Source organism: Cryptomeria japonica, chromosome 2, assembly GCF_030272615.1.
Source record: "Cryptomeria japonica chromosome 2, Sugi_1.0, whole genome shotgun sequence".
Classification (NCBI taxonomy): domain Eukaryota; kingdom Viridiplantae; phylum Streptophyta; class Pinopsida; order Cupressales; family Cupressaceae; genus Cryptomeria; species Cryptomeria japonica.
In genome coordinates, this window is record NC_081406.1 from 590,897,072 (window position 1) to 591,041,250 (window position 144,179).

General features: G+C 36.2%; 2 protein-coding genes across 8 annotated transcripts; both read left to right on the top strand.

The window, feature by feature from the left end:
* Nucleotides 1–52,093: 52,093 nt before the first annotated feature.
* Nucleotides 52,094–102,234, top strand: LOC131051464 (truncated transcription factor CAULIFLOWER A). Of its 7 annotated transcripts, none has more exons than XM_057986019.2 (8): nucleotides 52,094–52,580; nucleotides 82,416–82,482; nucleotides 100,757–100,824; nucleotides 100,930–101,029; nucleotides 101,255–101,296; nucleotides 101,451–101,492; nucleotides 101,604–101,722; nucleotides 101,921–102,234. In XM_057986019.2, exons 1-8 carry the CDS (start codon nucleotides 52,219–52,221, stop codon nucleotides 101,985–101,987), a joined length of 867 nt encoding a protein of 288 aa, XP_057842002.1. In that variant the 5' UTR covers nucleotides 52,094–52,218; the 3' UTR covers nucleotides 101,988–102,234. The 7 variants fall into 7 exon arrangements, with proteins under 7 accessions (XP_057842002.1, XP_057842007.1, XP_057842015.1 ...); XM_057986024.2 differs by having other exon boundaries at nucleotides 101,610–101,722; XM_057986032.2 differs by having other exon boundaries at nucleotides 101,267–101,296.
* Nucleotides 102,235–116,629: 14,395 nt separating this feature from the next.
* LOC131052134 (uncharacterized) lies at nucleotides 116,630–117,247 on the top strand. The gene has a single exon (XM_057986737.2). The coding sequence runs from the start codon at nucleotides 116,630–116,632 to the stop codon at nucleotides 117,245–117,247; it is 618 nt and encodes a 205-aa protein (XP_057842720.2).
* The last annotated feature ends 26,932 nt before the right edge of the window (nucleotides 117,248–144,179 follow it).

A 144,179-nucleotide genomic window follows, 5' to 3' on the forward strand; every position in this document is an offset into this window, starting at 1 on the left:
TATCCCTTCAAAGTCAAAATCCAAATGTCCACTTTCCCCATCATCCCTTCCATCCATCTTAGGTCCTTATATCCCTTCGTCCTCTATGCAAGGTCAGCAAAGGCACACATCCTTGAGTAAATGTCATTCATCCCACAGGCCTCCATATCATTCCCATCCACACCGGCATTCATTTCCCCCTCCAAGCAATTTGGATGCCAAGTATAAAAGTCACAAGTCTAGCAATCCACATGTATTCAAGGATCAACATGTCCAATATAATCGACATGTCAAAACAATGAACAATATGATCTATAAAGAAAAAAATATATCCAAAAGGCCACAAAGGCCCACTGAGCAAAATAAAACAAAGTCAAAAACTATATGGGTTCCTAAATCCCTTGTGCAAGCAATGCACTCCAAGGAAACACAAAAGCATGAAAAATCAAAAACCATGTGGATCCCTAAGCAACTCCTTGAAGCACAAAAGCCTAAAGAAACATCCAACTTGACATCCAAAATTGCTATTCCTCCATCACCTTCTTCATCCATTTTGGGCCCTTATGTCCCAAAATCTATAGCCTTTCCTCCATCAAAATCTCAATATCCAAAATATGTCTTTCCTCCATCAGTCCACCACCCATCAAGGTGTGTGCCAATGTCGATCTTGCCAACATTTTTGTCCACTGAAGCACAATTCTTCCAATACCCCATTCATTATCCAATGCATATTTTCCATCCTTCCATCCCTTGGATCCAATCCTTTGCATAAATCTTTGCCTTAGTTTCATCTCTTTTTCCATGTCATTATCCTACTAACGTCTTTGAGCATACTTTTAAAGGTCATGGTCCATTTTTTTTTTTCAAGGCTACTATCAAAAAAAAAAAGATGTTTGAGTCCTTCTTCCATCCCCTATCATGTGTCCATCTTCTATTGAAAAAGTCAAAAAAAAAAAAAAAAGTGAGAAAAAAAGAAAAAAAAAGAAAAGAAAAAAGTAAAGAAAAATAATTCGTTCACTGGTGAAAACCTGGCAAAAAGGCGCCTTGGGCAAGTACCATGATGAAAACCTGGCAAATGGGCGTCATGCATAATCCATGAACTTCTTGCACACCACACTTGGGGGCAAGTTTCCTCCTTCATATCCTATTGCCCTTCATTACCCTATCATACCCCTATCAATACCCTTCATATCTTATCGTCCCTCATATCCATTTCCTCTTTCCACCTTTGATCTTGACAAGGCTGAGGATCGTCATGAGCATCATGTACCTTGTTTGCAGCTTTTAGTCCATCATAGCTTTTGGTCATTTATCCATTTGCTTATTACATCCTTTCATCTATATTCCCTGTCTTATTGCGACTTTCTGCCACTATCCCGTATCCTATCCCGACCTTCAGTCCATGTCCCTTATCCATTCTTGGTCTTGCTTATCCTATCCATATCTTATCACTATCCATACACTTTTTCATTCCTTGATCTTGATCTGACATAAGGACGCCAAATTTAAACATGGTTTCAAAAACCTCTTGACATGTCCCTCATGCCATGTTTATGCTTTACATTGTCATATCCAGTCTCTTGTCCCATCATGCAATAGCCCTTGAAAATTGCATCCGTATTGTCTCCGTAATAAAAGGCCTTTGTCTTCCCTCTATCCACCATCATTTCAGCAAGCCTATTTATTCACCTGTCATATTCCTTGCCTTGCTAGACACTAGGGGCAAAATCTCTAAAAATTGAAAAACGTCCTGAAATAATTCAAAAGATCATAAAAATTGAATAATGTCCTGAAATAATTCAAAAAAATTGAAAAATGTCTTGAAAAAATCAAAAAAAAATTCAAAAATGTCTTGAAATAATTCAAAAAAATCAAATAACGTCCTGAAAAAATGAACACAAAAAATTTTCAAAACATTAAAATCCAAAAACACGCATTTTGCAATAATATATCCCTTTTGTGCATAAGACAGATCACTGAGTATACATCCAACGACTCGTAATCACACACTGTGCTTTAAATGAAATCACGCATAAACAGATGAACTTTTCACTCAAACCAGACTTTCAAACTAATCGCACTTGTCATATCAATCAACCTCAAAATCATTTGTCCTTGTCTCTAATATCATGGGTCTTATACAGGGTGTGGTATGCTCAAAACCAGACTGTGTCCTGTCTTAGATGGGGTACCGCATGTCCTGAAACTAGACAACATGATTGTCCTATCAACGCTTTCAGCTTTTGACAATGAAGATCAAGATGTTTGTTTGATTTGTTGGAATTTGTGCATCTTATTTTTCTATTGATTTATCTTCGATCATGTTCCTATGTTGCTCGATGATGTCACTAAGTGATTTAGAGTGACCGGGATGGATCATGGTCCTTTTCTTTTTTATTGTGATTGTTTGTCTATGATGTGTCTGTCTTTTGCAAAAACGGTTGCATTTCAGCTCTGGCCTTCAATGCCATGATGCTACGCATCCATTTTGCTACATAAAAATAAAGGTTCTCACCTACAAAGTGCATTACTGAAAGCAAGTTTTTCTTCATCTCTAATTGTCCTCTGTTTCATTTTCTTCTTACTAACATTTCTTCCGTCCAGTCGAATAGTCAGTTCGGTCTAGTGCTCCGATTTCCAACCATACATACTGCATCCTGCATCCATTTGGTTAGTACATTTGCATTACATCCAGCATCATATCAAGCATTTTATCCATTTCATACTATCAATGCATCAAAAGCGCATAAACAAAAATATATCCATACATATTCCACAAAGGTACATAAACGGTGCATAAGTCATCCATACATGGAAAATCACATAAATCATTTGCATCTCATCATATCGATGCATATCATATCATCTGCCACAATAAATATCGGAGTACAAAATCAGACTATCTGTCCTAAGTATGGCCCGCAGGCTGACTACAAAAATGTTAAACTACATAATGTCTACTGTCTGTCGTAAGGAGCACGTGCCTCTGTCACTGGGTGCTCCCTCTATCCTCCTCATCCCTACCATGTCTCGTAGATGATGTCCCTCCTGATCCTGGCTGTGGTGGTCTCATAGGTCCACTCACCCCCATGCTACCCAATGACCTCCGAGAGCGTGCCCTACTCTCTGTCCTCGATCGTGCCCGATATGAAGGTGCTCTCTGCTCTGGTGGAACTGCACTCTCGTATAGTGTCCTCTAATGGCGTATCTCCTCTCCGGTCTCTACCAGCATCTGTCCTAGCTCCTGTACACTGGCATCTCGAATCGACCCAATATACTCAGTGACTCTCTGTTCCTCTCGCTGTGCCTGAGCAATCGCTGCATCTCGAGCCGCTGTGAGTCTGGCTATCTCCGCTCTGAACTGATCCTACTGTCTCTCTAATGTCGCAATGTGATCCTGCTGGCTCGCTATGGTATCCCTACACATCTCCATCTCCTCTGTCCTAGCTGTCTCCGGCTCTATGGGGATATCCTTCCATGCCTCCTGCTCGTCATCCCCATCCCCCTCTCCGGCATCCTCATCCTCATCCTCATCTCTGTCCTCGTCATCCCCGCCCTCATCCTCGTCTCTGTCCTCATCATCCCCATCCTCATCACCGTCCTCCTCCTCATCCTCCTCATCTCCCTCCTCCTCTCCTGTGAGTGGGAAGTCTTCATGTCGCCTCGGCACTGGAATATCCAGATCTGTCAATGGCACTGGCTGTCGTCGTGCAAACCATCTATCATACTCATCTGTTGTCCCAGCGTCCACCACATCTGACCTCCAATCCCACTGTCTCGGTTGTAGCTGTGCAAAGTTGACATAGGCTATGTGTGGCCGAATCATACTCCCCCACTGACTCGTCTCTCTGTGAGATCGGGCAAAGTGTGCAGTTCTCCTAGGTACATCCTGCCTCTCTCCAAACTGTCGTCTCACTCTCTCTGGCAAGTACAACTCAATCACTCTCTGGCGGTTCACTGGTCACCCAATCAAGTACCTCTCCTATCTGCAATACGGTACCTCCTCACTATCATCTGACCATCCCGGACAATCACGATATGGCCTCCATATGAACTCTCTCAGTCTATCTAGCTCGTGTCGCCAATATAATATGTATCCAAAAGGACCCTGTCTCAGTGCTCCACCATAACAGTACACATATGGTTGGTGTGGTACTACTTGTCTATCTGTAATCAGTCGACATATGGCTATGTGCTCAAATGCCCATACCTGCAGCAGTGTGACTCCACAGCTCAAAGTCTGCACTCCTTGATATGCTATCTGATGCAGCTGAAAATACAACATAGCCAGTACACATGGTCCCCATGCATAGACCATCCCCTCTATCGCCATCTGCTCTAGCACTCTTCCCCATCCAATAGGGAATCCATGTCCTCGTCTGTCTCCTACTAGTAGACGTGCTATCACCACTGCTATCACCATGTATCGCCGATCATACTCTGATGCCATGCTCTCCCAGCCAATCTCCCTCTCGACGATATCCAGATCATCTGCGTCGCACTCAAACAATCTGCACAATGTGTCTCTCCCTGTCACTGGGTCATACTCTATCATCTCTCCATGAATCGGAATGCGGAGGATACACCATACATCCTCCAATGTCACCGTCGCCTCTCCAGTCGCCAGATGGAATGAGGAAGTCTCTGAATGCCATCGCTCTGCCAATGCGGTAAGCAGTCCTGTGTTTGCCCTAATCTCGGGCATGAATGTGACATAGTATATCCCAAGTCCTACTAAGGTATCTCTCTCTGTGCTCCTAAGTCTATGTCGTAGCATGAAGCAATCTGGTCGGTTCTCTTGTGTGATCAACGGATACTGTCGACTCTGCATCACAATTGGGGCAAATTTTGTCAGTTTTAGGGTTTGCTCCTACGGGTTGCATTTCCTCATTTTCATGTCTAATCATGGTGTTTTTCATCTAATCTGACCTATCCTACCCTTATTCCCCTTTTTCGGATCATTTGCATGTTGTTTTGGCCCAAAATTGAGTTTGCATTGCACAATTGCGCCTGTGTTAGGTAACCTGCGCCTATGTCAGGTAACCTGCGCTTGTGTCTCCCTACACAAGCGTAGAAGACCCCACACAAGCACAGGATTCGCCCTACACAAGCGCAGAAGACCCCACACAAGCGCAGGATTCGCCCTGCACAAGCGCAGGAGTCCTCTTCTGCATCCCCTGTGGGCCCCGCAATGTCCCGCATGCAATTAAAATTCATGAAATTGAAAACATGGGTATTTGAGATCCATACCGCTGCTCCTACATTGTCCAGTCGTCTGAATGTGCGTACACGTTCACCGAGGTGATCCGCCATTGGAATGTTCGCCATCTATCTGCAAGTGTCCTTGTCCAGAGCAACAAATCCTTCTCTTTGGCTAGTGCAAATGAGCAAATTGTCACTCTCTTGGTCTCATTTATAGATCTTTGTCAGTGCATATATGGACGTGCACCCTCTCCATCTTATGTTGGTCACAGTCTTTGCATCTTCAATTGCTTGTCCTTCATGCATTTGCTCTCCGATTGTCAGTCTGTTCGATCCTATCATTCTTATCGATCAATTGGCCTCTTTTTTGCATGTCTCCGGCCAATTCCTCGAGGGGGCATGCATTAGTCATTGTCATTGTCTGGGGCATTTTCATTATTGTTCTTTGAAACAACGCTTACAATCGCATTGTCTCAAAGAGGGGCAAAATGTAGACACCTAAAAATGGTCAACACTTGCGGAGTCATACTTTAACATTTGCGCATTGCCTCATTTTAGGTTTTTGCGTCACATTAACATTTCTCCTATGATACGCACTTGGTTTTTATCATTTGTGAACATCGAGTCATTCTTCTACATTCTTCATTCGTCTCGCTCTCGAATTTGGTCTTGTCAACAACACTATCCAGTCATGATTTTAATCAATCTTATCCTATTGCATCAATGTGCGTGCTTATTTGTCATCATTTTGGACATCATCAATCCTAATTGGGGTTTTGTTCTCCTGTCAATCTTGCGATCGATTTGTCATCGATCGTTGTCCTCTTATCAATCTTGTCGATTAACGATCGATTTGTCATCGGTCGTTGTCATGTTCGATCTTGTCATTTTGCGATTGATTTGTCATCAATCGTGGTCATTTTCAATCCTGTCATCTTGCAATCTATTTTGTCATCAATCCTTGTCCTCTTGTCAATCTTGTCATTTCGCGATCGATTTGTCATCGATCGTCGTCTTTCTCAATCGTGTCAATCTGGATCAATTTGTCATTGTTCCTCGTCAATTGGCGCATTTTATCAATTCAATCATTTATCACATTGGTCATTTATCAATCCAAAATTAAATCATGATCGAGTCAATTATCCTTTGTCAAGACCTAATTGTCATTCCCGCATTGCTAATTCGTCTTCTAGGGTTTCATGATTTCATCATTTAACCTTGTGTGTCATTTCTTCCTTTAGGATTAATAAATTATTTATTTATCCTAAGTTTTCTTGTCACAATTAAATGTTCATTTAATTGGCTAATTATTCCTCTTTGTGAATTAATTAATAAATGAAAGATTATTAATTAATTTACCTAATTTCTAATTTTCATCAATTCTCTAATTTCCTAATTTTCTAAATTCCTAATTTCAAATTCCTCCTATTTCTCTCCTAAATTCATGGAAATGACATGTCAATTTGTCATAAATTTGTCATAATTGACAATCAATCAATTTTGACATAGAAGTTGTCATAATTTGTCATAAATTATCAATCAACAAATTTTGCATAGAAGGTGCATAATTTGTCATAAATTTGTCATAATTGACATAATCGATTTGCAATTTCCATTTGAATTGAATCATGCTAATCTTGTCTTTTCTCCAATTTATCTATAAATTGGATGAATTTCTTCAATCAAATCCCCTAATCCTTAATCAGACTATTGAATTTACGCTTCTAGTACTCTTGATCAATAATCAATGTCAATCTTGCTTTCAATCATGTATGTGCACTTGTAGGTGAGATCCACAACCAAACCATTTGAAGAGGAAAGAAGAACAATGGAGCCGCATGAAGGAGCATTCAAATCTGCTATTGGTTTGCATATGTCTTTAATTGTGAATGTTTTTATTTCATGTCTCTATTGAGTGTTGTTTAGGATAGATCATTGGAGTTTTGCTTTCGTGATTGATTAGTATGTTTATAATGCTTGTGATGATTTCCATATTCCTATGCTACAGGGATAACATCAGGAAAATTGCTTGGGTACATAATATCCAGAAAAGGAATTGAGGTTGACCTTGAAAAGGTCCAAGCTATAATGGAAATGCCTCCACCAAAGAATATCAGTCAGATGAGAAGTCTACAAGGCCATCTTCAATCCATAAGGCGTTTTATATCTCAGCTAGCTGACAAAGCTCAACCCTTCACGAAGGTATTAAGGAAAGGGATTCAATACAACTGGGATGAAGATTGTGAATGACATTTACAACAAATCAAAGAATTTATTTCTAATCCACCCATATTAATGCCACTGATTCAAGGTAAGTCATTGATCTTGTACATATCAGCTACAGATACTTCACTGGGGGCACTTCTGGCACAACAAGATGATAATAAAAAGGAACGAACTATCTATTACATCAGTAGAACATTGGTGTCATATGAAATGAATTATACTATAATAGAGAAAGCATGCTTAGCTTTGGTCTTTGCATCACAAAAATTAAGGCGTTATATGTTGGCACACTCTATTAAGCTGGTAGCCAAGATTGATCCACTCAAGTATATTCTCAGTAAAGCAACGCTTACAGGAAAACTGGCCAAATGGGTCATGGTTCTTACAAAATTTGACATTGAATATGTGGAACATACAACCATCAAAGGATAGGTTATTGCAGACCAACTTGTTGAAGCTCCACTGGAAGATGATCAACCTCTGCATATAGAATTCCCAGATGAATCAATCATGCACCTTACTGAACAATCATGGAAGATGTTCTTTGATGGGTCTTTCACTCAACATGGTTTTGGTGCCAGGATACTATTTATTACTCCTCAAAAATACTCAATTCCAAAAGCTTACAAACTTCTCTTCCCTTGCACAAACAGCATTGTGGAGTATGAAGCTTTGGTAAATGGGATCAAGCTAGCCATTGAGTGGAAGATCATGGAATTATATATCTATGGAGATTCTCAACTCATTATCAACCAGATTAATGACCTATATCAGACAAAAGATGAGAAACTGATGCCTTACAAGAGGATGGTGGATGACCTCAAGAAATATTTTACCTTTGTATCATTTCAGCAGATCCCCAGAACAACAAATAGAGCAACGGATGCAATGGCCACTTTGGCATCTATACCACAGCTACATGAGTCTAATTTTCACTTTGAATTCCTAGTGGAAGAGTTACATTACCCTGCCTATGATTCTCCTGAGTCCCAGGTAGTCTGTTCTATTATTGGAGATGACTCATCTCATTATAGCCACATTTTCTCTCACCTGCGTGACCAAGTCATCCCTACTAATCTTTCCCAAAATGAAAAAAGGAACCTAATCTGAAATGCATCACGGTATGCCATCATTACTAACGACCTATTCAGGCAAGGTTTAGATAATACTTTGCTTAGATGTCTAGAAACTGAGGAGTCTCAACGCGCATTATCTGAAGTTCATGAAGGTGTTTGCGGATCTCATTCAAACGGTATGACTTTAGCACGCAAACTACTAAGGGCTGGCTACTACTGGCCAGACATGGAGAAGGAAGCTATAAAATTTGCTAAAACCTGTGAAAAGTGTCAGTTGCATGGGCACCTTATACACGCTTCGGCAAGGGATCTCATACCCTTTGTGACACACTGGCCCTTCCAACAGTGGGTGTTCGATTTGATAGGCCAAATTTATCCTGTGTCATCTAATGGACATAAATTTATTATCACTACCACTGAGTACTTCACTAAGTGGGTAGAAGCAGTTCCACTCATCAAGGCAACCAGAAAACAAGTAGCTCTGTTTATTCTTAACTATATCATCTGCAGATATGGTATACCTTCATCAATTATAACAGACAATGGAGGACAGTTTAAGAACAAAGATCTAGATGAACTCTGTGAGAAGTTTAAAATCAAACAACACTGGTCCTCAGTATATTACCCTCAAGGTAATGGACAAGCAGAGGCATCTAACAAAAACCTACTGACTATCTTGCACAGAACAGTGAACAAATCTAGGAAGGATTGGCATCTGCAGCTCAATCCCGCACTGTGGGCTTATAGAACAAGTATCGAAACACCTACTGGGGCTACACCTTTTTCTTTGGTGTATGGGTCCGAAGCAGTATTACCCATTGAAGTAGAAATACAATCTCCAAGGTTTCCTTGCAAGGTCTTGTTACTGATGAAGACTATAGAATATCTAGATTGCAAGAGCTCGAATTGCTGGATGAGCATCGGCAAGTGGCGTTTGATCATCTCAGAGTGTATCAAAAGAGAATGTCCAGAGGATATAACAAGAAAGTTTGACACTGAGAATTTCAGGTTGGTGACTTAGTTCTCAGAGAGAATCCTAAAAATCAATAGTTTTGAGATAACAAAAGGAAGTTTGAACCCAACTGGTTGGCTCCCAATATCGTTACTACATCTTTCAGCTCTGGTGCCTATCAACTCTCAACATCGGAAGGAGAACAGCTCCGCGAACCGATTAACAACCATCCATCTAAAGAAATTCTTCACCTAGATATTCTCTGCTCTAGCAGCTTTTACAACGGAAAAGGTCCTGAAGAAATCATAAAAATCAGAAAATGTCCTGAAGAAATCATAAAAATCGGAAAAAGTCCTGAAGAAATCATAAAAATCAAAAAATGTCTTGAAGAAATCATAAAAATCAGAAAAAGTCCTGAAGAAATTCAAAAAAAAAGAAAAAAAGAAAAGAAAAACAGAAAAAAAAAAGGAAAAAGAAGAGAAAATGCCCTAGTGAAAACCTAGTAAACAGGCACCTTGGTTAAAAAAAATTAAAAAATGAATCTCTGCCAAGTAGGTGAAAACTTGGTAAACAGGCGCCTCTTGTACTCAAGCGCTCCATCTATCAATGGAACGTTGGCATTCCCGCTTTCCTGCATAGTTTGCTTTTGTTTGTACATATTTTAGTCACTTTTGTGACATCCTAGTTCTCTAGAACCCTCATGGCTTGAAACCGATCATTGTCCTAGTCTTAGGTTAATTGACAAGAGCACATTCCATGTCCTAAGCAATATAAACCAAGTCAACCTTACGTCAGTGAAACCTGGTCGTCCACTTCGAGTCAGTTACCTGTCTCCTAACTACTGAAGAGTTTTATCACTGAGTTAACAAGCAAAACAATATAACAGAAAACAATCACTAAGAAGTTTGAGCTATGAATGAAAATTTTCTTTGTGTGTTGTCTTTTTATATTGGTTTTCATTTATTATCCCTCTGAGTAACTCGAGGAAGTCTATTTTGACTAAGAGGAGCAAGGATTGGGGGCATAATATCTTCTTTGTTTTCTGCTTAAAGGAATGATTCCAATGATCTGGAAACATCTAAATTAGCTGGTTGTCTGTGATAAGAGCCTTCACATCAAGGTAAAATCACCTCACATACCTCAACTCCACTTATTTGAATGCTACAGGGAGGTTCCATATCATTTCTTTGTCTGTTTTGAGGGAATTTCTTTATTATGCAAATTCAGGTCCATACGTACTTTGTCCAAGGATATGAACGAAAAAGGGTCATTGCGGACAAGATAATTAATATTGCACATAAAAAGAAATGAACTCTATTTTGCCTGCTATAATTGTAAAGCGCTCAATGATGAAAGTTAAGTTGTTCAAATCCAGTGACTAGGTTTAGGTTGCATCTCATTTTGCATTTCATTCTGTATCCCGTGAATTTGAAGTGATTTCGGTATGTAACAATGCTTTCTCTTTATCTTTTGAATGACATTTGGGGCATCATCATTTCTTTGCCAAGTGGTCTCTTTTCATCATTTCTCTGATCGAGTACTTGTGTTTTGAGATGTTTAGCTGCATACATGAGCATTTAATATAGATTCATACATTCATTATCATTCATTCGTATTCATCTTATTGCATAGAAAAACAATTTAAAAATTGCATCATTCATTACTCATTTGCATCATCATTGATTTGCATATGAAAAGGAACAAAAATAGACATCCATGATTATTTGCATTCATACATTCATGTTGAAAAGAAATGCATACATATAGACTAAAGCGTATAAAGGACATCTCATAAGCGAATCAACACAAGTATGATGAAGTCAAATCGGATCTCGTATATATATCATGTCAAGTATAAGGTACAAAATGATGTCGAAAGACATACAAACTCCCATCAGAGCAAGAATCGTATAGGCTACAAAAAATGGGGGTGTCTATAAAAAATATCCGAGCTACAAAAAGAAATCATCTAGCTCGCTCCCTCTCCCTCATTGCTTGGTGGTGGAGGAGGAGCCTAATGTCTGGGATCCTGATGAGGCACCCGCGCTCCCTCTGAATGGGCCATATACTGTGAATAGGGTTGCACCTACTGTGCAACATGAACTACAACACTATACGCTGCTACATAGTAAGATGCCCTACTGCTCTAAAGAAGGACCTCCTGCCGTAGAGACTCTATCTCCACTCTCGACTCTGCTCTCAATGCTGTGATCTGGCGATCACGCTCGGCCCTCACCTCAGCCAGTTGTCGGTCTCGCTCCACCAGCTAAGTCTTTGCCACTGTCAACTGTGACTGCAGCTCTGCAAGATGTGCCCTCATCGACTGTCCAGTATCTGTCCCATTCTCTCTCACAGGCCCCCCATCTCCACCCCCATCTCCACCTCCACCCTACTCCTCTCTCCGTTGTCACACCTATCTAGGAGCTTCTCGCTCCTCCTCTGTCCCACCCACTCGCCCTAGGGATCCACCTTCACCCCTCTATTGTCCTCCCTTAGCTGGCACCCTGCAACTGCTAGCACTTGGATCACCACTACCTCATTGCGGAGCCTCAACTCTCTATGCCTAACCCTACCTTTGGCCCTGTCTCTGGCCCTGTCCCTGAGCTGGTGCGGGGGCATCCTCCCCAACATCCTCAATATGAGGAGCCTGCTCACCTGGGTCTGTAAAATGTGGGAACGGATGCTGCTGAAAATGATCTCTGTACTGGGGCAATACCCCCGCATCTGCTACATCATCCAGGTAATCCCACCTCAAGCGGTGTAACCCTATCAACTCCTGCATCACCAGCATGTATGATAACTGCAGAGACTATCCCTGTCTCTCCTCATCTGTATACCGAGCATATGTTGTATACTCCTGCGAGATCCCCTAAGGTTGGCCATACTGCCTCATCACTCATGAAATGACGAATCGCTCCACAACAATCTGTGATCTCACAATCAGTGGGCATGTAACAAACAGGTCCCTGCGAACTAGCCACTAGTCATCCCATGGCTCCAACCCTTTGTATGGTCTCCATACGATGGCTATCAGGTCATCAAGTTACCATCTCCAGAAGTGTGTCTTGCCCAGATGGAGCTGTGTAATATATCCGGCATACCTGTAAATGATCGGTTGCCCAAGCTCTCTACTGTCTGCTACTATGGGTCGGCACACAGGAAGGTGCTCCCAAGCCCACACCTGTAAAATGTATACCCCCATGACCATGCTCCGCCCATCTCTGTATATGATCTCATGCATCTCCCGATACATGTGGGCCAATAAACAAGAGCCCCAGCCAAGTCTCTGAGGGGTCTCTATCAACCTCTCTAGCATCTGGCCCCATCCGCTTTGGAAGCCCTGTTGCCCCCTGTTTGACATCAAAAAGCACCCGATGAACCCTGCTAGAACACATGCTAGGGGATACTCCTCACTGTATCTATTCATAATTATGTCCCAACTCATGGAACGAGTCAAAATGTCTAGATCCCCGAAGACATGTCTGACTGCCTACAGTCCAAGTAACAACGTGGTATCATAATCCACCTTATCCCCAGCAAAAGGGATACGAAGGATCCTGTACACATCCTCAGGAGTGATAGTCAACTCCCCAACTGGCAAATGAAATGTATTATGCTCTGAATGAAATCTCTCTACCAACGTTGTGAGCATCCCGTGGTTCACATGGATATCAGGTAATCCCAACAGATGAGTCAAGCCACACAAATCAACATGAGCCTGGTCAACCTTAGATAAATATCACGCATCTGAATAACATAGGAGGTAATCGAACCTGCAAACAACAAAACCCCACAACGAAGCATCAGAAAAAACATTCCAAATAAGCCTACAAGAGAAGCAAAACATCACACAAATCCAACTAAGTCAAACGCAAAATCAAAAATTCACATTTACACCTTCAAAAATGCTCATTGTCTTTCGTACGACAAAACATGGAAAAGCAACAGTTCGTACGAATCAAGAATAGGTGTCGTATGACAAAACAACCCCAAACGACAAACTTTTAGACTTCACACGACAAAAGGGTCTTTTTACAGACCTCTCGTACGAGACATGGGTGACCCTAGAATGACAAAACTAATGGGCTCAAACGACAAAAGAATTTTTACCAATTTCTTGTATGAGACAGGATCCTGTCTCGCACGATAAACCGGGATACCCGACCCAAAACATGCGGAAAACTTGAAAAATGCATTAAAAAAATTCAAAATTGGAAACACAAACAGGCTTAAGATCAATCACTTACTGTTGGCTCATAGTTTCGAGGTCGATTATGTCTTCTCTAGCGCTCGAATCGATGCTGATGAGTAGGGACCACCATTTTCTTCGCAGAAGGCTTTTTGACTTTTCAAACTTGGAGGGTTAAAATGAATTGAAAATGACACTTTTGTCCCATATATAGCCAAAAACCTAATTTTTCAACTTGCTCCAATGGACACAAAAATTGTACCCTTAGCTAATTTGACCGTCCTGGTTCCATTTTCAGGATTGAAATCGAAATTTGAGATCATTTTGCTAGTCAATTTCAAAATTTGGACCACTTAGCGCTCTTTTTATCAGCTGCTCATTCTTTCTTCTAATTGCGCTCAATTTCTCGTTAATCAATGCCGAATCTCAATCTAATTTCTACAAGTCAACTTTGCGCTCAATTTATCGCTAAATTTTCAAAAATTCCTCTGATTCAATTTGTGCTCAAACAACTTACCATCGCTAAAAATTGCCTATCGTTATGTACCCTCACTATCTTTCGATTTCACTCCCGAGGGGGCATACTCGTGACCTTAGGACCTCACATCTTCAAATGTCCAGAAAATTTTCAAATCTTCATCGAAAGTCGAGCAAAAATCTTTTTCAACTAAAATCAATCAAATAAGACCTCATCGCTAGGGGCATCTCAACTTCATCGCTTTATATCAAGTTGAGATTTCTGAATCGAATCAATCTCTAGGGGCATATCAGTTTCATCGCTTCATATCAAACTGATATTTGTCTTTTATCTGAATCAATCTCTTAACGTTAAGAAGTTTCTTTAATCACGCTAAATCTAAGAAGGTGTTCAGTATTTGTTTCTTGATCAAGTTGAATAGTTTATCTTGATCGTATCTTGATCAATCAAGTTCAAGATCGATTTTTATCATCACTCGCTGTGTCTAGATCAATCAAGTTCTAGATCAGTAAGATCCACTTCTTGATCAATCAACTTCAAGTTTAGTATCTTTGTTTTCTATCGTTCCTAGGTCAATCAAGTTCAGGATCGATATCGCTTTAATCAAACTTCATTCAGCTTTGTCGCTTCGAATCAAGCTTAACACCTCACTTTCATCTAGTTTGTGGTCAATCAAGTTCAGAACTAGCATCTCCTAGACATCAAATTTGCTTTGAACTAACGTGCTTCTTGCACATTAATTCAAAGAGGGGCAAATGTAATACCCTAAAAATGGTCATCTAAACCATGGGCCCCTAATCTCAACAATGTCACCAAGGTCCTAACCAAAGGCAATTAAATAAATCTTGAGCACACAATTAATTCTTTAAACATTAAATGTCACATGGCAAATTAATCAACCAATATTAATTAAATATTTATATTTAATTAATTAAGTCATTCCAAGTAAATCATTTTTAAACAATTATCTTATTTATTTTATTAAATATCTTTTGCATATTTAATTAAATAAATCAGTTTGCCATTAAATCATTTTGAGGAATTAATTTTAATTAAAAAAATCAATTGAGCAAAGAAACCAAAAAAGGAATTAATTGACCAAAAAAAGAATTAAAAATTTGAGAAAAGAAATCAATTGGAGATAATCTTGAAAAACAAATTAAAAATTGATAAATAATCTCAGAGAAAGCAATTAAAGCAATTAAATATTCAAATTGAATGACATAGAGAATAAATCAGGTTTTTCTTATTTAATCTTATTTTTAGTTCAATTTCCTTTAAAACTGAGAAAAGCATCCAATCACATCAATTTACCTGGATTGTGCTTCCTCTTGGAAAATCTTGACCGCTCGTCATCATTTGATCTCAACCGTTGGTTTCTTTTTGAATTTTCTATAAATTCAGGCTCATCTCTCATTCAAAAAGAACCTGGATCTCGGAGAATGTATTGTTATTATGCTAGTTTTGCTCTAGGTTCATTGCATATTAGTTATTTCACATATTGCATGCATATTTAAATCATTTAGCTCATTTATTGCTTAAATCTTGTTAGATTAATATTGCATCCATCTAGCATTCATCATGATCATATAGATTAAAATCTTTCGTCTTGATGTTGTCTAGTCACTGGTATTGCTTATAATCTAAGAGCAATCATATACTTGCATCTTTTAGAAGGCAATGGGTCATTTTGTTATGGTTTATTATTCATTGATTATATATGATTAACCATGCATGTAATGACTTAATTGAAGTGTTGTGTCTTGCAGATATAGATTCTTAGTCCAATTTTCACACACACAGTTGTTACCGATTGGATGTAATAAAATTTTATGCAATAAAATAATATGTTCTACATTGCCTCCATCCATCTTTGTGTTTCTGTTGTGTTTACTCTTGCTGACCAATCCAGATTGATCTCTTTGAGGTCCCTCCTCACCGGTGACTACTTCTAGTGGTATCAGAGCGAAGTTTCATTATGAAGGTTGCGCGTCCTGAAATTTTGTTGTAGGGTGGAGGATTGTGGATCTGACCTACAGCTGCAAAGAACTAGCGTGAACAATGGCGTGAAGAGGAGATAGGAATGGTGGAGCACGTGGGAATATAGACCATGCTATGATAGAGATGTTGTGAGGAATAGAAGCCCAATTAGAATCCGTGGAGACAGCCCAGAGAAGAGGCTGACATATTGAAGATTTAAGTGAAGATGAAGGAGAAGAAGCCCCGACAAAACAAGAAAACCTACTAGCGATTGATCCGGATGAGGAAAGGTTTTTGAGGGTTCTGAGTAGGGCAAATACTAAACCTCATTTTACCCCACCAAAATATGATGGGAAGTTAGATTCAGATAAGTTGATGGATTGGATCTCGAAGATGCAGAAGTATTTCAATTTTGAAAACACTGCAGAAGAGAGGAAGGTGAAATATGTTTGTACCCAGTTGAAAGGTCATGCATCTCTTTGGTGGGAGCATTTGCAAGTGGGTAGACAGAGAAGAGGTAAAGAGAAGATTAAGACATGGGATCGGATAATTGCTAAGTTGAAATCGAAGTTTGTTCTGATGAATTATCAAGTGGATTTGTTCCGGAAGTTGCAAAATTTGAGACATAAGGGATCTAGTGTGAAGGAGTACATCAAAGCATTTTACAAGTTGAATATCAAATTCAGACATGTTGATGATGAAGTTGAACAAGTTGCAAGATATTTGAATGGATTGCGGATGTCTATACAAGATGAATTGATTTTCATCAAATTGGAGAGTGTTGAAGAGGCTTACCAATATGCCCTAAAGGCAAAAGAGAAGTTAAACAAAAGACACGAGAAAAGACAAAAAGGTAGAGGTGGAAGGTTTACTGGAGGAAGATTTCAAGGAGGAAGAGGATATACTGGAGGAAGAGGAACCAATACAAATCATAGCAAGGAAAAGGAAGTGAACAAAGAAGGTAATTCATACTGGAAGGATGATAGAAATTTCTATCAGAGGAGAGAACCAGATGGTTACTAGAATGAGAATTTTGGAAGACAAGACAAGAGGACATTCATAGGAACCTACTTTAAGTGTGGAGGAGAAGGACATCATGCATTCAAATTTAAGAAGACATAAAATACTGGAAGAGCAATAGTGGTGAAAGAAAACCCCACCGGATCAGATAATAAATTGGAAGATGGAGAACTGTTGATGATGAGGAGAGCTTTGTGTCATACCGAAGGAGATGAAGAGCCCTTGCAAAGGAAGAATCTGTTCAAGACCATATGTAAGGTATCTGGTAAGTGTTGTATAGATTTTATTGATAGTGGTAGTTCAGATAATCTTGTTTTAGAAGAGATGGTGAATAATTTGAAATTGGAGAGATTGAAACACCCTAAACCTTCTCAGATAACATGGATTCCGGATGAGCATAAGTTGTTAGTAAGTGAACAATGTTTGATGAAATTGAAAATTCAGAATTATCATGATGAAGTCTTGTGTGATATTATACCTATGGATATTTTTCATCTTTTGTTGGGTAGACCTTGGTAGTTTGATAGACAGGTAGTAAACAATGGGAGGAAGAATACATACACTATTGTGGCCAATGGGATGGAGTAAACCTTGTTGCCTTTGGAAGAACCTTTGACTAATGAAGTTTGTACGAATGCTAGAATCTGTTTAGTAGATGGAAGGAAATTCTTGGATGGACTGAGACATGAGAATGTGTGCTTTGCCATAATTCCTAAGAAGACTGAGAGATCAAAATCGGAAGGAGAACACTTGGAAGAGATAAGATATTTGCTGACAGAATATGAGGTCATCATTTCAGATAATGTACCTGATGGATTTCTACCTATGAGAAGTATTAATCATTGCATGGACTTGGTTCCCGGAGCTATTTTGCCTAACAAAGCTACACACTGGTTGACACCGGCAAAAAATGAAGAACTGAATAGACAAGTGCAGGAGTTGTTGATGAAAGGTTTGATCGAGGAGAGTGAGCCCTTGTGCAGTACCAACAATATTAGCACCTAATAAGAATGGGGAATGGAGAATGTGTATTGATTCAAGAGTAATAAATAAGATCATAGTGAAATACCAATTTCCTTTGCCTAATATGGATGACATAATGGACTGTTTGAGTGGAAAAAAATACTTTACAAAGATAGATTTGAAGAGTGGATATCATCAGATCAGTATCAGAGAAGGTGATCAATGGAGGACAACATTTAAGACAAATGAAGGACTGTATGGATGGTTGGTGGTGCCTTTTCGATTGACTAATACACCGAGTACTTTCATGAGGTTGATGAATGAGGTATTGAAGAAATTATTGGTTAAGATAGTTATTGTGTATTTGGATGACATTGTAATTTTCAGTAAGACAAAAGAGGAGCATTTGTTGCAGTTAAGACAAGTTTTGCAGAGGTTGAGAGAAGAGAAATTGTTGATCAATATCAAGAAGTATACTTTCATGAAGGATGAGTTAGTCTATTTGGGATTTGTGATATCTAAGGATGGTTTGAAGATGGACCTTGAGAAAGTGAAAGCAATTGTTGAATGGCCTACACCGGAAAGCATTGGAGAGGTAAGATCATTTCATGGATTAGATAGTTTTTACCAGAAATTTATCAGAAATTTTAGTTTAGTTTGTAACCCTATGACTGAGACCATGAGAGGAGATCAGAAGGAATTCAAGTGGACCACAAGAGCAAACAAATTTTTTGAACTGTTGAAGCAGAAAGTGACTGAGCAGCCTGTGTTGGCTTTACCGGATTTCAATAAAGTATTTCAAGTGGATTGTGATACAAGTGGAACAACAATAGGAGCAGTCTTGAGTCAAGAAGGAAGAACAGTAGCCTATTTTAGTGAGAAATTGAATGATGCCCAGAGGAGATATTTAGTGTATGATAAGGAGTTTTATGCCATAGTTCAATCCTTGAAGAAGTGGAGACATTACTTGTTGCCTAAGGAGTTTGTCTTGTATACAGATCATCAAGCTTTGCAGTATTTGAACAGTCAGAGTAAGTTGAATCAGAGACATAGGAGATGGGTGGAATTCTTGCAGAGTTACACCTTTGTGTTGAAGCATAGAAGTGGGAAATATAACAAAGTTGTTGATGCATTGAGTAGGAGAAGAAATTTGCTGACAGAGATGAGAGTGACAGTATTAGGATTTGAAGATTTAAAGACCTTGTATGATGGAGACCCAGATTTTGTAGAACCTTGGAAAGCATGTAGAGAACCGGTTATGGTAGACATAAGCAAATGGTTGGATTATTTCATTTAGGATGAGATGTTATTTAGAGGAGTTTAGTTGTGCATACCTAAGAGTTCTATGAGGGAGAATCTGATAAAGGAGAAACACAGTGCAGGTTTAGCTGGACATTTTGGCATTGACAAAACAGTAGCATTGGTGAGTGAGCAGTACTTTAAGCCCCAAATTCATAAGGATGTTAAGAGATATGTGCAAAGTTGTAGAGTTTGTCAAGTTGCAAAGGGTAGTAGTCATAATGTGGGATTGTAGAAATCTTTGACAATACTGGTAAGACCTTGGGAGGATATAAGCATGGATTTTGTACTTGGATTGCCTAATACACCGAGAGAGAATGATTCTATATTTGCGGTAATGGATGGATTCTCGAAGACGGCTCATTTCATACCTTGTAAGAAGACATCAGATGCATTACATGTAGCAAACCTATTTTTCAAGGAAGTGGTGAGATTGCACGAATTACCTAAGAGCATAGTTTTAGACAGATTTACTAAGTTTGTTGGATGTTTTTGGAGAACACTTTGGAAAAAGATGAAGACAAATTTGAAGTTAAGTTCTACTTTTCATCCACAGGTTGATGGATAGACAGAAGTTGTTAACCAGAGTTTAGGAAATTTGTTGAGATGTTTAGTGGGAGATAAAACCAGAAGTTGGGATTTGATCCTTGCACAAGCAGAGTTTGCCTACAACAATTCAATGAATAGAAGTACCAAAAGAACACCATTTGAGATTGTTACTAGAGTGCATCCTAGAGGTATATAAGAATTGAGAGACATTAGCAGTGAAGACCGGGGACTTTTAGAAGCAAAAGACTTTGCAGATCACATGGCAACATTGCATATTTAGGTTAAACAACATTTGGAAGACATGAATAGAAAATATAAGGAGAAGGCAGATGAGAAGGGGAGACATAAGGAATTTGAAGTTGGCGATGAAGTGATGGTATATCTGAGAAGAGAGAGATTCCTGGTTGGAACTTATAACAAGTTGCAAATGAAGAAGTTTGGACCTTGCAGGATTTTGAGGAAGTTCATTTCTGGAAATACATATGAAGTGGCGTTACCGGATAGTCTAAGTATTTAACCTAAATTAAACATTGCATATCTTCATGAGTACCATGAACCATAATTCTATGAGGACAATATAGCAGACTTAGAGAAACAGTTGCCCCTGAAGGAACCAGATCAGATTGAAAAGATTTTAGACATTAGGATTGGGCATAGTACCCGAAGCAGTTAGTATAAATAATATATTGTGAAGTGGAAGGACAGACCAGTTGAAGATTCATCTTGGATTTCTCGGGTAGAGGTAGACCGCCTTGGTTTTCCTCTGACCCCGACAAAGTGAGAGGCTTACTTTTTCAATAACCCTAGATGTCTAATGTAGGAGAACCTCATCAACAAGATATTCATGACCCTAATGATGAAGCCTAGGATCATTAGGGTTTCTTAAGAGTGTCTTGTGTTTCATGTATGCAAATAAACCCCACCATGTCAGCCCATGTCACAAATTAGGCAATTTGAGAAGCCAATTGGGACAATGTGGTCAATAGAGGTAGTAGATGGTTTATATTTATATTTGATAGGTTTTAGACATGTTTCATGAGTGTTAGGTTGATCCATGTATGTGGATTCCAACCTTAGCCAATATGACAACTTTTTGTGCAAAATTGCAAAAATGCAACTTTTGAGTGCAAAAGTGCAACTTTTTGAAAATCAGTTGGGGGAAGCCTTTCAACGGCTCCAACCTACTCCTAGTTCAGTGGGAAACTGTTGGAGAGTTGTATAATCCTTATGGACATGATTACCAAGGTTTTTTCTGTTGTAATTGGAGTTTGTGAAGCAATAATACACAACATACTTCAGTTTTCCCAGAAATTCTGAGTTTGCAGGAGTTGCACGTGCCTATACGAATTGATTAGAATCCCACCATCCATAGAGTAGGTAGAGATATTAAATATATTTCTTTTGGTGATGGTATCAGGTTTTAACTATTCTGGAGTAGAGAGAACCCCCCATTCTTCTAACTGTAACTCGAAAAGTGAGGGTTTTGAACAAAAATGGCTTTATCTTGCATTATAGTCCATTAGAAGACTCTTCCTTTGGAGGGATGCAGGATAAGCCTCTCTACTTTAGTGTTTTCATGGTTTTTTGCAGGAGAAACTTTGTTGTGTGGAGAAAGGATTAAGATTAGGTAGGCATCTCTATGTGACTACGTAGGAAACAATTTAGGACAGTCATCATAAAATGCTATAGCGGTGGATTCCAAGCGTGCAACCCTATAATTAGAGGTTTATAACTATCCCCCACATTCCCATAAAGTTTATTTTTCATTTGGTGTACCGGTAAAGGTAGTTGATTTGGAAAATAGGGCTAATTGCCCCTATTAGGTCTCTTAGCCTCTAAAGGGAACAAACATTGTAATTGCAGATCTAGCCAAACCATTTTGGGGATCAATACAAATTCAAAAAGGGTGTCAAAAATGCTAACTTTTTTGTATGTTTGTGTGGAACATTTTTGAGCTAAGGTCCTTTCTATCACCAAATAGGGCTACAAGCCTAGGGGGTAGATTTCCAAAGAAGGTACAAGGAATTGATGCTCAAAGCCAAAACCAGTGTTTGGAATAGTTCTTAGACATCATGAATGGATCATCTCCAAATTCCCTAAGAGTAGGAGTTACCGGCAAGGCTTGTTTGAGAAAGTAAGGCCTTTTACTCATCTTGAGTAGGCCCAAGCCTAGTGAGTGTGTGTGTAGTTTCATCCAAGGTGTGGAGTCCTTCCTTGCAAGACCCTTGTAGTCATTTGAGGGGTCACTAGTCTAACCTTGTTTGGGATTTTTCTTAGGAGTTTTGGTAGGGCTCTGCATCAATCTCCGATTCATTGCAATCTTGCATCAACCAAAAATATTTTCCTTTCTGTTTTGTTTTCTATTTGCAGTTTCAGTTTTCCTTTCTGTGTGTCCCAATTTTGGCTCACCGGATCTTGTGTAATTGGATTCTAGTTGAAGACTTGATCATCTTTCTTGTTTCCAGACCACATCACATTTGGATAATTTTCTGACAAGATATCCTACCGATTTCCATGATAGTTTCCTATTACTGGTTGCCTGGACCTATTCTAGTGATCTACCGGAACCCATTATGAAGCTTGCGGAGCCTTGGGCGTTGATTCTGATTTTCCTTGGCGTGTGGCCAACCTTTTTCCATGATCTACGTTTTATCCTTTGCATTTTTCAGAGGAATCTCTTGGAGGAGGCCGACTTTGTTTATTTTGCATGTTAGGTCTTGTTCTTCGAGTTTTGATCCCTTTTGGGCTGACTGGATCCTTTGGATTGATATATATATATATATATATATATATATATATATATATATATATATATATTGTTGGTATTTTGGTATGGTTTTGTCATTGATGTCAACACCTACTAGAACACTAGCACTCTGGAGATCCAGCAACATTCACCGGCAAGCAAGTAACTATTGCACAGTTACTGATATATAGTTCACCAGCAGGATATAATGATCACCAACACTTGGAATTATGTGGAAGACACCTGGTAATGTCGAAGACATCGTGTGGACACTTTGTTTTGAAGAATTAATCATTGGTATATTCATATTTGCATATTTGCTTTTACCGGCAAATAGGTCTAGGGTTACATCGGCAGGTTTATCTATTCCAAATCAGCATGGCACGCTATGAAGATGATTTATTATTGTTATAAATGCATTAAGCTGACATGTTTAATCTGTTATTGCATCAGATATTATATTGATTGTAAAATGATTTTATTGTAATATCTTGTAGAGTCAACCTACTAAAATTGGTCTTAGGTTATGGTATAAATGTAAGATCTTATTTGTAAGATCAAATGTGGAATGCGAAAAAGAATTGTGTGAAGGTATATGCAAGATTAAGCAGAGGTATACATGAAGACATCTTTTGAAGGTGAAGCTAGGTTTTTGTGAAAGCATATCAGCATTACACCAGTACTGAATCCAGCATATGAAGATGCTATTTTGTGCAGTACATTCTCATTGGATTTAACCATCCAACTGTAGTCAGTGTGACTCCCATTTTGTGATTGAGCAATGAGCTCTAGGTTGTTGGCCTTTCTGCATGTGCAAACCCCATTTATGTACACTTACTATCTACAGTAATATCATCTGATTGTGGGTAAGGTTTCCCACCGTGGTTTTTCCCCTTACAAGGTTTCCACGTACAAATATTGGTGTTATGTGTTGTGGATGACTTTGTATTTATGTTTCTTGCATTAATCTTTACTGGTATAGCAATTTACTATTAACACTATCTACCAACATACTTAACTGGTTTACCGGTATTAAGCATTAAGTTGGTTAAGTGGTTTTTGGTTTAAATTTATTTGACAACTAATTCACTCCCCCCCCTCTCAGTTGTCTTCGGGACCTAACTATATATATATATACATATATATATATACATATGTATATATATATACATATATATATACATATGTATATATATATATATATATATATATATATATTTGTAATTACGCATTATAATGTAATCAAGCAGATAATCAAGTAGCTAGACTGTGTATAGAAAATAGATCATAAGATTCAAGGTCCTGGTTGTGACCTATTCTACTAGACCTGTGAGCTGATATGTTATAACTTGGTTGTTACCGGTTGGATGTAATCGAATTTCATGCAATAAAACAATCTATTCTGCATTGCCTCCTTCATATCTTTGTGTTTCCATTATGTTTACTCTTTCTGACCGGTCCGGATTGATCTCCTTGAGGTCCCTCCTCACCGATGACTACTTCAATCACCTAGAAAAACATATCTAGGGGCAAGTATCCATGTCCTTTCTCATCATTCTTCTCATGGATCACCTAGAAAAACACATTTGGCATTCATGGATGATGTGTGATTTTCTCTTTTAGGTGATCACTTATGTTCTTGAGATGGCATTTTTCAAGAATGATATTAGTGGTTGAGAAATTATGATATCAAGGTCTCTTTGGCTAGTTGAATTGAGGTCTTGTTTTTGGTTTTTAGCTTTTGTGTTTTGTGTCTTTTGCCTTTTCTTATCTTTTTGTTTTCATCTTGTTTTATGTGCCCTTGCATATGTTTGAGTGAGTTAAGATCCTAAGATTAGGGGCTTGGTCCCTCAAAATTAGTGATGTCTTATACTCCTTGTAATCATGCTCGTCATTTATCCTCTTGTTCATCTCTTTCATCTACTTTACCATGAGTATTTGCATAGGCTCATACTCTTGCTAAAGTGGGAAAAATGTAGTGTCCTAAATTGTACTCCCTTACAATTTGGTCCACATATGGGCCCTCATCTTAGTGTTCATGTCTCGAAGCTAGACTAGGACCTAACTCTTCTCATACCATTCAAATCTAGCCTTATTTTCACTTTACACATCGCATGGCCCCTTGATTTTGGCCCTAAAATGGGGTAGGACTAGGGTGTGTGACATGGTCCTTATTGGGACTAGGGTGTGGCGCCTTGGTCCTCTCAAATAGGACCTTAATCTGGCCCCTCTCAACAGTCATAATGAGCTATCAGGATTTTGATCTCCATGTCGGCATGTGTCAAAAAATTAAGGTGTTTTTTGACAAGAAAGTATATAAGGAGGTTCATTCCTCTCATTCGGTCATACAAGAGGATAAAAGAATAATCATAAGGTGCCCATTCAAGCAATCTATCATTCAAGAATTGAAGCATTCATCATCAAGCATTTCTAGAGATCTTCAAGGCTACATATTCTTCATTTATCCATTGTGGAGCTATATTATATCATTCATATGCAAGAATGTATGTGTGATTAGGGTTTTGTCATATTCATGCCATTTCATTAAACTCGTGTGGTTACATTCAAGAAGCAAAGCATCATTACCGGTCATTGCAGATTTGAGGTATATCTTTCCATCATTTATTTCAGTATTTGTAACATTTCATTCAAGATTAATTCCTAAAATGGGGTTTCACTTAGGCAAACCCCTATTCCCAACCTATTTCCCCTTATTTCTATGTGTAGGAAATAGGCACGAAGCTACGATCTTTAGAATAAGCATTGTTTACAATGACGAATCAATCCCCCTTTAGAGTGTGAAATATTCTAAGGACTAGGGTGTGTGTGAAATGGTCCCTACATTTTAGGAGCTTTCTCTGGGAGCAGGTCTGAATATACTTACATTGCTAATATCCATGTTCGTGGCTCAATCCTGCAAGTGTAGCTCACCTTTTTCACATTTTTATCTTCATTTCCAGCAATTTTACCCTAATTTCAGCACCTTCAATAATTCAATTCAACTCAAGGGAAAAAAGAGGCACATCCATTACCCCTAGAATTAAATCAATATTCTGGCCTCTTAGGCTTAGATCTATCTAATTCCTATTTTTCCCTAATGTAATGGTCCTTAAGTAAAATTAGTGGTTTTTACTGCATCTAATGGCAAAAACCCTAATTTTTACCCATTACATTTTGGTGAACCCGACTCCTTACACCTATAATTCTTATTTATGTTCTCATATCTGAGTGTGTATGCATTTCAAATTCAATTTTACATTTGCAAGTTTAATTTTCATTAAATTTTAAAAATTTAGAGGTTAAATTCACAAAAACCTTAATTTTAATTCAAAAACTGAGCTTGTGGGTTGTCTAATTTGGATTTATTATTTCAGATCTGATTATTCATTTAATTTAAAATTCAAATTTTATCTCCTAGATCTAATTTTCAAATCAAATTACATAAATTTAGATGTTTTAATCATAAAACCCTAATTTATTTTGGTTAATTGGATTTGTGGGTTGCATAATTTTTTAAATTCATTTTCAAATCTGATCTTTATAATATTTTATGCTATAGAGGCCTTTATCTTTCAAATTCACAAATCAAATTTCTTTATTAATTGGTTAATCAATCAATTTCACAAAATTTTGCATTGTTTAATCACAATTGTCAAAATTGAAATTCAAAATTTTCCTCCTTTTTTCATGCATATGTTGAGTGAACATTACTTTGTTACATGACATATGAGTTTCTTGATTGATCATAAGTGTATATGGAGTTCTTATCTTATTTTTCTAGTTCAATTTCAAGTCACATTAAATATGTTCATGATGTTCCCTTTCATGCATATGATGATAACTTAGTTCTCCCTTTCATTCATAGCTATGGTCTACCCTCTCCCTAAATTGATCTCACTAATGAGGGCACATTGGTACTATAGCATCGTTAATTATACACCCTTGCTAGGGTGGTACAATTCCACGCTTGGTTTAGCACCCGCCTTAGTGTGTTTTGTATCTTGCATTTCTCATCTCCTTTAAGTATTTATTTAATTAATTTAATTAAATCTAAATTCATATTTCACCTCTTCACATGTTATAAAGTTGGGCCCTTTATCCTAAGTGTGCCCCTTTTCATTTTATTCCTCCAAGTAATCATTTAATCATAAACCCTAATTATGTCCTATTTTGATCTTTAAGGCCCAATTTTACATGTTAAAACATCTCGAAATCAGCTATAACTTTGGGAATCGCTCTAGTATCATCATATCTAATGACCCCATAAATTTGGTGAAAAGTTGGTCGGACCATGTGCACTTTGCACACAGTCCCCGATATTTTTCCCAAAATTTTGGAAGCATAACTCTATGATATTTTAATGCTTAACCCCAAAATATTGGTGGGGAATTCAAATCCTAGGTCGCCCTAAATATGAAATTAAGATCTAGGGTTTCATACATAAGAGCTCTCTTTCTTCATTTGAAGGTCTAAGGAATTGAATCTGGAAAAAAGCTTTTGGAGCAATTACAAGGAGCCTTCTATGTAGAGAAAGAGAATATATTAGGAGTCTTCAACAATATTCAACAACACCTATCAAGCATTCATCAAACATTCTTTCATTAATTGGGGGCTTTTGAAGATATGGGAAAACAATAGGAGATCACCGACTGAAGATTGGCTTGTACCTCTCCCTTGGGGTTGGGTATGATTTCATGTTGTTTCTATGTCTTTGTATGAGCTTCATTATGTCAATTTGATTTACATTCATGCTTTATATCACTTTTGCATCATTTATTCAGAGTATTTACTTTGTCAATTACAAGTAATTAGGGTTTACTCTTAGGGTTGCTCTAGATTGTTTACTCTCATCCTAGGATCTTGCAAACACACAAGGTTCTTGCACACACTATTTTACTTTACAAATCGGCTATTAGTTGAAGTGGAAATCACAAAAATGGGGGTTTGACTAAGGAAAAACAATACATATCCACCCAAAACCCTATTTTTCAGCTACGAGTGCAGGTTCAAATCCGAGCGTCGCTGGAAGTTTCAGGACCGACAGAGTGCACAGGGACTGTTCCGGGGGCCAGAATTCACCAAAAACCACCTGGGATAGGGGTGTAGCACCCTGGTCCTACCCACGACAGGGGCGTAGCACCTTGGTCCTACCCAAGATAGTGGCATGGCACCCCGGTCCTCCCTTTTTTTAGCAAGGTTTGGCAGAGTAAAAGGTTTCATATCTCAGTTTCCAGTTTCACAAGTACAGCTTTAGGCCTACAGAATCAGGACAATGGCGCAACACCCTGGTCCTAGACATTTTTTCTTAGATTTCTGACATAGGTGCACCTTTGAATTTGCCTCTTAATTTGTACTTTTTAGCAGCATATCAGTTATTCTTAGTTCTGCATCTTCATATTAGGGTTGTTTATCCATACTTGTATTCTAGGTTGAATCATTCAAATCTACACTCTTGCATCACTTCTTCCCCTCATTTTAAGCAAAGGAATAGAAACCCTAAGAGGTAATCCTTGGCTCTCTCTTTCTCACAAGAAGTAGCCGAAGTGTGTAACCTCCCTAGGCTCTTTTGTATTCCACAATGTGTACACGAGAGTGGTATTATGACTTGTTTGCTTAGTCTCACTTTTTCCCTTACACATTTTGGTGAACCCAAAGTGAACCCAATTTCATTTTTAATTGCATTTCATTGTTAGATCTAGACTTGGCATCTTTTGTTTTCTTTATAAACATAAAATTCCATAAAAGTGAAAAAATTCAACCAAAAAAAAAGGAAAAAAAAAAGATTTCCCTTTATTTGCTTGCATTGCTTGTTTAAATTTCATTCAAGTTTCATCTCAAAATATCAGATCTTTATTTACAAGATGTTCATGCTTTTGATGATGTATGAAATTATGTTGATTATGAGTTTAGTAAGGATGAAATAGATGTAGCTCTAGAAGAGTTTTTGAACCCTGAGCCTTCTAAGCTATCATTTTGCCAGAAATTAATTAACCTTGTTACTATGCCATTTCGTGGTGATGAGAAAGATAAGTTGAATGATTCCTCTCATGGGTACATTCATATCAACTCCTCCACTAGATCTAGTGACATGGTTGTTTACAACAATTTCCTTTACAAGGATATGCCTCCTTTTGAATCAAGAGATAAACCTTTCAGTCGATATGACCATGCTTTGTTGGATGATGCCCTTGATGGTTTTATGTCTTTTCCTAAATCTTCAAACAAGAACAATACATCTAAAAGGATAATTAATATGATAAATGTGAATGAACATAGAAAGCCTTTTTTTGTGGTCCAAGGTGATTATCCTTCCTCAACATCATCTCTCCCTAATCAACCTCTTTTCACGGTTCAAGGTGGATATAGTCATGATTGTTAGACAATTCAAATAACCAGAAGACAAATGAGAGGGGGGGGTGTGAATCAGTTGTCTTAGATTACCAGAACCTTAAGCAATTAAAACTTTAATACCAGAACCCAAAAGATCAATACCGGAATGCATAAATCAAATACCTAAATAACGGATATATCAATTAAGCATAAACAACAATCAGAGAATAACTACCATCCACATGACACCAAGATTTGAACGTGGAAAACCCAGTAAAATGAAAAACCATGGTGGGAAGCCTACCCACAATCAGATAATACTTCTGCAGTAAGTATGTGAATTACAATTGAGGGGCTTGCACTTGCAGGAAGGCCAACAACCTAGAGCACACTTCTCATCACAAAAGGAGTCTCACTAACTACATAGAAATCCAGACTACAACCCAGAAGAAGGAATGAACTGCAAAGATAGCGTCTCCTATGCCTCAGTACACTTCCGATTAAGCTCAATACTGGAGGACTAAATCCTCTTACATAAACCCAAATCGAACACCAATGATCGACCAAATCCTTTGCCTGAATGATTATTACATTATTCCCTCATTACATCCTCACATATTCCATTTTTATATGATCTACAATGAGATCTTACATCATATATATACAAACTCTTGACCATAAACAATCAGGTTGGCCACCAAACAATAAAATAATTACATAATTACAAAACATGTCGTCCTAATACTAAACAAATAATATCCAACCCATAAGACATTCCAGAAACACATCGAGAAGTCCAATCCACACGTTACATTAAGCTGGTCCATAACCTAGATAATACTGGGACCCAAAATAGGCCCAAACATGCTAAAGTAATGATCCTAATCAATCAAGTCTCGAACATGATCACCATCAGCATCATGAATCTCCACTAGAAGCTGTACCAACACAACTTATGCATATCATCAAAGATCTTCATCAAAGCTCTGTCGGTGAAACCCTCGTCGGAACAACAAACCAAGCTTTCCAGCATACAAGATAGCATCCAATCACTAGATCAAAACCAACTGACTGAACATGAATCTAAGTAGCATGAATAAGCCAATTCCATAACCCAAACATACCAGATCATACTAGATCTAATCCAACCAGACCGGGACCAGAAGGATACCAGTAAAGCAACCAAAATAGCTAGTGTTGACATCAATGACAAAACATCAATGCAACACATAATCAATTCCTCCAAATGGCCAACAATCTCACCCTTTAGCATTGATGGCAACAATATATGTGAAAAACATCCAAGTTCCAAGAAACGCCAAACAAATCTCCCACACAAAGATATAGCAATGAAGTTCTGAAACATACTCCCCCTGATGTATATATCCCTTAAGTTTTTCACATGAATATCTCTCCCCCTTTAACATAAATGCCATAAATATGACAAAAATATCAAAGATAAAACAAAAACCATTGAATCACAAGGCTAACTACTCCCCCTGAGCAGTAGCATCCCCACATCAGTCCATAGTGAATAATATCTCTGATAATGCATACCAGACTGATGTCAAATAGCATCAATCAGTTCTCTGTCAGAGAGGTAGAAACCCCTAACCTATCTTTGAGGTACTCAAATGATTCTTTAGGCAAAGGTTTAGTGAAAATGTCTACAATCTACTCTTTAGTGTTCACATAAACCAGTCTAACCTCATTTTCTTCCACCTTCTCCTTCAAAAAGTTATACTTGATAGACATGTGCTTTGTCTTAGAGTGAAATACCAGATTCTTTGATATGTCAATAGAAGCAGAGTTATCACAGTGAATAACCACTAGTCCAATGCAATGCACTTTAATGTCCTTCAACATTTCCTTCATTCATAGAACTTGTGTACAGTTAGTAGCAGTAGAAACATACTTAGCTTTAGCAATAGATAAATAAGTATATGATTGTTTCTTGTTGATTCATGAAACCAACTTATTTCCAAGAAAGAAAGCTCCACTGGAAGTACTTTTCCGGTCATCAACATCTCCTGCCCAATCTGCATTTGTATATGCACATAGAGTAAAGTAATCATCCTTAGGGTACCACAAACCATATTCAGATGTACCTTGCAAGTATCTAAAAATTCTTTTCACCGCACTCTCATGATTTTCTCTAGGATCACTCTGATATCTTGATGTGATACAAACAACATTCATTATGTCAAGCCTAGTCTGAGTCAAATATAGCAGACCTCCAATCATAGACATTTCAAATTCTTTCTCCATATTTTTATAAAATTTAATGCACAACTTATCTTCACCTCCAAAAATAATGTCATCAACAAATACCTCAATAATTAGTATATCATCATAAGTGACCTTATAATATAGATTACTGTTAGCATTACCTTTAGTGAAACCAAGCTTCAAAAGACATTTATCTAAACTTGCATACCAAGCTCTAGGTGCCTGTTTCAATCCATATAAAGCTTTCCTTAACCTGCAAACCATATTTTTATCATCTGAAAGTGAAAAACCATCAGGTTGCTCAATATAAACTTCCTCACCAAGATCCTCATTCAGAAAGGTACACTTAACATCCATCTGATAAACCTTGTAGTTCTTATGTGCAGAATAAGCAAGAAATAATCTTACAACTTCAATCCTAGCTACAGGTGCAAAAGTTTCACCATAATCAATTCCTTACTTCTAAGAATATCCTTTACAAACCAATCTAGCCTTATTTCTTACAACTTGACCATCTTCATTCAATTTATTCCTAAAAACCCATTTAGTTCTAATAACATTCTTATTTTTAGGCCGGGGAATTAAAGTCCATGTGTTATTCTTCTCTATCTAATCTAATTCATCTTCCATAGCTTTCAACCAACTTTCATCTTTACATGCTTCAATTACTGATACCGGTTCAACTTGAGAAATTAAACATAACTCATTAGTTGCCAATATTCTTCTTGTCATCACTCCATTGTTCTTATCCCCAATGATCTGATCTTCTGAATGATTCAATCTCACATACCTAGGAGTTTTTTGACTCTCTGTTCCTCTTCTCGGTTCTTGAGTTACTGTTGAATTTTCTGATACTGCCAGAGTAACTAGTTCAACATTCTATTTCGGTAAAGGTATTACCGGTTCAGTTATGATCATTTCCACTGTCGGTTCTTGTTCATAAACTCCGATTTGACTTCTTTTCAGCTCATCCATCTTGACATTAGTGCTTTCCATAATTCTCTGCAATCTCTTGTTATAACATCTATATGCTTTGCTTTCATTAGAATAACCAAGAAATATCCCTTCATCACATCTAGGATCAAATTTACCAATGACATCATCTCTCCTGATATAACATTTACTACCAAAGATTCTGAAATAATTAATTGTAGGTGTATTGCCAAACCATAATTTATAAGGTGTCTTACCAGTTTCTCCTTTGATATGTACTCTGTTGAATGTATAGACTGTTGTGCTCACTACTTCTCTCTAGTATATATGAGGTAGATTAGCTTCCATGATCATTGTTCTAGTAGCATCCAAAATAGTTCCATTATTCCATTCCACAAATTCATTTTGCTGAGGTGTTCGGGGAGCAGAAAATTATCTCCTTATACCATGCTTCTCACAAAAGTTGTTAAACTCACCGGATGTGAATTCTCCATGATTTGACCACAAACATTTAATCTTCAATCTTGTCTCAGTTTCCACTTTAGCTTTAAAGATTTTAAACTTTTCAAAATCCTTAGATTTCTCCTTTAGAAAAGTAACCCACATCATTCTAGAATAATCATCAATGAATAGCATGAAATATCTATCACCTTGAAAACTTTTAACTCTACCAAGGCCACACAAATCAGTATGAATAAGATCAAGAACATCATTAGATTTATCTTTTATACTCTTAAAAGAGGTTCTGACCTATTTTCCCATTCGACATTCTTTACATACCGGATTATAGGGCTTCACAATCTTAGGTATATCTCTAACCACCTTAGTTGAACTGATCTTTACCATGAAATCAAAATTCACATGACATAGCCTTTTATGCCATAGCCAACTCTCATCAATTTGTGCAATCAAACATGTCTTCTCATCGGATTTCAAATGAAATATATTACCTTTTGTCTGAGTACCGATTGCAATCTCCAAACCAGATCTATTAATGATTTGCATTTTCCATCCTTGAATTGTAATTGAAATCCCTTATCCATCAATTGTCCTACACTCAAAAGATTATGCCTTAAACCTTCAACATAATAAACATTATTAGTATTGTGCTTACCATCCAATGATACAGTTCCTTTTCCTTTAATCATACATGCTTTGTCATCTCCAAATCTAACCAGACCACCATCAAATTTTTGCAAAGATAGAAACTTCCTTTTATCTCCAGTCATAGGATGTGAGCATCCACTGTTAATTACCCATTCATCCTTATCTTCAATTTTAGCAGAAATTTCCTTCTCTTTAGGTACATTCTCTTCCAATGCCATAACATCTTCCTTGATAACCAGGAACACCCATTCCTTTCCATTGCCAGAACCAATAGCAGAGTCTTGTATCGGTTCATCATCAGGATCAGTCACACCTTCCTCATCCGCTATGTAGAATGATTTATCTTTGTTTTTCTTGTACTTATACTTGTTCAAATATCCAGGGTTAGGCTTAAAAGATATTCTAGCTCTCTCTTCAAATCTTGAATTCCTTTCAGGACATCCAGATGCAAAATGACCTATCTTATTACATGCAAAACATTTAAAAGGCACTATTCTAGAAAATAGGGCTTCAAGTTGCTCAAATTCATCATCTTTTCTCTTCATATCATCCAATTCCTTTGCATATAAAGCTTTCCAATCTTGCTTGCCAGTTGATGATGCAGATGCATGAAAAGCAGTTTCAGACTTCACAGCTCTAGAAGGTCCAAATTCTTCAAGCTCAAAAGAAGATAATTTCCCAACCAAGGTATCTCTATTGACAAAAGTATTAGCCATTGTTCTCAATTCATTAATTGCACTAGCCTTCATCTTGTAAGTCGGTGGTAAAGCTCTCAGAACTTTAGAAACTATTTCATCTTCACTCAGAGTTCCACCACAATATTGAATTCCCATAACAATTTCATTTACCCTTTCCATGAATACAATAATCCTTTCATCTTCTTCCATCTTCAAGTTTTCATATCTCACCCGGTAACCATCAAGATTAGCAATCTTCATAGTAGGGTCACCTTCATTAAGAGTCTCTAACTTATCCCATATAGCCTTTGCAGATGATTTGTTAGTTAATCCCATTATTTGTTGATTAGAAAGTGCACACAAGAGGGCTTCTCTTGCTCTACAATCATTCTCAATCTCCTTATCCAAGTTTGTCGGAGGAGGGTTTCTAGATGTTGTATTATAAGGTGTAACGCCATTCTCTGTGATTTCCCAAATCTTCTTGCCAAGACATCTCAGATGAGTCTCCATCTGAATCTTCCATACTCTTTAATTTGTTCCATCAAGCCTAGGAATATCTCTCTGAAAGATAGAAGTAGATGAACTTGAATTGTTAGTTGCCATAGGATCTTCCTCAAGCGTTTAAGCTTCTGCAGAGAGGAATAGAGCTCAAATACCAATTGTTAGACAATTCAAATAACCAGAAGACAACTGAGATGGGGGGGTGAATCAGTTGTCTCATATTACTGGTACCTTGAGCAATTAAAACTTTAATACCAGAACCCAAAAGATCAATACCAAAATGCATAAACCAAATACCAAAATAGCAGATATATCAATTAAGCATAAACAACAATTAGAGAATAAATACCATCCACATGACACCAAGATTTGTACGTGGAAAATTTGGTAAAGGGAAAAACCACAGCGGGAAGCCTACCCACAGTCAGATAATACTTATGCAGTAAGTATGAGAATTATAATTGAGGTGTCTGCACTTGCAGGAAGGCCAAAAGCCTAGAGCACACTGCTCATCACAAAAGGAGTCTCACTGACTATATAGAAATCCAGACTACAATCTGGAAGAAGGAATGAACTGTAAAGATAGTATCTCCTATGCCTGAGTACAATTATGGTTATGCTTAATACCAGAGGACTAAATTCTCTTACATAAACCCAACTCGATCACCAATGATCAACCAAATCCTCTGCCTGAATGATTATTACATTATTCACTCATTACATCCTCACATATTCCATTTTTATATGATCTACAATGAGATCTTACATCATATATATACAAACCCTCGACCATAAACAATCAGGTCGACCACCAGAAAATAAAATAATTACATAATTGTCGTCCTAAGACCAAACAAATAATATCCAACCCATAAGACATCCAAGAAACACATCGAGAAGTCCAATCCACACGTTACATTAAGTTGGTCCATAACCTAGATAATATCGGGACCCAATATAGGTCCACACACGCTAAAGAAATGATCCCAATCAACCAAGTCTCAAACATTATCACCATCAACATCCTGAATCTCCACTAGAAGTCGCACCAACACCACTTATGCACATCATCAGAGATTTTCATCAAAGCTCTGCCGGTGAAACCCTCACCGGAACAACAAACCAAGCTTTCCAGCATACAGGATAGCATCTGATCACCAGATCAAAACCAACTAACTGAACATGAATCTAAGTAGCATGAATAATCCAATTCCATAACCCAAACATACTAGAGCATACCAGATCATACCAAATCTAATCCAACCAGAAATCAAACAACCTACCAGGACCAGAAGGATATCTGTAAAACAGCCAAAATAGCTAGTGTTGACATCAATGACAAAACATCAATGCAACACATAATCAATTCCTCCAAATGGCCAACAATGATTCCTTTAGTACTCCTAATAAACCTATCATTACCGTGCAAGGAATAAATCCCACTAAGAGTCCTTATAACTATGCTAAACAATTAACTAAGGAGAATCATCATGCAGTTGCCCATACCTATAACAGAAGAAGTAATAGGCAACCTAATCCTCCTCCGTTTATTCCAATTTCTTTTTCTGATCCTCAACCTATTCTTCCTCAAGCACCCAACATCTCACAAACCTTCGCAAGGAATATGATATCATTGAACAACTTAAAGCTACTCCTGCCAAGATATCCCTTTGGGATTTGATTCAAACTTCCTCAACCCATCATGGAATGTTACAAGATGCCTTGAAAACTTTGGATGGAACATCCAATAATATGGCTTCTTTAATTAATTCTATCACATCCCCTAAAGCTTAAATTGTGTTTACACAAGATGAGTTACCTACTAATGAGATCCAACATCAATATGATCCTTTAATGGTTATGGTTATCATAAATGATAGTGCGATAAGACGGACATTTGTGGACAATGGTTTTGACCTTAATGTTTGTAGCATTAACCTATTGCATAAGATCAATGTTGATACATCTCTTATTAAGCCTGATTCTCTTACTATCCGAGGCTTTGATAATGTTGCTAAATCTTCACTAGGTATCATCACCTTGCCCGTTAAGGTAGGTCCTGTTACTTTACCCACTCCTATTCATGTCATGTTTGGAGATTTGACATATAGCTTGTTATTAGGGAGACCTTGGATTCATAGCATGCAAGTTGTCCCCTCCACATTGCATAGGCAAGTTAAATTCATTTACAACAATAAAACATATACCTTGATAGGTGACACAAATCTCCAAGCTTGTTTGCAAACATCAACATCTAAATCCTCTTCAATTGGTTCTTCCCCAACAATCTTAAATGATTCTTATAAAGCCTCTACTCCCACTAGTGTGTCTATTTCTTCAAATTTATCTCCTACCAATAGTTCTTCAAATGAACCTAAGGTTCTTGAAGAAGAGCCTTCCCAACCCGATTCTACCGCTAAGGATGCCTTCTCTCTTGAAAAGATTCTTGTAGAAGATGATTGGGGATCCCTTGACTTTACTCCTACTTTTATAGGAGAATATAAATTTTCCCCTAGAGATCCCAAAGTCGAAAAGAAAGAAGAACCTAAAAATCAATCCGCTCTATCTGGGCCATTAAGTAATAACTTTGTGGTGGCTTCTCAGAATTTGTCTCCCTTGACTTCTGATCTAGAGGATTTTTATCCTTCACTTTATGAAAATCCTTCTTCTCCTTCGGAAATGGATAACCTTTATGGTCTTGTTTTTCACATCTTAGCTAGGTGTGGATATAATGTTAATGGATGTGGTGCTCAAGAGCAAGGGATAAAGGTTCCCTTGGAAAACAACTTCCATGATATGACATTCGGACTTGACTATGATCCTTTTGAGCATACTAAATCTTCCAAGAGACCATCTATTAGCGTTAATGTCATCTATACTTTTCTCTCAATAAAATATCCAAAGTATATTGACTGTGACTCTTCTAGTGTCTTTGCTTTGGATGTTTTTCCCACTGATGATTCCTTGGTTGAGTTCCTAGGATTTTATGACAACCTTCCTTGTTATCACCATAATCGTGGTTTTTCCTATTGTTTAAATCCAGAAGCCTACTTTGGGAAAGAAAAAAATAACAATGAGATAGTTAAATAATTTCCTCAGTTGCAAGATACTCCTCAACAAAGTAATCTCCTCATAAGTGACACTATTGATATAGGGATGGATCCTTCTATTGAAGACAAAGTCATTAAGATAGGAAAATGTCTCGATAAAGAAGAACAAAAACAATATTCTGAATTGTTATATGAATTCACTGAAATATTTGCTTGGATATACTCTGATATGCCTAGCATTGATCCTAAGATTGTCACTCATAACATTGTCTTAGTTCCTGATGCTAAACTCATGAAGCAAAAGATTTGAAAGATGAACCCTAAAGTAGCATTACTTGTTAAGGCTGAGATTGAAAAATTATTGGATGTCGGATTCATTCGTCCTGTCAATTATTCCCCATGAATTTCAAACATTGTGGTAGTAGCTAAACCTGATAAAAAGATTAGGATGTGTATGGATTTTTTAGATCTTAATAAAGCCTCTCTGAAGGATGATTTCCCTTTCCCGAATATCGATATGATAGTGGATTCTATAGCAGGTCATGCTTTATTATCCTTCATGGATGGTTTCTCGGGATATAATCAAATCTTCATTAATCCTCAAGATCAATTTAAAACCACTTTCACCACCCCTTGGGGCATGTTTTGTTGGGTTATGATGCCTTTTGGATTGAAAAATGCAGGAGACACCTATCAACATGCTATGACCCTTATCTTCCTTGATTACATGCATAAGATCTTAGAAGATTACGTTGATGACATCTTAGCTAAATCCATTATTCGTGTAGGTCATGTTAAGATCCTTCAACAAGTCTTTGAAAGAATTCATAAGTACAAAATGCGCTTGAATCCCCGAAAGTGTATTTTCGGTGTGGATAATGGTAAACTATTAGGATTCATAGTTTCACATTATGGAATTGAGATGGATACGAAGAAAATAGATGCCATTGTTAACATGCTGCCTCCTAAAAATATTTCCAAATTAAAAAGTTTACAAGGGAAGATCCAAGCTATTCATAGGTTTGTTTCTCAACTTGCGGATCGTACCTTTCCTTTTTCTCAATTGCTTAAAAATAATATCACTTTTTCAATGGAATGAGGATTGTTGTCAAGCATTTGAAGACTTAAAAACTTATTTGGCCAATCCTCCTGTTCTTCAACTTGCTAAGCCTTCTAAACTATTTCTGCTATACACAACTGCTTCTCTTCATGCTCTTGCGGCCTTATTGGCACAACGTGATAAGGATGGTAGAGAATGTCCAGTTTATTATATAAGTTGCACTCTGCTTGATTACGAAGTCCGATATTCTATGATAGAAAGAGAGTGCCTTTCTTTAGTCTTTGCAACACAAAAATTAAGGCATTACCTTTTGAATGTTAAGGTCCATGTTATCATTAAATTTGACCTTCTCAAACATCTTTTCTCTAAAACTGATCTTTTAGGACGCTTAGCCAAGTGGGTTATGATGTTGACTGAGTTTGACATTAAGTTTGTCTCGCAAAAGGCTCCTTCACCCTTCTCCCTACCTAACCCGAAGTCTTTTCCTGATGAATGTGTTCTCTATTGAGGTTGATGAGACTTGGGAGTTATATTTCGATGGCTCTAGGTGTTGTATAGGATAGGGGGCAAGGGTGATTCTAATCTCTCCCAAAAAGAAACCTATCCCTTTATCATATCGTCTTAATTTCCTATGTATCAATAACATTGCTGAATATGAGGCTCTTATAGCTGGAATTAAGGCAACATTAGAACTAAATGTGAAACATATGCATATCTATGGAGATTCTCAATTAATCATAAGAGAAGTGATGTGAATTTATCAAGCTAAGCAAGATAAATTATCACAATATAGAGATTTATCTATATCCTTGTTGCAAAAGTTCGATTCTTAAACCATGGAGCTTGTTCCTTGAAAAGATAATTGTCATGCTGACGTAATGGCATGTGTAGCCTCTCTAGTGTCTCTAGAGGACCCCTTGGTAGATCTCAAATTCATCATTCACAACCTCACTACCTCGGCTATTGCTGATAATCCTAGTGATGTGGGATATTGTTGCATTATAGATTCTGATGAGTGGTACTCGCATATCGTAAGATATTTGAATGATGGTACCTTTTCTGACTCTACGAACAAGAATACTAGGGCTAGGATTCGTAAGTTCGCCGCTAGATACATTATCCTTTCTAATGTTATGTATAAGAGGGGTTATAATGGTCTTCTCCTTCAATGTCTTAACAAAGTTGAAATCTCTTTTTCCTTTGAGGAAGCACATTCAAGTGCTTGCGGGGGGCATTTTGGAGGTAGATCTTTAGTTTAAAGATTGCTCTGAATGGGATATTATTGGTAGACCATGGAATAGGATTCCTTTGCGTTTGTTAAAAAATGTCATCAGTTTCAGCAACATAGCAATTTGATCCATGCTCCTGCCCAAGAACTTCGATCTCAAGTAGCGTCTTGACCCTTTTCTACATGGCGTTTGGATCTAATTGGTAAAATATCTCGTCCTTCATCTCAAGGACATACTTTCATCATCACCGCAACTGATTAATTTACAAAGTGGGTAGAAGCAGTTCCTCTTCGATCTACTACCGCCAAAGTAATTTATCAATTTATTTTTGAAAACATTATTTCCCTATTTGGAATACCTTTTGCTTTGGTTTCGGATAATGAAACATCATTCAAAAACAAAGATGTGAAGAAGTTTCTCGAGAAATATCATATTTAACATAAATTTTCTACACCATACTATCCTTAATCAAATAGTCAAGTCGAATCTTCAAATAGGACAATGGAGAAAATCCTTCATAAGACTATGAACAAGAATGGTAAGGATTGGAATACTTAGTTGATCTATGCTCTTTGGGCTTACCGGATGAGCGTGCGTATTTCTATGGGTTGTACTCCTTATAATATTGTTTATGTTTCCGATGCCATTATGCCTTTGGAGTTGGAAATTCCATCTTTAAGAGTTTCTCTTAAGAGTATAATGGATGATGGTTCCTATAGAGAACAAAAGCTCCACCAACTTAAGATGCTCGATGGATGTCGCATAAATGCTCTTGAGCATATTCAAGCCTATCATAAAACTCTAAAACGAAGCTACAATGATAACGTCATTCAACGTTCCTTCTCAATAGGTGATTTGGTACTTTATGAGAATCAACGCAACATGAATGCCTTACCCAAGGAGAAAGGAAAATTCAGCCCTAATTGGCTTGGACCATACATTGTTGTCGAAGTCTATGGATCAAGTGCTTACAAGATAGCAAATGTGGAAGGTACGCCTCTCAAGGAACCCATAAATGCTATGCACCTTCGTAGATACTATGCCTAGTTTCTTTTTCTATCTTTTTTCTTCTAGTTTATTCTCTTTCTCTCTTCTTGTGTCTTTTCTTTCTTCAAAATTGAATAATATGTTAGCATATCTTCATTAAAGTATGTGGCATTAAATGATATTATATTGTTTAGTCTACACTACTTCATTCTTGACAAGCATGTTTCTTCACTTTATTGTTTGTCTTGGATTCTTCTATGTAAACTGTAATAGGTTTAAATTTTATATGTGCTAGCATGTTATACAATTTATTATGTGTTAAGTAGGGTTATATAATATTGTGTTTAATTAGAGTTAATTAAATCACATTAGTCATATAATTCTTAAGCTTAACACATTTTTCCTTCTATATCACCAAAGTAGCATTTAATTAAATACTTAGTTATTTAATTAAATCACACATGTATCAATTTAATCATGAAGCATTGAGAAATCAATCACATGGAAATTAAATTAGACATACATGTTCATTACCAAATATGTTACTTTTGATTAAAACAAAGCATACATTGTTTCATGAATTAAAATAACATGTTTGAGATAAAATAGACCGATAAATGTCATAACATATATATCATTATACATCAAAAATATCATATCATGATCATCTCCTATCCCTAGGAATAGTAGCTGGAGGATGGTGACTAGATGTCCCCTCCTGATCTGGTTGTGTGGGTGGACCCATGGGTGTATATCGTGATGTGGAGCGTGAGTGACTTCGTGAGGAGCTCTTGTGATCCCTTTCCATCATAATCTCGTGATATGTGGCTACCTCTGCCTGAGATGCTACTAGATCTCACTCTGTCCGTTGTAGTCTTTCTAATAGAGTACTCTTCCTCTCTTTCCACACCTCCATCTTGACCTGAATGGGGGTGAATAGAGCCTAATGTCGTCCGACACTCCCCTATGGTCTATGCACTATCTGTAAGGAGTTGGGAATGTGTGCGGTCATGATGAGATTTGTCATTACGTTCTGGATCAGGGAATACCACTCCTGGCTGCCAACTGCAGAGATAGAAGATATTTTTATCAGTAACATTCTATATCATCAAATCTAAAATATTAAGATGTATAAATTAAATAATCACAAAACACTTTACTTGGATCTCCATCTCGCCAATAGGGGTCAGAGAAAGGGACCTCCTGCGATTGGTACCTACTAGGCTCTCTGCGCTCGTAGTGTCTCTGCACGGTGGGCATAGGATTGTGGGGACTATAATCAGGACCCCTTATAGGGTCCTTCCCCACTCACGATGGTATTCTCGGTGGATCTAGGGCTATGGTGTCGTCCCCGGGGTGATGAGGAACTCCATCTGACTCGTCCTCCTCGACCTCCTCGCCCACCTCGTCCTCCTCATCCTCCCTCTCCTCATCCTACTCATCCTCTCCCTCCTTGTCCTTGTCATCGTCCTCCTCCTCTCCATATTCCTCATCATCACCATCCTGCTCTCCCTCTCCTGCACTTCTAGCCTCCTTCTGCCTTGTATCATCATCCCGATCATCTGTGTCCTCCTCACCAGGATCCTTGAATGTGTCAGGCTCCTCCTCGTCACCTGTGTGTCTCCATGGTCCGGGGTTACCTCTAGGATAGTCTTCTAGAAAGATGGCTCCAGGGTATGACCTACCCCACCATGTGATGTATCGCCAATGTGTGCCCGCATCATCTCTATAATCGATCACAATGTCCTAATCCGACCCATCTGAAGCTGTGATATCAATCTCATCACTGGTAGGCCTCAGAATGGATCCTGACCTAGGAGTCACATGTGAGTGTCGGATATAGATAGGCACGTCTGTCATAACACATTGCGCAAACCCAAACTGTCACCGAACTCGGTCGAAGTAGAATGGGACCACGAGGTGGCTATATCGTCCCTCTAGTAGACGGTTCTGTTGCATGCAGAATAATTGCCTCTATATCCCCACCCACATGAACATCCTAAGGTAGGGTCTCCATTTGATGGCCTCCACTGTCAATTTGTCAAAACTCATCCTCCAATGCAACAAATCCCCGAACCACCACTCATGGGTAAGTGGATATGCGAATACTCTAGGCTGCTCTTGAACCAAGTCAATGGGTGCCCCGCAGGTCTAGTGCACGTAATGTGTTCGAATATCCATATTTGTAGCAGTGTGCAGGTCATCAGGCTGCATCCTTTCCCGAACATGTACTCTCCTAGGTCGTGGTAGAGGTGGGCTAACATGATCCGCCCCTAGGCGAATACCCTTTGATGTCTCTCCATGTCTCTAACTGCGTAAGTGAGACATCCATGCATATGTGTGTCGTACTCATTAGGGCACATGACTAATGCAATGGTCACAATCATAAGCCGTCTCACTTCAAAAATCTCACCGATGGGATGTAGGAGCCAACTGATCATAATGTGACCCCTCATCCCACCGAGCATCTCTCTCTCAATCCAGTAGACTTTCTCCCTCCTATAAGCAGTAGTGGTGCAGTTGGCTCGATATCTCAATGTTTCTCCCCTAATGGGAAGATGGAGAATACAACATACATCCTCAAGTGTGACTGTCATCTCCCCCACGAGTAGCAGAAATGTGGAGGTATCCACATCCCATCTCTCCATCGGTGCCATCAACATCGCCGAATGGAACTTGATGGTGGACATGGTCATCACATACCACAACCCTACAACGTGAAGTAACTCTCTATCCTCTGGTGAGAGCCGTGGAATATGACTCCGCAGGCTCCGAAAGGTGTGACAAACAGTATGCTCATGAATATAGGGAAAAATCTGCAAATTGAAACATCAAATCATCAGTAATCGCTCAACCAATCATCATCATCTAATAGAAAGCATCATCATTCTATCCTATCTATTTGACTCCTGATCCCATGTGACCCTTGGCCGCTCCGAGCTGGGACCAGGGCACCCTAGAAGAACTAGGGCGCCCCCTTGGGACCAGGGCACCTTGGGAGGACTAGGGCGCCCTCTTGGGACCAGGGTACTCAAGAAGGACCAGGGCGCCCTAGGGCCCAAACAGGGGGCACATGCAGGATCTAGGTGATGACATCATCAATATTGAAAATAATTGCAATCAATGAAGTAAAATAAGAGTCAATGGAAAGTCAACTCACCTTGTCGAGCAGTCTACCAGTCAAAATGACTCGGTGCAAGATCTCCATCCGTGTAGGTCGCTCGGGTCGACGTCGAGGCATGATGACTGATAAGTGGGCTCCTCTGCAGTGAATAGTGACAAAAGTCAAAAAGTGACAAATGGGAGTGTCACTTTCATATTTATGAGGTATGCACTTTTTCATTTTTATGATTTTAAGTTATAAACCCTAATTTTACCCTTTTTACTCAATCTGTCATAACTTGAGCTAGGGAGATGTTATTTTTGTGTCGTCGGTGGTGTTGGAATTGTGAATTTTCTCTCTTTCTCCACATTCATTCCATAAAGCACTTGGAAGTATAATCAAGCCTTGTTGAGAACATGTTTCATCAAGATTTTCATCATAATTCACTGCAAGAAACATGATACCCTGTTTCACCTCACTAATAAGCAAGCCGAAATAGGGGGCATATAGCTACCTACGAATTTCATCACTTTCCTTAGTAAGAATTAGGTGATTTTGTGATCTAACATGTGGTTTTGTATGGTGTGGTTCCTAATTGTGTACTGCAGATACCCCTGGTGGCTTTGTCCGACAACTTATGGATATATCCTTTTTCAAACGATGTTTATTTTTTCTGTACTTTATCTTCCATATGCATGTAGTGTCATATGACCGCTAAAGTGGGGGCTAAATGTAGCATCACAAATTGTACACCTTTGCTAGGGTGGTACAATTCCATGCTTGGTTTAGCACCCGCCTTAGTGTGTTTTGCATCTTGCATTTCTCATCTCCTTTAAGTATTTAATTAAATATAAATTTATATTTCACCTCTTAACATGTTATAAAGTTGGGCCCTTTATCCTAAGCGCGCCCCTTTTCATTTTATTCCTCCAAGTAATCATTTAATCATAAACCCTAATTATGTCCTATTTTTATCTTTAAGACTCAATTTCACATGTTAAAACATCTTAGAATCAGCTATAACTTTGGGATCCGCTCTAATATTATCACATCTAATGACTGCAAAAATTTGGTGAAAAGTGTCCCCGACATTTTTCTCAAAATTTTGAGAACATAATTATATGATATTATAATACTTAACCCCAAAATAAATTCAAATCCTAGGTCATCCTAAAGATGAAATTAAGATCTAGGGTTTCATACATAAGAGCTCTCTTTTTTCATTTGAAGGTCTAAGGAATCGAATCTTGAAAATGTTTTTTGGAGCGATTACAAGGAGCCTTATATGTAGCGAAAGAGTAGATCTTTGGAGTCTTCAATAACATTCAACAAAACCTATCAAACATTCATCAAGCATTCTTTCATCAATTGGGGGATTTTGAAGATATGGGAAAACAATAGGAGACCACCGACTGAAGATTGGCTTGTACCTCTCCCTTGGGGTTCTGTATGATTTCATGTTGTTTCTATGTCTTTGTATGAGCTTCATTACATGAATTTGATTTATATTCATGCTTTAGATCACTTTTGCATCATTGATTTAGAGCATTTACTTTGTCAATTATAAGCAGTTAGGGTTTACTCTTAGGGTTGCTCTAGATTGTTTACTCTCATCTTAGGATCTTGCACACACACAAGGCTCTTGCACACACACAAGGCTCTTGCACACACTATTTTACTTTACAAATCGTCTATTCATTAAGGTAGAAATCACCAAAATGGGGTTTGACTAAGGAAAAACCCTACATAGCCACCCAAAACCCTATTTTTCAGCTACAGGTGCAGGTTCAAATCCGTGCGTCGCTAGAAACTTCAGGACCGACAGAGTGCACAGGGACTATTTCGGGGGCCAGAATTCACCAAAAGCCCCTGGGACAGGGGCGTGGCGCCTTGGTCCTCCATGTTTTCAACAAGGTTTGGCAGAGCAGTAGGTTTCAGATCTCAGTTTCCAATTTCACAGGTACAACTTCAGGCATGCAGAATTAGGATAGTGGTGCAACACCTTGGTCCCAAACATTTTTGCTAAGATTTCTGACACAGGTGCACCTCTGAATTTTCCTCTTAATCTGTACTTTTCAATAACATATCATTTATTCTCAATTCTGCATCTTCAGATTAGGGTTGTTTATGCATACTTGTATTCTAGGTTGAATCATTCAAATCTGCACTCTTGCATCACTTCTTCCCCTCATTTACGGCAAAGGAATATAAATCCTAAGAGGTAATCCTTGGCTCTCTGTTCCTCACAAGAAGTAGCCGAAGTGTGTTACCTCCCTAGGCTCTTTCGTATTCCACGGTGTGTACATGAGAGTGGGATTATGACTTATTTGCTTAGTCTCACGTTTTCCCTTACACAGGTACAAAAAGGGAATATGGACACTTCTATCAAAGATCTCCCTCCTAAAGATGAATCTTTGGATAATTTTGTTCATTCTTCTCCTAAAATGTATCTCCCCCATAAGGATTATTCTCCTCCTAAATTGCTCGTAAAGGTTAAGTTTGCAACTCCGAAGCCCATTAAGTAGTGGAGTTTAATGTGAGGATACGATGAACATGATCCACGGTCATGATTGTTGTGTTGTTGCACAACTCAGTAAAGGTGATTGGTTGTGATAGGTTTGTAATTGCGTAAAGGGGAATCACATGTCGACATGTTCTCTCCTCATTGGTCATCACCTAAAAAGGGGTAATAGTTGTTGCTATTGTAACGTTCAAATATGAAAAACAACGACTAGTTCACACCAACCAAATAGTTATGTGCCTAAAATTAATGACTCAGATCCACCATTTTAAGCCAAGTTCTTGATCAAATGGTTCGTTTTATTCTATTAAGCATTCTTTAATACTTTCCTATGCCCTTTGTTATCTCTGTAATACCAATTTTTGTACACTAGGGTTTTACTCTATGTTTTGTTAGTAGGAAATCTTACTTACTCCCAATCTTCTTCATGTCTGCTATGCTTTGAATTTTAATTCTTTTTAGAATGACTATGTATAGTTGAGCATCCCTAAAGGTTTTATTTGCAAACTAAAATTTGAAACCCTGGTAACAGTCAGTTGATTCTCATCTATCAAAACCATAGAATTGGAAATGGCTGAATCATCTAGCCAGGGCAAGAGGAAGTTCTCAGATGAAATAATCTTTTAGCTTCCTGGATTGATTGACACTCAAAAGAGGGCCAAGGTTGGTGCCAAACTAGATGGATTTCTCATCAACTATACAACTATGTGTAGGGACCCTATAATAGAACCCTAGGATTTCAACCTTTGGAGGAGGTGCTACAACAAAAAGAAGGAATGCGTTCCAGTGTAATATTTGGAATTTAAATATGGGAATACTAGTTGTTCCTAATATCTTTGTAAACATTGACCTACTCATGGCAATTTCCAACAATTATAGACAAGGTGTAAGAGAAATTGTGGCCAAGGATAGAGAAGAATATTGTCTTTGAGATGACAAAAGATTTATTGGAATCAAAATTTGATGCTATTATGGATCGTGTTGTGTTGCTTCATGCTATTATGGATCATGTTGATGCTGCTTGGGATGAGCATGGGGAGTTATTGGGGTTTTATCAAATTCATCTCAAGTGGTAGAAATTTGTAGCTTGCTCTATCTCATTCTTGCAGAAGATGGTCATTGCAATTGAGGTCACTTTTTTTAGACCTCTAACACTATATCTACATGAGTTAATATTTGACATGAGGTCAAATTTAAATGTACTAATTCAGGTCTTCATCACTCATTAGATGTACACATAAAGAATTAAGTCAGAATTGTTTGGTTTTCAATGTTTGGTGACTTACCATATGCCTACTCTATTTGACAAAGAGAAGAGGGATCTAGAAGGAAAAAGAGTCCTAAGGCCAAAGTCAGAAACTAAGACAATATTGGAGCCAATGTTGTTAGACATATTTGTTGATGAAACATAGACCATGAAGAAGCTTAGAACCTACTTGGATGCATTATAAAAGTTTGATAATGGAATGACAAGAGTAGAGGTTGCAAGGACAATAATTGATGATGAAAACTATCAGAAACACATCAGGCTAATCCAACAAATCAAAGAAAACGGACTGGGAGTTTTCTGATTCTCCTCTTCTCTCTTCTAAATTTTTGAATTAAGAACTAACCGTTGTTTACCTCCCTTTTTGATTCTTTATGTTTTTCTCATTCCTTCGATAGATTTGGATGTGAAGAAGATTTGATTATGTTAGGTGGTCAGTTTATGGTCCTAAAGAGAGAATTTTGGTTTAAAGGTTTGTAAATACTTGATGTATATCTTTCAAAAGATGTAGTAAGTTTCTCTCTGTCATGGTGAATTTAATAGGCCTGCAAGGTTATCAAATCTTCCAGCTTGATAAGTGAGCTTGCACGAAAAAAGGAGGGCTCCAGATCATCTACAACAATTACCACCTGTAGGGAGAAAAATGAATGTCTATCTTTGTCGGGACATCTAAAAAAGGTTTTTCTCCTTGTAGACGTATAAAAATGACCATATTCCTAAATGAATATTTTATGTTCATTTCTCTATTTAATTATATTACCCGTATTCCTCTATTTAACTAAGTAAATTACTCAATTAAATTCACTATACCCATTTAATAGAATAAATTCATTTTATTCAATTAAAGCCCCTATCCACTTTTTAATTAAATTCAAATTTAATTAAAATAGTTATCCTAAATTAAATAAATCTAATTTATTTAATTGCAGCCAAATTGAATTAAATTCAATTAAAACCCATTATCCCTTCATCCACTTGCAAAATCCTACACCTCCCACTTGCATCCTAAACCCTCTTCCTAACCCCTTCTAGACTCTTCTAATCCTGATTAATTAACCCAAACCCATCCATTATCCCTTTTCCCTAAATTTGAGGAGGTCACTTCTCAAAATTGAAGTAAAGTCTTCTAAAGGCATTAAAGCCTTTATCCATTCAACAAGCTAACTTGTTGAATACCCCCAAATTTGGAAGGACTCTTACAAATTTATTCCCAAAGTCTTCATAACCATTAATGGTTAACTCAACCCTCTAGCATGGTTAAAGAATTTCCCTAAACTCAACCTCCATGTAACTCAAGGGTCTCATCAAGCATTTATTGCTTTGACCATGGTTATCCTTAATCCTTTGCACAAGAATTTATCCTTTGGATAAAAGCTTTATCCAATTGGTAATCTTAACTTAACCTTAACCCTTAACCCCTAGGGTAACCATGAGGTCTTCTCAAGCATTTAATGCTTCTTACATCTCCTCTCCACCAACCTTATGTTGACATTTGTCACTATTTCATTGGTGCCAATTGCAAACATGGATTCCCAACTTTCAAACTCAACCCTTGATTAACTCTTTCAATCCTGACCATCCATTGCCCTATTTTTGCTATAAATAGAGCCCTCATTTCTCCATTTTCATAGATCCAAGTCTTTAGCATCACACTTATACTAAAATCCATTCAAGCTTTCATATATCATTTATGTTCATCATTTAGCCTCTCTTTTAAATAGGAATTAATCTAAATATGCAAATTTAGAGTATGTTCCTTATCATTTAGCTTAATCATAGACTAATATAGCATGCTAGGATAGTCTTGTTTGCTAATCTTGTCATCTTATAACTAGTTTATTGCATTTATAGGATCATGCATAGCTTAGGATGCATTTCATCTTAAAATCAACAAAAGCATCCCTCATTCTTGCATTTGTCATCCCTAAACCATTTTGCTGAGTGATCTGAGAGCAAAAACATTGGTTTGAGGGACCGTGTAAGATAGAGAACCATGGAACCAACCTTGGGAAGCTGAGCCATACTTCACGACTCCATAGCTTGCACCAAGAAGTCCCGTGGGTGTGTGAGCAAGGCTCCCTAGAGCTCCATTTTTCGCATTTCGAGTTCTATCGACCCACTTTTCCCACATAAAGTCCTTTTCCATGTCAGGCAGTCACCTATTGCCTTAAAATATTGTAAAAGGCTCAGAGCTTGTTACAACCTTATTCATATAGAAGGATAATCAAGGTCTTATTTTTCCTCTTTGGAAAATGTATTTTTAGAGTCTTTCGAGTCTTATAAGTCCTCAGAGAATTTCACCAAGGCGAGTTTGCATACCTTGTCCATAGGTTTATAATTTAGTAACTTGTTCAGTTCTTATGTCCTATTTCACTTTTCTTTATAAATTTACAATTGACATATGAAGTCCATGCGATTTTCACGAGCATCTTAGAATCAAACTCAATCTCAAGTTGTTTCCAATATGTATGCTCCAAAATCTTATAAAATCAATGATCAATGATTCTTTTGATTTTGTCTCTGCACCGTGTTGCTGATATGTGTGTGATTTCTGCTTCTTCTAAAGTAGAAGATTAAAATGCTTGAATCAATCATAGAGATTTTGTAGAGATCTTATTGGATTCTAGGCACATCTTGTTGACTCATTTTTTATATTATGATTGATATTAGGTATTGATCATATAATAGAAGGTGTCTCTAATTAAGGATGTTGCAGTCACTCCATATGTTAAATTATAATAATGGTTCATCTAGCCCAATGGATAGGCACTGATCAAGTTCCCTATGTTATTGATCTTGGCATGTTTTAATATCAAATAAATTACCTTTTTTAAAAAATTTTGTTCTTATTTTAAGTGTTGGAATTAGCTATTATCAAGGTATTTCAGAGTGTACTAATCAAGGATGAAGCCGTATCCATTTGAGTTAAATATTTATGTGATTATCCCAAATATTGAGAACATATCTATTGCAATACTTAGGAAAAGGAATTAGGATTATAAAGTATTGCTAGAAGGTTCACCCACCTTGGTTTAATAGAGCCTAAAGTGCAGAGGATATGACTATCCCCTTATCCCTAACCACTATCCTATTAGTTGGCCTATGATCCAAGCCCTTGAAGATTGAAGTTGGCTACTCACAAAGGATACATGGGTACATCAGTTGGAAACACCAACACTATCGATCCTCAAATCCCTAAGAAGAAGACACTCTTATGTGTTAGGGGTATCAAGCTCAGGGCAAATAACTTGCAACTTATAATAAGGTTGGGATATTAATTGACCAATTGATAAGGATGGGAAAGTCCTTTTGGTTTAGGTTCTACTAATCCCAAGGGTGTTTCTTGAGCTATTTTTGTCGAGATAACAAAAGAGAAATGGTGATAAAATGAACCTTGATATAAACCATACCCAAGTCATATGAAACTCATATTTGATTGTCACTAAGTACTTACACGTAGTTTATCTTGAAACAAAGATTTCAAACCTCTATAAGTAGAAACATATATCACAGATATACTAAGGATGCTTGCTTCTTAACCAAGTACCTACATGCTAGTTTATCTTGAAATAAAGATTTCACACTTCTATATGTAGAAACATATACGACACAAATACTAAGGATGCTTGCTTCTTAAACCCTTAATATTTTTAACGCATCTCACCTCATAAATAGATTAAGTAAGAACAACAATTCAAATCTTGCCGTGAAAGATATTAAAGAGGCCCAATATTATATTTAGCACAAGCTACAAAGGAGACACTTAGACTTAAAAAAAAAATCCTTCATAACCGGTGCTAAATATAATGCTAGATAGCCACGGATCACACAAACACTTTGTGACAATAGAATGATGAGACCATGCAATGCATAGGAACACTTCCCTCTACTGCAATCATTAAAGGTTGGTTGATATTTTATTATTTTCCATAGATGTGATAGGATGACAATAGGTTGGACATATAATAGATGGTTGCCTTTATGACCATTTTACATCTCCAAATAATAAACGTATAAGCATTCGGCTATCAAAAACATCTTAGGGGAAATTTAAACTCATGTCACATCACTTAAAGTGACACATGATGCTATTACAACACCCTATAACATGGGCAATGCCTTGGAGACGAGAATTCTATCTAGGAGGAAAATGTGATGCCTACAATTAGTATGTCGAGGAATGTCGAACAAAACGAAATTTGTGACCAGCTTCATCAACGTTTTCCTTCCTTATCTTTGCCTTTTGCAGCAGGGAAGAAGTTATTGTTCGTACAAAACTCTATCATCTGTTTCGTGAACGACAGACCCATTTTCACCAGACATTTTTATTTGTCTCCGGCAACAATTAATTAAGAAACAGACTGAAATTAGCACGAATTCTTCACCAGAAATGCTGTGTTAATACAATTCTTTAACCCCCGGCTTTATAGATGGGTGCAATCTGCAGCTTACACGTTTGAAACCCAACATTGATTAATATTTATGTTCTCCCCGTGGAATTCTCATGGTTTGATTAGTCATTCGTATCTATTTATGGCTATTTATGTCCTCCTCGTAGAATTGTCATGTTTGGTTGGGAAATGATTATGAAGAGGATTGAATTCCAGTGTAATTTAACACCGACCCACTGCACTGCCTTGCCGTCCTTCCTAGTGCAAATACAGAATATTTCCATGCTCGTGTTCAGTGTTTCTGGGCAGCCTTCTTTCTTTGGCAAACTATCCCCTCCGCTGGAAAAGGAAAGAATGGGGCGAGGAAGGATCGAAGTGAAGAAAATTGAGGACAAGAAGAGTAGAGTCGTGACTTTTTGTAAAAGGCGAGCTGGGCTAATGAAGAAAGCGCAGGAACTGTCTGTGTTGTGTGACGCCCAAGTGGGTCTCGTTATCTTTTCTCAAACCGGCAAGCTCTCTCGTTTCTCCAGCCCCAGGTACACCATTACCATCTGCTTCTAACTTTCTTACCCAAACAGTTCTCACTCTATTGGTTTGTTGTATTGTATTAGCTGGGTATGTTTCATAGGTTAGAGATTTTCTTATGACAGTTCAGATTTAGGAAGGAGAATGGAAGGAAACACAAATGTGAGAAAACCCTGGCGTGAAGTAATGGAATCATTGACGTTCATTAGACCAAACTGTGGAATAAAAAAATGAGATGAACGGTCAACTAACAAAATCTGGAAGCAAACAAGAAGTGGTCCTAATCCTTGCTAGTGAATTTTGACAGGGTAATCAGTTATCTTCACAATTCTTTCTTTCTCAAACAAAGTGTTTAGAGACTCTTTTTAGAATATCTCTATATTTGATCTAAATATCTTCATAAATAAAACAGTCCATTATGTAATGTTCTATTATTTTTACTAACCTAAATGTACAAAAAGACAACCTAAATAGTATCTTAGAGAAGAAATAAAATTGAAATGAAAACATATTAGAGAATAATCTTGTGATAAACAAAGTGCCTAGTTGTGTGAGTGGAACTGAAGACTAAAGCCCACAGCTATTCTGACTCCAAAACTACAGTACGAATTGATCATTATATATCGTTGATTTTTAAAAAAACAACCACGATTTTTAAAATTATCAACAACACACTGTACAAATACAAATTGAAGATTTTAGAACTAAAATAGACAACATCCCTAACTAAATATTTGTGAAATATAAATTCCTACCAAAACATCAAATCGAGTTCATTAGTTGAATTGTTAGTCTACATTCAATTCGTTTCTGTATTTCTTCAGTACGATAGACTGTGCTCTTTGTTACTTTTCTCTGTTAATTTATGGCATTTGCGGAGTTTCTCAAGAATAGTGAGGAAAAGGTAAACGGACAATTTATTACTCAAATATGATTTGACAGTCTGTACGGTGAGCAGCTGGTGAGCACATTATATTTTGGTAACTACGTTGAGAGGTTGGTGTTGTGGAGGTTATTATAAAAAACTTATCCGTTCTTTTCCATGATTGTATCCTACGTCGTTACCTCCATTATTTTGCTTAAAGATAATCTCTTCCGTTACGAGTGTGTAACTTGGATGACATGCACGAATTAGACTCGTTCATCAACTTTAAATTCTCGTCTATACTGTTTTAGTTTCCTAAACTCTTTGAACAAAAAGAAATGACACTCCACGGTAACAGGTGGGTCATTTAGATTGTAAGATGCTCTATAACATTAAGAGATCAATCTCTAGTTGATGGATTTAGTAGATGGATTGGATCTACAAAAAAATCCCATCTTAAGGAGCCACTGGTTCAATGGTCATGGATTGAAATGAGAGCTTCCGAGCATTGAATTATGTTCTAACGTATAGATAATAGTACGTCAAGCATTTGTGGGTGGTGTATCGTGCGGAAGACTAATTGTGAAAAATTGCCATGAATCCAATAATTTGGGCCTCAATTGATGGGAATAAAGGATTTCATCATGTTGCTTGGAAATTTTGTTGTCTCCTTGATGATATTGGTTGTTTAGGATTACTCTCAATCCGTCATCAGGCATTATTTTTTCGGTTAGATGGATTGTTGGGACTTTGGAAGGGAACGACGTTTGGAAATTTCTTTTTAGACTTTGGATTTTGTCAAGAGCGGCTATTTGATAACTAACTTGGAAAGGAATTGGGTTCTACACCCACTCTTCTCACCATGAGTGAACTTGTTACAAGGCACACTTGTTATCTAAAGCATTTGGAATTTGGAAGCTCATCAAGCACTAACATCTTAGGGCTTGGGAATGAGGAATACCCATTCGATTAACTATCAACCTGTTTGGTGGTCTTTGGTTCTATCTAGTCAAAACCATCCTCTTTTCAAAGCCCCTTGGGTTCATGATTTGAAATTCTTAAATCTAGAGGAAATAAAATTCTATCAAATTGCCTTGATATAGTTACCAAGAGTTTCTTATCATGACTTGAGTCCAAATCAAAACTCTTTCTATCCAATTAAGTGTTAGGATTGATGATAGTCCCAAAGATACTGAGAGGGGGGGATGGGGGTGAATCAGTATCTAACCGGTTTACTAAATATTTGACCTTATTAAGTATTTTGCATTCCAAAACAATGTACTGATAAACAAGAGTTAATGCAGTAAATAAGAACAGTAAAGACAACATAGAAAGCACACCATAACACAAGATGTTTAACGCGGAAACCCGGTGTGGAAAAAACCTCGGTGGGATTTGTGACCCACAATATTCACTCACTGGCCAATGAATGGATATTACTTACAAGAGGGGCCTGCACATGCAGGAAGGCCAACTGCCTAGAGCTCACTGCTCAATTACAAAAGGAAGTCTCACTGACTTACAAAATGGATTATGAGAATCCAATATAATGTACTACAAAACAACATCTGCTATGCCAAGTTCAGTATCGGTTTAAGCTCATACAATAACCATAAACTCTTCTACAAAATATGCCTTAATATTCGCTCTACATATCCATCATATCTATCCTCTATGTGTATCTCTCTAAATGATCTACAAAATCTCATACTTGTATATGAGTCTTATTACAATATGCCATGTCGGATTACAAAAAGATATTACAATTAAATACAAAATACAATAATCAAAATCCTGTCGGCTGAGATGCCAGTAAACATTATTGTCGGTGTCGGTGAAGTGTCTGTCGGTGTCGGTGCCGGTGCCTGAAGATATCCACAAGGTTGCCGATAAGTTGTCATCAATGACAACACCTTCAATCACCTTCAATTCTCATTGGAGTGTGCAATGCCAACATTAAGATCAAGATACCTTCTAGATTGTTATTCATATCATTCCTCCCCATATGGTTCAAAAAATTAGGGTTAGGTCCTTTAAGACCTAGTGGAAAGTGTTCAAATCATATCATAAAACACCATTTTATAATTGCAAACACTGCTGCTTATGACTTATGCCTCCTCTGCCAATATTGGATTAGATAAATCTCTATTAGCATGTCTCTAGTCTTCTCCTAGCACTTGGCATGATCAACACGTCTAGATTGTTTGGATAACTATTCTTGAGCCCAAGTTGGTTCATTTCGTGTGTGCATTATTTACCAAGGTCTTCCAGTTGGCTCTCTCTTGTCTCATATAGGAGTTCTCAACCTTGCCATCCTTTTTGTCAATAGTTCAAGACTCAAAGCATATTTTTTAGTTATGCTCCAGAGCTTAAAAATCTTGTATTTGGATGCATTATTTCTTTAGGCCCTTTTAGGCTTGATCCCTTCCCCTCTCATGGCATATGAAATTTCTGAGAAATCAGCCTTGTCATCCATTTAAAATTATCTAAATTTGGCATCCTTTCAAAGTAGAATTTCTTTGTACTATTTGGAAAGATGAAACTTTATCTCTCTTTAGGTTGTTTGATTGGGATTCAATTTTCTATATGCATTGAAATTATGATTTGCACTCTAATGTGCCTATGCCTAACTAGGTACAAAATCACAAAGGTTACAATTGAATTTGCACATCTATTTGAGAGATTTTAGATCACCGGGGTGAAGCCCCCTGCATGATTACCAAAATTTTAGCTCTTGCCATGGGCATAGGCATGACCAAGATAATCTACCAAAAGAGATATGATGATCCCAATTTGAAGGCTTCAAGGACCATGAAGCTCCTAGTTGGTCTCAACCTTCTCGCTTTCCTTCAACTCCTTCTCATGGGCATGGTACTCCTAGCTATCTAGATTTTGGGAAGCTTCCTTGCCTAGAGTTGGCTATTTATTTTTCTTTGATCTTAGCAACTTGCTAATGAATACTAGAAGGGTACTCTCATTGGTTGGTGGGTTGAGTCATATTCACTTTCTCCTCAAAAGCTTGATATCTTATGAATGGTACAAGCAATTTCCATTTGCCAATATTATCGCATTTTTCTAACAATGGTTGTATACCACCATTTACACAAATGTTGCAACATCTATCTATATAAGACATGTATGCCAATTTTAAAAATTATTACACCATAATATGGTGGAAGCAACACCATTCAAATATAATTGAAAGATAGTTCCCAAATTCAAATGTAAGGAGAATGACAACTTGGTGGAAAGGGGAGAGATTAGAGTTCCGAAGGAGTTGGAGCAAGCAATAGAAAGAGTACAAGAGTGTTTTGAGAATATTGTCAAATATTCACGCGATCTAAGACAAGCTGCTTGTAGTAGAGTCAAAGATAAAGAAGATCACTAAGGAAAATGGGAAGATATTGAATTTAATTGCCCAGACAATGAAGCATGGAAGACTAATACATCAAGAATTACTACTTTTAGTCGAATTCAATTGATGTTTGACTTTAATTTATGTTCAACAGTAGGAAATTTACTTAGGGCAAGTATATTAGTGGTCGTTATAGTTAACTTCATGCACCCTTAGATTTTAAACGATATATCAAATTTTGACAATTTGTTTATTCTTGTCTTTGCATGTGACTCAACTTCTTATAGCTATTGTTGTGGCTTCTAGGTAGTAACAATGCATGTTGTGGGATCCATTATATGCGCAAGGGTCAAAAAGTACATTTCAAAGTGTCGCCTGATACCTGCTTAAATATGCCCCAATAACTCTGCACTTGAAATTGCCAATACTTAATGCACAAATGCCCTAGTAGTCAGCCGTTATGGGTACTAATAAAGGTGCACAAATGGGTCGATTTATGGTACAAAAATGCTAAAAAATGGACACCTATTGGTACATGTGAAATTTAGTAATGGACTTTTAGTGTTCTTTTTTCGTTTCTTTAAAGTTAGTAATTGGGGCGTTGGGTGTGCAAGGAGTGTTTGGTTATTAGAACTATAACGACTGTTGGTGCTCTTCCCCTATTTTGAGGATGTGAGACCCCAGATTTTTTGAGTTCCAAAAATAAATGCAATACTCTGGCACTCTGGATTCTACATATTAATGGTTGGATACTTATGCGTGGAAGGTCTAATTTACTCATGATTTTAATTCAAGATAGTTTCAATGTGGTTGTACTCAATTGGCCGTGTCTACGCAGCCGACAAAACGACTGCTTTATGCATTGGTAAAACACTCTTTATTCTTTGGCAAGAGTAAATCTGTCGGCTAATTATCCACTAGCCCTAGTTTTAAGTATTGGTCCATTTGTATTTGATTTTTTTTATTTATCTGAAATTATACCAGACTTGGTTCACTAAAGTTTTATGTATGAATGGTTTTGTGTATGCTTATGGAATCCAGATCAAGTTTTGTTGTTTGTTAATTATGTTCTCATTCAATTTTTTTTATTATTTATTTTTGCGAGAGAGAGTCAAGGATTAAGAGGGTATCCATTCAATCAAAGTTGTTTGGGTACAAAATTGACCTCATCCGTTACATCACACCCCTCATAACTTTGAATGTGGATCCCTGATGTAATTAAAGAACATATCATCACCCTCACCAATTATATTCAAACAAATTAAATTATTATTTTTTAACTATTTATGTCCTCATCGAATTGTCATATTTTGATATGTCAATTGTATTCATTTATGTTTGATTTGTCCTTTATATTTATTTATGGCTATTTATGTCCTCTTGGAGAAGTGTTAGATTTTGTTGGTGACGTGATTATGAGGAGGATTGAATTCCATTGTGAAAGAGCACCTACCCATTGCCTTATCGTCCTTTCCTACTCCTTAAAACTGCAAATACGCTATTTCCATGGTCCTGTTCTTGAGCTCCTTATGTTTATTTGGGTAGGTTTCTGTCTTTGGCTAAGCATCCAAGGAAAAAATGGGTCGAGGAAGGATCGCGGTGAAAAAGATTGATGACAAAAAGAATAGGGTAATCACATTTTGCAAAAGGCGAGCTGGCCTGATAAAGAAGGCGCGGGAGCTTTCCGTGTTGTGTGACGCCCAAGTGGGTCTCGTTATCTTTTCTCATACTGGCAAGCTCTCTCGCTTCTCCAGCCCCAGGTACACTAATACCATCTGCTTCTAACTCTCTTACCCAAATACTTTTCACTCTATTGGCTTGCTGTATTATATTAGCTGGGTATGTTCCATAGATTAGAGATTTTCTTACGACGGTTTAGTTTTTTGGGAAGGAGAATGAAGGAAACTCAAATGCCAAACAAAAGCCTCCCTCTGCTTTTCTCATTTTAAATAAACAAAGAGAGAGATTTTTTTATAGTTTATGTTACGAGATGGTTTGTATATGAATTACAGATGATTTCTAATTTGAGATTATCCTGAAAATATCTAACTATACTACCAACGAGATATACAAACCTTATTTCTTATAAGCTTTGAACTTATAAAAGAACCAGAACTTAACCTATGAAAACCCAATTTTTTTTGGTTAAGATAGAAACACATCAAGAATTATCCTTTGATAAAAGGATACGTAGTCGTTTCAGTGGAACTGAAGACTAAATATTTGTGAAATGTAAATTCTTACCAAACCATCGAATCAGGGTGTCCCACAAGACCCTCCATATTAATTGAATTATTAGTCTACATTCAATTCATTTCCGTATTTCTTCAGTACGATAGACTGCACGCTTTCTTACACTTATCTGTTAATTTATGACCGTTGCCGAGTTGGTGAAGGTTTAATTGTTTTGTTAATCTACATCTTTTCAGAAGTATCCATTAAGTGTAGATGTTTAGATATAAATGCGAAGTGGGAAGAGAGTATTTTGTGCAGATAAAAGTGGCACTTTATTATAGATTGATTAGGTGCTCACCTATGGAAGGCATTTGATTCTCTCCATGACTTTTTGCTTAAGAGAGTGGGTTTAATAAAGAACAACGGAGTTTGTCAACAATAGTGAGGAAATGGTGGAAGGACAATTTATAACACACATCTGATTTGACAACCTTTACACTGAGTGGCTGGTGAGCACAGTATATTTTAGTTATTACGTTGACTGGTTGGCGTTGTGGAGTTTATTACACAGAACTTATTCTGTCCCTTTCCATGATTGTATCCTACTTCTTTACCTCCATTATTTTGCTTCGAGGTATCTCTTCCATTTTGAGCGTGTAGCTTGGATGACAAGCACAAGTTAGTCACTTTCATCAACTTCTCGCCTTTAGGTGTCTCGCCTTTAGGTGCTGATGTAGTTTCCTCAACTCTGTTGTATGGATCATTTGTACTATTTAGTATAGTTTCTTTTGGGTGCATGCCAATTTTAAAAATTATTATATCACCATCTACACAAATGTTGCAGGCATCCATCTATACAAGACATGCACGTCAATTTTAAAAATTATTATGCATTAATATGGTGGAAGCAACGCCATTCAAATATAATTGAAAGATGGTTCCCAAATTGAAATATAAGGAGAATGAGAACTTTTTGGAAAGGGGAGTGATCGGAGTTCCGAAGGGTTTGGAACAAACAATGGAAAAGAGATCAGAGATTCTTCAGAATGTTGTCAAATACGCTCACCCGGTGAAAGAAATCTGGTACAGAGGAAGAAACTCATAAAATGAACTCCGCTGAATGCATGTCTGATCCATTGAAATTCTAGGAAAATAAATAATAAATGTTTTTTATACTGTAGCAAGGAGTTAGCTGAAGGATTTATTGTGGACAGATGAGAAAGTGTGGCATGAATCACGTGACCGACTGAAATCTGTAAAACACGGCATGAGGGGTCCTCCTTGTCTGTGCCGACAGCCAGGCAAACAATTAATTTATTAATTTTAACACCTGGGACAAGTAGCCTGTACTAGGGTCAGAGATAAATAAGACAAGGAAAACATTAATGAAAATGGGGACACATGGAAGACTAAGACACCAAGAATTATTACTACTATTAATCATAACCATTTGTTGTTTAACTTTATGAAATAACTGCATGAAATTGACTTATTTAGAGAATGTGAGGCCCCAGAGTTTTAAGTTGCAAACAAAAATATGCAATACATTCACGCATTGGATTCTACGTATTATTAGACGATTAGCAGATTTTTAGTGTCTCAGGATGCATTTCACTTGGCTCTAAAGAATTTTATCATCAACTTCAAGATGCACGTTCGTTTAGTAGCAAAGAAAGGGAGTCTAACAGATGTGAATCTTATTATCATCGGCTTGGATATACATTATTGTGGAAGGCCTCATTTAATCGTTTCAATGTGGCTGTACTGGTGCCTTAGGTCCATTTGATTTGGGTACGTTTTTCTCTTTCGCTGAGCATCATCTCTGCTGGAAAGGGAAAAAATGGGCCGAGGAAGGATCGAAGTGAAAAAGATTGATGACAGAAAGAATTAGGATAATCACGTTTTGCAAAAGGCGAGACGGCCTGATGAAGAAGGCACGGGAGCTTTCCGTGTTGTTCGGCGCCCAAGTGGGCCTCATTATCTTTTCTCATACTGCCAAGCTCTCTCATTTCTCCAGCCCCAGGTACACCATCTGCTTCTAACTCTCATGCCTGTTAGCTTTCATTGTAGTAGCTTTCTATTTTACTCGCTGCATTGTATTAGCTCGATATGTTTCATAGCTCAGAAATTTTCTTACTCCGATTTAGATTTGGGAAAGAGAATGGAAGAAAACAAAAACCTGAGAGGAAAACCTGTCTCCGCTATTCTTGTGTTAATGTGTGAAGGAACCAAAGCGTAGCCTCTGAAAAACCATAAAAAGGAAACTTAAGATAAAACAAATCTGTGTGACTGGAACTTAAGCCAACTAAAAGAAAATTACGAGTCCGAATCATGATGAGGAGTTAAAAGAAGTTATCAAGAATAGACTCGAAAAAAAAATTCCCAATCCCAATCCACAGATAGAAGTGGCCCTTAATTACTCACCTATGGAAGGCATTTGACACTTCCCGTGTCTTATTTATTTGAAAAAGCTGTTTAACAGAAAACAATGGAGTTTCTCAACAATATTCGGTAAAGGGTGAGGGTGAGGGTGAGGGTGAGGGTGATGTTAGTAGATTGCGAAATATCTGTTTTTAAATTTTGATTGTGTGAATATGTTTTGTATCAACATTTCAGATCACATTCTATAATTTTCTATTATCAAAATAATAAAAAGAAAAAAAAAACACAAAACTGCTTTGTTGCTACGTTGACTGGTTGATGTTGTAGAGTTTATTAGTGAATACTTATCTGTCCTTTTTCATGTTTCCTACCTCTTTGCCTTCATTATTATGCTTCAAGACATCTCTTCCGTTTGGAGCGCGTAGCTTCGGTGACATGCACAAATTAGTCTCTTTCATCAACTTTAACTTCTCGCCTTTACTGTCGTAGTTTCCTCAACTATTTGAACAAAAATATGTCAGTCCATGATAGCAGGTCGGCCATCTAGATTTGTAAGATGCTCTATAACATAAAGAGATCAATCTCTAGTTGATGGATTTAGTGGGTCTCTGAATTTATAAAAGGTTGGTCAAAGCAGGTATGTAACACTATACTGATCTGGATTGAATCTAGAAATCTGAAATATACCTATCTTAGGGAACCACTGGTTCAATGGTCAAAGCTTTTTACTTTAGCTTATAAATCATGTGAGTATTTACAACATTTTCACGTGAAAGAGTGCATAGCAGAATTGGTATGTGGTGCAAGTTCGAAACACAATTTCTTGGCAGTCGAAATCTGGGGCTATATTTTGGTGGAAGCTGGCAGATGCCGTAAACAGTGAAGAAATATTATTCTACAGTGATGCATGGTGATAGTTGCATTTCTTAAAAGGTGAAAGTACAGCTGACGCCATAGGAGTCTTGGTTTATCTAGAATTTTGAGTCTTATGAAAGGAGATACATACAAACTCCATGAGAGCTTCCATTTGGCTTCACATTAGGCTTAACAGTACCTAGTAGAAGTCGTCATTATGGAAGTCACAACCCTGCTTGAAAATATGTTGAAATGGTACCAGTATCAGGGAGTGTGAATTTCCTCTTGTATTCAAAGAAGCTTGATAGAGGGATCAACTACATTGGCCTTTAAGTACCATATTGCATGCATTCTATATTGCACCACCAAAACATTTGAGCAAGCCATATAAGAAGCAAAAAGAGAGATGTAGATGGCCCTTGCGTTGTTGGATGAGAAAAACTAGAGAGGATGAGGACATATTTCACCATAGCAGCAAGCATTAATCTTGACATGACAAAACAAATAAAGGTAGATATGGTAGGCATTGTGAGCTCTAGTTCTGGTCCATATATATGAGACGCATCCACCTCAACCAATTAGAGTAAGTCTAGTCACAAGGTTTTTTAACTTCCAGTACAAAAATCATTAAGAAAGTGTACTAGAAATACCTATCAATCGATATTTTTTATAGTTTACATTCTTGTAGCAAAAATCTTTCCTAAATAGTTATTTATTGATTGACGTTCAACTTGGTCTATTGAAATGAGGGCAGGTGGCCATTTACGAAGACTCCCCTTTGGCAGATATGGTAAACATTGTGATCTTTAGTTATGATCCATTTATAAGAGGTTCATTAACCTCATCGAATTAGAGTAGACCCTAATCATAAGACTTGTTTTGAGAATGTAGTTAGAATGCGACATTCATTGCAAGGTGCATTATAGAACAAGGAGGTGCACTAGGAAATAGATAAGGTGCATGATCTACAAATTTATATTTTTACAATAATATTCCCTTAAATGTGATAAAGAGTCAGTAGTAGGAGACTTTGGTGATGGATTTGACAATTATAGCGAAAGGGTACAAGGTGCCCTCTTCAATAGACTTAAATGAGAATTTTCTCTAGGATGTTGTAAACAGAAAATCAGTTTTGAAAGAATGAAAGAGACGATGACAAAAAAAAAATGGATGTAACATTCTTTCAAATGGGAGAATAGATGGAAGGTAGAATAGATGGAAGGTCCCACACCTTCATCAATATTTTGGCAGCTTCAAATTGTGAGATGGTTTTCTTGAAGATGGTTGATGGCTCTAACAAAATAAAGAATGCAAAAGATTTGAGCTTAATTTTGAAGGATGTTGAATTAGAGGTGGGTATACAAAATGTGGTACAATTATCAAATTGACAATGCAATGACACGTGCTAGTTATTACTTTAAGAGAGACATCCATCACTCTTTTGGATTTCCTTTGTGACTTTGTATTGACCTTTGTATTTTAGAGGACATATGCAAAATAAATAAGGGGAGATTGATAATGGAAGATGCAAGGAACATTATAAAATGGATTTATAATCACCTTGGGGTCCCATCTTGGTGAGATATTGCGTTAAGGGGAAAGAGATTTGTGTGACCAAGTGTCACAAGGTTTGCAACTAAATTTCTAATAGTGCAAAACATTACTAATTTTTTTTTTACATCAATGATTTAGATAATTATAAATCAAGCATAATTAGAATCTGGAGCAGTCACCGGCTAGGAGGGACCTCAAAGAGATCAGTCTAGATCGGTCAGCAAGAGTAAACACAACGGAAACACAGGGACATGATGGAGGCAATGCAAAATAGATTGAATTATATCATGAAAACTGATTACAACCAACTGATAACAACCGGGTTACAGAAACCGGCTCACAGGCTGCTAAAACATGCTCAAAATACAGAACAGGTCACAACCAGGACCTCAAACCTTAAGATCTATCTTCTATGCTTAGTCTAACTTCTTGATTACATTCTAATGCTCTATTACAATGATTTATACAATCCAAGAGGATCCGGTCGGTCCAAAAAGGGATCTAAACCCGAAGAACAAGACCTAACTTGTAAAACCAACAAAGGTCGGCCTCTGCCAAAGAAATTCCTCCGAAAAATCCAAAGGATGAAGTGTAGATCACAGGGAAAGGTCGGCCACATGCTAAGGAACATCGGAATCAACGCTCAGGACTCCACAAGCTACGGAAGGGATCCTGTAGATCACTAATGCAAATAGGTCCAGACAACTGGTAACAAAAAACTATCTCGGAAACCGGTAGCGATAACTTGGCAGAAAATGATGCAAATGCTCCACGGTTTGGGAATAAGGAAGATGATCAAGTCTTCAAGCAAAATCCAACTCCACAGGTTCCGGTGAACCAAATCCGGGACACACAGAAAGAAATGCTGAAACCGCAAACAAAAAGCAAAAACAGAAAGAAAATATTTTTGATTGATGCAAAATTGCTATGAACCGGGGATGCTCCTGCATCAGAATCAACATATTGAAAAAATAATAAAAAAAAGTTGAGAGAGAGGACTATAAAGATAGTTTTTGATAGTGTCTTTAAACTTCAATTTAGATTTTAAATTGAAATCTTCATTTTTAATTTTAAAAGAATTTATCTTCCTTATATGTTTGTAACTTTAATTTTGTTAACCAATGCTAGCATAGATTTACTATTACATTGTTTCAACTACCGCTTAGTTTGGTATACTTGTGGTTATGGAGTTTGACAAATTGCAACTGCATTTCTCATTTGTATAAATGAGTTTGTTGTTTGATCAAATAAACAAGAAAGCATTTACCTTTGTCAACATGGTATTAGAGCACATTGATGTATCTATGCCCGTGCCATTATGGAGCATGGAGAACAAGGAGAAACCATGGCATCTAGGCATTTGGATTTCTATTGAAATTGCAAGATTGCAGCCACGGTAAAATGGTGATAAATTTTTCTTTTCTTAACAAAATTTAAAACTTCAAAAATGTTATGGGAAGGTGATGAAATAGGCAACAAAACAAGAACAATTTTGAAGAAACTCGTAGCGATTCGTGAGCAGTTTAGAACAAAATCTGGACATGGATCTAGAAGAAAGGGCGTTTAAAAATTTGTGCTGGGCGTTTATAACCATTGTCCCGCATTTAAAGTCAATTTGGGCAATCAAAATATAATGTAAGTTGTTCAAAGCTTTTGCTTGAAGCTTATAAACATTGCTGGGTATGTTAATTTCTTCTGAAAAGAAAAATCAGGAGTCAAAAGTGCAGATTTCCTCTAGTTGTAATGATATTTCTTGACTTTTTGAGTGAAACAGCAGCATAAGAAGGCGTAACGAGGGTTTTTTATTATATCATGTAAGTTTTCACCTTTCATTATATAATTTTATTGGACTACATATTTTGAAGACAACGTGAGAAAAGAGTGGTTTGAAAGAATGGACTAGCTAGTCATAGTTCTTGTTCAGCAGTTCGTTATTAAAAATATAAGGGTTTATTATAATGTTGCATAATATTTTTCACAAACAAGCCTATAGACTACATAATAATGAGATTAATTTGAATTTATGTTTATAAGTTTTTGTTGGTAGTGATAAAATTTGAGAATTTTAGAGGAGTTGGTTTATAATAGTATTGGTGATGAGTATGTGAGTTGGTGAAATTTGTAGAAGTTTTATGTCTTGTAATCACGGGAAGGCCTAATGCTTCACCTCTATGAGCATCACCTAGATCCAATGAGTGTTAAGTGAACCATTCATTCTCATGAGAGATGGGTTCTTGTGAAACACTACTCATGAAACATGGGTCAATGAGTTTTACTCAAAAACTACACAGTTGAATCCAGATAGCAATATCATAACATGTAGGACTTCCAAAAGATATTTCATCATCATCTTTATGTGGAGCTCCTTGAGTGGGTTTCATGTCTAAGGTAGGCTTGTCATTTCAACATTTATCATTTATTTAGCCTCTGTCTGTGGAGATATGATTTTTTTTTCATCATCACTGTTGTGGAGTTGGGAACACCAACACAAATCTTGACTTAGGCAATCCCCTATACAACACAACCTTTTTTCTTTGTTTTTTTGTGAGTAGGTGCAGATATGATTGCGAGACAGTATAAACAGATAGAGCATACATCAGTGTGAAAACTATAAGATTAGGGCACTATTGATGTGTATTTTGTACACGACCAAACACAGAATAAAATACCTAAAGGTACCTTATCCTCTCTTGAGCAAAGTTTCCTGACTGCTGAAGATCTCGCCGAAGGATCAGTCGAGGCAACTCCAAGGTTCTTGTATGTAGGTTCTCTACTCGTGGATAAGCTCTTTGTGGTATGATGTGATTTTCCTGGAATTCCAAGGGGACTTACACTTGACGACTGAACGTTTGATTTGCTTTGAATATTACTGGAACACAGGATTTCACTAGCCTAGATTTTGAAAAAAGGAAAAAAAGATGAGGGCGAGGAAAGGATCTAATTCTGACACTAAGAATGTAGGAGCAATGAATGACCTTTGATGAAATTCTAACTAAGTCTTGTTTTGACATCCCAGGACCATCTCCACAAGGTTAGTGCGATCTTCAGAGGAAAGGTTTATGATGTTCAGATCATCGCTATAAGCATAGACACCATCAGGTTGATGCATATTAGTGAAGAAGCGACAATTGAAGTTAAACTTAAGCTGAATGATTCCAGTTGACTACACAAGGCAAGTCTGCAATCAACAAATTGCTAGTAGTATGGATATACAAATTTCACCATCAATCAAACACATTTCTTCCACTCATCTAATAACATGAAATCAAATTTGAGAAGTATAAAGACCATGCAAATTGTTGAATCGACCCATAGATTTCACCATTTCTTCAATGAAGTTTTACAAGTCTTTTACAACAACATCTTGGCAACAATCTTTGCCTTCTCTTGCTATTCTACTCTAATTGCTATTCTATCAATTGACTATTCACTATTAGCTAACTATTCACCTACTATCAACTATTGACTAACTATTAGCCTTTACAAATGAGGAGCCAGGGCTTATATAGTGCTCTCAATACAATTCGATGGCTCAGATCAGCTTGAGATCAATGGTCAAGATTTTACAATGAAAACCCTAATTAGGGTTTGTTACAACAAACTCAATTCTGGCCAATGAAAGAATTGCATTATTTGGACACATGTCTTCTCTCGAATATTCGACCAATGGATAGCCGAGGTAGGTACATTGAATTTTGTGTCATCTTTGATGAGTCAGATACAGTAAACTTGGACATGCTGAGGTGGATCAACCCAATATGGAGGAGTGATGACTGGGACGCCACCTTGCCTGACACTCGGAACTTGGCTGATGTTCAATTTGATGATGTTGCGAAGCTAGCTTTAATTAACTCTTCTGAAACTATCTGCTTCTTCAACGAACCCTTGCTTTATCTTCCTTTGTCTTTGATGTGTAGGATGGATGATGTACCTTGGACTGGAAGATGTCGTCCTTGATGATGCTAGACCGAGAAGGTCGTCCCTGTTGATGCTGGACTGGAGAAGGTCGTCCTTGATGATGCTAGACTGGAGAAGGTCGTCCTTGTTATGGTCTTCTTTCCTCTGCAAAACAAACCCAAAAGATGATTAAGGACACATTATAAATTCATTTCGACATAGCATTTTATACCTTAAATCATCAACAAGAAGACATCAAAATGAAGTTTGCCCAAGATCCTTTCTAGGGACAGGCTTCATAAGAATTTCGCCCTGGACCCTCTGGAAGGGTCAGAAGCGAAATTTGACATTTTGAACTCTCTGTCAGGATCATTTTATGGAATATAACATTTAAGTATCTTTCTTATACTTTAAGTTATATTCCATATATACTTTTAGGATGTTTGAGAGTGGTTTCGGACCTCTAGGAGTTATATTGCAAAATCTAGTTTTTGGAGGATTCTTCAGTTTTCCAGACAGTCAAATTTCAGGATCAAGACATTCCAGACTTAGCCAAATTTCAGGATCAGGACATTCCAGACTTAGCCAAATTTCAAGGCATTTGAAGATCAGGATGACATTCCAGACTTCATCACCCACCAACTCGACCTAACTCAGACCTTCAAGAATGATACTCACTCACCAAGCAAGACACAATTAGCAACAAGAGCAAAACCAGGCCCTAAGGAAGAATCTCAAAGAAACCCTAATTCTGGGGCCCCAAAGACACACCTCGGCTCAAGCAGAGCCTGCCATCCTAGTGATCCCCCTGGCGACACTCGAAAAGCAAAGGCTAACAGACAAAACTCTAAAACCTAGAAAGCAAAACCCCACAAAGCGAAAAGAAGGGGTCCCCATTTGCAATGGGGCAATGTGTGAATACGTCACAACAGGCACCCAACATCCCTATCCTACCAGTTTGACCCACATTTCCGGAGATAGGTGCATAGAGCTTCTTGATCTTGTTTTTGGTCATCTCCCAAGTATCCATCACCTTCGAGAGGTGCCCAATGCTTTTGTCTAACATAGTCAACCCAATTTCTTCTTTATGTTTACATTCCATATTTATTTTTGTGTTTCATGTTATATTTGTTGCATTTTGTCAGATTTAGTCATTTTGCCATTGTTAGCCAAATTCATTCACACACACTTCACTATCTCAATCTTTTTCAACAAAGAAATGAAATCCCAGTGCCTATTTCTTTCTTAGGGACATTAGGTAGGCTTATTCGTGTTCTAATGACATGAAGGATTGACATTTTTTAGGTTGCATTGATTATTCTAGGAATTTAATTTCCTCGATTTCATTTTTTTAGGATTAGCATAAGGTGTTGTGATGAAGTCACTAAAGCCTTTCTAGATATGCCTCTCAATATGCATATATCTATTATGGTGGACTAGATTGTAGATTTCATAACATCATGAATTTGTTTGAATGATTATTGCCTAATAAAATTGAAATTAAAGAAGTCTTGGGTAGACTCTATCATGGCAATGCCAATTTGTATTTATATGCGTGGCTTGGGTATTTGGAGTAACGGCTTTTTAATGTATTTGGATCAAATGGTAGGTGTTACGCAATGTTTATACCTATTTAGTTGCATATTTAATCTTATCTTAAACCTTTAGATGTTGTAACCATATTTACTTTAAATTAATCTTTATCATGTATGATTAATCTCCATTCTATATTTTTCTCAAAATTATAAATAGATATATGTGCATACATGATGATGTAAGTGATGCAGAGCCCCAAGGAACAAAGGATTCTCATACAAACTCAATCCATTAGACCCTCAACTAAGGTCTCAACATTCACATGGATTCTTGGACAACCTTGACAACAACATGAAATGACTCCTCTACACTCCCCTTTTGCTCAATGGGACCCCACTAAACCCATGAGCAACTCATGGAGATACTTCTCACATCAAGTCTATTCTTGACACCAACTCTCCAGTAGCCATCTATGGCTAACTTGGTTTATAACACATACACCTTTGCAGAACAGGTATGGACCCTATAGAACCTTTTGTCTAACACTAAGAACATTGATTACAACCAAAACAACACACTTTTGTTTGTACAGACGCAATCAAGATGATTGCCTTCAACAAGACACCTACTCCTAGTAGCTCTGTTTTGAACTTTTAAGGCAGAACTTAGAAATCCTCCTAATGATACCACAGACTCTTGACACTTTTTGATGCCTCTAATGATGACACAAAACTCTTCCAAAACTTATTATCCAACTCTTGCATTAACTGATTCAAACACTGCTGCTACAGGAGGGCTAAAAGGGCTTTTAGGCCACTTTTACAAAGCAACCACACTCCAAAGATCTGATCCAAAGACACCAATGAATGGGAAAGGTTTGCACACATTCCAAACATCAAATCCATAGTTATATAGTGCCCAACACACTTAGTTTTACCCCTGCACAATTTTTAGTAGTCAAAACAAGCTAGTCACATGAGGATGCTTAGCCTAGGGCTTGATTCCAAACTCCACAAGTTCAATGGCCCACTCAGAAACCTCAAGAATCTTGAAGTACATTGTCTCCCCTCCCATTCCTCAGAATTTGAGCCAATCTAGTCAGAGGAATGTGGGGTTAAGAAGACATTTCCTTAAAAACCCCGGTTTTGGAGGGTTTTCACACTGTCTGTTACAAAAATGCAGATATCTTCCTTATTACAAAGTCTTTTCCTACCAAATCAAAGCCAAATGAACATTAACTAATATGCCTATTCAGATCAATTACTTAGGCTGCACATGGAGTCCGTACAAGGCACTATTACAACAAATTTCTAAGTGTTTATTGAATCTGATCACAATTTTACATCCAAACTTCATCATCATCATCATTCTTCTCTACCTCTAAGACTTTAAACAAGGTTTCTCCAACCTCCTTAATCGATTCCAACTGCGATTTTAATTAGGTAGCCGCTGGAGGGAGATTAGTTACAAAGTGACAGTAAATTGACAACAAAAGTTGTCATCAAATTTGACAACTTTGCACAAACTTGACAACTTATGACTTTTGCCTATGTAACCTATTAGGACACATCATAAACCTTACAAATAGGCCACATAGAAGCCAAAATATATTTCTTACTTCATTTAGGCATTTTGGATGTTATTTGACCATGGTTGACCAAATAGGTCCTAAGAAGATCATACTATAAGAAATGGCATCAAAGCCTTACATGGCTAATCAAAACAACTCAAATGGTCTTGAAAGACCTTATTACAACTCAAAAACATTCAAGGAACTTACAAACAATTCTAAGAGCCTTCATTGCTCAAATGGTCTTCAAATCATGGTCATTTAGGCATTTTGGATGTTGAAGGTGCCTCGAGTGAAAGAACCCCCTTAGAGGAAGACGTTATTCAGAACCATGTGCAAGGCCTATGGTAAGCTTTGTAAGGTAATAGTTGATCCAGGTCCTACTAAAAATTGGATTTTCGCAGAAATGGTAGACAAATTAAAGTTGAAAAGGTTACCTCATGCTAGCCCTTATAAGGTGTCATGGTTGAATAAAGGGCAACGGGTCTTAGTAGATGAACAATCTTGGGTAGAATTTGAGATTAAAGAGTATAAGGAAAAAATATTGTGTGATGTGATCCCCATGGATGCTTACCATCTGTTGTTAGAACGTCCATGGCAGTATGATGTACAATCCCAGTATGATGGGAAAACAAACTCTTTTCTCATAACAAAAAATGGGAAAATTCAAGATGGATCCTTTATCGGATGAGGGTGTAGATAAGAACATTGGGTCAAGTGTCATGTTAGTGAGTGGGAAAGAGTTTCTAGACATTCTAAAGGAGGAAGGAACCCCTAGGTATGCTCTGATTTTGAAGCCCAAAAACAATCCTAATATGCCTAGTCACGGTAAGGAAGAAATTCCCAAGGAGGTGCAGTAATTGTTGGACAGGTATAAGAGCATAATGGTGGAGGAAATTCCTAACACTATACCACCCATTAGGGACATAAGCCATTAGATTGACTTCATACCGGGTTCTACTTTGCCAAACAAACTAGCCTATAAGATGACTCCATCTCAGAATGAGGAGATTGCTAGGAAAGTACAAGGATTGTTGGATAAGGGGTTGGTGAGAAAGAGTCTCAGTCCATGTGCTGTCCCAACAGTCCTAGTACCTAAAAAGGATGGTAAATAGAGGCTGTACTGATTCTAGGGCCATCAATAAGATTACCATAAGATATAGGTTTCCTATGCCTAGAATTGAAGACTTAATGGACTGTTTGGGAGGGGCTTACTACTACTCCAAAATTGATCTCAAGAGTGGGTATCATCAAATCAGAATAAGGCAGGGTGATGAATGGAAGACAACCTTCAAAACAAATGAAGGTCTCTATGAGTGGATGGTGATGCCTTTTGGGCTATCCAATGCCCCAAGCACCTTTATATGCCTCATGAATGAGGTATTGAAAGTCTTCATTGGTAAATTTGTTGTTGTTTATCTTGATGATATTCTTGTGTTTAGCAGGACAAAGGAGGAACATTTGGAGCACTTGAACTTGGTTTTGAAGAAGCTGCATAATGAAAAGTTGATGATCAACATGGAGAAGAGTGTCTTCATTAAGGAGGAGCTTATCTACCTTGGTTTTGTAATCTCCAAGGGGGATTTGAAGATGGATCCAGAAAAGGTGGAGGTTATCTTTTCATGGCCAACACCCAAGACAATAGGTGATGTGAGGAGTTTCCATGGATTGGCAACATTTTACAGAAAGTTCATCAAAAATTTCAGTCATATATGTGCACCTATTCTAGACACAATCAAGGGAGGTAAAAAATGTAAGTTTTCTTGGACAAATGAAGCAAATGAATCTTTTGAGTATTTGAAAAAGAGAGTAGCACAATAGCCTATTCTTGTTTTGCCTGATTTTTACAAGTTGTTCACAGTGGAGTGTGATGCTAGTAATTTTGCCATAGGGGTTGTCTTGAGTCAAGAGGGTAGACCAGTGGCTTTCTTTAGTGAGAAACTCAATGATTCTAAAAGGAAGCATTCTAAATATGATTTGGAGTTGTATGCAATGGTACAATCCTTGAAGAAGTGGCAGCATTATTTTTTACCTAAAGAATTCATTGTTTATACTAACAATCATGCTCTTTGTTTTCTGAATGGATAAGAGGAACTTAGTCACAAGCATATGAAGTGGGTTGAACATATTCAATCCTACACATTTGCCATCAGACACAAGAAAGGGTAGGCCAATAAAGTGGCAGATGCATTGAGTAGAAGGGTGTGCATGGTACAATAAATCCAGTTGCAAAGTGTGGGAATTGATTCTCTCAAACAAATGTACAAGGATGATGAATATTTCAGTGAGATATATGAGGTTTGCACTCAATTTTCAGATTCTTGTTGCAACAGGGGTTGTTGTTCAAAGGGAGTCAGTTGTGTATCCCTAGACGCTCCATGAGGGAGAACATTATCAAGGAGAAACATTATGGCAACTTGGGAGGTCACTTTGGGCTTGATAAAACCTTGGAATAGGTAAAGAGGTATTATTTTTGGCCAAAGTTGCAATCAGATGTTAGGAAGTTTGTTGAAAGTTGCAGCATATGCCAAAGGGCTAAGGGAACATCATCAAATGTAGGTTTATATTAACCACTCCCTATTCCTAATAGGCCATGGGAGAGTATCAACATGCATTTTGTTTTGGGCCTTCCTAGGACTCAGAGGTTTTGACAGTATTTTTGTTGTACTAGATAGATTTAGTAAGATGGCTCACTTTTTGCCATGTAAATGTACTAATGAAGCTTCCCACATTGCTGGCTTATTCTTCAAATAAATTCTTAAAATACCTGGTTTGCCTCTAAACATTGTGACTGACAAGGACTCTTTAAGTTTGTGGGACACTTTTGGCGTAAATTGTGGAAGAAGTTGGGCACTCAATTGCCCTTCACATCAGCGTATCACCCTCAAATTGATGGCCAAACTGGGTAGTGAATAAACCATTGTGAAATTTTGTTAGATGTCTCACAAAGCAACATGGAGAATCTTGGGAAATGATAATCCCTCAAGCTAAATTTGCTTATAATTATTTTGCCAATAGAAGCACAGGCATAAGTCCTTTTGAGGTTGTATATGGGATTCATCCAAGAGGCATTCTAGAACTAAGAGATCTACACGGATTGGAGAGGAGGATTGCTCAGGGAGACGACTTTGCAGCGGCTATGAAGGACATTCATGATAGAGTAAGAGAAACTCTCCAAAAGAACACCAAGAAGTACAAAGAGAAGGCCAATGGAAAGAAGAGGTATGTGCAGTATAAGGTGGGAGATCTGGTGATGGAACACTTGAAGAAAGAGAGACTTCTTAATGGGCAGCCAATCAAGCTACTCATGAAGAAGATTGGTCCTTGTAGGATTGTGCATAAGTTTGGTCCTAATGCCTATGAGATTGAACTTCCTCAAGGCTTAGAAATATCACCCATTTTAAATGTTTCGGATTTATTTCCTTACAAAGGTGATGTTGCAGGTTTAGATGCAGGTTTTCAATCAGAAGGAGATGAAGGTTGGGTCAAGGATCTACCACCTATCCAACCGTTGAAGTTGGAGAGCATCTTGGACACCAAGGTGGTCAAGAAGACTAGAAAGAAGACTTATAAGGAGTATCTTGTCAAGTGGAGTGGTTTACTTGATAAAGATGTCACGTGGATGACAAAAGATGACATTCAAAAGTATGAACATTTTGTTGCAGACCTCATTCCTTAAGAGACTTGAGTTTTCTATCCCCCCCGGAAGTATGGTGTAGGAGCATCTTGCAGGATTTGAAGGCCATTTGAGCAATGAAGGCTCTTATAAGTGTTTGTAGGTTCCTTGAATGTTTTTGAGTTGTAATAAGGTCTTTCAAGACCATTTGAGTTGTTTTGATTAGCCATGTAAGGCTTTGATGCCATTTCTTGTAGTATGAGCTTCTTAGGACCTATCTGGTCAACCATAGTCAAATAACATCCAAAATTCCTAAATGAGGCAAGAAATGTATTTTGGCTTCTATGTGGCCTATTTCTAAGGTTTATGATGTGTCCTAATAGGTTACATAGGCAAAAGTCATAAGTTGTCAAGTTTGTGCAAAGTTGTCAAATTTGATGACAACATTTGTTGTCAATTTGTTGTCACTTTGTAACTAATCTCCCTCCAACGACTACCTAATTCAAATCGCAGTTGGAATTGGTTGAGGAGGTTGGAGAAACCTTGTTAAAGCTTTGGAGGTCGATAAGAATGATTATGATGATGAAGTTTGGATGTAAAATTGTGATCAGATTCAATAAACACTCAGAAATTTTCAGAAATTTGTTGTAACAGTGCCTTGTACGGACATTGTATGAACTCCATGCACAACCTAATTAATTTATCTAAATAGAAATATGTGTTGATATTCATTTGGCTTTGATTTGGTAGGAAAAGACTTTGTAATAAGGAAGATATCTGCATTTTTGTAGCATACGGTCTGAAAACCCTCCAAAACCAGGGTTTCTAAGGAAATGTTTTCTTAACCCCACATTCCTCTGACCAAATTGGCTTAAATTCTAAGGAATTGGAGGGGAGACAATGTAATTAAATATTCTTGAGGTTTTTGAGTGGGTTGTTGAACTGGTGGAGTTTGGAATCAAGCCCTAGGCTAGACATCCTCATGTGACTAGCTTGTTTTGACTGCTAAAAATTATGCAGGGGTAAAACTAAGTGCATTGGACCCTATATGACTATGGATTTGATGTTTTGAATATGTGCAAACCTTTCCCATTCATTGGTGTCTTTGGATCAAACCTTTGGAGTGTGGTTGCTTTGTAAAAGTGGCCTAAAAGCCCTTTTAGCCCTCCTGTAGCAGTAGTGTTTGAACCAATTAATGCAAGAGTTGGGTACTAAGTTTTGGAAGAGTTTCGTGTCATCATTGGAGGCATAAAAAAGTGTCAAGAGCCTATGGTATCATTAGGAGGATTTTCGAGTTTTGCATTAAAAGTTCAAAACAGGGCTATTAGGAGTAGGCATCTTGTTGAGGGCAATCATCTTGATTGCATCTGTACAAACAAAAGGGCGTTTTTTTGGTTGTAATCAATGTTATTAGGGTTAGATAAAAGGTTCTATAGGGTCCATACCTGTTCTGCAAAGGTGGATGCGTTATAAACCAAGTTAGCCATAGGTGGCTACAGGAGAGTTGGTGTCAAGAATAGACTTGATGTGAGAAGTTGTATAGTCTCCATGGGTTGTTCATGGGTATAGTAGGGTCCCATTGAGAAAAAGGGGAGTGTAGAGGAGTCCTTTTATGTTGCTGTTAGGGTTGTCCAAGAATCCATATGAATGTTGAGACCTTAGTTGAGGGTCTAGTGGATTGAGTTTGTGTTTGAAGCCTTTGTTTCTTGGGGCTCTGCATCAGTAAGGTAATATAATGAATGATCGGAAAACTTCAGTTATGGGGTGGGTGCAAGAAGTTGGGTCCCAATTCCACGGAAGTCTATGAGAAAAAAATTTTGCCGCTAGAAACGAGTGCCCGTTTTTTAAGAAACGAGCACCCGTTTAGCTTCGGAGCCCCGACCCATAAAAATAAAACGGGTGCACGTTTTGAAAAACCGGTGCCCGTTTAGGATTGGACCACCGTAGAGAAACGGGTGCACGATTTTTAGAAACGGGCACACGTTTCTAAAAACGTGTACCCGTTTCTAAAAGTACTATAAATTTCAAAACGGGTGCCCGTTTCATAAAATATGGAGTGGGAAACACACCTATGCCTCGGTTTTGGCTTCGGGTTAGGCTTGGTGGGACCAAGCCTATGCTTGGACCTCCAAAAAAAGGGCTAAGGCACTGGAATACCAGATTTCTACATTGCTGTAATTTTTTGAAGGTCTTCCTGATCATATTTTTTGATGAAACAAAAACCATTAGAGTTCTCACTGTCCTAATTTCAAAAATGTAAATTTCACAGTGTTATGATTAGTTTTACTATTTTTGCATTATTTATTAATCAAAAGTGGTACCTAAATGTAAAATAGTGAGGTTTAGTAAAACTTTAATAACTTTTTTTGTTTTTAGGTTTTTTTGAAAATAAATTATATGACATCAATCTACATACAATTCTTTTGAAGATTAAAAAATTAAAAATTAAAAAATATGAAATTTTCATCAAATTATGGTGGTCGTACACCAGATGTTTTGAAAATGTACTTTATAGTCAATTAAAAATTAATTAAAAAAAAAATATTCAATAAAAAAATAAGAAAAAATATTCTCATCAATATTTGGTATATTAGGTATCTTTTCCCAGAAGGATTTGCAAAAATTCTTTTATTTACATCAAAATATGGTGGTCATACACGTGTGGTATGGTCCTGAAACATGCATTTTGAAAAAGTGGTTTTTAAATATGCCTACAAAAAAACATTTTCTACCATGTGGGTATTGAAATAAATTACATATTTGAAAATTAGACTCCGAGCACTACATTTTCTATTACTAAAGTTTTTTCAGATTCAAACTCTAAGTACCTCAAATTTTGACATCAATCGACAAAAAAATTGAAAAATAGGGAAAACATTTCCACTTTTTGCCCAAAAGTGGGACTCAACTTCTTGCACCCACCCCATGCATATAAATAAATTTTCTCGGTTCAAACTTCAAAGAATTTAGTGAACTTAAAAGAAGGAAATATCCATTCTAATTATGAGTATTAGTCCTATTTTTTAGAAAGTTTATTAATTTGTATATAGGTGTCTCGAGTCTTGGAGTATCTCTAATAATTTTCAAGAGAGTTATTATTCACCATATTGGTGTGTCTTTTGACACATCAACAAACATTGAATAAATGCAAGGATGCACTATTAAAAGGATTCAATAAAGAACTAAAACCGTATTAATTACTTATATTATTGGGACTCCCCTTTGGAAAAGGTCTTATACAAAAGATAAGCTAATTGACTAGGAGTGTTTGCATGAGTAAATGCACTAGTTAAATATTTCTATTAAATTTGGGGAGCATAAATTGATCCTTGTTTATCTTATAAATAGATGGATCAAAGATTCTTAAGTAGGTATCATGCTTGAGAGATCTGTCTCATGCATGAGACATGACTTTATATAATAGGTGTGATTAAATATAATTAATATTTTTAACACCCCCAATAAACTTTATTTAATCATACAACTTAATTAGATGATGAGGGCCACCTATAAATAGGTTTATTAGCTACCCATGTACAAATGAAGAATATTTAACACCAAGCCTTCTCAAAAGTATAATGACTTATCCTCTATTACTTTTGTCCATTATTTCTCATAATAAGATGTCTTTCATAGTTTTATATCAATAAAGAAGGTGAAGCATTCCAATAATGTTTGTGATCAAAACTTTCATAGATTTGACAACGATCGCTGCAATCAATTTCAATAATGATCTTTGTGATCAAAACTTTCATAGATTTAGAAACGATCACTGCTATCAATATCAAAAATTATCGTTGTGATCAAAACCTTTATAACTAAGATTATCGATCTCTATGAGCAATTTTACAATTTCAATTATCTTTGCAATTAATGTTATATCTTTTTAGGTTCAACAATGATATTTGCAATCAATATTATAACCATTTAGTAATGATCTTTACTATTAGTGTAATAGCTTCTTTGGTTTAACAATGATCATTACAATCAATTTTATAACCGTTCAATAATTAAATCTTTGCGATCAATACTAAAAAAAATTAGGCTCAACAATGATCTTTTTTATCAATGTCAACCAAATTTAGCAATAATCTTTATGATTGGTTGACTAAGATTTTAAAAGTAAAATCTGAAACACAAGCAACAGTACAAAGTCTTTGAGATTTGAAAGCGAGTTAGAATGATATATCAGGTGAGGCGACACAGTATGTAAAAATCACCAGGCCTCAATTTCAAATTAATTGGAAGATATTCTCAAAGTTCTAGCTTGTTTTAAATAGTGAAGATAAGGTGGTTGGTTTGACATTCCAGGCCTTCTCGGAACATTATGAGCCCTGTACTAGCATCTACTATTACAAATTACATTAGTCCAGCATTGATCATAAATTTAGCAATAAGCTTTATGATCAATGCTGCATATATTGTATATAAAAGTGCTCCAACTTCAAATCTCACTCCTCAATATGGATGGAAGTCAATTAGCCCTTATAGTAGTTAAAAAAGTGTAGACTAAAATATATGGTTTATCGGATGATATTTGAATTTGCATGATTGTTATTTTGTTTAACATGGAATTTTTTTATACAATATTTTGAACATAGGTGTGACCTTTTCTTAATTAAGTACACTAAATCCATAATCCATATGTATACTATCTTTTAGAGGTTTTTTTATTCCACTTTCTAGTCCAACATAATTTTGGAGAATGATTCTTCAATTCACAAACAGTACAAGGATGAAGATCTCTTGACATGTTTTCATTTTATGTCCCTACCTAAGTAAATGAGAATATTGCATACATTGTATTTATCGAGTTGATTTATTTGAACGTAACATCAATTTTTCTTCTTTTGCCACAAACATATCTAAGGCCTTCATTATTGGTGTAAGAATTTGTCAAATATAGCCAAGATCAAGAGCTCAATGAATAGCACAATAAGAGAAACAAAAGATTGATAAGAATAAACTGTATTCAAATCAAGATACAAAATAAGATTAATTGAATCATTACATACAATGTCAGATGAGTCTACTTATAAAGGCAAGGCCATATGGATATGTGAGCACACAATCATGACATGTGGCTCAATGAGAAACAAGGGTAAGTGAGCGTAGGTAGGAAAAATAATAAAATATTCCACGAGGTGGATCACCCATCGAAGGTGGAATGTAACAACAAGATAAGACCACAAAAGGTGGAATTTCTCTTACATCCATCATCCCTATGTGCACACTTCCCTAAGTTTCTGGTATGCAAACTACAATGAGATGCATTATCCTAAGTCAACTTAAGTAAAGTGTAATTATGAGACATAATTTACACGAACACTTGGTTCAATTGGCTCTAAAATTTCCTGCCAATGTTTTTTCAAACCTTTTCTTTCATATCCAATTGTTTTCATTATTTTAAAACCAACATTTATTAAAAAATCATTTGTCATTATCCTCACTGTAGTGTAGTAAATTGTATCCCTTTACAATTTTACACTCTATTTAGTCCCCTACTTTAGTGTTCTTTCTCCTAAATCATTTTAAGCCTATTTGGGCCCTATCCCTACTCTATAATTTAATTATTCAACTTGCAACTTAATTGTCGTCATATGTTAATTTCGAGAATAGGTCCTATGTTATGGATCTTGGTACTTTACCACCCCTTCTGCTAGTTCATTTTTTTAGCGAACTTTTAAATTTTAGGAAAAGGATAAGAAGGCATCTCTTTTTTTGCAAAACCATTAGCACTGATACTAAATGTTGATATACAAAGTGAAGCGACGATAATTAAATCTCTAGAAATGTATGTAAATTTAAAATTATTTATTTAACAAAAAAATTCATATGATTAAAATTATATAATTGCAAAACAACAAAAGAGATAAATCAACAAACCATATATAAAATAGGTTTTATGTGGAGAAATACTTCGAAGGAAAAAATCAACATGAGAAAGAGGACAAGTATATATTAATCTTCAAAGGAGAGATACATTCACACACCAACAATCGACTCTCTAATAGCACTTGGGCAGCACATGCGTACCTGTAAACAATTTAATGAAATTATTATATCATGTCTCCAATTTATAGAGAAACGGGAGAAGAAAATCATAAATGGTTTCCTAAGATAATGTATGATCAAATCATAGTTAATGTGAAAAAATCACATCCAAAATGAAGAGGTTCTTTTGAGAATAGTAAATTATATGACTCTCAATGAGCCATGAATAGAAAAAGTAACCTCCTTAGCAATACTAGACAACATCTTTGACTTGTAACTTCTCCATAATGACCTATATCCCAAGGGAGGCATCTAAATTATGGACGAAATCTTTGACTTATAGTTCTCCTCCATAATGGCTTGTATCCCAAGATAGGCATCCAAACTATGAACAACATCTTTGACTCACAACTCCTCCATAATGGGCCATATCTCAAGGTGGGTGTTCAAAATCATCACCCAACACATATGGGACCAACCAACCAAATTCAAGATGTCTACTAAATTTTCACATCTAATTTGAGAGATTTGCTAGATCTAGCCGTGTAACCACCATTGCCAACTCCACCTCCTTCATGAAAGCATAACAACTAATATCAAAATTTTAAGATAATTTAAATCATAAAATAATTTCTAATTACACTCTAACCATCTAAATATACTTTGAGGGTTGGAGATACATGAGTAATACATAAGATTGCAAGATAAATTATAGCTTAATCCTAACAAATATCACCATTATATTTCTATACAATATACAAAGTAAAAAAAAAAAACTCCAAAGAAAGCTAAAATCCTTAATTCTCAATTAATAAGGAGATATTTTGAATTATGGGAGTTAACTCAAATCATTCAATTTTGAGCATTACATATAATTTTGAATTATTTTTCTCTATGATATTTATACATTTTTTAGGACTTTTTGAGTGGAATTTGATTTTGAGATATTTTTGAAAGTGATGTGATGAATTGGGTTATTATTAATTTGAAGAATCTAATTTATGTTAGGATTTAAAAAATTTGATGGTATTTTTATAACTTAAATTATGAATTTAGTTTGTGAGGTATTTCAAGTTCTTTAATTAATTTATATTTATTTGATTATTCATTTCAACTTTAAAAAAGACATGAACTACTAAATAACTACTCTTCAATTCTTATTAAATAAATTATTTTTAATATTTTTTTATTTTTTATTAAAATTGCACACATCTTTTTAATAGAGCTGATTTCTTTTCTATATATATATTTTAAATAAAATATAATTTTATTCTATTTAACTATAATTTCTAATTCTTTAAATTGTTATTTATGATATATTAAATTTTACATACAATATATTATAATCTTAAATGTCAAATTTGTTTTATTAACATGTATTAAACATACTTGTTATATAGATAATTGCTTTCTTAAGGTTTAATCATTAATAAAATTTATAAGTTTGCCCTCTTAAAATATATTAATGATTTAATTATAAAACTTTAATTTTAAATAAATAAATAAATAATTTACTTAATATTTTTAATAAATTTTTAATTTTGTATTAAAATAATATAGAGTGCACACATCTTTTTGCTAGAGCTGGTCATATATATATATAAATAATTAAAATATATATAAACAATTAAAATATAATTTTATTCTATTTAACTATAATTTTTAATTTTTTAAATTGTTATTTATAATATATTAAATTTACATACAATATATTATAATCTTAAATGTCAAAATTTATTTATTTTAACATGTATTAAGCATACTTGTTATATAGATAGTCGTTTTCTTAAAGTTCAGTTATTGATAATTATAAGTTGAATGCTTAAAATATATTAATAATTTAGTTATGAAGCTTTAATTTTAAATAAATAAATAATTTATTTAATATTTTAAAAATATCTAATTAACAATTTTTTTTATATGCATTAATATTATAATTTTAAAAATTGAAGTTTTTGTTAAGTTCTTATAATTCTTAATAGATTGATTTATTAATTATATTATACATATTATAATAACAATCATGATGATGGAATTGTGTGGGCAGGGACCTTGATGAAATTATTCAAATGTATTATGAATCTATTGAAGGTTGTAATAAATCACCACATGAGGTATGGCCTCTTTCCTATAATCTAGAAATGTATAGTTGTTTTTTTCTTTCTATATTTTCTCCCTCAAGAATGGTAGTTTGCACACCTAAATTCTAACATTTAAATTTTATTGATATAAATGGGTTGTTTTATACTTAAAGCCCAAGTAAATGTTCTAATTATAAAATAATATAGAATTAGTCATTGTGAAACCTCTAAAAAAATAGATTGTTGTTGAAGTAATGGATACATTCATATTCATTGTTCAATAACTTTTATCTTGCAGATACCTTTATAGATCATAATTGCTCCTCTAGTCCTATCTAATTGAAACAAATTTTTATTTATGTGTAAATTTTTTTCTTAATATGTTTTATTCAAATTTTTCATACATATAATTTTATGAAATTTAGACAATTTATCTAAGTTGCAGGGTTCGCCTAGTTGAGGCCTTTAACACAGACTAGGTCCGCGTGGGTCTTGGTTCATGTTGGGTTTGTGCCTGGTCCAGACAGGGTTCACTCGAACCCGAACCAAGGACGAGTTTACTTGTGATAAAACTTTGACAGTGAAGGGTCGCAGGTTTTGGAAGCATGTGCCATGGAAGTACCACCAACTATGAACATCCTTTTTGAATCTATGACGAAGAACATCAACACTCAGACCATTTCCATTAGTAAATTCTATGAACTCATTTGTAATAATAGCTCGCAAATCATCATTAGGGTAGAGTCTAAGGAATGCTGCCTTGTACCCATTAGACACTTCTAAATCTCTCCATGGTGCAAGTCTTCCTAGTTGATCAAGAAATTGATTGCTGCTGTACTTTGGTGTCAAGGCATAGGCAAGAAGATGCAAAGGAATGGTCATCTTATTCCACCTTTCTTCAACAATATCTTCCACTTGTTTGAAGAATTTCTTCTCAGGGTCTTGCTCTCTTGCATTTATAATGCATTTCATTTTTTTAAGCATTGAGTCAATGCCATCATAAATCTCACAAATGCAAGGCCTATCCATGTTAGCGTAGCTAATCATGCTCATAATGGGCTTAGTGAAACTAAGGAGATATGTCACAAGATCCCACCATGAGTCATCCAATTTCCTGACCCTAATTATTGCTGCCCTCTCAGTGCTGCTTTACTTCCATATGGTACAATTTTGGTTGATCACCATATTGCAAAGTGCCACTTTAACTTTCACAAGTCGTCTCAAGACGATTGTGTTTGATACAAATCGGGTCTTAGCAACCTATAACACAAATTAATGCCAAAATGATTAAAAAATAAAGTCAAGCTTTAAAAAAGAATACACATTATAGCTTGTACACAATGAAATTATGAACATTGAAAATAAAAATTTTAAAAATAAAAAATGTAAAATTAAATTACTATTTCACTTACCTTCAATAGCTCTAAACTCGAAAAGGATCTAAAATTCCCTTGCGACATGTGGTGGTTTGTCATGAACGGATCTAGATGTCCTCAACCTTTGCATACCCTTGTTTGATCCAATCAATTTTATTCCCAATCTTTTGTAGCATAAGATTAAGTGAATTGACCGCACAAGGTGTCCAAAAGATGTCATGATAGCGTTCCTCAACCAACAAACCGTCAACTCTACACTTTTTTGCGTTGTTCGTTATTACTTGAACATTGCAGGGTCCAACTGTATCAATGGCAAAGATGGGAATATTTGCAATAAATTGGTCATCTTTTACTTGGCCCTCACAATCCACAACTTTCAAAAACATTGACTCTTTAGGAGACATCGCTATGACATTGATCAAGGGACGATTTTTAGAATCTTTCCACCCATCTGAAACAATTGATACACTTGTCTCAGCCCATGAATCCCTTATGGGCTTCAATGATTCTTCAACCCCCTTCACCTCTCTTTCCAATAAGGTTCTATTTACCTTCTCATAACTTGGGCCCTTATACATTTTTGGAGCTTCTTTAACACTTTTCAACATCTTTTACCAATATGGGGAGTGAATAGCATTGAAAGCCAACCCATTTGCATATATGCATCTTGCTACATCTTGGTTGGCAATGTCTCAACTCTCATTTTGAAATACGGTTTCTAAAGGTCCCTTTGATCTTTTGCGTGTAATGGGTGCTTCACTTTCAGGCTCAACTGTGGAAAAGAAGGGTTGGTTTTCTACTACAACATTGGGAATAGATGGGGGTTGCATTCCCTTTGTTTTTTTTTGGAGCGGTTTGATTTAATCTACGGGATTCTCTCTCTTCTGTTCCTTCATGTTCCTTGATATATTTCAACACCATTTCATTTGGTATAGGCACACCATCTTTCCCAAAGCATTTTTTGATGCCTCTTCTTGGTATTCCACACAAATGGCCTACCACCTGAAAATATGAAATATTATGTTCTTTACCACATCCTTGGCATTTCCAACGAAATTCCCCAGCTCCTAGAAGCATTAGTATAATGTCAACATACTTCCATAGGGGAGAATTTGGATCATTGCTTTGTTTTTTTTGTTCATTTGTGCCTATGGAGGAAGAGGTAAATGACATTTTAGTTCCTATGGCAAGAAATGATATGAACACGTTTAAAAACAAAAACAAAATAATGTTTCATGTTTGACAATTTGAAAACAAAAATAGTTGAAAAAAATGTTCAAAAACCTACCTCTTTCAGCCAATGGGAGCTTGAAAATGTGTGGAAATGATGCTGCAACACTTGTTGAAGCTTAAAAAATCAATCTTCAACTCTTATTTTATGTTGGAAACCAATATTTCTTCAACCTCCTAGAAAAAAACTGATGTTTGCAACACAAATGAGGATAAATGATCCAAATTTATGTTTTAGAACTCACTTTTGGGGTTTTATTTTTATTTTTTAAGTGGCAGATTTGAAAAATTTATGAAATTTTGCAAAAAAAAATTGTATTTTGGGTTGTTGGACGCTCGGGTTCAACCTGGGTTCGCCCTGGTCTGAACCAACCCTCCCAATAATGAACCCTAGCTGGAACCATAGGCGGACTGGACTAGGACCCGGACTAGGATCGGACCGGACCGATACTAGGGGCCCAAGGGGCGAACCCTGCAACTTAGTATATAAATGAAGAATATTTAACATTTTAGTTCCATTGTCAATTTATTTCTCTTAATTAAAAGCATACAACTATAAGAATTCAAGCCAACTCACAATTTCATAGCTAAATATTCTAGTATTTGGTATGCGACTGCAGATATAGTTGGAGCAAGGACAACGATATACCTTTAAGAGAATTCACCACTTAATTATCCTTCTCTTAATGCACTTAATTTTCAAAATAGGTGACTTATAAGTTTGAAAAATTCACATTATCATGAATTCAAGGTAGATTGTAGCTGATAAGGGTGAAGTGAAATGTTCAAGTAAAACAATATTGTGGCAGCTACCAAGGTTCAAACACTCACTAGTTCATTGTGCTCACAATCCATATGCCTTCATTGCACTAATGTGATTAGAGGATGTGTGCCTTCGTTGGGCTGTTGTGCTTGCAAGTTGTGGGTCTTTGGTAGGCTTTTGAGCTTGCGATTTTGAACATGGTTAAAGTTCTCTCACATTTATAAAATTATGCCATAAAATTGAAAATCCCTTGTGATTCGGAAATTATTTCAGAGCTCCAAGTTCGCTTACACTTTTAGAATTAAGTTGGATTTCTAAAATTCCCTTGCAATTATAAATATCATTAGAGGTTAGAAGTTCTCTTGTAGGTGTAAAAGATTGACTGCATGTATGTGACAAGTTTTCATTTGTGTTTGCTTGCATGAGCAATTTTTTTACTATAGTGTTTTAAAGCTATGTCTTGAGTTTCTTGGACATGGACGATAAGGGATGGGGAGATGTGTTTTGGAGTACCTGATTTTTTGAGCCATTTTTAGGGATAGTAGGGAGGACAAATGAGACAACTATATAAAAAGAGGGAAAATTTAAAATATATAAAAAAATTTACAATATTCATATGATAACATTGTTAAAGCATGCATATATCCTTAATATATAACATGTGTTAAATTAAGAGTTCACATGAGAGTCAAAGTCAAATAAATTAGCAAAATTCAAACCTTAGTTCAAATTCCTTTTAGAACTCATTGTCAATATGCATGCAATATTAAAAATAACATACACGTTACAATAAAGTGCACAAAGGCTACAAGTTTCAATTTTATTTATGATATGAAAATACAAAGAAAGAAAGTACATTGCTGCCCCCAATCCGCATCTATTAGAATTTCATCAAAATTAGAGTCCTCCTTTGAGTCATTTCCCTTGTGAGGGTCTGCCTCATCCCATGAAATATTGGCCATCCCTTTTGTGCGTCCTCCACATCAACCTAGGTGACATCTTCAAGACTAGCATCCCACGGTAAAGTTGGAGTCTGCTGATACTCTAGAGTTCGACGATCCTAAATTTGAAGAGCACTATGCATAACCACTAGTTGCTCTGATCATCTAGAGGTAAGTCTATTCCTCTTGATGGAGTGGATAAAGCCACATGTGAACAAATTCCTCTCTGCAACAGAGGAACTGCAAACTTGTGAAAGGAGGCAAATGGCAAGCATCTTCAAATATGGTGTATCCTTCACATGCCATGTCCACCATCCGATAAGGCCAGTTTTAGCTAATGCAGCTCTATATATATCTTTGCCTTTAGTTTACTGAATTTTGGACAATAAATATTTGTGAAGGCAAGCCATTGTGTGTGAAGTAATGATTTTGATGAGTGGCATGTGACTATGATTTTGCCTCATATCCTCCATTTGCAAATTAACCATAGAATATTCTTTATCTAAGAGTGTAGTGTGTAGTCTATGATTTTTGGGTATACAAAAGAGGGACCAATAGAGGCTAAATATTTGACCATTTATTTGATATAAGAAGAATGAGCCACATGAAATGGGATGACACGAGCATAAAAAAATTGTCAATGGAAGATTTTGTTGCATCTCGTGCTTGCGCATTAAACATACTTTCACAACTATCCTTGACCTCTCAACACCACTAATCTTTTTCTTTCCTCTGTGGCAATGTCACTAGTAGCATTATCAGCTGTGGAGTCAAAGGCATATATGATTGTCTACTTGCAAAAGAATGTGTTGATATTGTCACACCTTGAGACCTCATTTCTACCCCCATGTGCAATCTATGAGCCTCTAAGTTATCATCTTCCTTTATAGCTAGACAAACTTTAACTCCATGGTATGTAACACCCAAGAAATGAGACTGTACCCTTTTGTAGCTCCCTCTAAAAGTTGCCTTGCAAATGTGACACATTCACACCCTACTCCCCCTTGAATTTTTACTTTTGGTATCTATAGGTGCCACAAGTTGTAGAAGAGATTTCTTTTTTTTTGGTAAGAGTGCCCTTTGCATATTTTTTCAAGACTTTTGAAAACACTAAAATGGATTTTATGATTGTTCACCCCATTCCCCAACACACTTCTACACTTTAATGAGGCTGAAACTCTTGCATTTTTCTGAGTTTCTTACACTTCAATTTCACTACTATCATTCTTACTACTGCTCATGTTGGTTTATTAAAATTTTAAGATGAAAAAAAAAATCCGACATTTCTTACTTTAAATTTTGAAATAAAAAAATAAAAAAATAGAATGACTCACCGTTTCCAATAAATTGTTCCTCCACTATCAAATGTCAAATATGCCCTGAATTCAACCTCTCTACACCTCCTTCAACCTCGCTTTAATATTTTGTTTCTCCATCAACTTTGAACCCTTTTGCTGCAAATGACACAAAATGAACTCAAATGCATTGAAAAGAGGATATTTTTCCCATTTAGGGTGACTTGAGGTGTGGGGGCCCACAAAAACAAATTTAAAAAAAATAAAATTTTAAAATCAAGCTTGAAAAAGGGGGATGGATCGTCTCCTCTACATGTTTCCGCCGTCCCCACATTTTTTGGGCCTTTCCTAGTTGCTAGGTGAAACTTTGGATGGCTAGGGGACATCACCGACTCATCCCCTCGTCCATAGGATGCCTTGGAAATAGGGATGCGTCCCCAGGTAACAATTTATTCATAGATTTCTTATCACCTCAAAGAAATTTCAATACTATTTTTCGAGATTTTTTTTTTTGAGTTCATGATTCCATGGAGAAGGTTATTACTTTATTTTCAATGATCTAAAATGTGCTCAATGTTGTGATTTGAACTTAAACAACATGATGCTTTATTTTCTCGTGTTTTTAGGGATTTGATCTATGTGTTTGCATGTGTTGAAATCAACACAAAGAGCTGAAGATGCTCAACTATAAACAAAGAAGATTAAAATTGTCATTTGCTTTTGACAATCTCTCAATTTAAGATCAAGAAGTTGTTACCTACACAAAGGATACAAACAAGGAGGATAAGTGAAGCGTTTCCTACTTCACAGATCCTGAGTTGTAGCTATACGAACAACGTTAAAGCTTGAAGAAAGAGACAATTAAAAAGTATTTTAAGCAATGAGCAACTCATTGACAATAGAATCTAGAAATTCAAGGAATTTTTGAGTTTTCGAAATGATGGTGGATCAAAAAATATGAAAAATGTTTATTTTTTATGTGAATATATCCTGAGAATTGTTGGATTTGGATCAATTTTGATAGTTTGTCCATTGCTGGATTGTGTTTTGCTAGATATTTTTGGATTTTCTAGAGTCCATGTGACACTACTTTAAATGTTGGGTCATTTAGCTTTCTTTTTACATTTATTTAGGCACTCTTTAAGGTACCAGATTTGCGAGTGATCTTGCCCCTTTTAAATGGCCTCATCCTTTCATATCTTTGCAGTCTGTGTTATTGGAGTTGAAGGATCAACAATGGATATCAATAACACCCTTGCTCAAGCATTCTTAGAAGTTTATTCCCAAGGTGTTTCATGAGGTACACCCCTTGAAACACCCCTAGATATAATTCTTCCCATTTTGAATTTGATAACACTTGTTGATGGTTAAATTTTTTTACTTTGATTGGGTATTTTGTAGGAAGGGTCCCCCATAAAAGTATGCTCAAGGAATGGGTCAATCAAGCTTGGGTCTCAATGGGATTTGCCTTGATGCTATGCAAAACCTTACTAAAAAGATTTGTCTATTTTACTTTTTATTTGTTGAAATCAACAATGCTAAGGTGATTCTTAATCGTTTCCCTTAGCTTGTTCATTCATTTTTGTTGGTTTTTGAATCCTAGACATAGGACTTTGTTTCCTTAAATGAAAAGACTCATTGGGTCCCTATTTGGGTTGAGTTCTTTGGGTTATCCTTGCCACAGTATAATTTTTAATTCAAATAGCTTATTCCTTAGATGTTGTGTTTTTTGTTCTATTTGACTCATCCTTAGCATTGGGTTTGCATTGAGGGGGACTTTCAAAATATTTAAAATAAATCATGGATATCTAGATTGGACAAATGAGATACACTCAATGCATCCTTTACTGAATTTTCTAACACTTGCTATCAATGCTAGCTCTTCAAACATAAGATTTAAGATTGCCTTTTGGTTTCTTCCTATCTAAGACCCTCCTCTCAAAATATCACTAACTCGAAGCCTCTTGCAAAAAAAAAGAAAAAAAGGAGGAGGGTAGCATATAGTTAATTTCAAGTGCAAAAAAATTAATAATAATGCCCCTCCCCTCAAACCTTCTTTAAGATCTAGGGACTAGGTTCAAATATTACTTTAAAGCTTCTAGAGTTTTGAAAAGCTATTAAATCTCTTATTCAAGATACTTCTAAAGAAAAATATGTGAGATCCTTTCTAACAGTGTCATTGTTATCGCAGCCACTACGTAATACTGCTAAACATGCTTCCCTTCCTCCAGCTATGTTAGTAGAGGTCCGATATGGTGTTGGGGCGTCTTGAATAGGGAGTAATTGACAATTAGGAGATGATTCTTGATGCTTGTTTATGAATTGTATCTCTCGGACTGTTCAAGATTTAACAAAGACACACACCCTTAGAACTCATTTCATTTGAGAGCCTGTTACAATTTCTAGGTTTGGGCATTCTCTAGCTACAAAAGGTTAAAATTACTGATTTTTTCACTTTTGACAACTTCTTGTGTCATTTGCCATTTGAGTTATTTTGTCTAAAAATCATGAAGTGAGTCAAGGTTATGTTGTCATCTTTCTATTTCCTACATGGAATTAACATAATTGATTAGGTATGTGACCCCACTAATTGAGTGTTGTGGGCTCTTTTAAATTTCCATAATCATATCTTCGGAGTTATTAATTTTTATGCTTTGAATGATGTCGAGATATATACCCTTTGGAGATGGTTGTCAATTCAATTATTGTCGCCACTTGGATTCTATGTGAGGATCTTAAAATGATTGAAAAAGCCTGTAATAAATGTGGGTCCTTGTCTATGTGGTAGACAATTGGCAAAGTGGAGAGGTTCTTCATTTGTGATAAATTATGATTTTTAATCCCAATCTTAGTTATTGCCAATATCTTATGACATGGTACTCATGGAGTGGTCTTAGGGTATGGCTTGGTTGAGTGGACAAGAATCTTGCTCATACTATTGATATCAGAAAAATCGTTTTTCTCTTTTGCCAATTGTTATTCGCTAAGTTAATGGAGCTTTTGTAAGATGTCCTTCCAGACCACTCTCCAATTTAGTTCTATAGTGTGTGGCAATTTTTTTTGAATCTAGGGCCATAAATTATTTCTCAATCACAAGGACATGTTTGCTCACATTGGACATTTTTATAATGATGAGCCATATCCCATATAAGAGACTAGATGGATAGCTTGGGGGATGCTACCATCACCCGTACTTCCCAATTTCTTTGCATCTATGGGTATTAGGATATTTATGTTGCTAGTCATGTAGGCCACCACCTTAGAGCTCCTCCAAGCCATCATTGCTCTGAAAGCACAACCATTTGATTTGACCACTCAACTTAGAGTGGTTCAACTTTGCCATTAGAAGCAAGTTGTATATTCTCACATGTCAGTTGGCTTAAGACTGGAGACAAGGTTTCAAAATAGTTCTTCTAGGCTTCATGGGCTTGTACTTAATGAATTAAGGGAAACCACTCCTTAACAAGATTCTTGACATTCTTTCAGCCTTTGCTTGACATTATGAACAAATTTTGTCTGCTCAAGAGTGCACTTTGTCTATAGCTTTGTAGCAGTTCATAAATGTGGATATTTGCCAAGCTTCTAACTCACAATGGCTTTTTTATGGTTAGCTTTACATCAAAGAAAATTTGTGAGAGGCCATTTTTGCTGCAATGTCTCTTAGTTTTGATGAAGTTACTTGTGAATTCTATAAAGCTCTTTAGGGACAATTGTGGTTGTTGATCTTCATAAGGTCTATTTTGAGATCTTTTATTTTAAATCCCTTAGTAAAGGGAATATAAAAAAATGCTTGAAGCAAGAGACCTTGAAGAAATCTGCAATTCACGGTCTCTCACTTTGTTGAACAACTCATATAATATTATTTCCAAAGCTGATTCGTAAGCTTAGGCCTCTTCTACCTCCACTCGTCCTTCTTGAAAATATTGGTTATAAAAAATGATTTTTTCAAGGCTTATGGTTGCATTGAGCAGCTTTTCCATTCTTGTTATGCTTCAAGCACCTGGGTTCAGTCCATGCTTTTATTTAGTTTCTGAATAAATTGTTTGTTGATGTCTCAATCTTAATTACTATTAATGGTTAAAAATTGAAAATTTGGTCATCCATCAAGTTTTCCCTCTTGCTCTAACTCTTTATGTTCTTGCAAAATAAGACTTTGGCTATTTATTAGTTTATGTAGGTTCTTAGACCCTTGTTAAGGGGATTATACTCCTAATTCTCCCAACTAATTACTCAATGGTCATTTTGTCAATGATTCAGTCCTCATTCTTATTGCAAATGAAGACAATGATAGACAAGCTATTCAATACTTTGATACTTTTTGCTAGGCCTCTCGCTTGAGTATGCATCGACAAAAGACTAGGTATACTATTGGCACTCCTGTCTTACTAAGGTAGACTAGGTAGATAGTTTTGACTAGTATAGATCAATCATGGGGGAATTTCTCATTTTCTTGGCATTCCCTTTGCTTTTCAATCTTCTCCTATTACCTTTTGGCAATCAAATTTTGTTACTAGAATTGAGATGAATTACCAGATTACCAATCCTCTTTCTTTGGTTGATGAATTTTAAATTTATTCTAAGATATTGGTTTCCACTCATGTTTACTGTTCTTGTTTTGGCCAACCTCCAAATCCTCTTAAAAAATAAAAAAATGCTTAGAGGCTTCTTTGGGCCTCGAGTGATAAGAACCATGAATTTCATCATGATGTTTGAGAATATTGTCTTCCCCATGACAGTGGTTCTAGGTTGCTTTCAAGTCATTGACAAGGCATTTCCTTTGTGCCAAATGGATTAATAGAGCTCTTGAGGGAAATAAACCTTGGAAAATTCTCTTTAGGCATTGTATTAGTTTAGGTCTGCCTTTCAAAGGAATAGTGCGGAAGGGTCTAGACCTTGACTCACCATGAGGAAGCCAATTTAAATTCAAGGTATTCATTTAAATCATTTGAAATTCTTTGCAATGGTCAATCTTTCAATCAATTAATAGTCTACTTTTGAATGTTGTAGCATTCAAGCTATACTAATTTGTAACAGTGTTCCACGCATGCTGGGGACAGGGAGATAGGGGGACGGGCTTCGGGGACGGGGGACAAAGGGAAAAAGTTTTGGGGACGGGTCTCGGGGACAGGGGGACTTGAGCCTGGGAGGGGGAAACGTGTAATCAATTGATGAAGAATGGAAAGAGTACTGTCGCACTTAGAACAATTTGATAAAATTCTATATTTGATATTTTCGATATATTTGTGTATTTGTATCCATCTCCATCTACCACCGACAATGAGGGCCTATAAGTAGAATAAAATGATTTACAGCGAGATCTAAATCAATCCAAGAAAACTCAAAACTAAAGAACAATGCTGATTAAAGAAAATCCAAATTTGCATGCAACCTACTCTCAAATAGTCATCCGAGGTACTGAACACCTCCACTCAATTCTCAAGATTTATTGTCTCCCTCTACAACTCAAAATCTAATTATTGATCTTCTGTAATCAGATTGATATTTCAGTCCACAACTCAATCAATAATCATACCATATTCTCAACCAACAATCGCTCAAACCACTATCTCATCATTGTTGAGTTTGAGGCTCTTAGTTTGGTCTGATTTTGATACTATGTTGAGCTTGTACGGATCAGCTAGGACTTGAACCTAAGACCTTCCATTTGCTGCTGGAGTGCTCTACCACTAACCTACTGGTCTTTATAAGACTAACCCATCTTTAATTCAAATATGACTCATTTGCACCCATCAAGATAAATGGTTAGGAGGGGATAGTTGCCGTCTAATTTGGCTGGGGATATTACTGACTTACCCAAGAATCTATAAAAGTTTTGCTCAAGTACGTACAGGGAGGAATGAGGAGAGCTGAACAACACGTTGGAGCTTTCAAAGATATCATTCTATGAGCGCAAATTGAACATGAGGATGTGGTTCTCATTTGTTTCCATACATTTGGATGAAGCTGCCTATGGATGGTATCTGGAATTACCTAATGGCTCACTAAACTATTGGAACCTATTTGAGATTACATTCCTAAACCATTTTTGAATATAGATTGATCCCATGGTTCTGTACCATCCATTCGCTATAGCAAGGCGGCAATCTAATCATAAATGTAAGATTTCATATGATATAGACAACTAAAGGATCCTTACGATGTTGCAGAAGGGATGGTTATCCAAACTTATTTGAGAGCATTGCATCCTTTGAAATCTATGTGTTTTGGGCAAAATTTGCCAAATGCTATTCTGCAAAGTCCACTTACATTGTCTCAATTTTCAAATATGGAAGAAAGAGCAGGTAGACAATTAAAAAATCGTGACAACATCCTTGTGCAATTGACGAGGAAAACATACTTCGATATTTGCCCTGATCCAAAATTAACTTGGATATTCCAGTGTGTGCTTTTGCAGGCCGATTGGATGCTATATGCTATTTCATCTAACATACAAAAGGATGAAAATTTGATATTCAATACATATATCCAAGCGATGCCATCTTTACCATAATCCACTTAATTTGAGATGTTTCCATTCTCAAATACATTCCTGCGATGCTATGAATCTGATTTTACACAATTATTCAGTACTAATAAAATGTCATATATCTCATTCACAACATCAATCGTAAATGGTACTGTAACAATGGAGTATACTGATTACTTTTCATTAAGATAGGCATCTGGTTACTAATTTATCAACATGAATCATGACATGCTAGAGTTGAAAAAATATTATAATTGAGTTATTCTACTATGCATAAAAGAACGTAATTGTACTTAAATAGTGATACCTTTATGTGCTAAGATTTATGGAGTGTAGAGAATGGACGTGTGTAAAACCCAAAATGGAAAGAAGAATTAACACAATAGCTTACCCTATAAAAACATAATGTGGGAAAATTTAGAAGACGAGTTAAATTCTTCTTTATCTTCACTACCATAATGTAAGATTTAGACTTGAGTTGTTGCGATTGAGCTTCCAAGAAAAGGATAGGATTTCTACAATGCTCTACAGTATTTCCTTAGAAAACTTAAACCAGGATTGCGTTTTAGCTCAAGTCCCTGTCAGTTTGCAAAATTAGATCGTAATAGCCTGCATGTTTTAATTGTTGTACTACTTTGGCATTAACAAAATGTTTAGATGGGTGGTTTCATTATTTGATAGGCATACAGCACCTCAGAAAATGCAGAAAACTGAATGGAAGTCATTATCACAGGATAAATAACACAATTGAAATGAAAAATGCCTTGCTCAACTGCCACTTGGAGGACAAGGCTTCGTGCTAAAAGTTGCTTGCAAACAAAATCAAAGTATTTTAAGTACTCTTGCTAAGAGATTGACATTTCTAAGTTAACAGTGCAGAATTATAAATATTGCAAAGTTTTAAGTTAGGAACAAGAGTTATATAATTGAAATTCAATTCTTAATCATGAAAGAAAATCCTAGGAAAAACAAACATAAAAGAAGCTACAGAGGAAGTCTATTCTGGAAAAAAATCATCAGAGATGTAATAGACCTAATGAATAGGAGTTCATACAGATGCTAACATTTGATTTCAAAATGACATGAAAGCCCTCAAAATGAAGAAAGCTGAATGGAGTTTCATGTCATCGTGGCATGATCAACAGAAGGGGAGTCTATATTAAGGCAGGATAGAAAGCTTAAAAAAGTAGTACTTTATTTAAATGATTTCTAATGTATGGAAAATAAATATACATATTAGAGCTGTGAGATGATTGGACAGTGCAAGGAATGAGTTAGACAAAGTTACAAACAATGAGAATCTATAGGAATGAAAAAAAACAACATAATATTCTGGAAACAGGACAGGAAATAGGAAAGGAAACTTAAACAGAAAGTTCAAGGAAATAAATTTACATGTAGATTAAAACAATTTTTCTTGGATAGTCACACACAGACGACTGAGCTGAAAATCAATACAAGAAGCAGTATAAGCTATACCACGAACCAATTTAACACAATAAGAATGACACCAATCCTGTGTCCAATTGAAGGCCCTGCCCTCTCCCATTGGTTCTGTTCAGATTGCCAAGTTCTCCGGTCTTCTTTTGAAGGCCTTGTTTTGTCTATTGGAGGATTCCACCGTGCGGGCAAAGAACATAACTCTATTTTCCCGAACAAAGTCTACTGCTTGTTGAGTGTTTGGAAAATCTGCCAGGAAATGCTTGAATTACTTAGCTAATACATTTTTTTTAGCAAAAGACCCAAAATCACACATGATGTAAAGAACTTAAAAAGTAGCACCTATCACAAACCTGAAAAACAAGATTTTATTTTCCACATAAACCTAAAGTGCATGATTTCTTTTGCACAAAGACTTGAAATGCAATATTTTTTTAATGCACATAAACCTAAAAACCAACATTTTTCTTCTTTGAACAGAAACCTGTAAAACAAGATTTTTTTTTCCATAAAATTGTTGAGAATTGGTGTCTCAAACTCACTGGCTTAAATCTCGGTCAGATGGCATTTTGTTCTTGCAGTGAGCATTTTGGTGCGACTCTGTTCGGCGTCTTAGCAAACTCGAGCATAGTAGTGATTTCGGTATGACTTCAGAGTTCGGCAGGACTCTTCAAGCGGCGTGCAGAAGTTATGTTTCTTACCGATATTGGTAAGACAAGTGTTGAGTCTTGGCGACCAGCTAGGATTTCGGTGTAACATGTGATGTTGATAAGACCTTTCAAACTGGTAGACGAAGTCTCTTTTTGGTATAGCTTTGTTCGGTCTTGGCGATATCAGGGATTTCAGCGTGCCGTGAGGGTTCGGTAAGATACTTCAAGCCGATAGCCAAAATCACTTCTCTGGGCGATAAGCTAGGTGTCGATATGACTTTCGAGTAGTCTTGGCGAAAGAGACTATTTCGGTGTAGCTTCTATTGGTCTGGGTGAAGAGCGTCTTTCGATGTAACATGTGCTTTTGGTAAGACTCTTCTAGCCGGTGGCCGAAGTCGCATTGTTTGGGCAATAAGCTGGTTTCGCTGAGACGTTACCGACGTCTTGGCGATGACCAGTCTTTTCGGTGTGACTTAAGAGTTCGGTGAGACATTTCTAGCCACCAGCCGAAGTAACTCTTCTTGTCAAAAAGACAATATCCAATATCGATATGACATTGCCAAGTCTTGGCGACAAAGAGGATTTCGGTGTAACATTATATTTCGATGAAAGAGTTCTAGGAGATTGCCGAAGTGAGGAACTCTTGCCGATAACCATAAGATTAAGTGGGGACCACGATGGACTTGTTGGAAGTGGAAACACTCTAAGAGGGGGGGTGAATTAGAGTGAATAGATTTCTTTCTAATTAAAAATAACTAGAAGATATAGTCACAATACAACACTAAAACAATATTAAAAAACATTCAAATAGATTGTTCTATTGAGGAGTAACAATCATTATTAATGCTTTAACGAAAATCTGAAAATCACCACTGCTGCAATTAATGGAAATCTGAAAATTACCAGAGTGCTGAAATAAAACCCACTGCCATATAAAACAGATTTATGTAACATAAACATGCATAAGCCATGATAGATAATATGACAAATAATAGACCAATTATGTATCAGAGCTTGACAAGAATATGATAAACTGAAATGCACAAAACAATGAGACATCACATGACACAATTATTTTCCTGAGTGGAAAACCCTCATGGGGTAGAAAAACTACTCGAACCTGTTTTTCATTAACATCAAATCTTCAACTCTGTTACATCTGTTTTCATAGGAGCACCAACTCCTTCCACTATACTGCCTTTGTTAAGCCCAGAAACTGAAATATCATCTGCAATACTGTAGATATATAAAAACTTTTCTGTTTTTAAGAGATTTTCTAATTGAATTTTTCAATCCCAACTCCTTGCTTTAAGCAAAGAAAATATATATATAGATAGAACAATGAAGCCATCCTTCATTCGTGAACATCACCAACTCAAGGTCATCACTTCCTTGAGTTGGGGTTAACCCAACCGCTGTAATTGAAAAACTAAAAAAAAATGAAGAAGATTCCTCTTTCAGTGAAACCCAAGACGTTAAAATTGAAAACTTCCTTATTTACTTTGGTTTGCATCTTAAAATGCAAACCAAAGATTTACCTGTTCCAACTGTAAAGGTGAAAACTGAGCAGTGTTTGAAATAAAACTCACATTCTTTTGCACTTTTACAATGGTGCCTGGAAAACAAATAAACCCACCGCATCTTGAAAAACGCTACCAAGAAAAAAACTGTCTGAGAAAGTGCTATGATGTTGGCTAGGGTTTGAAACATTTCAAAGCGATGAAGAAAATATCTTGGCTTAATTCCTTTGTATTCGAAAACCAAAATACTTTGCCAAAATAAAAAGATCTTTGAAGTCCCGGGCAATAAAAACATGAAGTCATTAAAAAACTTTCAATAAATAATTCTGTTTTGAGATCCGCATAATTTGTGCCACATCATCTTATTCATCCACATCACTGTCCAGGTCAAATCAAATACCTTCAGTAAGACTAATAAAACAAGATGGTCATGTGTTGTAAAATATCTGCCACAACCAATGAGATTCGACTAATCAAGTGAATCATCCAAGAGCAATTTTGTCCATCAAGGACAACACAGAAGAGAAGTCAACAGGACTCATGTTGACCTATCGATAATTGGTCTAAGTGATTTGATGAGAGTTCACAGAAACAATTTGAAGGTATGAAGTGTCCGATGGTTGGAGCCATGAGGAAATTGAAACGAACCGTTTCTGAGTAGAAATACAAATCGTTTGTTGAAATGGGTGCAGAGGTTGGTCAAGAAGTTGGTCGAGTAGTTGGAATAGGTCGTCTGGATGGTTCTGTTGGATGCTAAATTGCAGAAAATTGTTCCTATTGCGTGTGATGAGTGTGGGTCGAATTCTGTGTGTAGGTTGAATGCTGTCAAAACAAAGACTATGGATATGCACCTGAGAGCTTAATCTGTATCTTGTATGTAATTGACATTTTACTGTAATATAAGAGATTGGCTTTGGTGGTGGGTTTTTACCCGTAAGGGTTTTCCATGTAAATTTTGTCTTCTCTCTGTGTTCGTGTAAATCTTGTTGTCTACTTATTATCTTGTTAATGTGCATCTTAATGACTGTAATTGAAATTGAAAGTCATTTCTGCTTCTCTCCTCTTTAAATTTAACACTGTAAAAAAGATTTTCCACAATCTGCTTTCCTTACCAAAACCCTGAAAAGAAGGAACTTTATTTTAAACTAAAAGAATACAACAAACCATTCTAGCATAGGAATTACTGGAGATTAGTGTATTCTTCTTCTTCTGTGATTACAAACCCCCCTTATCACCATAAAAGCTCACACAAAAGAGAATCCAACATTTGGAATTTGAGATAAGGGGGAGATTGGAATTAGAGATCACATTACGTAGGAAAAGGAGGCATTCAAAGAATCCACATGCAATGCAACATGCTGATTAATATTTATATGCCAAATAGTATCTTAGCTGCCGATTCAAAGGAATTTAAAAACTAGAATTATTTGCCCTACAAGACATTACAAACCAGTTTAAGTTTTAGTGTTGTATAATTTATCATTGCAGGAATTATTTTTGCTTAAATGGCTTTTGATTGGAAAAAATATTTCTTCGCTGATCTTATTAATCAGAAATTAGAAAAAATTTATAGTGCTGTTGGGATGTTTCACCACTGAGCTATCAGCTTTTTTGATGATTGGTCTTTGGTTCATGTGTGGCTTATTTTTAAATATCTTATTTTGAGCTATACTCTAGATGTTCGGGGATTCTAATTTGGCCTGGCTTTGCTAATTTGAGTCCTAATACCAAGTTAAGCTTTTTCATGGACCACTTAAGTGTTGAACCTAAACCTCCCCTTTTCTGCTGGATTGCTCTAGCATTGAACTATAAACTATCGGCCCTCTTGATGAGGACTAGTTTATCTTTAATTCAAATATGACTATCCAATACTACTCTGACAGCACGCCCAATTTTACATCATAGGAGTAAATAGAAAGTGTCTTTGAAAGCATATTTCTATAGAAAAAAAAAAATCTTTGAAATAAAATTGATTGATCTAAAGTGTCAATTGAGTTATAACATCGTCAAAATAAATAAAAAATTACTATATTCTAGAATAAGCGAACCCACTTTTGATGATTCATATGTACAGCTTTGGCTTTACTGATATTAAAATCCATCTCATCTCATGTTTTTACGAGAAATTTTGTAGAACTAACCAGAAAATTGGCTTAGCCCTCCTCCCTTGCCCAAGCTCTTCAATTACATCGTTGTTTAACTTTAAACATCTTAGATCGAATTACTGAGAAGAAAATCCTTCAGCGAATTTATAAGTTGTATTGGAGATGCTTTTCCTCAATGATTTTTCTTTTATTAGACCTTTAACATGTCTGTTTGACATTTACTTCTATTCCTGATGTGTTGATACGTTTGAGAGTGATGTATTGAAAAAAATATTTAACCAGTTTTTATTTTTATTTTTTTTATAATTTTTCTCACCTATGACCTCTAAACCAAGCTCATAATTGTATTATTTTATATAGCCTCTTTATAAAATCGAATGCAAATTGGTCCAACAAATAATTATGTGTGTCTATAAAACCAAGTATAGGAAATCATTCTTAGCCAGCTTACTGTTATAGTTTAATGGGAGATCATGCTTAATCCTGTTACCATTGTGCAGTCACAACACAAATCAGAAGAGGTCGTAGGATTGATGCAAAAAATACAGTCCAAGGAGAAAATAGTTAGGTAAGCTTACATTGGCTACATGCCTAACATTTTTTCTCAGCGTCTTTATATCTTATTTGATTTAACTTTCAGGAAGAAATAATTTCATTCTACTTTTCATGTTAGGGCTTTAATGGGGCAGGAACTGTCTTCTCTGTCTTTCACTGACTTGGAACAATTGGAGTACCAGGTTCAACTAGGAGTGAATAGAATAAGAGTGAGAAAGGTAATTTTTTTAAGTAGTTGCATTTCGAATCTTTTTGATTCAAAAACATTTTTGGAGTTTTCAAATGCCTACCATGGTCTTCAGCACTTATAGCCCGGTGTATTAGTGTAAAATGGAATTGAATTTGGTGGTAAACATAAGAATTAAGCTTGTTTTTGCAATATGACAACCCATGTCAATTATGGCATTTAGAATTTGTTTTTTAGTTTATTTGATTGTTGTTAGATGCTGTGGCAGAACCAACTTGTGGAGGAGCTCCAAAGGAAGGTAAGACCTATATTCAATCAATCTTTAGTTTGAGGTTTTATGTATAAATATTGAATGAACATCCTTATCTAGTTTTTTCATTGTGAATTCCTTGAGGAATGACATTTTTATATCTGATCTGATTCTCAACCGACATACTGTTGGAATAACTCAGGAGGATGAGTTACAAAGAGATAATGATGCACTGCACAAAATGGTACGTCCACAAATTTATGTTGTCTAATATAGAAGATTATCATTCCATAGAATGTAATTTATCTATTGTAGATTATCATTCTATAGAATGTAACTATCTATATTGTTATAGATGCAGCTCTCTGAAGAAGGAAAATATGTAGAGAGAATTGTCAACAATAATGGTGGGATTCCATCAACTGTAATAGCTACCAGCCCTTGGCAGCAAAACTTTCTGCAACCATGGCAGGGGTAGATTCTATTCTTCCATTATTAACAAATCTAGTGCAGATTGTTATTCTATTCATTAATTATTTGGAGCTTAGCAAACATAGACTCGGTTGTTTACTTCAAACCCTTTTGATATTCTGGCTTTGAAATGCACACTTAGATTGTTTTAGTATCACTTGATAATGAGACTCATGGGTGTATTGTATGAATTGTTTTCAGAAATAAATCACTGGCACGTCTACCTGAGCAGGAGCATCGGCGCTCCATAATGCAAGGGTGGCAGTGATCAAAGTATTTCTATACCATAACAATTGATGCCAAATTGCAGTAGTTTTAGATGGTTTTGATGTTATGGTGGGAGCCAAAATGGTCATGGATACGTTGTTAAATAAATTCCAAATAATTTGATGGGTATGTAAGAACTGTTAGTGCCTGTCCTATTATTTGAACTAAAATGTTTAAGACGTTTTTTTCATTAAATTAAATTTTTATTTTTATTTTTTCAAAATAAATTAAAGATAGATTTTAAGAGATCCCACTCTTTTAAGAATATCAATAAAAATATATTAAAGAATTTCATTTAATGATGAGGGACAATATGGAACGAAAAGCTGAAGACTGTAAAACATCATAAATCAAAGTAGGGGTAATAAAAGGCAAGCTCAGGACCACACTTTAACAGCAGATCAAGCAATTCAAAGCAGTTTGATGCTGTACTGTTTCAGGGAATTTTATAAAATATTGTGAAACTATTATTACTTGAAAATTATTATGGATTATTTTAAAAAATTATATGTATAGGATTTTTGTTATGTTGATAATGTTGATGTTGGGGTGGATGGTGTGACAGAAATTACATTGTGCTGCTGCACAAAAACACAATTTGATTGCCTGTCTTAAACGGATTACATCTGCCTTTATTTATAGAGGTCTATAGATTTTTTCAAAATACAATAACAGTAAAGAAATGTGAGAAATGAGGGTCGGTGATAAGTCGGTGGTGTTAAGTGAGAGAAGCGTCTGAAATGCCAGTTGAGAAGGTTCCATTTTAAATGCCCGGTTGACAATTCTGCTTTGTTTGTTGGTAGAAATTAATATATTTCAACACTACTTAATTTCTACCACGAATCAATTGCTTTGAATATTCATGTCATGATCTACTAGAGATGGGTCCTGGCCTAAAGTCATGTTAGGTACCCATTTACAATAATTCAATTATGTCAATGAAACATTATTCTTTGCAAATTATTTTTCTCCGTCTCTAACGAAGTTTGCAGACTTACTCAAATTATTTTCTTCCATAGCTTCAAACCATTTTTGTGATTTTCATATCCAATTCTTAATAATGATGACATTCATTTGGCTTCTCCCACTGCTGCGGCAGTCTCTCAATATCTTGATTTTTAAAATTTCAATATGGAAGTTGTTGCAACTTATCCCTAAATTTCTTGCTAGACAATTCTCTCTTTTGTCTTGAAACATCTGTTATACCTTTTGAGAACCTTGCTTGATTGCAATCAACTTTCACATGGGAACTTTTATACTTAAATAGATTTTTGATCACACTTATAATTTTCTGTCAATTAGATCCAAAGGTCCATCCCCAATTCATTTTCATACAACTTGTTACATATCCATTATTTGATTCTCTATTACAACACATCTTTTCACAATGATTTCTCAACTCACATAGGGTACAAGGATGTAAATTCCAACATTTTTCTATCGTATGCCCTTTCCTATTACAATGTGAACAATGCATGTTTTGCATCACTTGAACTTATTTGCTTGAACATGAAACACCTATATCATTCTCTCCTCCCTGCAACATATCCAAGACCACCATATTTTGGGCCTCATTGTTGGTTCAATAGGATTTCTCATTCCTTGTTCATGCTTGCCTAAACCTCTACTTTTGTATCCCATTCTTTTCATGATCTTGCCAACATTCATTTCATTGCTATTACATTTAATAACATTATCATTTTCTTTTTGACAATCTTTATCACAAATTTCTTAAGCAAAAACACACTTATCAGATGTCGAATTCAAATCCTTTGTATTACATGAAACATCACATACTGATGCCTTAGACTTCAAACATTCATTCTCATCTTTCAATGTGTTTGATTTCCTTCAATTGTAAATTATTTTGTTCTTCTAATCTCTTAAGGTTTTCTTCCAAATCTTCATTCTTTTTCTCAACCTCAGCAAACAACTTTAACTTTTCTTTTAACTCCTTATTTTTATCTTCGACTTCAAGCATAAATCTTTCAAAAGAGAACTATTTTCTACTATAACTTAGCCAATTCTTTCTTTAAATGCATTAATTCTTCTTCCAAGCTATTTTTCTCCTTCATTACCCTTTTACCATTGAATCAAACAATTTAAACTCACTTGAAGGGTTTAGTTGTGCCTTCAGTTTACCATATTTTAGTCAAACTTCACATTCTTTCTTCAAGCTTCACAAATCATTGACAGTATGATAATAAATCCTTTAACAGTTGTAGCTCAAACACACTTTCAACAACTTCTTGACTCTTAGAAATAAACAATATTCTTTTTAAATATAACATCTGTAATCTGATGGTAATGATAGTATTGCCTGGATCGTGGTTCGTCACAGGCAGAAGGAAAAATCTTCCCCCTTCCCCCAAATTTGTCTTGGCTCAAGGATTCTCCCCATCCTTGAGCATGGTTTTGGGTTGTTGCAGGTTAGACAGGTTCTTTCTTTGAGGTTCGTACCCCTATTTTGTTGTTTCTTATTGCCTTTAGTCTGTGTTTTTTAAGGGTCAGCACCCTTGTCTACTATTTTTGTAATGTTGATAGTCTTTGGCTATGTTAAGGGTCAGTGCCTTAGTTAACACTGCTTTATTAATAAAAAATATATATAATCTGAATAAACATTAATATTGATAACAAATCAACAGTCAACATCAAGAATCCAAACTCTCATTGCTTAATAACCATGGTTGCTCCCGTTGCTTCTTCCGCTCATGCAGTAATTTTGAATAATGCTCCAGTTATTGGCTGCAACAGCTCTACGTTGGGTTCCACTGCTCTCCTCCTCCCCAACACGCATGGTGATTGGGGTGGCTTGTGTGCCCCCCATGTTGGTGTTTTCAATGGCTCTACTTTGAGCTACCTTATTGTAGTGGTTGTTCTCGCTACTGCCCTCACCACTGCTGGGGACGTCGTGGTTCTCCTTGGGTTTGATGCCCCTGATGCTGTGGGCGGTGTCCCCTCCCATTATGTTGAGGGTGTTGTTGTGGGTATTGGAGCTTCTCTGTCTGATACTACTGCTACTACCAATGTTGTGGGTTCTAAGGTTTCCAGGCCTTCTGCTGGTGGGCATAGTTTTGCTCGTGTGGCTAGATCTGTTGCTCATCTTGCCAAGGGGATACACACTTTTCCATGTGCCAAGACCTCTCCTGTGGTGGTCTGTGGTCTAGAAGTTGCTGAGAATATTGATTACTACCAACACACAACATTGGTTTGCAGATTTACAGGTTTCTAGCCTTCTCTCATGGATCTCCATTGCTAGGTATGTGTCTCTTGGAAACCTTTGGTTGCCTCTAGTATTGAGCTTTTCCCTTGTGCTAAAGGTTTTTTCATTGTTTCTTTTGCTTCTTCCCACATTTGCGATTTGGTGTTGGGCAATTTGTGGGATTGGGGAGATCACTCTCTCTCTACCAAACCCTGGACAACTTCCTTTAACCCCCGCACCAAACCACTTAATGTGCGTCTGGTTTGGGTTTGCTTACCTAATCTTCCTCCATTTTGGGAGCACTCCTGTGTATGAGGCCATTGGTAACTCTATTGGCCGATTTTTTAAGGTTGATGATGCCACGTCTTATATGGGTCATTCTACCGTTGCCCGTATTTTAATCGATATTAACATTTCCAAGCCTCTCCCTAGGGATGTGGTTATTATGGTTGGAGATCGGTCAAGTGGACTAGTTAATCATTGAACTACGAGGGCCTTCCCTTTCACTGTCGAAGGCGCTTCTCTACGGGTCACTTGGCTTCAAATTGTTCTCTCTCGACACAAAGGTTCTGCTACTTTGTGGAAGGATGCTACTGCTGATCACTTGACGATCAATGTTGTTGTTACTGACGACTCCTCTCAGGCGGATGATGACTTCTCTCTGTTTGAAGTTGTGCTTCTTACTGTTGTTGAAGCTCCTGTTGAACCCCTTGGTGCTACTAACTTGGTCTCCTCTGGTCCTATGACTGCTGCTCTTTTTATACATCATTGATCCACTCCTGTCGAATGTGCTCCTGATGTTGTTTTGTTGCAGTAGCCTGGTGATGTTTTGCTGCATTAGCTTGTTGCCTTTCTGCTACAACAACCTGCTGTCGATGTTGTCTGTAACTCTACAGGGCCCTCTCCACCCAATCCATCTTTTGATGGTAATGATAGTATTGCCTAGACCATGGTTCGTCGCAGGCGGAAGGCAAAATCTTCCCCCCTCCCCCAAGTCTATCTTGGCTTAGATGATTCTCCCCATTCTTGAGCAGGGTTTTGGGTTGTTGCAGGTTTGATAGGTTCTTTTCACCTGTTTGACCTTGGTTCCTCCAGGGTTTGTACTCTTGTTGTTTCTTACTGCCTTTAGGTTGTATTTTTAAAGGGTCAACACCCTTCTTTGCTGTTTTGTAATGTTGATAGTCTTTGACTATGTTAAGGGTCAGCACCCTAATTAACATTACTTTATTAATCAAAAACATTTGTAATCTGAAAACTTCAAAATTACCTTTTCAAACAGCTTTTTAAATAGCTTTTACCATCAAACCGTAGTAGCTGAATCTGCTCCTCTCTAGCAATGACTTTTTCTCTATTTGACCTCCTTAGTCCTTTGTTTTGGCGGTGACAGCGAACCCTTGCCTACTTCGAATGCCATTAGTCTGACAATCACAACGATCTTTCAAAGCCTTTCTTTGTCCTCTTTTGCGAGCTCAACAACAAACTCCACTGCCATCGTATCGACTCTCATCCTCCTTAATCTCTTCCATGGTTGTTACCTTTGGCTCTTCCTTAGAGACTAAAGACTAGATACTTCACTAAGCAATTTTTTTTTCTACACTATTGGCTCTTATCCTTTGGCTTTTAGAGAAACTTACTCAATGCCATAGTTAAACTGAGCAGAGATAAAAGTTTAGATCATAACCAAATCAACATTTTGTTCATTAATCAATTCACAACAAACACAACACATTACAAATAGTTGACCATCTAAGGAGCAAACAATACAAATCCAACCTCTCTCCTATACTCCTGCACAACTACAATTAGCTTCCAATAACAAACTATAAATGGCTTTCAGTACTAGCAATATACACAGCCAACACTAAAATTAGATATATGATACTCAATTCCACAACAAACACGACAGAGGACCTGGCTCTTCTACATCCTCTAGTCGACTGGCAAACCTTCGGCTCTGATACCACTCTTTTGGGATGAATTGAGTGGAGAAAACTCACACATAAATTACATTGTGCTGCTGCACAAAAACGCAATTGATTGCATGTCTTAACGGATTACATCTGCCTCTATTTATAGAGGTCTATAGATTTCATAACGGATTGTAGTTGCCAATGCTGATTCGTATGGTTGACTGTTTGTGAAGTGACAGTTGCAGTATCAAATTTCATAACGGATTGTAGTGTGTATAAACTGCTACAAGTTTCAATGGGAATTAGAGTGTGATAGAAATTCAGGTTGATTGTAATACAATCCGAGCCTATGCAAAAAGTCTGTTGTCAATTGTATGTAATATTGTTTATTGTAATACAAAGGAGACACTCGACTTTTTGGTGTGTGGGTTTTTTCCCAAAAGGGTTTCCCATAGTAAAAAATCTCTGTGTATATGTGCATGGTTTTTATATGTTCTCTATTCTTCTGTTTAAGTCATCTCGAGATTTTGCAATTTAGGAAGTAGATAGATATTGTGGCTTACATCCTCTGCGAATTGGCATTAGGAGAGCGTTTCCGCACTGTAGCTTTCCTTACAAGTGTCTGGCCAGTTGTTGTTATCCTTGTTGGGTAGGGTTGGTTTTTTGTGTTAATTTGTTTTCAGTGAGAGTTTGCAAAGTGGTTATCGATTGTGTCTGGAAATTGAGATGGCAAATGCTTCTGGGCGAGTGGAGATCGAGAAATTCAATGGTGCGAGTTTTGAGTTGTGGAAACTCAAGATGGAAGACTTGCTGGTTGATAGAGATCTCTGGAGTGTTGTGATTGTAACCGCTAAGCCTTCAAGCATGAGGCAAGAAGACTGGGATCTTGCAGATAGAAAAGCTAGAGGGTTAATCAAACTTTGTTTGGCAGACTCTGTTATGTTGAATGTCCATGAGGAGAAGACTGCTAATCTTCTGTGGAAGAAGCTTGGAGACATTTATCAAGGAAAGTCTCTGGTAAACAAGTTGTTCCTGAGGAAGAAGTTATATTCCCTGAAGATGGATGAGGGTACATCTGTTGCAAATCATTTGAATGTTTTCAATATGATCTTTGCTCAGCTAATCTCTATAGGAGTCCAGATTGATGACGAGGATAGATGTATGCTTCTGTTATGTTCTTTGCCTGACTCATGGGATCATTTGGTAATGACCATTGGGAGTACAACAACCAAGCTCACAATGGAAGGTGTGGTTGCTTCGTTGTTGTCAGAAGAAAAACGAAGAAAATATTCTGAGATGGTCAAGGATGCTCTTGCTGTTAGAGGCAAGAAAGAGAACAAGAAGTCAGAATCCAAGTCGAAGGAAAGCTCCAAGGCTTCTGGAAAGAAGTCCAAATTGAAGTGCTAGAATTGTGGGCAGACTGGTCATATCCGAAAGGATTGCAGAGAGAAGAAGAAGAATAAGAGTTCTTCTGATTCTGGGTCCTCTCACAATGAGGATGGAGATGCCTTCTGAGTTGCTTTGGCAAGTCAGACATTTGTCAGTGTCTGGTTCAATCACGATGCCATTAGGATTGGGTACCTTGGGTCTTTGGCAGTGATGTAGATTCATCATGTATTGGTGAAAGTTCTTCATGTAACTGGAGATGTTAACATCTTGAAGATTCATAAGTGGTCTTTGGTAGAGATGTTGTAATCCTTAGTTAGGATGTTTTTATGTCAGGATATACTCTTGAGATGCATTTAGAGTTTTGACTTAATGTGTTTATGTTCATATGGAGCATGTTATCTCTTTAGGTGAGATGTTTTAGATCATGGTTGTCATGTTTGAGTTCCTGATTCTGCAGTTGGAATTTTGACAATGATCCTGGTTCTGTTTCTGTGCTTAGAGTACACTAATCATTTGTTTGGTACTTCATGATAATGTGGTTTTTCATTTGAAGTTTTGGCATGGGCTGATCAGCTACAGGTGTTCTTGGAAACATGGAAACGTAGATGGTGCTGAGTTGAAATGGATAATAGGTTCAACTGAAAGGCATTCATCTGTGATAGCACAGTTAAATTTAAATGGTGCGCAAGATCAATTGGGCTTAAAGCCCCTGACTCTTATTAGTCTTGTTGAGTAACTCCGCAGATATCAATACGTACCTCGACAAGTGGGAGATTGTTGAAGTACGTACGGACCATATGGTTGTTGCCTCACATGTACCGTACAGGTGTTGCCTCGTATGTACTGAGTTAACCCGTACCGTACGGTAGTTGCATTGCTAGATTGACGAAAATCATTGCCAGATCGATGGAAATCATTGCCATATTGACGAGAAGCATTGCCAAGTACAGAATGTTACACATTAGTATGGACATATTAGTACGAATAGATTAGTACGAACAAATACCTGCTAGTACGGACAAAGACATATTAGTACGAACAAAGACCTACTAGTACAGACAAAGACATATTCGTATGACATTTTAGTACATGGTAATTCCATGCTGACCCGTGCAGTGGCTACGGTAGTTGCCAATGCTGATCCGTACGGTTGACCGTTTGTGAAGTGACAGTTGCAGTATCAAGTTTCATAACGGATTGTAGTGTGTATAAACTGCTACAAGTTTCATTGAGAATTAGAGTGTGATAGAAATTCACGTTGATTGTAATACAATCTGAGCCTATGCAAAAAGTCCGTTGTCAATTGTATGTAATATTGTCAACTGTAATACAAAGGAGACACTCGGCTTTTTGGTGTGTGGGTTTTTTCCTGAAAGGGTTTCCCATGGTAAAAATCTCTGTGTATATGTGCATGGTTTTTATATGTTCTCTATTCTTCTGTTTAAGTCATCTCGAGGTTTTGCAATTTAGGAAGTAGATAGATATTGTGGCTTACATCTCTGCAAATTGGCATTAGGAGAGCGTTTCCACACCATAGCTTTCCTTACAAGAACTAGTAAACAAATGTGAGAAATCAAGGTCGATGATAAGTTGGTGGTGTTAGGTGAGAGAAGTATCTTGAACACAGGGTGAGAAGGTTCCATTTTAAATGCCCGGTTGACAATTCTGCTTTGTTTGTTGGTAGAAATTAATATCTTCCAACAGTTGAATCATTTTGAATGAAATTGTTAAGAATTGAGTTTTTGAGTGTGGGGTTCTAAACATCATAAGATATGAAATTTTAGACTTTGATGGAATAGATATATGTAGTTCTTGTCTCTTAGTTAAAAATATATTTGATTATATATATATATATATATATATATATATATATATATATATATATATTCTGAAATTGAATTTATAAAAATCATATCGTTTTGACAGTAGACATTAAAAAATATAATATGTCAAAACACATATAGACTATTTTATAACACAAATTTAATAATATTTATGAATACATATACCATTTTAAATATTAAATGATGGACTACAATCATTGGTAAGAACATTCCCTTATTTAACTTTAATGTTCAATGAATCTCGTCTTTATAGTTATTATCAACATCAAATATGCTCACAGGACATTTTCATCACTAAAACTACCACGAGTCATATTAGAACTAGCACTTGCACCAAAAGGAGGTGCAATTATTACACCAATAGCAAGATACAATTTGGGCAGCATATGGGAGGTAAAAAATGTAAGTTGCAATGTTCAAAGAAGTGCATTTTGCATATTTATACAACCAAACAAACATATATTAGAATTTATATATTTAGAAAAGATGTGGTAAACTGCTAATATTACCTAAAATGCAAAGCTAAAAAATGGATCTCAAGTAAATGAGACTACATGAAGCAAGTACCATGTAGTGGCTAGTACTTGCCATTTAGATTTGTAATAGTAATAGAAGAGATTAATTGAATCCTAACCCTAATTAAGTTGTAATCTTATTTGAACCCTAACTAGAACACTAATTTAAGGTTAATTATATACTTAATTGAATCCTAAATCTAAGGATAATAATCCCTAACCTAAATTGAACACTAATCGTAACCTTTACCCTAACCCTATTTTTAAAATCTTAATTGAATTGTATTCTTAATCTCTTTGAATACTAATCATAATTTAATCCTAACCTTAAATGAAAAGTTTTACCTATAATCCTAATTGATCCTTAACCCTAACTCCAGTTTAACTTTATACCTAACCTTTACCCTAATTAAATCCTTACAAGAACCCAATCAAACTAGTACATATAAATGTAGTAAATAAATGAGAGGCTTAGTAAAGCTATTAATTTATAAATTTATGTAAACAATATTTTCTTTTTCCGATGATACTATAACTCTTCTAAAATTTAATATTTATTTGAGAATGTGATTAGTGAACAAATCATAAATTATACTTAAATAGTAGTAATTTTTTTTTTTTTTAATGTTTAAGTGAGAACAATTTTTATGTATATTACATTATATTAATATTACATTGTATTAATATTCATTATATTATTTTTGCACTGATATTATTTTTTTAAATATTATTATTTTGTATTATCTTACATTAATATTTATTCAATAAAATGATCTCCAATATGAAGAATAATCCAATCTTATATTTTATTTGTATTATAAAAATATTAATTTAATATTATTAATGTTAAAATTATTAGATTATTAATTTTTATTATTCTAATTACTAATATATTATATTGTTGACTTATTATATTATTATCAATATTAATACTTAAATTATTAGAATATTTATATTTTGAACATTATATTACTATTTTATAATTTTTATGACTATATTAAGAATGTTTTATATTATATTATGGCATTATTCTATTATTGTTTTAATCTTGTTATGTTATCAAAATTTAATAGTATTAAATTAGATGAGCATAATGCTAACCTAAACAATCAAGAGTTATTTATAAATTACTTAAAAAGTAAAATATTTGTTAAATATTTTTACCTACTTTCAATAATAAAGACAAAATATATTGTCATGGTAATTACCTTCTAACAAATATAACATTAAAAAAAATTAGATTTATTATCATTTTTTTACATTATCAAATTAAAACATATGAAATATTATTTTAATGTACCTAAAAATTTGGCCAAAAAAATTCATGTAGTGGATCTGGGAAATCTGGTAATAAGATGTAAATTATTTGAACCAATTAGATATATTTTGTATCTAGTAATAATATACTTAAATAAATAATAAATATGCATTTCTAAAAAACTATTTGTTTTTAATTTACACTTAACAATAGTTTACTTAATTAACCTTAAAATTGTATGAAAAAAGTGTTGAACGACATGTCTCCTGCCCAGGCATTTCCAAACGACTCTCGTATCCCCGCCGTTGCGAATGGTGCAACTGCTAGGGATGTCGCTGCTGCTGTGGGTAGTGGTGGGGGCTGATTTGCACCCTTTACTGTTGCCTCCCCTCCCCTTTCTGTTGAGCGTTCTATGCGCGATGCTCCCCTGGTGGTGGGTGGTGTTGGTTCCCTCATGGCTGGTGTCCCTGATCCGGTTTTGGATTTGGATGCCCTTGCTGTTGTTGATGCTCAGGTTAATAGGGACTCTCCTCAAATTGGTGGTGCTCCTGACGATCCTCCTCTGGGTGCTAATGTTCTGCCTAGACCTTCTTTTGCTGGGAACCGTAGCTTTTCTCGTGTGGCTAGATCTACTGCCCATCCTTCCAAGGAGGTTCGTCCTCTTCCTTGTGCCAAGACTTCCCTTGTTGTGGTCTATGGCTAGGAGGTTGTGGTGAATATCAATTTTTACCAACACAGTGCTTTGGTTTGCAGATTTGCTAGGTTTTGGCCTTCCCTTCTAGACCTTCATCATTGGGTGAGTGATTCTTGGAAGCCTTTAGTTGCTTATGGCATTGAGCTTTTGCCTTGTGCTAAAGGCTTTTTCATTGCTTCTTTTACCTCTACTCTTGACCGTGATTCGGTTTTGGGAAAGTTATGGTCTTGGGGGATCACTCTCTCTCTATTAAGCCTTGGTCTTCTTCCTTCAACCCCCTTACTGAATCTCTATCTATTCGTCCAGTTTGGGTCCGCCTCCCCAATCTCCCCCTCCATTTCTGGGAGCCTTCTTGCTTTGAGGCCATCTGCAACTCCATTGGCATCTTCTTGAAGGTTGACGATGCCACAACCTCCATGGGTCATTCTACCTTTGCTCGCCTATTAATTGATGTTGACATATCTCTAGCCCTCCCTAGGGATGTGGTTCTTATGGTTGGGGATAGGCCATGAGCTCAACCACAGGATTATTAGGGCCTCCCCTTTCGTTGTAGAAGGTGCTTCTCAGTGGGGCACTTAGCTTCAAACTGCTCTCTCTCTCTCTCTCTCTCTCTCTCTCTCTCTCTCTCTCTCTCTCTCTCTCTCTCTCTCTCTCTCTCTCTCTCTCTCTCTCTCTGCAGAGGCACTGCTACTTGGTGGAAGGACGCTATTGAAGATCAATTGACAATTAATGCTTTTGACTCTGTCTTGGTTGAATCGTCTCGAGATGAGGTGCCCCTTACTGCTGATGATGCCTTTGCTGAGGTTACTACTATTGTAGACTCTTCCGTCCCCTTGGCTCCTACATCCGTTGCTCCTGATCCTCAGCTTCGCTCTTCTCCTGGCAATTTTGTTCTTCTTCAGCAGTAGTTTGTTGTTGTTTTGCAACAACAATCTGTTGGTTGTAATGCAATAGTCTCGCAGTGACTCTGCGGGGTCTCCCCCGCCTGATTTGTCTTTGAATATTCCTAATGATAGTGTTTCTTGGATGGTTGTTTGTCGCAGGCGGAAGGGAAAATCTACCCCCCTTCCCCAGCGCCCCCTTCGTCAAGTTGTGGATTCTCCCCCCTCTTGAGTTGGGTTGGGTTGTTGATGGTTTGACAGGTGGGTTGTTTGGCCTGTCTAGCTTTATTTGTTTGGGGTTTACACCTCTGCTTGGTCTGTTTAAATCCGTTAGCCTGTTGACTTTGTAAAGGGTCAGCGTCCTAGTTAACACTGCTTTATTTATCAAAAAACAATAATGTACTTAAATAAATAAAGTTTTTTAAAAAGATATTTATTTTAAAATAACAAACTTTTAATAAAGGTAATCAATTTTTTTAATTTGTTTTAAGAATGGTTAATTATCACACACTACCTATCAACTTTTCGAAAGATGGTCCATCTTAACCCATAAAGATTCACTCATTTCACTAAGATGAATCGGATCATTAAGTTCAAAATTATTGGATAGTCGAAATTTAGTTTTTTCGATCATTTCAGTGTATGGAAAAGAACGTAGAAAAAACTAAAGTTAAGGTTGTTTTAATCTGACAACCAACTATGGACATGATTATCCCATTATATACCCTTGGCATGCTTGATTCAAAATATCTAATGATTAATTTGGCTTCAAGTGCACATGATCATTCGACTATTCACCTTTTCCTTGCTTCAAGACATTCTTAGTTGAAATGAATCCTAATAAATGGCATTACAATTGAGGGATTATTCCCTCTGAAGTGTTGAGAAGAATTAATTTCTCCCATTCAAAGTTGAAAATTAAATAAAAATAAATATTAATTGTTGATACACACATAAAACTATTAGTTTCTAGTTACTTCTATCATATATAAAATTGATGAATTAGTTATTTATTCAACAAATTAATTGAGCACATGGTGTAGCAAAAATGTAAAAAGTCTAGACACATTGCACACAAGGGAAAATAAATTTCGAATTCAAATTTAAGGAATCAATGGACAAGTGTTAACCCCATCATCACAAGTCATAAGGAATATGTAATAGAATATGACAATAATAGTTTTGCATAGAAATATTTTGGGAAAAGAATCTCTAAAATAATAATTACTTTTCAAAAATAAAATGACTCTTTATTCCTATTTAATGGATGTTAGATTTTCGAAAATGAGAAATTTTACAAGAAAAGAATAAATCTATTATAGACATATTATATGACAAGTGGAAATATCAATATTTATTTGGAAAAAAATTACATGTTTTAAATTTCAAAATGGAAGCTATTCTTAGAGTTCATAGAGTTAAATAAGTGGAGGATATTCAAGAAAATTGTAATAGAACTGGAAACTAATAATAATATTTAGGAAGACTATTTTTTGAAAAAATAATATCTCTCCAATTTCTATATAATGATAATGAGTTATGATGTGATAAGTTAGTCTTTGTATTTCTTAAGAAGTTTGTTTTAAATTATGTTAGTTGTGTAGGAGAAATTTTGAAAACATATTTCATAGTATTAGATAGGATTTTAGAGATTCTTGGAGAAGATCTTTATCACGTTTCAAGAAGAAGTTGAAGGAAGACAACTGGAAACAAGTGCTTGATTCAACTACACGAGTTTGATCTTCGTGCAGGCACAGGTTCCCATCCTCTCCTTGTTTTTATGCTTAATAGTTACTTGTATTTCTCTCAAATTGGAAGAGTGGGCGGAGTTTATTTGTATGCATGTTGTATATTTTTTTTGGAAAAATCTAGAGGATATAGATATTTCATTTTAAATCTAAAAAGAGGATGGGCTAAATAGCATAGGAGTTTCATTTCTCATCTTTCTCAAAAGAATTTTTTTCCTTGTTTTCAGATTTTGTTAGAAAAATAAATATATATATGTATATATATGCTTTATAAAAAATATGTGTATATCTTACTTTTCTTTTTTATCATAAGTTAGTAGTTATCTTTCAAAAATTATATACAAATGTGCATATCATTTTAAATTCATCTTTATAAGAAACCTTTTTTTAATATTCTAAAAGGTTTCATATATATAAATATATAATGTATCATTTGCATGTAGAATTTTAATTAAATAAATAAAAATTATTTTATATATGTTTAATTTAAATAAAATTTAATGCATTAATAAAGTTTTCTTAATATTTTTAGGTTATTTAAATAATTAAAATTTATTATTAGAAGTTTATTAACAACTAAAACTTATTTTATATTATTAAAAATAATTTATACTTAAGATTATTTGAAAAGTTGAATTTATTTATATTTTAAAATTTGTTTAAATAATTAAAATTAATTGTATTATTAGAATTAATTGTACATTTTGATGATTAAAATTAAATAAGTTAACTATTAAAAATAACTTTTGTTACATTATTAAAATTTATTTATAATTTAAGGGGATTTATTTAATTAATATATTTACTTTAATGTATAGTAAATTTGATTATTGAAATATTAAAGAAAAATTAAAGTGGTATTTAATCTTTTAGGGAGAAGTATAATAAAGCTAACTCGTGTTTTATTGGAGTTTTAATATGGACATTTAAGTTGCAATTTGGACTTACCCTTCAACAAATATTTTATTTCTAAATAGTTTATTATCTCCTTAATGATGGGAAAAGAGTGTTCTTGAGTTTAAATGGATAAATATTGCAAGGGGCAAAATGATCAAATACACCTAGGGTTCAAATGGTTAATCAACAGAGTATTTATTTTCTCATTAAGTAAACCTATGTTGCCTTAAATTAAACTATTGATTAAATCCCCTCATGATGAAATAAGTTAGTGAACAATCTTGAACTCAATTGAATCGATTATTATGGATTCAGTTAACTGCAAGTTAGCCTTCTCTTTGGGTCCGTCGAAAGTTTTCTCATCTTGGGATGAAAGCATAAGGAAAAATTGGCATGGGATTAGGATTCCCCCCTCGTTTGGGCAAAAAGACAATAGGAGAAAGACTCCTATCTGGTCTCCTCCAAAGCCTGGTTGGATAAAACTAAATTTTGATGGTGCCTCAAGAGGCAATCCGGGCCCTTCAGGCATAGGATATGTAATCAGGGATCACACAGGAGCAATCCTTGGGGAAATGGCAAAGCCCATCCCTCCAGACACAAACAACATAGCCGAGTTCAAAGCTCTGCAACTCGGACTGAGAGATTGCATCAACCATGGTTTCAATAACATCTTAGTGGAGGGCGACTCAGAGATTGCAATAAATGCCATCAAGAGGAAAATCACTCCAAATTGGAGACTGCGGGGAATTCTAGAAAGCATAGTCGCAAGCCTAGACACAATCGACAATTATGAAGCTAAGCATATCTACAGAGAAGCAAACTCAGAGGCAGATGCTCTTTCGAAATTAGCCGCTCAAGGATCTTATCTCCATGGTTGGGATCAGGAGTATCTTTCTGTTTTTCATTCAGACCATTGCAATTGACATGCTAGGGTCCTTGAGGTTCAACCAGATGTGAGATTCCCTTCAGGATCTTGCAGAAGTCTCTTATCATTTTGCTATACGGTTAACTTTAAACTTAACCCTGGCAGCTAAGCTTAACGGTCATATCAATTCAAATTTAATCCTACCTTTCTTGGGAGGGTGGGCCCACAGTTAAGCACGTCATCTAAGCCATAGTCATGACCTATGCCTTCTCCGATTCTCCTCTCGAGATAGCTGACAAATTGTCAAATCAATTTAAGGCCTGCGTGGCCCATCCGGGAGAGTTGGCATGACAAGGACAAACATCCTTCTCCACCTTCGCTAGCAAATTTATTGCAATCCCGACCCTCATTACTCGGCTTTAAACAATGTGCCATCTTTCTTTTTCGCATTTGTCTTCTGCATCCCGCGTTCATTCCCACTCTCTGCTTTTCATCTCGGAGTCCATTTCCTTCTCTATTGATTAGCCTGCATTGCACTCCATGGAGTCTGACCCTCCTTTTGGTTTCATCATGAGCGTGTATCCCAGACCCACTTGCTGTTTTGGAGAAGACACTCCAATCTCTCTCTTGGCGTCTACGCGCCAAGTCTCTTTCAGGAAAATTATAGACTTAAGGCTCAAGCGTCTCCTCCTCTTCTCGGATTTCCCCCTCATTTTGGCAATGAAGATGATCTTGGGTAGCGGTCACCTTAACAGAGATGAATATCCTCGGGACAACACCAACATTTCCTCAAGGTTTGTTGCCTCCCTGCTAGACCTAAAACTCGCCAAGCAGGCAGTCTGGTCCCTCACCAAGAAGCTCTTCCTAGAGGAGGTCACTCAAGAGCTCCAGGAAATTATAAACAAAGCAATTCATGACTCTGGGGCCCCTCGGCCAGGGGATAGAGTCCTCTCCAATGCTCATGGAGAATTGATTAATTATTATCCCTTCCTGCTTGACCTGAAAGGGAAAGACCTGGATAGGCATAGAGCTTTTGCGGGTGTTGGTCTTGGCTATCTCAAATGGCAGTTTTTGGGAGAGAATCCAGATGACCTAGGAAGGGAGGAGGACCTTATTCAGTTTGCAAGACTCAATGGTATTCTTCCTTCGAAACCAGGAGATGAAAACCCTCATTTGGAATAGGCTAGCATGGGTCGCTGTGGGACTGGAATTGGCCGTGGTAGAGGCCACCCTCCGAGCAAAGGCCGTGGACGAGCGAGGAAGGAGCACCTGTCATCTGAAGCTCAACAAGAAATTGCAAGCTAGGCCCCTCTAGCTACCTTATGTTTTTGTTATGTCTCTCGAGCATTGTTTTGTTTACTCCATTATAATCTCTGTTAATATGGCAGTAAGCTTCTGTCATTTAGACTTTAATTTCTTGTTTTTAAGGGTTTTCTTAGACTTTCATATGGAGTGTTTGCTTGTATTCCTTATTTTCTAAAAGAAGGAATTGGATGCACTTTTGGACTCTGCTAAAACTATTGCTCTGTAAATTCTATATATTCTTAATATAATCTGGCTCTGCCTTTACCGATCAAAAAAAATATTCTTTGTTTATATCAAGAGAAATTTTTATACATTATAAAGAAGATTTAAAATTTAATTCTATTGAGTAACATAAATTAATTTATTACATTTAGAATTTAAATTATTTTGATTTCTATTTGAGACAACTAATAAAATTTATCCTCAGTGAAAGATTGAAAGTTGATAACATAGACAAACACATGACAAATAATACTATAAGGAATATTATAGTCTATTCTTCTTTCAAGACAACTCTTTAAAATTTATTCAAGAAAATTGTGTATTTTAAAGAACAAAAGATTTATATGATAAGATATTCTCTCAATCTATTAATAGCTAAAAATGTATAGTTGTATCCTCTAGCTTTAAGGCACATAAGACTAGTAAAGGGAGGAGTTACATTTATATTGCAAGGTAATTAGTATAGATGAATTTAATTAACGTTTAAATTTGGAGATTAATTGCATAGTTAAATTTTCATAATTTTAATGGTTTAATCTATTTTGTAAGAACATTAGTATTAATTAGAATGCAAAGAAAGATTATTTTAAACCAAATATTTGAAAACTAATGAGAAAAACAAATATCCATAATTCCAATTCATGAAAATCAAAATAGTTTTAGCTAATGGAAATGAAGCAAAAAACTGAAATCTTTTTACGTGAGATTATTAACTTAACTTATCTTGCGGTTCTCAAATTAAGTACTCATCTTTAGGTTTTAAATGTGTAATGAAACTTAGTTTGGAAGTTGAATAAAGTTAGAATTTGTTGTTCTATATTATTGGATTCTTATCTTAATTAAGCAAATCAATTTTCAAGAAACATATCTCATGATCACTTAGTTAAAAAATTAAATAATAATTTTAATTGAAGTAAATTTTATGAGAAAACATGAGTTCTCTTCTAAGAATTTGAAATTGATAAGGTTATCATTTGTAGAAAAAATCTAAAGATAAAGTTAAAGTTACTTCAAGTAGAAGGAATAGTTAGTTTATCTCTCTATAATTTTGCAAATGATTTGGCATTAGTCCAAAAGCAACTAAAAGTAGTTTGATTAGAATTATTATTAGGAGCCTTATTATTATTTATATTTCTTAACTAGAAAGTATTTAGATTCTCTTCTAATATTATTTTTAAACGATTAATCTTTAAAAATAATGTGGTTTTTTTCAAGCTTATTGTTAAATAGTTTTTCTCCTTCAAACAAGTAAGTATTAAATTCATTTCCGAAGTCTTGTTATTTAATAATTTAATTTTCTTTCAAGAAATTTAGTACCTTTCAAGTGTTAAGTTTCATGTTTAAAAGTGTAATAGTTTTTGTTTCAAAGCAATTAGTATCTTACAAGTAACTCAAATCATTTTCATAAGCTAACTCTTTCAAGTATCATAGTTTTCAAGCAATTAGTACTTTCGTGTATTTAGTTCAAGTTTTAATCATTGTTATAGTTTTCCTTTAAGGAATTGATTTGTTTATTATAATTCTTAAGTAAATGTTCATTTCAATTACGTAAAATTAAAATCTTAGTTAAAATTCAAGCAATAATTCCTTGCATATAATAGTTTCATTTTCATAGTTGTATTAGTATATTACTTTACTTAAGATTCATGAATTTATAGTTGAATTCTTAGTTAAACAACTAAAAAAAAGGAGATGAAACCAAAAAACTTAGCAACCTTTGGTATCTATGGTGCCTTTGGGTCACGTTTATGGGTAATGTCGTGTTGAACTACTGCACTTAACACCTAATAAAGATGCAACAATGATGTATGTGACATTGTCCCTATAAATCACTAGAGAGAAATAAGGGTCATTTGGAAGATAAAATCTAAGGGGCGGGTAAACCCCCTTGGATCGATAATCTAACATTTGCTTAGTTAAACCTTGGAAAATTCCATTAGGGTTTGGGTGTGTGATGATTTTGGATATTATATATCTTGATGAAATTCTACGAATGATAACGAACCAAGGGCAACGTAAATAATAGGAAATAGAACTTAGTTGTTTAGGCCACATGTAGAAGGCCACCTTGAGCCTTTTTGCTATAGAGCTACCATCGTGGGCAACAACTGTAGAGAAACTGTCTGGGACATTGACTCTAGAAAGGTTTGCGTACCCACCATATAGATTACATTAAACCCTAGTTAGAAACTAGAACTGCATACTTTATGCCTTGATCTCGTGTCGAAACGGGTATGTAGGCAGTCCAGGGACGAACTTGTCCCTAGTATTCAAGCATTCAGGGATGGGGATTAGGATTTGGTTAAGGGTGAGTTGTTGGTTTTCTAAGCTCCTTAGTCCTTCAATCAGAGGGGTCTAGATAATACTAATTGAAAGATTAAAATTAATTCAATGCATACTCAAAATGAATCCTGTATGGATTCGCTTGACTTCTCGAGGTTGTAGGCCGATTCTGAGGCCGAAGTCAAGCTTGTCTATATAATTATTTTTATATATTCCTAACAACGATGACCTCAGTGCACTCCTAGTAGGCAAGTGTAGTCTTCAGAAAGTGACGCAGGACTCAAATGGTCCTTATGAGTCTAAAGTCTCTGGCCAAGCATTTCCTATTCTTTATTAATAGATACCTACCTCGTTTAGGTAGATGCCTATCTTGAATGGGATAGATGAAACCCCTTGTCCCATATGGACATATGTCAGACTTGTATGGTTAGATGCTTATATCGATTGGATGGATGCCTATCCTGTTTGGATAGAAATACCTGAGTATGCGATTGAATCAAACACAAGTAAGAATAAGTAAATAAGGATGAAAAAATTTAGTGCAATTTTTTGGTTAAGCTAAGTGGGCAATTACAAAATTGAACTGCAGCTCAATGTAGCTATTAAGCGTGTCTTCCCAAATTTCCTTGAAAATGTGCAAGATCCGTTCAAATTTATTTTTCACATTTACTCAAAACATGTTGATTTGTCCTCCACATTTCCAGTGTTTTATGTTATAGTGTTCTATTTTGTTTTGTCCTAGCTTTAAACTCTGTATAAATGAGAGGCAATGTAATTTTTTTAATCAATCAATAAAAAATGTTTTTGGTTTGTTGTTGCAGATATGTTAATTTGTGCTCTCTTCTTTGAAATTAGTATTAGAGCCAGTTAACAAAGGAGATTTTTTAAGTTGGAGTAATCAAGGGGGATCAAGGCCATGGCCTCAAAAGCCCTAAAATCCCTTCAAATCATGTATCTTTGTAATAATGAGTGATTGTAAGGCCAAGAAAGATGTGTAAGGAAAAATGCAAAAGTGAAGGTGAAGTTATAGCTTAAGAAGAAGGATCCTGCATTACTAGTCATTGCATAATGTTTAGAAGAGATTAGAGAGTAAATTAAAGATTGAAAAAGAGTCCGAAGAGCTTAAAGATTAGAAGAAATTTGTTGCTAAAGTAAAAGACCCAAATTAGATTGTGGGTAATGTTAAGAAATTGTTGTAGCAGTAGCTACTAGAAAGAGAATATTAATTATTGCCAAAGGAGCAGCTCTCCAGTTTTCAAAAATTTGGAGGAAATCATAGCCACAAGAAGGAAGTTGTAGCTGATGCAAGATTAAGATAAAGAAGGGGCAAAAATATTATCAAAGTCTAGTTTCAAAGGATTTGGTAGCTATCAAAGCTAATAATGATTGATACTCTTTTTGTCAAAGTTGTTAGAGGCTGCAACCAAGAGTAAAGAGCACTGACTATACAAGTCATCTCACATGTCTGAAACACAACCAAAATAACAAAGGTTGAAAATGGAGTTTAAAAGGAGATATCTCTAGCTTTTGTTGCTGTAACAAAAACCACCAGAAGGTCATAGGTTGAGGCCATTGCAATTAGGAAAAAGAAGTTAAGTCGCCACCATAGTTTAAGTGATGAAAGTTTCTTTTTCTGAAAGTGTGTATTGTAAATATGTTTCTCCATCATGTTAGTTTTTTGGTCCTCTAAAACCACTTGTCTATTAAGTTTTATGGTCATCTACAATCACTTATATGTGAATTTTGTGGTGAATTGAAACCACTTGTGATGTAGATAAAGATTTTTTTGGTCCTCTAAAACCACTTGTCTATAAGTTTTATGGTCATCTACAATCACTTATATGTGAATTTTGTGGTCAATTGAAACCACTTGCGATGCAGATAAAGATTTTTTTGGTCCTCTAAAACCACTTGTCTATCAAGTTTTATGGTCATCTACAACCACTTATATGTGAATTTTGTGGTCAATTGAAACCACTTGTGATGCAGATAAAGATTTTTTGGTCCTTTAAAACCACTTGTCTATCAAGTTTTATGGTCATCTACAACCACTTATATGTGAAATTTATGGTCATTTGAAACCACTTGTGATGCAGATAACCAACAGAAAAATTAGAAAATGATAAATGCTAAAGCATATGTGGTTGAAATTAAAGAGGAGTGTTGGGAAGAATTAATTTCTCCCACTCCACGTAGACAGTGAGATAAACTTGGACCACAGTTCAATGTAGCCGTTAAGTGTGTCTTCTCACGTTTCCTTAAAAATCTGCAAAGATCCGTTCGAGTTTGTTTTTCAGATTTACTCAAAACACGCTGATATGTCCTCCACATTTCTAGTCTGTTATGTATAGAGTTCCATTTTGTTTTGTCCTCTATGTCATAGATAATGTTAAAATCTGTAGAAATGAGAGGCAATGTAATTGTTTTAATCAATCAATAAAAAATGTTTTTTTGTCAATTGTTGCAGATGTGTTAATTTTTGCTCTCTCTTCTTTCACGAAGGGATTCATGAAATGTTTGTTCTAGTCTGGTATGGCTATGCAACAATTTGTAGAAGTTGTCTACTTTTTTTTGACAAGCAAATATTTTATCAATTTTGATTTTTCTTATATCCATAAAATTGTATTTTAATTCCAAAGCCCATGGAACTTAAAAAATATCGAGTCATTCTTAAAAAAATAATATTATTAGAAAAGAATGCAGGAATTTTTTTGGCAAAGGGAGAAAGGATGTTGACAAAGGTTGTAGAATTTGACTTCACACCTACCAATTACATTTGCTTGAAAGTTTCTAAAGCCTTTTCAACAGATCCATCCTTTATGTATCCTTCAATCGTGGCATTCCATACGACCACATTTCTTTTAAAACCATTCTTTGGAACAATTCACTTGCCTTGTCAATGCTCCCACATTTTGCATACATGTCAAGCAGGCTAGTTGCAACATTGACAATATTTCTCTTTCCTTTGTACTTCTATGGATGTGAATACCCTATTCTAAAGCTCCCATTCTGGCACATGCACAATGGATGTTGGAACAGGTTGTGGAATTTGGCCTTGTCAATGTCATTTTATTGAAAGTTTCTAGAGCCTTTTCACCAAAACCATTTTGGTGCATATCCCACAATCATGACATTCCATAAAATCACATTTTGAGGCATTTTGTCAAACAGTTCATGTGCCTTATCAATGCTTCCACACTTTGTGTGCATGCATATTAGGAAGCTACAACTACAACACCTGATAAAATTCTTCTCTCCTTTATGCTTTGATGGATAGTCGTGCCCTATTCCAAAGCTCCCATTTTGGCACAACAGGGAGAACGCTGGAAAAGGTGGTGGAACTTGGAGTTATGCCTGCCAATTGCATTTTCTTGAAAGTCTCTAAATCTTTTTTAGCAATTACATTATGTGCATATCTTGCAATCATTGCATTCCATGAGAGCAAATCTCTTTGATCCATCTTGTCTATCACTTACGAGCCTTGTTTGTGCTTCCAAATTTTGCATACATTTCTACTAGAACAATTCCAATTACATTATCTGTGAAAAAATCCCCCTTCTATCATTCTTTGATGGATGTTCATACCCTATTTCATAATTCCCATTTTGACATAGGCTCGAACTACAATGACAAATATGAGCTGATTGACTTGAATGCCTCTTTGTTGCATTTGGTGAAATAACAAGAGTTCCTCATGAGAAAACCCATGTCTTCTGCTTGCTGCAGTTTCTAGGAGTCAACAATCATCACCATTTTTTTGCAAGGATTTAATTCTTCCATCTTGCAAATTTAAATGATTTTAGAGAACATAACGATATTTTAGAAGACTTGTTTGATGAATATTGTGCGTGGGCAATTAAATTTTTATGGCACCTACACCTTTACTTTCAATGGAAAAAAAATTGCGTGAGACATCATGCAAAACCGGTAGAGATGCATTTGTTCACTTCATATATCCTCCAAATAGGTAGAGATGCATCCTACATATCTTCATAACCTATTATCCTTCAAAAGGTATTGCACATCATTGGGTGTTATCACAATAGACTTATTGTGATTGTAATTACTTATCTACCAACATCCTTTTGGGACCTAATTCATTGTCTTACGTCAAGACAACTCTCTATTCAAAAAGGGATTCCATTGTTACATTTCGCTAATACTAGATTCTTTAATATGAAATCTTTCTAAATTTTTTGGGATTTTGTTAAGATCTTTGATTAGGATAGCATATGTTTATGAGTCCTTAACTATTCATATGGATGCTCCCAAGTTAACATAATATGTTGAATTTGTTGTATCCACATTTAAATTTAACAAAATATGAACGTTTAATAGAGATTGAAGTTGTTGATTCTATTAATATAAATGAATTTATTTCTTGATATACTGGAGAATTTGTTGTAATTGTATGCATGAATTCAAAATAAAATTTAAATTAACATTAATGCGGTTTATGAAATTGGGTTGGGTTTTTTGATGTACTATGCCAATGAGCATTTGGTATTGGGTAGAATAGGCTTGTGTTACTTAAGCAATACTAAAGGGTTTTCTTACTGGTTCTTTCCCTTCAGTGCTTTTTGAATCAGACACTGTAAATTTTTTTTTAAAACTTAATATAGTTCAGTGGTTCTATCCACTTTTATCAAAAATAAAAATAAAAATAATTAAATTAACATAATATTAAACTTTTATCTTAAAATCATTATAAACCTTTGATAGATCTTGATTTTGATTTTTCCGTGCTTCATTAGTGGATTATGATATCTTAGTAAGACGTGCAAGACTTCTAGCAATGTGATGACAATGTGATTCAAAAGTTCATAGAGTACATTTTTTTCCCCTATATCCCCCTCTCTCTCCAGCCAAAAATATGGAAGAGTTGATAAGTTTATAGATTTTAAGGTAAAAACATGAATGAAAAAGATTGATTCAATCAAATCTAAATCTTGTGGACAAGAGACTTAGTTTAGAGCTAATTAGTTTGATAGATTAGTTGATTCAATCAATTGATTAGTCAAGTAAGCTAATTGACCAATCAACTAGCTTGATTGATTAGTCAGCTAACTTGATTGATTAGCTAACTATCTTGATTTTTAACACACTCCTAGGGAACCCTAGAAGAATTACAACTAATAAACCAAAACATATAGCAATTAATTTTTTTTAAAAGGAACCATAATACATCAACCATCTTTTAACTCAATACAACACTAAGTAAATTTATTACATAACATAGATGAATCATAGCAATGTTTAGCAAAAGACTTAATTGTTAGGATTCCCAAAGATACTGAGAGGGGGGCGTGAATCAGTATCTAACCGGTATATCAAATTACTTGATTTAAAAGATGAAAAACATATAAAAACTAAGTACCGGTAAACCAGAAATAATGCAGTAAATAAGAACAATAACAACAACATGAGAAGCACACCATAACACAGTATTTTAACGAGGAAACCCGGTGTGGGAAAAACCTCAGTGGGATTTGTGACCCACAATATTTGCTTACTGACCAATAAGGGAATATTACTCTTACAATAGGGCCCTGCACATGCAGGAAGGCCAAGTGCCTAGAGCTCACTGCTCAATTACAAAAGAAGTCCCACTGAATTACAAAAATGGATTATACTAATCCAATGTCTTATACTGCTTCAGATCAGCATCTGCTATGCCAGATTCAGTACCAGTTTGAGCTCTGCTACAACATAAACCCTTAACCAATATTTCGCATATTATGTCTGTATATTTCGCATCCTATCTCCTTATCACTTACAAAATGATCTACAATGATCTCATACATATATGAGTCATATTACAACTCGCCATGTCGGCTTACAATGATTTTACAATTAATTTACAAAATACATTTTAAACAAAATTGAAGTCGGCCAAGGTGTCGGTATCCTTCCTTTCACTATCGGTGTTCTGTATGCCGGTGTAGAGTCTGTCGGTTCCAGTGTCGGTATCTTTGTCTTGCCGGTGTCATATGATTGCAAGGTTGCCATCAATGACAAAACCTTCAATCACCTACAATTTCTCATTGGAGTGTGCATTTGCCAACAATCTCCTCCTTTGGCATTGATGGCAACACTCATGAGAAAAATCAAAAGTGTCCAAAGTGATATCCAAAAATAGTCTGCCAAAATTGTCTTACCAAAACTGTGTGCCAAAAAAATGTATGCTCCCCCTGAGCAGATGATGTCCTTTCTTCTGACCATTTTTCTCATCCCACTACTCCCCCTTTGACATCAATGACAAAGGTTGTTATTCGGTGTCAGTGGAGTCCTACCTGGATTCTTGTAACCGGTGGGTTACAATCTGAAAGATATTTGTCAAAATCAAATTTATACCATTACTGAATGTTTTGCTATCTTTTATTGTCTCTTGTGTTCTCTGCACTGTACCGGTGAGTATGTGCATTTGCTCTTCCGGTGTCTTCAGTCTGGGAACCAGAGCCTCAAATATTTCTTTTCTCAAAGAAATAAGGTATTCTAGTCTTGGACTAAGTCTGCATTTCAAGTCCTTTGCTTTATCCTTTATTCCCTGTTTGTCATTTTCTAACTTCTTGATTTTCTCTTCTTGCTTTGCAATCTTCTTCTCTAACTCCCGAAATGAATTTTTAGTTCCAACATAGATCTTATTCAAACTTCTTACCAAGATGATCTACTGTCCACAATATCTTTGTGAATGAATCAATTTGCAGAAAAAGAAAAATATAGTTCAATAGAAAGTTTGAACCACATAATGGAAGACAAAACCATAGGTGACTTTTTCAATAAAGAAAAAATAAAGTTTTTCTTTTCAGAACTAAAGTTCTTAGTTTCTTTTAAGACCCTTCAAATAAATATTCTTTTTGAGAAATGGGGTCTGTTTCAAACATGTAGGGCATGGTTATGGCTTTGTAATTCCACAGGTTGGAAATATACTAAAAATATGTTTTTAGCTACTTTTCCGGAAATACCAATAAATAGTAGTGATCAGTTGGTATCAATCCTGCACAATATTAGGTAAAATTCGGATCACAATTTGGATATTTTGTGGGCACTTTATCATCAATTTTGGAGACTTTTAAAGTGGGAATTTAGAGAGAAAATTCTCCCGAAATTGAATCTTTTGTTATCCCATTTGGATGTTTCCAATTTATTGAAATCAATAAATAAAACAGTAGTTGAGGGAAAGGATACGTCAATATCATTTGATACATGGAAATATATACTCAATGTTCAGGAATATGATATTTTCTTTGTATCTTCATTGGATTTTTCTTTTATATTTCTTGCATAATTACCTTATTGTTGGTTCAGTTTTATAGGAACTTCTATCTCATCAAAGTTTTGCAGTATAATTACTCCTGCTTTAACGGAGTAGGAGAAATGATTAGATCTTTTAGAATGCTTAGAAAATTTTCTAATTTAAATTGGTATGGTTCTTGGCTTACATTTCTGGACTATATCGAGATGGAATCAGATCCTGATGATATAGGATTATTGCTACTATTGAAAATTTGGTATGTCAAAAATATTAAATGGCGTTTAAAAGACTCTAGTCAATTTCACTCAATTGTAAAAACAATTTTGTACGAATTTGAAGTGGATGATTTCCTTTTGAGAGAAAATAGATTGTTTTTAGTACAAGAACAAATCTCTTACTTTGAATCGAAGTTAACTCCCCCTATTGGTTTCTTTCATGAATATTTTGAAAAAAGAGAACATCGGAGACTTCTTTACTTTCGATATTTAGCTGAATTTATTCAGCTAGGCCTAACTCATAGAATAGGCCTAATGAACTCCGAATTAAATTCATTGTTTTTAGCAGAAATGCCGATCTTCGCTGCTTTTTATTAGAAGATTACTTCGATGCCAATTCACTCATCTTTATCTGACCAAGTGAGTTTTTAAAATATTGGTTACAGGTGTTTTCTTCTGAATCAGAACTATTTAAAAAAGGATAGCAAGAGTTTTTGTCAAAATTGACAATTTGTGGGCTTATTAAAGGAGTTTTATAAATATCTTCAATCGATAAAAAATCTATATTACTATGAATAATAGAGTTCAATTTATTAAGAAAATTAGATGATTTATGCAAATCATGGATTAGCGCTTGGTCACGTAAATATTGATCCAATAATCGATTTACTTGTGACTTTATGAGTGAGATAGTTTCTTTCTCTGAGTACACAGCTCTCATCTCACCAATACACAAAGAAAACAGATTGTTATGAATCAGAACTAAATTGGGAACTAAATTTAATAATTGTCCATATGTTACATTCTTATTTTTGATATGAATCCTCTCCATGTAAGAAGCTAATCTTTTTTTATAATTTAAATGAGGACAGTGTAAATAATCTAAAAATTCAAATGTATTTGCTTTGTAAAAAGAAGCTCTCAATGAATTTTGATTAGAGAGTTTTAAAGGATTCAACCAATTGTCTCGATCATCAAATATTTCCGAAAGACCCGCGTTATTCAATAATTCCATGTAATTTTTTCCATTATCAAATACATCAATAATCGATTCAATTATCGGTTTCTCATTCAAACCTAATGGTGATATTGTTTGTTCATCGATCAAGGATTCAAGATTAGGAATTGATTTAGATTTTTTTTCATTTTCAATCGGATTGATATTAATCTCGTCCGAGATAATCTTATAAATTTTATTATCAAAATTTTTATTGGGATTTCCAAACCAACCCCAATGTTGAGTAGTCCATAATTCAATTGGATCGAACACTCTATTTTTTAAATTGTTTTGTTTGGAAATGGACAAAACATATTCTAATCTTTTTTGAAATATTTCGATCTGAATGGACAATACAAAAGCGTTCAAATTCCGATTTTGATTTTCAACAATTCAAAAAATAGAGCGATTGAACCATTCTTTCTGACATTTTCTCCAACTTGATGAATGCTGGGTAATTGTATCTTGTGTTACATTATTCAATTTTATCCAATTTGTTCGAATTGGATCTTTTAAATTGCGACTTAATGTTTTGATTAAATAGATTCTATTTAATATTTTTCGTAATTCAAAATTGAATTCCAAATAGTATGGATCCGATGCACCTATTGGATTGTCAGCAATATTGTTTATCTTATCTTGTGCTTTGCTGATCTCCTTGTCAAGGTCTTCTGTTAAAATATTTGTTTTACAAGTGTCCCTGTACAGTTTCTTGGAGTCAAGAAATATTTCTCCAAGTTCCGGTAAAAGGGTATCCATTTTCTCCTTGTTCTTATTTACAATATCCTCAAAGAATTTCTCTTTTTTCTTTATCATCCTTTCCTTAAATGTATCCTCATTTATTTGATTAATAGTCAATAAGTTACCGGTTATGAACTTAGACAATGTGTTTAGTTGTCCTAAAGAATCCTTCTTATCAACTGTGCACTTTGGTGCAATCAATTTAAGAATTGGAATTGTATCATCAATAGCCTTATAGGCTTGTGCATTGCATTCTATGATCTTCTTTATTAAATCTAACATGACCTCTGTTACATTTGAAGGTCTGAATTCTGCCATAGATGTACCAGATGTTTGTCCAATAGTCTTTATAATAGCCAAGCTACCAGTTGTGGTAATAACCTTACTTGATTCGACCTCTGGTAGGTCAGTCTGTGTTTGCATTTTCGCAAACAAAGGTTTTTGCTTTTCAGTTTGGGCCGGTGGCACTGTCTCTGTCTGAACCTATGCTTCAACCTGTACCTATTTTGGTTTTTCTATCTGTGTCTCACAGGGTTTCTCTGAGCTTTTAACTGTCAGTTTCTCATATGTAATCTCAGTTTGTACCTCTGAACTCTCTTTTGCTGGTTCTTCAGATGGTTTTTCTGTTGTATCTACCGGTTTCTCAGTGGTATCCTCTGTCAGTTGCTTTGCTTGTGTAGGATTTTCTATGTTCATCTCAACCTCTGCAGCCGGTGACTCAATAGTCACATTTTTCTCCTTATCCTCAGTTGTTTCTCTGTCAACCACAATATTTACTTCCTGTGTGTCTACATTTACCGTATACAAAATTTCAAAATCAGGATTTGTATCCTCTACCAGAGTTTCCATACTCTCTGTGGCCAGTTGTCTGTCAGTAGTGTCTATCGGTGGAGTATCTAAAAGAGGTGGGGGCAAATTCTCAGTTATTTTTAGGCTTGGTGGTCCACCTACCTTACCTTTCCCCTTATCTCTGTCCTTTTGGTATACTTTAATAGTTTTTGGCCTAAGTAATTCTTCCTCTTTTTCTTTTTCCACAAAGAATATATCCCATGCATCTATTGTTTCCTTAGATACTTCATTTACTCTACCAGCCATTAGCGCCACATGCCGCTAAGCAGTGGAGAATGATGTCCGTTTAGCCTCACTGATTAATTTGTCTATTTCATTAGGTGAGTTAACTAGATGCACTGCAAGTAATTTTTCAATCTTAATTTTCTTATCCAGCTCAACAATGGCTAATCTTCTAGCTTCAAGTCTCCTATACAGATCATTTGGAATTTCATCAACAATTTGCATCAAAAATTTATTGTATATATCTAATTGTAGAATTACACTATTCTCTATGCTGTCCTTATCATCAGCTGATAGTGTATTGTATATTTTGTTTCTGTTCTTTAGCTTACCATCCTCTATAATTTCGCTAAGAACTTTGTCTAGAGGAGCAATAGTCTGTTTCACCTTCTTCTTCTTAGGAGTCATTTTCTTTGCTGGAGGCCTTACTACCTGTTGTTTTTGTCTAGTTCTTTTTGGTGTAGGAGAGGGTGCCGGTGAGGGTTTTCTTTTCCTTTCAACCCTTTTAAATACTGCCGGTATATCACTCTCAGAAGAAGTTCCAACCGGTGAAAGATGAGTTTCCGGTTGCGGTGCTTCCAACTCACTTTCATTTATGCCAGTTTACCTCAAAACATCTTCCTTGATTGCCTTTGCCTATCGGGTTCCTTTTCTTACAGTTGCTTCAACTTTCTTAACCCTTTTCCTAGATTGAATAGTACTTTCTATTGTTTAAGCACTACCAAATACTTTCTCTTCCGGTTCCTTTGGAGCTTCAAGGAGGGCTTTTGCATAAGTTTCTGTGATGTTGTCATTTGTTTCATAGCCCTTTTCATTTACCCAAATAGTTCTTAGGATAACTGCCTCCATCCAAATTTCATCTTTCTTGATCACAAAACAGATTTCTTTCTGATACTTATCCACAATAGCTTGTGACAATCTTACTCTAGCTTTCATTCAAGCCTTTAATGCTTGAAAATACTCTTTTAGGTTTTTCTCCCTGTTCTCTCCCATATTGTTTAGTAAATCTAATAGTTGTTTTCCTACCGGTATGTCAAAGCCAAACTCTCTAGCACCAATACCAAGTACTTGTTTGGTTATGTACAACATCAAACAAACAAGTAAGTTTCCAAATCTGAATGTTCCTTTCTTATCTCTTTTAATCTTTCCCAAATTGTCTATCAACTCATCTTTAAGCCATTCACATATATCTATTCTTGCATTATCATTGACCATATCATAGGCACTTTTGATACATAGGCTAGAAACTGAATTTAACCTATTTGCATGTGTAGCCTTATAACCTAAGATCATACTGATAAATATGACATTAATGTCTTTTACATCGTTTACCCTTAAAGATCTTTTATCAAATGTTGCACCGGTTAGGTTTATCACTGTGTCATTTGGGACCTTCTTTGTTTTGTCAGGTTTGTTACTGGTGGAGGATAACCCTGTTACAACTTTTACCATTTCTTTTGTGATTTTATGGATTGAATCCAACTAGAAAAATTCACCATGTACTCTTCTTAACACAATCCTTATGATATCCTTGGCAAAATCTGGGATACTAAGAATTTCAGTGAAACCTAGGGTTTCCACTATCTTATGTTCAGGTTTGACATTTCCAGATTCATCACAAATCACAGTCCATACATATTTTTAATCTCATCTTCACCTAATTCCTCAATATGACAATGTATATACATCCTAGGGTCTTCAGCATATACTACTCCCTTAGGAATCTGAGAAAATGCACCTATGCTATCATCTTTCTTTGCAATTTCGAGAACCAGTTTGAAAATGGGTCTAGGGCACTTAATAACCTCAACAATAGTAGGGTTTGCAATAAATTTAGGAGTGGACGAAGATGCCATAACTATAAATACCTCAATCTGCCTTAGGGATGAATGCTTTGATGGATTGCTTCACTTCTTCGCTTAGAATGCCTTTGCTCGGGAATTTTTGCACTCTCGAAGATTTGAATGCTTGGTGAATGAAAAACGAGCCAAAACATTTGCTTTATAATGTTATTTTCTCCAACTACCATATTTAATGCTTGTCGGTTAAGTCACAACTTAACTCATTTGTCGGTATAGAAGTAATTTCAACTTCTCACCATCAACCGAGGGAATAATAGCATGTTTTTCATTTTGTTGCTAAACCCCCAAAGGATTTTTCTTCAGTTAGATGAAGAGTCTCCTGCCAGTGGAGTGTTACTTTGTTCTATTGGTGGAGGAGTATTCCCATCAACATTCAGATTTGACTTTCTGATCCATTGTTTTGAGAATTCTTGCTTTACCTCTTCAACCCTTTCTTTACCTTTCAAAATAGGACCTTTGTTATTTGTCAGTGATGCCTTACTTCTAAATTTTTTTGCAATATGTCCAATTTTGTTACAGGCATAACAAGTCACATTGTTCTTCTGAATAGCTTTCCCATATCCTATGCCGGTATGTGTTTTGCATTGATTAGATAAGTGTCCAAATCTTCCACAAATATAACATCTTACATTCATTATGCAATTCTCTGAATTATAACCAGCTTTGTTGCATTTAGAACATTGACCGGTGGGTGTATTAGTGTTATGATGATTTCTAGATCTACACTAATTTTCTCTATGACAATACTTGTTATAGTTAAAGCATTTGCCATTAAATTTGTAAGCAGTAAGTTGTCTTACCGGTTTGCTATGATCATGATTGTTTGCAGTACCGGAGCTTTCACCAACTTCAAAGCCAAGGCCATTTGTATCACCATTAGGTTTCTGATTCTTTAGCATGTCACCAAGTTCTTTTGAATTTTTCTTGAATTTCTCCTTGTATTGATTTGCAGCAGTCAGTTCATTCTCCAAGATTCCTTTCTATCTCATGAGTTCAGTTTTGTCATTTTGTGTGTGCATTAGATCTGTCTTCAACATATCATTTTCATGACTGAGTCTTGTGTTTTCATTTCCAACATCATTTAGTCTTCTAACCAAGTCTTCTTCATTCTTCTTTCTGTCTCCAATTTCTTTATAGAATCTCATAGTCATATCCTACATCTCATTCTTTGTTGTACTGATTTCTTGTCTTAGCTTGTTTACCAAATCATTAAGAGTTTCCTTTTCATTTTCCTCATTCTGCAACTTTTCACAAAGTTATATCCTCTTGTTCCTTGCAATAGTAAAATTCTCTTGAAGTGCTTGAATAATATCCTAAGCAACTTTCAGGTCATCTTCAAGTTTGATATTCTTCACTTTTTCTGCATCATAGTCTGTAAGAGTTGTTTCCAATTGCTTTCTCAAGTTTTCCATCTCTACTGGTGACAAGATCTTCCTCAAGCTGTTAGGCTTCTAAGAATAGAGGACCAAGCTCTGATACCAATTGTTAGGATTCCCAAAGATACTGAGAAGGGGGGGGGGGGTGAATCAGTATCTATCTAACCGGTATATCAAATTACTTGATTTAAAACATGAAAAACATATTAAAACTGAGTACCGGTAAACCAGAAATAATGCAATACATAAGAACAACAACAACAACATGAGAAGCACATCATAACACAGTATTTTAACGAGGAAACCCGGTGTGGGAAAAACTTCGGTGGGATTTGTGACCCACAATATTCGCTTACTGGCCAATAAGGGAATATTACTCTTACAATAGGGGCCTGCACATGTAGGAAGGCCAAGTGCCTAGAGCTTACTGCTCAATTACAAAAGAAGTCTCACTGACTTACAAAAATGGATTATACTAATCCAATGTCTTATACTACTTCAGATCAGCATCTGCTATGCCAAATTCAGTACCGGTTTAAGCTTTGCTACAACATAAACCCTTAACCAATATTTCGCATATTAGGTCTGTATATTTTGCATCCTATCTCCTTATCACTTACAAAATGATCTACAATGATCTCATACATATATGAGTCATATTACAACTCGCCATGTCGGCTTACAATGATTTTACAATTAATTTACAAAATACATTTTAAACAAAATTGAAGTCGGCCAAGGTGCCGGTATCCTTCCTTTCACTGCCGATGTTCTGTATGCCAGTGTAGAGTCTACCGGTGTTGGTGTTGGTATCTTTGTCTTGTCGGTGTCATATGATTGCAAGGTTACCATCAATGACAAAACCTTTAATCACCTACAATTTCTCATTGGAGTGTGCATTTGCCAACATTAATCACATCTCATAATAATTCTCCATGGGATCCCTAGCGTCTCTACTTAGAAACACTTACCAACATGTATTAAACATCACTAAGTCAATCACATTAAGATAACTCTATTCCATTACATTATTCCAAAACACATAAACATCTAATAGATACATTGACTTAACTTAATCAAATAAAATCCTAATCATTAATCGTTTAGCTCATCATATAAAGGCCTATGCCAAGTTCATTTGAAAGCACCAAATGAAATATTCCTATGATAAGCTTCATCAAGAATAAAAACATACATATAATCCACATGAGTACATTCACTTACAAGTTGTCCATTAATACAAATGCATCTATCATGTCCTATTCCAATCCTTCCCACTTGGAGTATCTAATTACAAATATCCTTTCAATTACAAGTAAAAATATATAATTACATATTTTTTTACATCAATTCTGGAATATACATAACAAATACATTACAATGGTAGAACAATCTGCATCGAACTGTGAAAGCACTATAATACTTGAGGTAAGATCCATCTAGTTGCACACGAACAAGAACTCCAAAATCTCAATGGATGGTAAACACTACCACTTGGCTATGTGGAATCTAGAGGTCCACCCCTCGTGCTAGAGATAGACGCAAGGCCCCAAACAACAAGAAAAAAGGCTAGGGATGGGTATGTGCAAGATCATGGGGGGCCAAAAAATGGCAATGGGGCCAAATCGGATATCCAATAATATCGGATATCCGATATTATCAGATATCAGATTTCTGATTGTGATGTCACTATTGTGATGACACCATCGTGATGTCACTATTGTGATATCATACTTTTCAAATCGGATATCCGATTTTCTCAACATAAAAAATATAGTTTAGTAAAATGGGCATAACTTTTGTGTTTCTTATCAAAATTTTGATTTTTTACAGATATTGGAAAGGTAATTCATAGACCTATCAAATGGATGAGTTATTTTGATGATATTATATACCAAAAATTAATTATAATCATTTTAAGCTAGTCATTCAATTTTAAAACTTTAAATACTCACAAATTTTGCATACAAAGTCTCATTTTGTTTTCCTATCACCTCCTTTATCTATCACTTGTCTATCTATACTTATATAATATATTTTATATATCTCTTTCTTCTCTACTTATGTCACTTATTTTATCATTCCATGTAGATAAATAAATTCCCAAGTTACATGCATCTCTGCATATATCTCCATCTTTCTATGCATATCTCTCCCTCTCCCACTCCATCATTGTCACTCCTTATTTCTATATTTCTCACTAATAATCTCTCTTCTCTCTATTTATCTTTGTCCTTTACCTTGTCCTACCTATACTTATATATTACTTGTCTCTATCACCTCCTTTCTCTCCCTATCTTGTCCCCTCTCTTTCTATATCCCTATAGATCTATCTTCATGTATATTTATATCTCATTATCTCTAAATCTCACTTATTCACTCCATCTCTCCCTCCATTTGTCTTACTCTCTCTATCATGTTCTATCCATATCTATCTCTATCTCCATCTTCACATCTCCATCTCTTTCCCTATCAATCTCTATTTTTATATGTTCCTCTATCTTTATATATATTCCTCTATACATGATTAATCTACTTTTTTGTCTCTTCCTCTATTTCCCTCTTGAAGTATCTTTCCCTTTCTCTACTTTTATCTCTTTATTTACTCCATCTTTATATATATTTTGCTCTCTCCCCACATCCTTCTCTATAGTGCCTTTATATATCTCTATATCTTCCTCTTTTTCTCTCTCCCTCTCTATCTATCCCTATGTATAATCTCTATCTCTCTTTCTCACTCTCTTGCACTATCTATATATCTCTATCTATCGATATTTCTCTTCCTTTATATCTCGCTATCTCTTCCTTTTTTTTTTTTTTTTTATCTCTCTTTACCCCCCTCTATCCATTTTTCTCCATCTCTTCATATTATCTTTGTCTTTACCTCTCTCTTTTTCTATATCTATTCACCTCCCTCTCCCTTTATCTTCATTTTTTATCTCTATCTTCCTCTCTCCTTTTCAATATCTAGACATGTCTAACTCTTTCTATCCATACTTGTCCTTTAGTTTTTCTCCTTCTCACTTCATACTCCTTAATATCTATATCTCTATTTATGTCCTTGTCCTTTAGTTATTTTCCCTCTCTTTAGTTCTTCATCTCTCTTCACCCTTATATCTCTCCTTATTTGAAAATTAGTATATATGGTCTCCTAAGGGGTTATATCATGTCCTAAGGGGTCATAGAACATTATATGACTCCTTAGGACACAATATGACCCCTAACAACACCATATGGTCTCGGGGTCATATGGTGTCATAAGGGATCATAAAACACCATATGACCCCTTAAGATACAATAAGACCCCTAATGACACCATATGGTGTCCTAAGGGGTCATAAGAAACCAAATGACCCCTTAGGACACCATACAACCCTAATGACACAATGTGGCATCCTAAAGGGTCATATGGTGTCCTAAGGGGTCATAGGACACCATATGACCCCTTAGGACACCATACGACCCATAGCACCATATAGTGTCCCAAGGGGTCATATGGTGTCTTAAGGGGTCAAAGAACGTCATATGACCAATTAGGACATAGTACAACCCATGATGACACCTAAGGGGTCATATAGTGTCATAAGGGGTCATAGGACACCATATGACCCCTTATAATGCCATACGATCCCTTACGACACCATATGGTGTCCTAAGGGGTCATATAACACCATATGACCCCTTATAACACAAGAAGACCCATAATGACACGATATGGTGTCCTTAGGGGTCATATGGTGTCGGGAGACACCATATGACCCCTTAGGACACAATATGACCCCTAACGATACCTAAGGGGTCATATGGTGTCCTAAAGGGTTATATGATGTCCTAGGAACCTTTAGGACATAATATGACCCCTTAGCACACTATACAACACCTAATGACACCATATGACCCATTAGGACACAATATGACCCCTAACAACACCTAAGGGGTCATAGTGTGTTGTAAGGGGTCATAGGACACCATATGACCCCTAACGACACTATATAGTGTCTTAAGGGGTCATATTGTATCTTAAGGGTTCATAGGAGACCATATGACCTGTAATGACACAAAATGACACCTAATGATACCTAAGGGGTCATATGGTGTTCTAAGGGGTCATAGGACACCATATGACCCCTTAGAACACCATATGACCCCTAATGACACCATATGGTTTCCTAAGGGGTCATAGAACACCATATGACCCCTTAGGACACCATACGATGCATACTGATACTATATGGTGTCCTAAGGGGTCATAGGACACATATGACCCCTGAGGAGACCATATGACCCATAACAACATAATATGGTGTCCTAGAGGGTCATATAACACCATATGACCCCTTAGAACACCATACGACCCATAACGATGCCATCTAGTGTCTTAAGGGGTCATAAGACACAATATTACCCCTTAGGACATAATATGACCCCTAATGATGTCATATAGTGTCCCAATGGGTCATAGGACACCATATGACCCCTTAGGACACCATACGACATCATACCACCCTTTACGACACCATATGATGTCCTAAGGGGTCATATGGTATCCTAAGGGGTCATATAACAACATATGACCCCTTAGAACACAAGAAGACCCATAACAACATGATATGGTGTCCTAAGGGGTCATATGGTGTCATGAGACACCACATGACCGCTTAGGAAATAATATGACCCCTAACGATACCTAAGGGGTCATATGGTGTCCTAAGTGGTTATATGATGTCCTAGGAACCTTTAGGACATAATATGACCCCTTAGCACACCATACAACCCCTAATGACACCATATGGTGTCTTAAGGGGTCACCGGGCACCATATAACCCGTTAGGACATAATATGACCCCTAACAACACCTAAGGGGTCATATCATATCGTAAGGGGTCATATAATACCATATGACCCCTTATAACAAAAGAAGACCCATAACAACATGAAATGGCCAAGGGGTCATATGGTGTCAGGAGACACCATATGACCCCTTAAGACACAATATGACCCCTAACGATACCTAAGGAGTCATATGGTGTCCTAAAGGGTTATATGATGTCCTAGGAACCTTTAGGACACAATATGACCCCTTAGCACACCATACAACCCCTAACGACACCATATGGTGTCCTAAGGGGTCGTAGGACACCATATGACCCGTTAGGACACAATATGACCCCTAACAACACCTAAGGGGTCATATTGTGTCGTAAGGGGTCATAGGACACTATATGACCCCTAAAAACAATATATGGTGTCTTAAGGGGTCATATTGTGTCCTAACGGGTCATAGGACACCATATGACCCCTAACGACACAAAATGACACCTAACGGTACCTAAGGGGTCATATGGAGTTCTAAGGGGTCATAGGACACCATTTGACCCCTTATCACACCATATGACCCCTAATGACACCATATGGTGTCCCAAGGAGTCATATGGTGTCCTAAGGGGTCATAGAACACCATATGACCCCTTAGGACACCATACGATGCATAATGACACTATATGGTGTCATAAGGGGTCATAGGACACCATATGACCCCTTAGAGGACCATACAACCCATAACAACATAATATGGTGTCTTAGAGGCTCATAGAACACCATATGACCCCTTAGAACACCATGCGACCCATAATGACACCATATGGTGTCTTAAGGGGTCATAGGACACCATTTGACCCCTTAGCACGCCATATGACCCCTAATGACACCATATGGTGTCCTAAGGAGTCATATGGTGTCCTAAGGGGTCATAGAACACCATAAGACCCCTTAGGACACCATACAATGCATAATGACACTATATGACCCCTTAGAGGACTATACAACCCATAAAAACATAATATGGTGTCTTAGAGCATAATAGAACACCATATGACCCCTTAGAACACCATACGACCCATAACGACATCATGTGGTGTCTTAAGGGGTCATAAGACACAATATTACCCCTTAGGACATAATATGACCCCTAACAAAATCATATAGTGTCCTAAGGGGTCATAGGACACCATATGACTCCTTAGGACACCATACAACCCCTTGCGACACCATACCACCCTTTATGATACCATATGGTTTTCTAAGGGGTTATATGGTATCCTAACGGGTCATATAACACCATATGACCCCTTAGAACACAAGAAGACCCATAACCACATGATATGGTGTCCTAAGGGGTCATATGGTGTCATGAGACACCATATGACTCTTTAGGACACAATATGACCCCTAACGATACCTAAGGGGTCATATGGTGTCCTAAGGGGTTATATGATGTCCTAGGAACCTTTAGAACACAATATGACCCCTTAGCACACCATACAACCCCTAACGACACCATATGGTGTCCTAAGGGGTTGTAGGACACCATATAACCCGTTAGGACATAATATGACCCCTAACAGCACCTAAGGGGTCATATTATGTACTAAGGGGTCATAGGACACCATATGACCCCTAAGGACACTGTATGGTGTACTATGGGCTCATATTGTGTGCTAAGGGGTCATAGGACACCATATGACCCCTTAGCACTCCATACGACCCCTAACAACACCATATGGTGTCCTAAGGGATCATATGGTGTCCTAATGGGTCATATAATACCATATGACCCCTTAGGACACCATATGACACATAATGACACCATATGGTATCTTAAGGGGTCATAGGACACTATATGACCCCTTAGGAGACCATACGACCCATAACAACATAATATGATGTCTTAGAGGGTCACATAACACCATATGACCCCTTAGAACACCATACAACCCATAACGACACCATGTGGTGTCTTAAGGGGTCATAAGAGACAATATGACCCCTTAGGACATAATATGACCCCTAACGATGTTATATAGTGTCCTAAGGGGTCATACAAAACCATATGACCCCATAAAATACCATATGACCCCTTAGAACACCACATGGCACTTTACAACACCATATGGTGTCCTAAGGTGTCATATGGTATCCTAAGGGGTCATATAAAACCATGTGACCCCTTAGAACACCATATGACCCCTTAGAACACAAGAAGACCCATAATGACACGATATGGTGTCCTATAGGGTCATATGGTGTCATGAGACACTATATGACCCATTAGGACACAATATGACCCCTAACAATATCTAAGGGGTCATATAGTGTCCTGAGAGGTTATATGATGTCCTAGCAATCTTTAGGACACAATATGACCCCTTACCACACCATACAATCCCAAACGACACCATATGGTGTCTTAAGGGGTTGTAGGACACTATATGACCTGTTAGGACACAATATGACCCCTAACAACACCTAAGGGGTCATATTGTGTCCTAACGGGTCATAGGACATCATATGACCCCTAACAACACAAAATGATGCCTAACAATACCTAAGGGGCCATATGGTGTTATAAAGGATCATAGGACACCATATGACCCCTTAGCACACCATACGACCCTTAATGACACCATATGGTGTCCTAAGGGGTCATAGAACACCATATGACCCCTTAGGAAACCATATGACACATAATGAAACCATATGGTATCCTAATGGGTCATAGGACACCATATGACCCCTTAGGAGACCATACGACCCATAACAACATAAAAATGGTGTCCTAAGGGATCATAGAACACCATATGACCCCTTAGAACACCATACAACCCATAACGATACCATGTGGTGTCCTAAGGGGTCATAAGACACAATATGACCCCTTAGGACATAATATGACCCCTAACGACATCATATAGTGTCCTAAGGGGTCATAGGACACCGTATGACCCCATAGGGCACAATACGACCCCTTAGGACATAAAATAAACCCTAATGACACCTAAGGGGTCATAGGACACCATACAACACATAACAACACCAAATGGTATCGTAAGGGGTCATATGATGTCCTAAGGTGTCATAGGACACCATACGACCCATAACACCATATAGTCTCCCAAGCATATGGTGTCCTAGGGGGTCATACGACACCATATGACCCATTAGGACACAATAAGACCCCTGATGACACCTAATGGGTCATATAGTGTCCTAAGGGCTCATAGGACACCATATGACCCCTTAGGATACCATATGACTCCTTGCGACATCATATGGTGTCCCAAGGTATCGTATGGTATCCTAAGGGGTCATATAATATCCTAAGGGGTCATATGGTGTTCTAAGGGGTTATAGAACACCATATGAACCCTTAGGACACCATAAGACCCATAACGACACCGTATGATGTCCTAAGGGGTCATATGGTGTCTTAAAGGGTCATGGGACACCATATGACCTCTTAGGACATAGTATGAGCCCTAACAAAACTTAATGGATCATATGGTGTCTAAGGGGTCATACGATGTCTTGTGACCCCTTAGGACACAATATGACCCCTTAGCACACCATACAACCCCCAACAACACCATATGACCTGTTTAAACATAATATGACCCCTAACAATACCTAAGGGGTCATATGGTGTCCTAAGGGGTCATAGGATACCATATGACCCCTTAACACACCATACGACCCCTAATGACACCATATGATGTCCTAAAGGCTCAAAGAACACCATATGACCCCTTAGGACACCATAAGACTTATAACAATATCATATGGTGTCCTAAGGTGTCATATGGTGTCCTAAAGATTCATGAGACACCATATGACCCTTTAGGACACCATATTCTCTCTCACATTATTTCTTTTCCTCAATTACCCTCGATCACCTCTCTCCTCCTATGGGTTTATAGATACTTCCCTCTCCCCCTCTACCCACCCCCTAATTACTCTCTATGTCTCTCTTCACCTCTGTCCCCATCTCTCTTCTCTCTTTGTTGATACTTTCCCCTCTCCCCCTCTCCTCCTACCCCCTAACAATCTCAAACTCTCCCTCTCATTCTCTCTTCACCCTAATCACCCCCTCCCTCTCTCTCTTCGCCTTCCACCTAATTACCTATAGCTCTCTCTCTCACACTCTCTCTTTCTCCCAATTAATCTCTCCTTCTCACCTCTCTCCGCCTCTCCTTTTTTTGATACTTCCCTACACCTCTCCTTGTCCCCTTTTAATTTTGTTGCTAGAGATGAAAAGGAAATGCAGAGAGACTAGTCTAGATCTTAGGGAAGAGAGAGTGACATAGAGGAGGAAATTATGAAGAGGTAGAAATATAAGCACCTTGTAGAGCTTGAGAGATTTAATGAGGTATTCATTGATAGTTAGAGATATAGGTCTAGAGAGAGATGTATAAATATGGACAAAAGAGAGGGAGGAAGAAACAAATAGGTGGAGTGATAGGTTTAGGAGAGAGAGGTGGAGAAAGGAACAAACATAGATAACATGGTTTATCAAAATTTATCGAACTCAATAAAATTCATAAATTTTCTATTATTAATTAATTACTTATTTAGTTTATTTTGAGATGATTGTTACAAAAATTCATGCAATAGGGAAATCATATGAAAAAGTGATGAGTTTTTTATGTTTTAAAAATGAAGGATGAATTTAAATGAATTATAATTATTTTTTAAAAAAAATAATTGAAAATATACCTATTTCATATCATAGAGCTCTTAATTACCTTTCCAACACCTATAAAAAATCAAAATTTTGATATAAAACGCAAAAGTTATGCCCAATTTATTAAAATATATTTTTTTATTTTT

Bases quoted from the DNA above. Each gene is read 5' to 3' on its own strand.
- LOC131051464 (XM_057986019.2), top strand. From the start codon at position 52,219: ATGTTTGGTTGGGAAATGATTATGAAGAGGATTGAATTCCAGTGTAAT. The intron at 101,493-101,603 runs GTACGTCCACAA...ATATTGTTATAG, and splicing joins ATGATGCACTGCACAAAATG to ATGCAGCTCTCTGAAGAAGG. The intron at 101,723-101,920 runs GTAGATTCTATT...AATTGTTTTCAG, and splicing joins TTTCTGCAACCATGGCAGGG to AAATAAATCACTGGCACGTC.
- LOC131052134 (XM_057986737.2), top strand. From the start codon at position 116,630: ATGGATTCAGTTAACTGCAAGTTAGCCTTCTCTTTGGGTCCGTCGAAA.